The 144179-nt window shown below is 38.9% G+C and overlaps 5 protein-coding genes and 1 pseudogene across 29 annotated transcripts; 1 reads left to right on the forward strand and 5 right to left on the reverse strand.

Annotated features, from left to right (window-relative positions):
• Positions 1-2134: 2134 nt before the first annotated feature.
• LOC110171272 (calcium-binding and coiled-coil domain-containing protein 1-like) lies at positions 2135-23559 on the reverse strand. Its single transcript, XM_020936962.2, has 14 exons — positions 23520-23559; positions 22247-22399; positions 20974-21076; positions 18918-19147; positions 17516-17728; positions 15704-15852; positions 15516-15585; positions 13744-13998; positions 11935-12048; positions 6380-6451; positions 5238-5283; positions 4780-4847; positions 3092-3165; positions 2135-2930 (listed from the first exon to the last, which is right to left on the reverse strand). The coding sequence occupies exons 2-14, from the start codon at positions 22385-22387 to the stop codon at positions 2903-2905; spliced, it is 1563 nt and encodes a 520-aa protein (XP_020792621.2). The 5' UTR covers positions 22388-22399; positions 23520-23559; the 3' UTR covers positions 2135-2902.
• A 1631-nt stretch (positions 23560-25190) lies between these two features.
• On the reverse strand, positions 25191-28564 carry LOC110171273 (single-strand selective monofunctional uracil DNA glycosylase-like; annotated as a pseudogene).
• A 1296-nt stretch (positions 28565-29860) lies between these two features.
• Positions 29861-32486, reverse strand: LOC110171312 (single-strand selective monofunctional uracil DNA glycosylase-like). Its single transcript, XM_020937013.2, has 2 exons — positions 32188-32486; positions 29861-30637 (listed from the first exon to the last, which is right to left on the reverse strand). Exons 1-2 carry the CDS (start codon positions 32410-32412, stop codon positions 30104-30106), a joined length of 759 nt encoding a protein of 252 aa, XP_020792672.2. The 5' UTR covers positions 32413-32486; the 3' UTR covers positions 29861-30103.
• Positions 32487-33684: 1198 nt separating this feature from the next.
• On the reverse strand, positions 33685-55124 carry znf740a (zinc finger protein 740a). 25 transcript variants are annotated; one of them, XM_055160245.1, is made up of 20 exons: positions 54798-55123; positions 53521-53639; positions 53171-53353; positions 52764-52907; positions 50872-50992; positions 50269-50352; positions 48771-48854; positions 48258-48341; positions 47995-48078; positions 47775-47858; positions 47463-47546; positions 45653-45736; positions 44870-44953; positions 43621-43704; positions 43282-43365; positions 42888-42971; positions 42559-42642; positions 42020-42103; positions 41394-41512; positions 33685-39466 (listed from the first exon to the last, which is right to left on the reverse strand). In XM_055160245.1, the coding sequence occupies exons 2-20, from the start codon at positions 53563-53565 to the stop codon at positions 39293-39295; spliced, it is 1878 nt and encodes a 625-aa protein (XP_055016220.1). In that variant the 5' UTR covers positions 53566-53639; positions 54798-55123; the 3' UTR covers positions 33685-39292. The 25 variants fall into 25 exon arrangements, with proteins under 25 accessions (XP_055016220.1, XP_055016221.1, XP_055016229.1 ...); XM_055160246.1 differs by having other exon boundaries at positions 52794-52907; positions 54798-55121; XM_055160254.1 differs by lacking the exon at positions 48771-48854.
• A 1550-nt stretch (positions 55125-56674) lies between these two features.
• LOC110171266 (LIM domain and actin-binding protein 1-like) lies at positions 56675-105008 on the forward strand. Its single transcript, XM_020936955.2, has 11 exons — positions 56675-56782; positions 68388-68523; positions 70419-70461; positions 84229-84720; positions 87982-88134; positions 93040-93091; positions 93286-93362; positions 95119-95176; positions 97619-97650; positions 98382-98512; positions 99722-105008. Exons 2-11 carry the CDS (start codon positions 68408-68410, stop codon positions 100599-100601), a joined length of 2034 nt encoding a protein of 677 aa, XP_020792614.2. The 5' UTR covers positions 56675-56782; positions 68388-68407; the 3' UTR covers positions 100602-105008.
• Positions 105009-109736: 4728 nt separating this feature from the next.
• On the reverse strand, positions 109737-136296 carry LOC110171328 (SPRY domain-containing protein 3). Its single transcript, XM_020937029.2, has 11 exons — positions 136199-136296; positions 133827-133973; positions 130400-130475; positions 127282-127406; positions 126730-126862; positions 125239-125427; positions 124387-124536; positions 119817-119874; positions 118116-118235; positions 116559-116686; positions 109737-113908 (listed from the first exon to the last, which is right to left on the reverse strand). Exons 2-11 carry the CDS (start codon positions 133952-133954, stop codon positions 113774-113776), a joined length of 1242 nt encoding a protein of 413 aa, XP_020792688.2. The 5' UTR covers positions 133955-133973; positions 136199-136296; the 3' UTR covers positions 109737-113773.
• Between the last annotated feature and the right edge of the window lie 7883 nt (positions 136297-144179).

The raw sequence follows: 144179 nt of genomic DNA on the forward strand, positions 1-144179 counted from the left end.
CAGAAGGACAGGGCCATGAGAATCAACCAACAAAGGGCAAGAGGAGGCGAACATAAGTATAAGTATCGTGTCACTTCTCTTTCCTCACTTCCTTCTTGATTCCTCTTCTAGGTTTTAACTTTTTCAGCTGTCAATCAAATGCGTCATGTTAAGGAGATGAGAAAATCGTGGAGGAAGCATGAGCGAGGGAAGCAAAAGGAATCTGTGTGTTATTCGTTCATTCGTTTTTCAAAATAAAACCAAAAATAAGAAAATGAAAAAATAACTATTTTCTGCATTATTTGACTCCGAAACCAAAATAAAATAAAAATAAATAAAAAACAGATGATTTGTTTTTTCAGTTTTTGATTTTGTGTTTAAATGAAAAATCGAAAAACGGATAACGACCGTTTCCCGTTTCTGTGACTTAAACTGTGATGCCGGGCTTTTGTGCCACATACGGTCTGAACCAGGACTAAAACAGGACTAAACCGGTCTCAGTCCTGGTCTGGTCCCGGTCTCAGTCCTGGTCACCCGACAGTCTATGCGGGCGCACCTCTGGGCTAGTCCCGACACTCAGTCCTGTTTTAGACCTGGTTTTAGTCCTGCTTCAGTCCGGCATCACAGTTTTATTTTCAGAAACGGGAAACAACTGTTATCCGTTTTTTCCATTATTCCTTTAAACACAAAATCCAAAACTGAAAAAACAAATCGTTATCTGTTTTTTCGTTTTGGTTTTGAAGACAAATAATGAAAGAAAACAGTTATTTTTTTTCGTTTTCTTATTTTTCGTTTCATTTTGAAAAATCGTTGAACGAATGACACACGGATTAAAAGGGATTAAGGAGCAAACATCAGATCACATTAAAACTGATAAACACATATATTTAAACACATATTATATAACGTATACACATATATTTTATCAGAAAGCAAAGACATTGACTTTAATTTAAAAGTTCAGTCCTCAGTAGGGATGTAACAATATCCAAATCTTTCGGTACGATATTATCACGATATGCATCTCATGGTACAATAGTTGATATAATTGCAGAAAGGACACATTGCTGCTTTTAAAATACCTTGAGAAGATTTTGGAATAAATTATTTTCCAGCATAATCCCAAGAATTCAAGTAAAAAGCATATTTCTTCATGTTGTCTGCACTGAAATTAATCATGGGATATGTAGTTTCCGATGTTCATGCATTTTAGCAAAGGAACTTGTGATTCGATATATTGTGACAGCCCACGCTATTATTGTAAGACTTTTGATGATACGATATGAAGATATTTTGGTTATTGTTACATCCCTAGTCCTCAGTGTAGTGACCCTGTGCTCCTCCTCTACTCTCTCTTCTGCATAATACTGTAAAAACAATGTCCTAGCAATGATACAAATAATATCTTTTACTATTTTAACCAAATACATTTTGGACTGAATCTGGAATTCACAAATGTTCAGGCCACAACACCAAATGTACCACCGCTCTACTCTAGTTATCTATATTTACCTATGTAAACTTAAATCATGACAAAATACTATTATTATTGCTGGTTCCGGAAGTACATTTCTCATTCATTTTCCCCATACACTTTCAGTAAAAAAGAAATAATATTAAAAGTTTGAAAGTTCAGAGTTCTGACCACAAGACACAAGACTTTTATTAAAAATCTGTTATTAAAGCATTTCACAGAATCTTGTGTTTTAAATGTGCTTAATGGGTTTAAAACATTTGCCTTATGGTTAGTACAGGGTTCCCACTCTTCCCTGACAAAATTTCAAAACTTTTCCATGACTTTTTCATGACCTAAAGTGAATTTTCCATGACTTTACAGCACCTACATGTGTAGAATTGATCAGACTTTTAGGGCTAAATATGAAATGTTAACTCTTTCCACCCACCTTATGGTTTGGGATAATAGTTTTTTAGTCATAACATTTTTATTGAGCAGAAAACAGAGCACAACTCAAATTGTACAGGATTAACAGCGATCAGTACTTTTTGGTATATAAAGGTTAAAATAAAAATAAATCTCACAAAAATGAGAACAAACATAACAACAGCCTGCGGAGGTACAGATATCTGAGAATTTGGAGATGTTATTCACGTAGTTACAGATTCTAAAGTCTAAGTCAATAAAAGGTTGCCACACTTGAACAAATATCGTATTCTCTTCAGATGTAAAAAAACAAGGCCTCCTCGCCATATTTTAGAGCTTGGTACTGACGGCCCCTTCCATGACATTAAGAGTAGTTTCTTTACGTTAATAAGACAATGGGATTCTAGTTTTTAACATTCAAAATCCTGTCTGTGCATTTATTGTCGTCTCTTTTAAACAAAAGGCCCAGATGTTCAGAAATCATCAGAATAGCTTCATTAGAACTTACAGTAGTTGCGTGAAAGAGATACTAAAATTCCATGACTTTTCCAAAACTTTCATTGACTTTATAAAAATTCCAGGACCTTTCCAGGATTTCCATGAGCGTGGGAACCCTGTTAGTAGTTAACATGAAGCTGGTTAGGCTCTGCAAGGTCTTTGAACTCTTTATATTTGACATTTTTAAAAAGTCTATGGAAAAAAATGAATGGAAATATCTTTGTGTTTCTTTCTAGTCTTTGTTTGAACTCCGTGATAATGTTTCAAATACGTCAAATGCAGAGTCATTATATTTTCATGGTACCTTAAAATAAGATGTTATAAGATATGATCATGTTTTTTTACGCACATAGGAGGATTTTTACCATTTTGTCTCATTCATTCTTAATAATAGTTTACAACAGAAGAGGCCAGGTGTGAAAACTCAAACAACATGCTAAATAATAATCATAAAAATAAAAAAAAGCATTTAAAAAGATCTAAAATCTAACTGAAGAAAAATACTAGTAACAACTTGATGCCTTGTTGCATTTGAGGAGGACTCTACCACACATAGGGGTCACACAGTTCACTACAGGGAGAGAAGAGACACAGGGAGGAGTTAAAAAGAATGTAAAAGAAGAAAAGATGTTTTAAAAATTGAAATAAAGTTCAGATTGTAATGGTAGGAACATATTAAAGAAACTGTATAGACTTTTGATTTGAAATTCCACACAGAGATGTTGCAGTTACCTCAGGGCGGGGTCAGTGAGTTTAGGAGCCATTAGATTCTCTTTGGCAGATTCGTACAGCTCCTGATCCTCAGCCTGGAGAAGAGATAAAAACTGACTGTGACTCTTAGAATCCCTCTTTTATCCATTTACAGATGGATGAGGTACTAAATGGTAACTAGGTCTTCGCAAAAACCCTGGAAGTGCGAGTTCAGGCACCAGCCAATCAGACAAGAGCCAGACATTCTATGTTGGCAACATCTCAATTCCTGAGATCGAGGATTTAAAGCCGGAACAAAGAGAATGTTTGGTGAATTTTATCAAGGGGAAAGACGTTACTGCATTTCTTCCTACAGGATTTGGGAAAAGCTTAATAATTTCCTCCACAAACAACAAAATCTTCTGTCTTACTCTGCATAAAAACTCTTAACCCTGTAGTTTAGATCTGTACATCTTCTGAAATGAGATTCTTGTATTAGTTTGTCAGTTAAAATTCAAAATTCAAATAGTTTTGTCAATTCTTCTTCCCATTTTAAATGTGATCTTTGAACAGAATCCTTATATTAAAATGTAAAACGCAAATTTAACTGTAATCACAATGATCGTCAGACAAATCTCAGTTTGATCTTTTTTCCAAATCATTCATCCCTGGTGTCCAACCTTCTTGTCTCCATGGAGATGTTATCGCCTTACCAATAATATTTCTGTATATATATATATATATATATATATATATATATATATATATATATATATAGATATAGATAGAGAGAGAGAGAGAGAGAGAGAGAGAGAGAGAGAGATGCTGGCAGGGAAAGCATACATGGAGCGACATAACCAAGTGGCGGGCATAGTGTACAGAAACATCTGTGCAGAGTACGGGCTGGAGACCCCAGGATCAAGGTGGGAAACACCTCCAAAGGTTGTAGGAGAAGACCGAGCCAAGATCCTGTGGGACTTCCAGATACAGACTGACAGGATGGTGATGGCGACCAACCAGACATAGTGGTGGTGGATAAGAAACAGAGCAGAGCCGTGGTGGTGGACATCACAATACCAAGCAATGGTAATGTCAGGAAAAAGGAACACGAGAAACTAGAGAAATACCAGGGGCTCAAGAAAGAGCCGGAGAGAGCCTGGAAAGTAAAGGCATCAGTGGTGCCTGTGGTGATCGGACACTCGGGGCTGTAATCCCCAAACTGGAAGAGTGGCTACAACAGATACCGGGAAAAACAACGGACATCTCAGTCCAGAAAAGTGCAGTACTGGGAACAGCAAAGATACTGCGCAGAACTCTCAAGCTCCCAGGCCTCTGGTAGAGGACCCGAGCTGAATGAGGGTGAGAGACCAACCACCATGGAAGGTGAGAAACAAATTTATTTTTTTATATATATATATGTTACATGTCAGATCTGTGGAAAAATGAGCCCACTCACAGTCTGAATGCATGTGTTTTATAAGGAATTTGTGAGCCATGTGATTGAATAAATGCAGAGGCGGTGCTACTGTTAGGCAAACGTAGGCGGCTGCTTAGGGCCCCCAAACCTGTAGGAGCCCCCAACCAATTGCCCCTAGTGCCACTAACTGCCGAGACCTCAGAGCAATTTGATTTTCTCTCAATATGACATACTTACTTTACTTTACTTTTAAACAATAATCATGAGAAAATTAAATAAAATAACTGACGTGTGAAAGTGAAGAAGGACTCACCTGAAAATCTGTGGAGACAGGGGAGAGAGAGGAAGAAGAGGAGGAGAGACGATCTTCATCATCAGAGGCTAAAACACAACAATGTGATGCTGTTATCATTTCAGAAGGGCAGGGCCTGTATAACTTCACTGTTTTTGAAGGAAATATTCAATAACATTGCATTATTATTAGAAAAATAGGTTCCACAAACTTTACAGACTCATTTTATTTCTTATTTAGCAGTACAGGGCATTGAATCTTATGTCTAGAGGTCCTATCCAAAATATTCACTTTTTGAGGTCACATGAATCAAACTATTCACCAAACTTTACAGAAATTCCACTCTGGGGGCGCATCAAATCTTTTGTGACTAGACGTTATAATGAACAAAACTAATAATAAAAAGTAGAAGGTATAAGAAGTTAAATAAAAAGCATTCTCAGTTCAATATTTTGTGTATTCATGATGTAAAAACTCACATGTATCTCCATCAGGTGCTTTTGTGCAGGGATTATCTTCTGACATCTATAACCAAAAACACAGAAGAAATTGCTAAAAATATAAAACCTTAAAGATCTTAAATCATTCCATAATAAATACTAGGGATGTAACAATAACCAAAATATTGTGATATCGTATTGTCAAAAGTCTATCAATAATATCATGGGCCACCACAATATATGAAATTACAAGTTTCTTTGCTTAAATTCATCGTTATGGTGCAGCAACAGCTAAAAAAAAAAACAGAGGGAACTACATAGACCATGATCCTTTGCTCCGATTTGGTGTAGACTACAAGAAGAAATAACACTTCTAAACACTTTTAAGTCTTAATTCTTTGGATTAAATCTTGTCAAGGAATTTTAAAAGGAAAAAATAGCATATTCAGTTTTGTTTGCCCCCACAAAATATCGCAATAAATATCGTACCGTGATATTTGGATATCGTTACATCCCTAATAAATAACTCTTTATATGAATGACTGGTTACTGTTCATTTTACATTTATGCAGAATTGAATTAGTGGTGCAAATTGTAAACTAAACTCTTTATTAATCGCACTATGTAACTTTTATTTGGAGGTGTTGTTGCTTTGCCTTGAATGTTCCACAGTACAGCATTAAACGTATCTATCTCCAGTCAAATGAAGCTCATCGAGGCGGGAGCTGATAGGAGCGAATTTGGAGCTGAGTTTCACATTTGGAAAAGGAATTTATGAATGGACAAAATAGTGAAATAAAAACCCCGGGATCATGTGTCGTGGGTTAATATGAACATTTTAAGACCAAAATGATGACGCTCACAGCAGCAGATACAGAGAGAAGTACGACTACTTGTATATATGTCCATGTATATATACTGTATAGTCTACGGAACAAACAGAGAACGACACCAGGCCAAGTTACAGTTTAGATCTGAGGAGAGGCGAGTTCACTCACAAGAAGGAAGATAGGAAGTTTTTTAAGGTGATTTTGTTGTTGGATAAACACAAGTCATGCTGCGAAACATTCTAATCTAGGCAAAGCAATAACATGTCCAGTGGATGGCAGACACTCTATCAATAAATGTTACGCGGTGCACCTTTAATTAATAAATGTTATATTAGAAGATGTATGTTTTACCTGTTGCTCCTCTGTTTCTTTCTGTGTGTTTCTCTTCACAGACTTCTGCTCCTGTAGCTCCCTCTGCTGGGCCTAAAAGGAACAATCACATGACTTCATTAAACGTCTTATGTTACGCAAAATAGACGTGTGAGCTTTAAGTCGAGTTAGAATGTTACTATTGGGAGAGCTGGGATCAAGTCTTTGTTTGCAAGTCTAAGGTAAGTCTTTAAAATCAAGTCCAAGTCAAGTCCCAAGTCAAGTCCCAAGTCAAATACAGGCAAGTCCAAGTCCAGTCTTGAGTCACTGGCCCATAAGTATAGTCAAGTCCATGTTGTCAGCTTTGAGCTTTGAGTCTTTAAACCAAAGTAGATTTTTGCAATTTATATGAATTTTAAGCTCAATTGTACTTAAAAAGTCATGGTATATTTATATGTGAGTATTTATATAAGAGTTGTAGAAATGCTAATTTTTCCTTTTTAAATGTCTTAGTGTGAATGCGTAGAGTCAGAATAGAAAGAATGATATATGTAGTTCCCTCTGTTTTACTGTATTGTACTGTATTGTACTGTATTGTACTGTATTGTACTGTAGTACATTTGAGGATACCACATCGCAGTACTTTAGTTACAACCAAAGCAACAAACAGAGAAGTGGGACGCACATGTTCCAGTTTGTTACTGTAAAATTCAGCACCACATTTATCAACTGTAAAAAGAGAAAAGTATTTTCTAAAAACATATTTTTAGCAGAGCATCAAGTCTTCTCAAGTCACAGGCCTCAAGTTCAAGTCAAGCTCCAAGTCTTACTCAATTTTATCAAGTCAAGTCTCAAGTCCTAAAAATAGTGACTCAAGTCTGACTTGAGTCCAAGTCACGACGTGCAAGTCCCCCATCCTCAAAAACATAGCTGGAGTTGTGTTTTGTTTGAGAAAAATTTTATCATTATAGTTTATTTACATCTCCAAAGCTCAAAATGCTCTGTTTGTGATGAGGAGACAACATTATTAACAACACTGTTCCCTCATCATTGCCTCACTCAAAGCTGCATTTTGATTAATTCATACATTTTATATTGTCCTGCATTTGAGTCTTAAGTGCTCAGAAAATGTCACTTTTCACCAACCCCCTATCTCCACCCACTGCTTTGTTATTATTTCTAATTATGAAAAGAAATTCAGACTCTGGGTCATACATGTAGGGTTCAACAATGTTCTATTGTTCAATAATCAGGAAGTGCGTGTTGGCATGCTAGTTGCTGTTACCTTTACAGCCGCTCTGGTCTCTGACAGTTGAAAAAAGCTCTTATAAACTTATCATGGTGAGGAATTAGGACACTCTGAATGCAGAAGTGAATGCCCTCTACAGGTGGGTAGAGAGCTCATGCCTCAAGTGGAGGAGTTCAAGTATCTCGGGGTCTTGTTCACGAGTGAGGGGAGGAAGGAACGTGAGATTGACGGGCGGATCGGTGAAGCGTCAGCAGCGATGCAGTTGCTGTATCGGACCGTTGTGGTGAAGCGGGAGCTGAGTCGAAAGGCAAAGCTCTAGATTTACCGTCAATCTACATTCCTCCCCTCACCTCTGGTCATGAGCTATGGGTAATGACCGAAAGGACGAGACCGCTGATACAAGTGCTCAAAATGAGTTTCCTATGCAGGGTGGCTGGGCACTATCTTAGAGACACAGGAGGAGCTCAGAGTAGAGCCACTGCTCCTCCACGTCGAGAGGAGCAGCTGAATTGGTTTGGGCATCTGTTCCTGATGCCTCCTGGGCGCCTCCCTCAGGAGATGTTCCAGGCATGTCCCACAAGAAGGAGGCCCCGGGGAAGACCCAGGACACGCTGGAGGGACTATGTCTCTGAGCTGGCCTGGGAACGCCTCAGGATGGTGAGCTGGAGGAAGTGTCTGGGATGAAGGAAGTCTGGGAGTCCCTGCTTAGACTGCTGCCCCCGCAACCCGGCCCCAGATAAGTGGAAGAAAATGGATGGATGGATGGATGAATGCATAAGGTAAGTGAGGAAAACTGTGCTAAGTTTTCAAATCCATGTACTGTCCTTCATTACAGGTGTTTCTGTTGTTCAAAAATACAATAATTTCTGCTGTGAATGGGGGCGACTCTCCACAGATGTAAACTGTAACATAGTGTAGTGCTGTTACCTGCTTGTCTCCCTCATCATAGATTAAATAGGTTATACTGCAGAAGATTCTAGACAAAGCGATATTATTTCCACGGAGACAAGCAGGTGGCGGACGCTTCTTTTCACTTCAGTTGATTGTTGTTGTCAAGACAGTGAAAAGGTAGAGCGTCTTTACAGATCTGCATGTAAGATCGCTTCTCTGTCTCTCGTCTGTCTCCGGTTACAGGGCAGAGCCTCTATTTGCGTCTGTGAAATCGCGCTCGTGAACTTTGGCATCATTTCTACAAGTTCAAAATGAAACAGGAGATCTTGTTTTTTCATCAACTTTCACCATATGACTGGGTATTTATAGACATGATGTAGGGCATTGGTCAATATGTTTTTCAAGTATTGATATCTCAGTCAGATGGAAATATACCGTAATGATGTTTTTATTATTTTACTACAAGGAAGGACTGAGCAATCTGTGGCAGAAAACTAGTATCGAGTTTTTTTTGTTTTGTTTTTTTATTGTGGTATCAGCATTGGTCCTGAGCAGGGGTGGGATGAGACACAACTTTAACGAAATGAGACACACCCACACGCGTAGCATTCGGCGGTGCAGGCGGTGCGATGCACGGGGCCCACGGAACTTTGAGGGCCCATCGCAATCTAAGGACTGGCCCGTCTCCCTAAACTCCGTACAGACGGTGTCAGCGACCCCGATTTGCGCATTTCACTTCGGGCTGAAGGCACAAACTTTAGCGCCCAGACCAATGACATCACAGTCTCTGTTTATTTAGTGTAGTGTGATTGGACAACTGTCCTGTCACGTCACGTCAACCTGCTGCGTCAACTCGTAGCAGCTTCACGATTAGCGGCAGCTGCTACTTCAGCCTAAACCTCCACACAGGAAATGGCGAGAACAGAGTCAAAGAGCGACACACTGACAGACCCGCCGCCGGGACCCGGGACAGTCGCTACCGCTGCTGGGGCCGGGACAGTCGTCGCCGGGACTGGGGCAGTTGCCACCGGGCCGGGGCTCTCGCTGCCGCCGCCGGGGCCAGGGCAGTCGCTCGCTGCTCTACCCGCCTTTGCTCGCTCGTTTCTGGGTGTAAAAGTTTGACCTGAGCGTAGCGCGCAGAGGCACAATTCTACCTGGTGTCCTGGTGCTGATATGGACTGGTGTGACTGGATTTAAGTGGAAATTGGGATTAAGACTAATTTTACAACCGCTCATGCACTCGGCTCCTGGACCTCGCGTCACGGACCAGACTGGACCAGGATTTGGACCAGTTTCATCTCTTCATATTGGACAATAAACTTTTGGAGACAGAACCAGTGGGACAGTGGATAGAGGAAACATTCTGCTTCAGTCTCTGGAGAAGGTAAGAGGCTGGTTTTCATTAGTTTGCGGCAAATCTGAACATGGAGCCTCACAGGTAAATAGTGTTAAATAGTTTAAATAGTTTAAGTGTTAATAGTTAAATAGCGTTATAGTGTTAATAGTTAAATAGTGCGTAAATGAGCTGGTGGGTGCGATGGAGCTGCTCTGGTTGTTCTGTCGTGTTCATGTTGTGATCGTAGCCTCTTATTGTAGTTTTGCTGACGTTGTTGGGTCTGGGTGTGAGCGGCGTGTTACGTTGTGTTGTTGTGTAAAGTTTGCGCTTGGCTGTTCATTGTGCTCTGATCAATATTGTTCAGCCAATAGTAACCAAAATGTCTGGTATTTGTTATAAAACTATAGCCTATATATAATACATATATTATTCATAATATATATTTATAATTTTAGCCTTGGTGCCCCTCCCAAAAAAATTACCACCAGTCTCCACTGGTCCTGGTTTAGTCCCGGTCCCTCAAGTCTCAGGTCTCTAGGACAGGATTGGACGGCGCACCCTCGTGTACCACGCCCACTACAGCCCTGGTGCTGCCCGATGCGTGGCTATTTCCTGCCCGGTTGCTTCTTTCAGTGATGTTGTTCAGGGGTGTTTTTGACGAGAGGCTGTTGTTTAATGTTTACAACCAGTGGCCTTATTTTTTTTTAATAAACCTCAACCTGTATAGCGAAATTACAGCTTAAGCCTTAATGTAGAGTTAGAGTTAGATCCTATTGAAAGTGAATATATGTTTGTCGCACAGGGATGGGTCGAAATGGCGTAAACTGGAGGGAGGGGCCCAGCGCCAGACTTGCACCGGGGCCTTGCACAACTACGCTACGCTACTGGACACACCACAAGATTAGGTCCATGAGAATGAGATAAAACGAGATTTTGACATAATTTGTAATAAATAAGTGTGACAGGTAATAGTGTAATCCATTTCACAATTTTGGCTTCACTCTTTTAATTTATTTTATGTCATACTTAAGCTGTCACTGTGCTGCTGCTTTTAGAAACTACAGCTTCTCAAATTGTATCACTCACCAGCTCTTAACTCTTTTTTTGTCCAAGACAAAGGTAAATTCAGGGGAAAAATCTCACAAGACCATTTTTCTCATGTGTGCACGATCTTGTGGAAATTTTTTCTTGTGAGATCTTGAAATCAAGTTTGACATTTTAGTATTGTGACAACAAGATTGTACAAAAAAAACCTACAAACTACAAACTACAAACTCTAAGTTCAAATTAAAATATAAACCAATTATTGTTCAGTACTACTTCAGAACACTTGACCACAAGTTTTATGATGAGTTTAATATCTTCCTAATGGAGACATAAAAGTGACTTTTGGAGATTTTTACCATGTTATAATGTTGCTCCCTCATCACTGACTAGTGTTTTTTGACGGATTCATGCATTTTTGAGTAATTCCAAATTAGATTTTTCAAATGTCTCATTTAAATTATGTTTATAGAAATGGACTGCAGTGTCGTCCTAATTCACTGAAACAGAATGTGCTGGCCAGCTTCAAAAACAATGGAAATTTGACAATTGTAGAAAGGCAAAGTTTAAATGACATTCATTTTAAGAAGGAGCATCAAACAGAGCTGTATGGAAATCTAAATTTGAGCAGAAAACAGAGATGGCTCTGTGCCCAGCTGAGGACCGGCACTTTGTCCCTGGCAGTGGAGGTGGGTGGGTTCCTCCCTGAGCAGGAGGCTGCTCCCTGTGACAGTCATCAAACCCTGACGGATTTTGGTTGCCGGATTATAAAATGATGAGTTGGCTTAAAATGAAGTGTTTTTGTTTTAGTTCATTATATCGCTAGAACCTGGGACAGGAGACAACAAGTACTATATCCTGTATGACTAGAGTAGGTTTTTGTCAGAGCGGTTATTTGATGATTGATTGTGAATCTGTTTACAGAGTCTTGTGAGCCCAGGCTGGGCACAAATGTGTAAGACACTATAATAATAAAATAATAATAAAAATGTATCAATCAAACAGGGAACAATATTCTAACATGACTTGAAGCTCACAAGAGTCTTTTTAAACATTTAAATAATAAAATCCACTGACCCTGATCTGGTCTCGCTCCTTCTCCAGTCTCTCCCTCTCCGCTCGCTCGTCCTGCAGCCACTCCTCTTTCCGGCGCAGCTCGGCGTACAGATTCTCAAGTTTATTCTGATCAGCCTGAAACACAAATATAGAGCTTAATTTTACTCTTTTTTGTCCAGTTCAAATGTATCTCATGTGATAATTATTCTCATGTGCATGGTATTGTGGCAATTTGTCTCACGAGATCTTGTACCAACCAAAAGAATTATACTCAATTAAAAGCAGAATTACAGGTTTAAAATCTACTCAAAAAAGTACAATTGCTCCAAAAATCTACTTAATTACAGTAATGAGAGTAATTGTATTTGAGTAACCGAAATTTGTATTTGTCGACTAATCATTTAATTATAAGGATTTATATGAGACAACAGCAGAAAGGAAAAGTTACTGAGAGAGATAGCTGAAGATTTGGTATTTTTTATATTTATATGTATTCTTGTATATTTTGTATTCATCGTCCGCCGTTGCCCCTCCGTCTCATCCAGTCTTCATCATCTTCAGACTCGATTATTGTGATATCCTCCTCTACGGACTTCCCTTCACTGACCTGCAAAAACCACCACTCAGAAACTCACACTTAAACTCCAAAAAAAGCTTGGCCCAAATTTAAGATATAAACACTTAAATCTAAATCTAAAATCTAAATCTGAAAATGATCTGTCCATGCAGCAAGATCATTTTACTTGACAAGTTCTCCTAAAATAAACAACCTCTAGACTAGAATGAAGCTGTCTCTGGTCTAGTAAGTCGATAATAAATCTGAAAACAAGATGAATGACCTGATAAAAATTTTAGTCTTAGGCAGCGGTCAGAGAAATTTGCAGTGCACTGAACACCTGAAAAACTGATCAAAAATCACCTTTTCCTCACAGCCCACAGTACCCACACACAACTGCTCCTCATCACTGTTTTGTCTGTCCTGCCCTTGTTTAGAGTTACTTTATGGTGAAGTGTCATTGTGTTACCATGAAAAGTGCTATATAAAACCCATGGATTATGATTACGATTATGATTACGATTATTATTCTTATTATCATGTAAAAAGGCAGACTAAATTTATGATTTGTATTCTTTATATTATACTATTCTTTATATATATTTACTATATATACTAGTGTTGAAGTCAAGAGGGCACTAATTGAGACCAAGACCTGTTCGAGACCACAGGGTCCCGAGACCAGGACAAGACCAAGACCACTGAGAGTCGAGATCGAGACAAGACCAAGATTTTTAAAGGCCAAGACTGAGACAAGACCAAGACCAGGGCCCACTGAGACCAAATCAAGACCATCTTTGTCATTTTTGACATTTATTTGTATTTTACAGCTACTCTGGCAGATATATATAAATGTTTTTATAAAACTAGCTCCATTTTATCACTTGCTGAGTGTCAGACCTCGAGACTGAGACTAGATCAAGTCCAACTGCCTTCAAGACCAAGAGAAGACTGAGTCCAAATGTGGTCGAATCCTAGACAAGACCAAGACCACAAAAAAAAAAAGGTCTTGAGACCAAGACTAGTCTCCAGTACTGCGACACTAACATGCATTATTTCCTAGTACTTTTCTGCATAAATAGTAGTTTTTGCATGACCTTCCTGCAGGTGTAGTCTTGTGAGTGCAGTTTGAGTCAGATACATAGAGCTAAGTAACAGTTTTAAGAGCTTTTGTCACTCCCCCTTTTTAGTCGACTAAAGCGGCATGTGTTTAGTGGACCAGCTCTAGTTCCTCTCCAGCTTGTGTGTGTGACTGCATGTGCCTGCGCTCTGACCTCTGCAGTCTGTCTGTATCCCTCTCTCTCCAGGGCCCAGGCTGCTCGCTCCTCCCTCAGCTGGAGTTGGTCCTGGGACAGTTGTAGGCTGAGCTGCGCCCCCTGCAGGCGAGACTGCTGCAGCTCAGTGTGGAGCAGACTGTGGCGGGACGTCATCTCTCTCAGGTCTCTCCTCAGACCCTGGGCCTGGAGCTCGGACGAGTCCAGTCTGTCCTGGAGAGTACGCAGCTCCGCAGACAGAGAGTCGCGCTCCAGCTGGACACAGGAGAGGAGAGAGGGGAGAGGAGAAACAGAAGTTAAATAAGAAATGCTTTATTTGTCAGTACCAGTATCATTTGTTTGTGATGCTGTTGTGGCCAAACCGTACCACTATCAAAAGGACTCTGAATTGAGTTCTACACAGTGTAAATCTGGGATGACTCTCACTGAAAGCAATCGGGAAAAGGATATTTAAAGTTGCCCCGTGTAACTTTTTGGTTAGAGGTCAGTCACCCGCTTGTTTCTATGGATATGTCAAAGGGAAAAAAGCACAGACATACAGTATTTCCCATCCACAAATGCACAAAGAGCTTTTCTCTGCACATTTTTTAAAACTAAATTTAGGATATTTCTACTAAAATATTCAAAGTACAACCATCTGTGCCGTCATGTTGGTTTGGGTTTTCTTTGTTCCGCTCAAACCAGAATGCTGCTTTGTAAATGGTTTGAACCACTGGTGGCCCTGGCCTAGCCAGGCTGGTACTACCTAGTGCCTCCGCTCAATTTCATTTCTTTCCAGTGACTAGGTCAGGAATCAGAATACACTAGACGGTTTGCAAGAACCCCAGAAGTGTAAGTTTGGGCACCAGCCAATCAGCAAAGAGCCATACATTCAGTGTTGGCAACGATTCCCGAGATCGAGGATTTAAAGACAGAACAATGAGAATGTTGGTGAATTTTATCAAGGGGAAAGACGTTATTGTCCTTCTTCATACGGGATTTGGGAAAAGCTTAATATACCAGACGCATTACATACATCATGACCAAATAGCAGCGATTGGTTAAATAAAAAAAGTACCTGCCTACCGTCGAATGAATGAGTCCTAATACTGCGAGGTCAGACGGTTTCTAAGAAGTTGTAACACCCACACTGAGTGCAGGAGATTACCAATCAAAATATTATCTGGGTAACTGATTGTTCTTTAACACTCTTGTCCTTTAATTAGTCTTCTTGTAATAAATAAAATAAAACAAAGGCAAAGAAAAGGTTTCTTAAACTTGAAATTATATTAGGCCACCTAAATTTCTCATAGGCATTTCAAATACAAAGTTCGTCATCGCACCCCCTTTAAAGTTTTATTGTTTGCGCGCACGCCCCAGTCATAGTCTTTTATCTGTGGGATTTATTTAATCCAGAACCCTCCGCACCACATTCCGAATCCCACCGCAGACCCCTTAAAAATAGTCTGATAAATTCCAAATTAGCGATCAGTTATATGTACTCAGTATTCCAATATATAACAAAACATCAATCCAAAAACTTTCATTTTGTTTTCTTATGTACATTAACTTCTTAGATTCTTCACCGGCGACAGTTCTGAAGATCACTTACAGCTATCAGCCCAAATATGTCAACAATGTAAATTCACCTCCTACTGCATTGTCTTTAAAAAGAACCAAAGAAGTTCATGACGAAATACCAAATATCAAACTATCTGTATTAGCAAAAGTATATTGTCCATCCCTAATTCAAATATTAAAGATTGATAACAAGTAAAATGAAATTCCCTCACCTGCAGGGACTTCCTCTTCTCCTCCTCATGTTTCATCTGACTGCTCATTTTCTTCACTCTCTCCTTCAGTCTGTAAAAACAAATTTGAGTGGTTTATTTCATTTTTTTCATTTTTATTTTTTGTTTTGTGTAATCATTTGTACATGATCTAAACATTGGTCCTTTGTTTGTGTAGTGTCTGTGTGTACCTCTCCAGTTCTGCGTGGGCCTCTTTCTCTCTCTCCCTCAGCTCCTTCTCGTCCTCCTCCAGTTCTTTAATCCTCTGCAGACTCTCTACTTTCTCAGACAGAAGTTTGCTCAGTTCACTGCTCAGATTCTCCTGGTTGTACTTCACATTCTGCAAAATATTAAAATCATTGTTTATTTTTTACTTTATATTGACAAACCCTAACCCGAGACAAAGAGATATTGAAGGACGTTGTACCCGCAGACGGTCTCTATGTTCTAGTCCCAGACCCTCAATCACACAGAATGTAAAAAGGGCTACTAGTGTTGTAGTATTCCAGACTGGTCTTGAGACTGTTTTTTTAGGGTCTTGGTCTCGTCTCGGACTCGGGCGCCTTTGGGCTCGGTCTCATCTCGGTCTTGAAGGTGCTTGGACTTGGTCTTGTCTCGGTCTTGAAGGCGCTTGGACCTGGTCTTGTCTCGGTCTTGAAGGCGCTTGGGCTCGGTCTCGTCTCGGTCTTGAAGGCGCTTGGGCTCGGTCTCGTCTCGGTCTTGAAGGCTCTTGGGCTCGGTCTCGTCTCGGTCTTGAAGGCTCTTGGGCTCGGTCTCGTCTCGGTCTTGAAGGCTCTTGGACTTGGTCTTGTCTCGGACTCAAGGTCTGACACTCGACGCTGCTGTCGCCAGTAAACTTGTACCAGTGTGCATGGGTGCGTGGGACTTCTCACTGCAGCCTGTGTACTCATCTGAAGCCCACGGACAAAAAAAATAAAATCCTACCCACTTTATTCACTTTGAAGTAGTTTTATGTAAAGTGCCAGTAGAAGTTCTCTTAAAGAAGGGGTTCTCAAACTGTGGGTAAGGGTCCAAAAAAGGGGCACAGAGAGTTTACTTGGCTTATTTTAAGCTTAAATTAACATTTATCAGATAAAATGGAGATAGAGTTATAAAAACATTGATTATATATATATATATATATATATATATATATATATATATATATATATATATATATATATATATATATATATATATATATATATATATATATATATATATATATATATATAGTAATATATAAATAATGTATATGATATGTGGTCTTTAGCCTGATTCATCAGCCAGTTTCACTTTGTGGAAACCGTCTGACCTCACAGCATTAGGATTCGCTCGACGTAGGCAGGTACTTTAAATTTAACCAATTGCTACTGTTTGGTTGTGACGTATGTAATGCGCCGCTAACGGGGCTAACTGGTATATTAAACTTTTCCCAAATCCTGCAGGAAGAAGGACAATAACGTCTTTCCCCTTGATAAAATTCACCAAACATTCTCTTTGTTCTGGCTTTAAATCCTCGATCTCGGGAATAGTTGCCAACACAGAATATATGGCTCTTCGCTGATTAGCTGATGTATGGACTCGCACTTCAGTGTTCTTGCAAACCATCAAGTGTATTTGATTCCTGACCTAGTCGCTGGAGAGAAATGAAATTGAGCGGAGGCACTAGGTGGCACCAGCCTGGCTACATGGTCTTGGTCTCATTTCTGTCTCAACCTTTAAAAGTCTCAGTCTTGTCTCGATCTCAACACTCAGAGGTCTTGGCCTTATCTCGGTCTTAGGATCATGTGGTCTCAGACAGGTCTTGGACTCTATTAGTGCGATCTTGACTACAGCACTGGGGGCTAACTCACCATCATCTACCAACGTCATTTGTAAAACCCACTCATACAACTAAGCTAAAAATGAACTGAAAAAAAAAAGCCATCCTCGTGAGTGGGCTTGCCTCTCCACAAACGTTATAATCTTCATGGTTACTGTCATTCTTTCAGTTTCCACACCTGATGTTTTCCCTCCATCCTCGTCAGCATGTCTGTGTACTGGGTGATAGTTTGCTTGAGGTCAGACTTCTCTTTCTTCAGAGCGGCTCTCTCTTTCTCCCACTCTTGCTCACTCTGTCTGCTCTTTTCTCTCTCCTCCTCCACCTCCTTCCTCGACTGTTCCAGTGCCCTCTGCAGGCTGTCCACAGACTTCAGACTCTCCTCCAACCGACTCTGTAGGAACAACAAGAGAGGAAATTATTTGATGTCTTAAAGCAGCTTTTAACCACATTATAGTTGTTTCTCCATCTCATTTAGCCTCTCAAAGTTGTATTTAGTGTAATCTGTTTTGTAAAGGGTAGTCTTCTGAGGATTTCTTATACTCCTGCATTCAGCATGTCATAGGCTTTATTCACACTGACATCACAAACCAGGAAGACGTTTGGAAACGTGATTCCAGCAAGTTCTGCTTGCTGTAGTAAGTCTGACAAAATCTAGGAAAAGTGAGAAAAATGTCCCAGTTTTCTTCATCTCCATGTCATTGTAGTGTTCCGTTATGTTCGGCTAATCAACAATTCCAACCATACCTCAGTTTTCAGCATTTCCCCACTGATGCAGAACTGGATACGTGTGATTAGAAGAGATGAGACGCCAAATTCCAGATGATTCCAAACAGCACACATGTCTGCAGTTTTCATTTTACCACTGATCACATTTACTTCAGTGGGTTTGATCACAGTCAGTCGGTGAGCCCAGTGTCGGGAACTACACTGGAAGTTGTCATCGCATGTTTCCAAACATCTTCCTGGTTTGTGACGTAAGCGTGAATAGAGCTTATAGTTTGAGTCTATAGTCTTAACACTTCTTAACACAGCCGTGTCAGGTGATCAGGACTGAGACTAGACTGGGACTCAGACTGGGGCCAGTCTGGGACTGAGACTGAGACTGAGATTGGGAGTGAGAGCAGTATAGTCCTAGTAGACCTGGTTTAGACTTGGTTCAGTCCTGATTCAGTTCGGCATTGCAGTTTAAGTCACAGAAATGGGAAATGGCTGTTATCCGTTTTTTTCCATTATTCATTTAAACACAAAATCAAAGAACTGAAAAAATGAATCATTATCCATTTTTTCATTTTGGTTTTGGAGAAAAATAATGAAGAAAATTGTTGGGTTTTTTTCCTTTTCTTTCCTTTTTGGTCTTATTTTGAAAAACAAATGAACAAATGATAAACGGAGTATTGTTGATTAGCCGAACATAACAGAACACTACTATGACATGAAGATGAAGAAAACTGGGGCATTGTCAAATTTTTCAAAGATTTTGGCAAATTTACTACTGCTGGAGTTGTCATTGCATCTTTCCAAACATCTTCCAGGTTTGTGACGTAAGCATGAATAGAGTCTATAGACACACACGTTCACACCTGCAGTAGAGTGGCTCTGGGCACCACCACCATCAGCTCCTCCTCTTCCTCCTCTCCGTCTTTCTCGTCTCCTCTCTCCTCCTCGTCCCTCTCCTCTCTCACAGTCTCCAGCTCCTCCAGTGGTTTGGGGGAACAGAAGTTGAAGGTTCGACTCCGCCCACGCACCTGTCCGCTCTGATCCACGTACACGAACTCATACTCGGCTGGGCCCGGGCGAGGCAGGTAGAACGCTGAACAAGACAGTTTATCATGATCAATATTCAGAATTTATCAACACGGAACACGCTGGAAGAGAGATATACAAAGAGGGATATTATGTGGAATTGTTTTTTGGAGCTTTCTACTATGTTATAATGTTCCCTCATCAAAAACATGACTGAAGAGGTTTAAGACATCATCCGTGCATGTTTGAGTAATCTAGAGATCTTTCCCAGGCCCTATTCACACCCTCCTTATAGTTAATGTACATTGCTCTGCTTTATAAGCCGACATAACCCATGCTCCCACATGATAGTTCTCCATAAATACCGTATTTTTCGGACTATAAGTCACGCTTTTTTCATGGTTTGAGTGTTTCCTGCGACTACTGCGCATGTCTCCTGCAGAAAGAGCCTCTGTCCTGTCTGTATCATGTCAGTCGATCACACCGTTACTTCTGCATCACTGAACAATCTAACATTTAAACAAACTTATAAAGACGACTGAGAAGACTCCCAAAAAGAAAATCAGATTCTGCAGATTACAAACTGCAAGTCGTAAATCTGCAGCTGAAAACGATAATCGAGCAGCAGAAAGAAAGTTGTGACACCGAGAGGGTGCACCTGAAGTCACTGGATGGATGGACAAAGCCTGGACTTCAGTGACATCGAAACTATCCTGTCGGGATTCAGAAAAGCCCGAATAATTCTAACTGGAACTGATGCTGAGTCTGACGACAGTGACACAGAAGAGGAAGAGGCGCTCTGTTTACCTCCAGAGGTCGTGGAGTTGCTCAGAAGTGACACTGAGGATGAAGAATTGAATGGATTTAGTGATCTGGAGTGAGATGGAGAGTTTGGTAAACTTGTTCTGTTGTTTATGTTATAGTTTATCTGAAGAACTGTTCATATGTGACGATAACAGTCTGTTGTTCTCTCTTCTATTGTTATTACTACAACTTGACTTTCAACAGGAAATGTCAGTTCCTGGTTTCTGATTTTATAAAATTCCCCCCAAAAAGTGTGACTTATAGTCCGGTGCAACTTATATATGTTTTTTTCTTCTTCATTATGCATTTTTTGGCTGGTGCGACTTATACTCTAGAGCGACTTATAGCCCGAAAAATACGGTTTACAAAAATATGATACAAAACTGTACACAACTCAAAAAAACAGACGTGATGTGCAGTAGTTTCATTAGTGGGATGCACGCTGATTGTGTTGTGATCACGCTATGAAGGGTGAGAACACGCTATGAAGGGTGAGAACCTTAGCACTAAACTGAAAACTAAAGTGAAAACATGTTAATATATTGTTTTGGGTGAATATAGAATTTTCTAAACAATAAAAGGTAACATGGTGAGCTAAATATGTTATGTGTTAGCAATTAATACCCCACAGAAGTGTAATACTTCCTGTTTAAACAAAATACACTTTTTTCAAATTTCGGACCTTATCCAAATTTACACACCCGCGCACACTCTGAGGAAGCAGACATTTGTTTTGATACAGGTGGACCATGTGTGTTTCTGATTGGTTAATCCACCTGTCAATCACGCCCATCAGAACTCTGGGTGATTCACCAGTGATGCGACTCACATCTTTGTAAAGTAAAGCTAAATGTGTATTGTGGCAGGCAACAGTGACAGCAAAACTCTGCTCTGGTCTCCAAAAGTTGTGAAAAGCTCTTATAAACTCATCGTGGTGAATAATTAGAACAGTCTGAATGCAGAAGGTAAGTGAGGAAGAACTTTGGACTACTACAAACTGTTGAACTAGTTTTCCACGTTTTGAAAAGAGTAAAAATCAGGTATGATAGATTAACTATTTTAAATAAAAAGTGTTTTGTTTTTTCTGACCGTGGAAGAGGGCGCAGCAGTCCACAGGGGATCCTTCACTGTAGTTCTCCGGGACACTGACCCACGTGTATGTGTAATACTCCTTTATGGAAGTCCAGCCCACCTGAGACACACACACACAGTAGAGGAAATAATGCAACTTTTAATACAAACTGAACAACATTACAACAGGAACTTAAAGCTCAAAAGATTCATTTTGCATAATATAGGACCTTTATTGTGTAGTATTACATTTGTTGTGTATTGACCAGTTAAATTTAGGCTATTTTATGAGAAGATCTGATGACACCAGACTTTAACAAGAAGGTCTGGTCACATGTAGCAAAGCAAAAAAAAAAGTTTTCTTTACGACATAATTCTGTATGTCTTGCTTTATATATTAGATGTCTTCTGTATGTATCTAAAATGAAGAAAGTTGTAAAAAATGAACAAAAAAGCATCAAATTAGATGGTCTGTGAAAACTTTTGAATGGTATTGCACATTTTTAACCACGTAACTGTACTTTTACTTGAGTACACATTGTAAGCCCTCTCCTCCACCACTCTACTTTTATTTGAGTACAAATTGTTAGTACTCTCTCCACCACTGTACTTTTACTCCACTGTAGGCCTATTTTTACTTGAGTACAAACTGTTAATACTCTTTCCTCCACTGTACTTTTATTTGAGTACACATTGTAAGCCCTCTCCTCCACCACTCTACTTTTATTTAAGTACAAATTGTTAGTACTCTTTCCACCACTGTACTTTTACTTGAGTGCAAATCACAAGACCTCTTTCCTCCACTGTATTTTTACTTGAGTACACGTTGTCAGTCTGCTCTCCACCACAGTACCTTTACTCCACGGTACTTTTACTTGAGTAGAAATTGTCAGTCCTCTCTCCACCACTGTACTTTTACTTGAGTACAAACTGTTAATACTCTCTCCTCCACTGGACTTTTATTTGAGTACAAATTGTACATCCTCTCTCCACCGCTGTACTTTTACTCCACTGTACTTTTACTTCAGTACAAATTCTAAGTCCTCTCTCCACCACAGTACATTTACTTGAGTACAAATGATTAGTCCTCTCTCCACCACACTACTTTTAACACATTGTACTTTTACTTGAGTACAAATTGTCTAAAATGAACAAAGTACAAATTGTCAGCCCTCTCTCCACCACAGTACTTTTACTTGAGTACAAAGTGCCAGTCCTCTCTCCACCACAGTACTTTTACTTGAGTACATGTTGCCAGTCCAGCAGGGTGCCACATGTCTGTTGTCATTACCCTGAAGATGCCGATCCAGTCGCGGTTGCTCCAGCGGTGCTCGGGGGCCAGGCTCAGGTGGCACTCCACGCGGGTCTGGGGGAAGTAAAACTGGCCCACGTTCCGAAACTGGACCGCGGAGGGAGGTCCTGGTGCATCCATCGAAATCGGAAGCTGACTCAGAGAAAGAAAACAACATCAGGCCGGCTCTCGTGTCAGGGTGAGCGCGCGAGGCGGACAGCTGAAGAAACGCGATACTCCGGAATGCGGCGTGCGCAACTCAGCCTATGGACCCAATGTGTTTATTAACAACAAGGGCGCATGCATATAGAATCACTGTCTGCACCTTTAAGCCATTCAGAGTTCACTTATTTTAGTCAAAACTGGAACAAAGTACACCAAAGTTATCCTCAATTTTAAGTTGATGTTTATTAAAGCAGCATTATATAACGTTTCAACCAAAAATAACTCAAATGTTGCTTGTTTATTGTACTAAAAAAAATATACTTTTAGAAATAGTATAAGTGCTGCTTGAAACTCCACAGACCTGACTCTTATTTGACCTGAAAAAGGGCCTGCACCTGCTTGTTCCCAGGGAAATGTAGTTCCTTTTGGCGATAATTTTCAAAAAAAAGTACAAAAAGTAGAAAACGTATTAATGAATATTCTGAAGTATGCTTGTCTATTTCCTCCAAAAAGTGACACTCTGAACTGTTTTATATGCTGATTTTAAAGCAGAAAAAACAGTTCAGTGTGACACTTTCTTTAAGATGATTCATTTAAAATACATGTTACTTTAAACATAAAACATTTAACATAAACCAAACATATTTTTCACTGTAAATCCATTGATAATAATGAGAAGACATGACCTTGTTTGTTTAAAATAAATAAATAAATAATAAAACTACTACAGTATAACAACAAAAGGTAAAAAGACTTACTAAACAAGGCCAAAAAAGGAATAAAGCACCTTCTCTAAATGTGAAATTAAACTGATTATTTGAGTAAAATAATACACCATTCTCAAAAAATATGCTAATTAATTAAATGACATTCAGTTACAATTTTTCTTTCCTGACTTCACTTCTCAAATTCCATAAGCTTAACCGGGATAAACATGGGGATGGACTGAAGTGGGTTATTAATAATCAATAGCTTATTCTGAAAATGTAAAGTAACACATTAGATTCCAATGATGTCTCAAAACACAGATTTAGAGAAACGATACAATAAAAGGGAGCCATGCATTAAAAAGTAAAAGGATTAAAACGATCCAAATATAAAGTAGTACCTGTTTGGTTGTGATGATGACACTGCAGTCTGGACTCTTCTGAGAATGATTTGACCAACAGTCTGCAGCTCGAGTCAGGGGCAGATTTCACAACATCCACAGACACAGGGTAAAAATGGACCACAAAGTATCACGGGAACTGTAGTTTAGGAACTGTCACCACCAACCACCGGGCCATGTTTCACTTAGTGTCAAAACAAACACACTGATTTAAAGGTGCAAGATTGTTATAGTAGAGGTTCAGGCTGAGAGTCCATCACCTTGTCTCCATGGAGATATTATAGGTCTGCCTGGAAAGTTTCAGTATGGAATTAAATGTTATTTGCATTTATTCAATAACAAGTCAGGGTGTAACGATATCCAAATCTCTCTATACTATATTTTCACAATATACATCTCATGGTATGATATTTATTGTGATATTTTGTGGAGGCTAAACATCTTAAACTGTTAATATGCTACTTTTTCCTCTTAAAATGCCTTGACAAGACTTAATCCAAAGAACTAAGACTTAAAAGCGCTTAGAACTGTTATTTCTTCTTGTAGTTTGCACTGAAATGGAGCAAAGGATCATGGTCTGTGTAGTTCCCTCTGTGTTTTTTAGCTATTGCTGCATCATAACTCTTCATTTAGGTAAAGACACTTGTAATTCGATATATTGTGATGGTCCACGATATTATTGTTACATCCCTAATTACAAGTGTTTAAATTTCTCAAAAATACCTTGAAGCATGCATTCTTAAAGTAAACGGGCTCGCCTCTCCACAGATCTGACCTGTAACTTTGCCTAGTAGCACCTGCTTGTCTCCATGGATATCAATAAGTGTAATGCCCTACTGTGCAATATTTGTATCACAAGATCTCATAAGACAAAATCGCCACAGGATTGTGCACGCATAAGGACAATTATCTTGTAAGATTGTTTTTTCCCAGTGTTTACATTTGGATTGGACAAAAAGGGGTTAAGTGCTCTTGAGTCGCATCTTTTGGGAAGTCGTAGTTTCAAAACTCCATTCTACAATAATCAATGATGAAATGATGAATGATGAAAAAATATAAAATAAAGGAAATAAAAACTGTGAGTTGAAGTGTACAAATTATTCATTATGAATAATCCCAAAATCTCAATTTGTCTCGTTCTTGTGACTTCCTTCTGCTATAAAGCTTTTAAATGGAAAGTTAATTTGCTATTGTGTCCCTGATGCACTGAGGCTTGAATGTGCACCGTGTGTTGTATTTATTTCTTTTTCTTTTTATTTTATTATTTATAGATTGTGCATGACTAGAGATGTGCAAACTGAATTGCCATTTGGGATTAATAAAGATGTTGATTGATTGATTGAAATCTCGTGTCACGTCTTGTGGAAATTGTGTCTCATCTCATCCCTAGAGGCTGTGTATTTCATTAGCCAATATACCTTTAGAATTAGATATAAATTACACCATTACTTACAGGTCCAATTATGGCCGATTCACTTTTAAGTGGATTAAAAGATTTCAGGGAGCAAAAATGTTACAGTGTATCAAAAACAAGTCTGGAAACAACTGTGTTTAAATGTAAAAAGACATTTACTGAAAGTGTCATTCAGTATTCAAGTGTATAAGTGTAATATAAAACATTCACTTAAAAAGTTAATAAGAAATACAAAAAAAATTAAGATAAGACTGATGACCCATGTACTTTTTTACACAAACTAATCCAATAAAACAAATAGAACACTGTTTAAACCCTGAGAAGCATTTGTAGTAGTAGTTTTACACATGTCTTTGTTCTTGGACAGTGGTGCAGTCTTCCAAAGGATCAAATCCCAAAGGTTTAAAATCAAGTCCAGATCCACGTCCAACTCTCCACCACTGCTATTTTCCATCTTAAAGTGAAGGATTAATGGAGCAGTCCAAGAAACACAAATGTTCAAATATTGTCACATAAATCTTTTGTCACTTGTAGATTTACTCACCATGGGAAGAAGAACCAAAACTTTAACTCAAGTAAGAGTACTGTTATTTCAATTAAAATGCTTACTCAAGTAGAGTAGAAAGTTTGCTGCTAGAAAAGTACAATTTCTTTAAAAAATTACTCTAGTAAATGTAATAAAGTACTACGCATTTCCAGTTAAAAGTGAAATAACTCCCAGTTCTTCCAGTTTTTTGCGGGCCACTTCCTCCCAGCCCCTGTTGGCCGCTGGGTTCCTGGGGGAGGGGTGCATGATCCCCTCCACCCTCACGTTCAGTCCAGCCGCGGTCAGAGCTTTCCTGGCCCTCTGCTCTGCCACCCGCCCCACACCGATCACCATGGAAACGCCCAAAACCCGCACCACCTCACACAGCGCGATATCACACTTGGCCAGCAGGGCGTCGCGTTCCCCCGGCTTCAGCTCAGGAGGGGTTAGGTTCTTACCACTGGAGGACATGAACATCAGCGGGCAAAGGTTGTGGACGAAGCAGTGTCCTGAAGAAGAGAGAGGGGTCCGGGCAGAGTTTTCGGAAATAGCCCCAGAATCTCGCCCCGCTCACTTCACTCTGGGTGCAGGACAGACCCATGATGCGGCGTTTTGGGTGCTCCTCAGTCGGGTGGCCCACCTCTCCAGAGATCTTCAGCCACTCCACTACAGACTTCACCTCACCAAATGGGACCTGGAATCATGAGACAGACAAACACGTTTCATTTCAGATAGAGCTGCTAAACTGGACAGGACCTGGAGGACTAAAGGGGAGAGTGAAACAAGGTCTGGGTCAACAGGGGGGCCTCAGTTAAAGTAATGTGCACCCTCATTTTAAGTGTGTAAAATAATGTCTCTTAATGTAAAAGTACTGTCTTTGCACCCCTTTAATAGTCAGAAATACTCAGTCAGTTTGGTCTGTGCCTGGGCCTAAGTGAGAGTGGAGGAGGCTGTAATCAGGGCAGTCTTTCATGATGTCACCAATTACTTGAAACTGCGGTGGCCACTGGAGGCAGCACAAACTTAGATTTAGCTGCAAATTTACTGACACACCTATGCACAAAAATTGTCCAAAATTACTTGGAACAATAGATAGATGCTATTTAGGGCTGTCGCGATCACCGCAGTCCACCGTGGTGGATGTTGGGCCACTGCGATCACCACACGTGCCCCGATCCAGAGTCCTGCATGGGTCCATTTTAGAGACCCGAACCCGCCCGGACCCGTTAAGATTCCACCCATTACCGCCCATGCTCGTGATAACCCAGGACTAACCCAGGACTAACCCAGGACTAACCCAGGACTAACCCCGGACTAAGGTGCGCCCGTGTAGACCGTCGGGTGACCGCAGGCGAAAGGACCAGTGCAGAGCTCCGTGCCACACGGAGGTAAGTGCAGTCATCGCCTGATTGCACTTTGCAGAGAGTTTTCAGTGTTGCTGGAAATATCGTAACTCCTTAACCATTATAGCCCTAATGCTATTAAAACACCATATACACACTTTAGAGTGAAAAAAGTGAATTAATTGTTTATGTTCACTATTTTAAATCCATTTTGGATTGATGATACTGGTCTAAGACACTAGGATTTATAATGTACTCAGCTGTAAAGGTGCACATTGCAACATTTCTGGTTGTGGTTCCACCACCTGCTTGTGTTTATGGAAATGTTTTTTGCTTTGCCTGGAGTCTCTGTCTATTAAACTGTGAGCGGTGTCACCTCATATGTAAGTTGGCCTAATAGTAGTAGCAGTAGCAGTAGTAGTAGTAGTAGTGCTACCTGCTTGTCTTTTTACACTGTGGAACATACTGGGCCTCTCCATGGAGACAAGCAGCTGGAGAACCCTCCACCAGAGCAGTTACATGGTGCACCTTTCACTTACAGTGTGTTCCTATTAAATGTAGCCTATTAGTGGCACAGATTTTGCAGAAGAAACGTTTTGCCACTTAGGCCCACTGGTGCTCTATAATGCACCTGTTAAAACAGCAGCCTAATAGTACAGCACAGTTATCTAGTAAACGTCCTGTATTACACAAAACTGACTCTTATGAGATTTAAGTCATGTTACAATGTTGTCACATCATCAAAAAAATATCAGTCCTCAGTAGAGCCTCTGCTCCTCCACGTCGAGAGGAACCAGTTGAGGAGGCTCGGGCATCTGTTTTAGATGCCTCCTTGACGCATGTCCCACCAGGAGGAGGCCCCAGGGAAGACCCAGGACACGCTGGAGGGACTATGTCTCTGGACTGGCGTGGGAACACCTCGGGGTCCCCCCGGAGGAGCTGGAGGAAGTGTCCGGGGTGTAGGACGTTTGGGAGTCCCTGCTTAGACTGCTGCCCTCTTGACCTGGCCCCGAATAAGTGGAAGAAAATGGATGGATGGAAGGATGGATGTATTCATTTCATGCTTGTTAAGGTTGGTCCTGGTTTGAGCCTGACTTTGGTCCAGGTCTACTCCTAGGTTGTATTTCCCATTGACTGGTGTTGCCTAAACAGCCAGTCTCTCTTACATTCTATTTAGAACAAAGTTTAGTCACAATTGAATCCAAAATTTGATGTAGAGTACAGTTTGCAAGTATGCATGCCCCCGTAATGACTTTAGTTATAATGATCACTCTAGTACAGTATATTGTCCAGACACTCACCCCGGTCTGCGCCATACCGAAGGGTCCTGGATTCATGCCCAGGAACAGCACGCTCTGCCCGGCTCTGCAGTAGGTCTCCACGAAGCAGCTGTGCGGGCTCCAGGCGTACTCCAGCGGGTTGTAGATGAACCGGACCGGCTCAGTGAACGTCAGACCGCGGAGGTGGAGGTTCAGTTCGAGCTCGGCCTGCAGAAAGCGAGCAGACACAGACGCGTCTCCGCCCGGCTCCAGCGCTGGTAACGCATGTGGACGCGCGTACAACGGCGCTTTCTGCTCTTCTTGCTCCGATAAAAGAGAGCTGTGCTGAGGTAGATCTCCATTTAACATATTTATCAATGAATAAACTATGATTTAAATAGAAACTAAGCTTAATTTTGGTTTTGTGGTTAATTCCTAATTATTATTAATAACATGGTCTTTTCTGTCTGTGAGAGATGTAAACAATGGCTCTCTTGCTCTCACTGTTTCCTGTACAGTTTAATTTTACTAGTTTAAAAATGCTGCCACCTACTGACAGAAAGAAGAATACATCTGGGGCTGTATTTTTGCACAATTTAACATTAATTCTTAAAATTTTAAACATTTTGACTCCAGGCTCAAAACGGTTCTGTTTATATGTGCATATGACTGAAAGGTTTTCATTCTCTCTCATTTAATGCCTCATTTTTATTCTATTTTATGGTGATTAATTATGTTTTGGTTAGTTTGTATTGTGATTATAATGTATTTCTTATTTTGTAAAGCACTTTGAATTACTTTTTGTATGAATTGTGCCGTACAAATAAACCTGCCTTGTCTTAAACAATGTATCTAAAATAGTAAGGGTAATAAGTGAGGAGCAAACGTATTAAGACTAAATATTTCTATTATTGTACACACATTTTAATACAATGTTTGTATGAAGACTGAAGTAGATACACCAAATAAAACTTTCTCTCAAATAATTTAACAGTAATAAGCTTGTCGAGTTCACTGAATGATTAATTCATGTGAAAAATACTGAAAAATATGCATTATTAAAGTGAGCGGGCTTGCCTCTCCAGGGATTCAACCACTAACTTGGCCTAGTAGCATCACCTGCTTGTCTCCATGGATATTGATATATTTAATGCCCTACTGTGGAAAATTTGTGCCACAAAATCTCATGAGACATGAGAAAACTGCCACAGGATTGTGCACGTATAAGGACTTATCTTGTAAGATTGTTTTTTCCCAGTGTTTACATTTCAATTGGATAAAAAAAAGGGGGTTAAGTGCTGTTGAGCTGCACCTTTTCAGAAGCGGTAGGACCAAAATCCAATTCTACAATGATAGTAAAAATGTAAAATAAAGAAAATAAAAATAGTGAGATCCAAATCTCATTTTGTCTAGTTTTGTGAACCAAATCTCAAGTCTCATCTTGTGGAAATTGTGTCTCATCCCATCCCTAGAGGCTGTGTATTTCATTGGCCAATATACCTTTAGAATTAAATATAAATTATACCACTACTTGCAGGTCCAATTATGGTCCACTCACTTTGGGTGGATTGAATGATTTTTGGGAGCAAAAATGTTGCAGTGTATCAAAAACAAGTCTGGAAACAATGTGTTTAAATGTAAAAAGACATTTACTGAAAGTGTCATTCAATACTCAAGTGTATAAAACATACACTTAAAAATCTAATAAGAAATACAAAAACAAATTAAGATAAAATTCATGTAATTTTTTACACAAACTAAACCAATCTAAAAAACAGAACATTGTTTAAATCCTGAGAAGCATTTGTACATAATTATTTTGTACATTTCTTGTTCTTTGATTGTGGTGCAGTGTTCAAATATTGCAAACATAAATCTTTTGTCACTAGTACTCTTACTTACAGTGGAAAGGGGAACCAAAACTTTAACTCAAGTAAGAGTATTGTTACTTCATCAAATGATTACTCAAGTAGGAGTAAAAGTTTGCTGCTAGAAAAAGTACAATTTCTTTAAAAAGTTACTTTAGTAAATGTAACAAAGTACTACGCATTTCCAGTTAATAGTGAAATAACTCCCAGTTCTTCCAGTTTTTTGCGGGCCACTTCCTCCCAGCCTTTATTGGCCGCTGGGTTCCTGGGGGAGGGGTGCATGATCCCCTCCACCCTCACCTTCAGTCCGGCCGCGGTCAGAGCTTTCCTGGCCCTCTGCTCCGCCACCCGCCCCACACCGATCACCATGGAAACACCCAAAACCCGCACCACCTCACACAGCGCAATATCACACTTGGCCAGCAGGGCGTCGCGTTCCTCCTTCTTCAGCTCAGGAGGGGTTAAGTTCTTACCACTGGAGGACATGAACATCAGCGGGCAAAGGTTGTGGACGAAGCAGTGCCTGAAGAAGAGAGACGGGTCTGGGCAGAGTTTTCGGAAATAGCCCCAGAATCTCGCCCCGCTCGGTTCGCTCCGGGTGCAGGACAGACCCGTGATGGGGCGTTTTGGGTGCACCCTGTCCGGTTGGTTCACCGTTCCAGAGATCTTCAACCACTCCACCACAGACTTCACCTCACCAAACGGGACCTGGAATCATGAGACAGAGAATGATTTTTCAAGTGGGACTAAACACTCTGCCCACAACCACATTTCAGATGAAGTGAGAGGGCGAAGGTCCCGGCGGTGAGTCTGTGTCTGCTGCTCTGGGTCTGATGAGCGATGTCTCTCCTCATGCTCTCCTGTGTGGAGGTTTAGGCGAAAGTAATGAGCCGCCACGAGCCAGTGTGTGAATCAAAATAAGAGCCATAGGATATCACAGCAACCAGTGCACTCATTCCAGCTTAATCTTTTCTTGCTTGGCAGAAGAAGAAAGAAGAAGAAAAGGCATATTATTTCCTAAAAACTGTTCCTCAGATACACTTTGACTTGAAGTTGAACTCGTCATAGCTGTACAGCACACAGCTCTGTTGTTGTCCATTCACTAGCCTGTAGCAGGAGTCAGTGGAGAGTTGGAGCTGGGCGAGATGGAGCGAGCAGTTGAATCACAATAGGTCAGGCGTGTGATAAACGTTTATGAAGACCAATCACTTGATTTGAGGTTGCCCCAAGCTACACCCCCAAGACGTACTTCAGGGCTGTAATGTAAAGTAATGCACAGAAGCAATGTAATGATGTAACATTTTCTCAAAACTAAAGTAAAATCAAGTGATATGAGCAAATTTAACATGTTGTCTGTGCAGATACACATTCAATTTTAAACTAAATATGAAACATATAGCCTAATACAAAATAACGGCTTTATAATTTTATTTTATTTTTTCTAGGTCAAGTTAGGGAGTGCAGCCCACCACTGGTAGTAGTGCTACCTGGTTGTCTTTATGTGGAGACATTCTAGGCCTCTCCATGGAGACAAGCAGCTGGCGGGCCCTCCCCCAGAAAAGTTATATAGTGCATCTTTATGTTGTGTTCCTATTAATGTTGGCCTTAGTGGCACAGATTTAAGAAACATTTAGTGCTCCATAATGCACCTGCTAAAGCAACAGCCTAACAGTACAGCACAGTTATCTATTAAATGTCCTACACAAAAGTGACTCTTATGAGATTTAAGCCATGTTGTTACATCATCAAAAAACTACTTGTGTTTCTTTTCATTCACACATGTTTGAGCAATCCTTTATTATTAGTCTGTTTACATCGATCAGTTTATTCTAATGAAGGTGTATGGAGTTTAAAAACACAGTGGAGCACTTCCTGTATTATCACATGACATCACAAGGTGGAGGAGAGTGTTTTCTATTTGAGAGAAGAACAGGTTTAACAGGTGTGGCTGAAACAAAACACAACTCCAAGATGAGGGAACATTTTAACAAAAAAGTATGTAATATAAGCCCTTTAATGCCTGTCTCTAAATCTATTTAACAGTTTTACTCAGGTCTTGGGTTGTATTTGACTAAATAGAATGTAGGGGAGACTTGCTGGTTATGTTGACTAACCTAGGATAATTATAACAAAAGTCATTATGGGTGCATGCATACTGGCAAACTGCACTCTACAAACAGTTTTGGATTCAACTGAGACTAAACCTGGTTCTATTATCCTAGTATAGTATAGTACTAGTATATTGTCCAGACACTCACCCCGGTCTGTGCCATACCAAAGGGTCCTGGATTCATGCCCAGAAACAGCACGCTCTGCCCGGGTATGCAGTAGGTCTTCACAAAGCGGCTGTGCGGGCTCCAGGCGTACTCCAGCGGGTTGTAGATGAACTCAACCGGCTCTGTGAACGTCAGATCACGGAGTTGATGGTTCAGTTCCTGCTCCACCTGCAGAAAGCGGACAGAGATACGTCTGGGTCTACCCATTTCTGAAAAATTCGTATAAATCCAATCAGTAGTCTTTTGCGTAATGCTGCTAAAAACCACTCAGGGTTGTTACTGGTAAAGTAGGCGGGGCAAATGTGGAGTTCCGCTCACCTTGAGCCACTCCCCCATCTGCGAGCTGGGCTGCAGCCAGGGGTTACTCAGAGCCATGCTCCGAGTACTCATTGCCTCCTGTTTGATTTTACTTGTTTAAAAATGCTGCCACCTACTGACAAACTGGACTCATACAGGCTATAGAAAAAAAAAAAAAGAGTACACCTGTTGTATTTTTGCATAATTTTATATTTAACAATAATCCTTACAATTTTAAACAATGTATTTAAAATAGTAAGGATTATAAGTAAGGCGCAAACTTGTTAAGACTAAATATTCCTGTTATTGTACACACATTTTAATACAATGTTTATAGGAGAAATGAAGTAGATATACCAAATTAAACTTCCTCTCAAATAATTTAACAGTAATTAGCTTGTCCAGTTCACTGAATGATTCATTAATGCAACAGTACGTATGGAATTTTCTAAAGGGGCCACATCACCTGAAGGATTCCAAGGTTAAAACCAAACTTCAATGGAGATGGATCCGTTTTATGCCATAATGTGAAATATTATAGCTAAAGGAATAACATTTCCTTGACAACAAGAAGGCGGAAAGCTTTTGCAAATCCAAATTTAGAGTCAGTTTTGTGGAGATGCCAGCCCACTCACAGCAAGGATACAGTAAGGAAGTTTCAGTGCCAAGGAATATCCATAATGCTCTTATTTTGGGAACATTAAGTGAATTAAATCTTCTTTGTAAAAGAAATGGGTAAAGCACAAAATATCTCTGTTATAAATGCTATGAGTTTGTATCAGCACATTTAAATATGAATTGGTGCTTTATTTTAACACAGTCTGACCATGAAGACCTGACTTGGCTGGAACTACAACAGGTGAGCCGTACAACAATTTTTCATTAAGTCATTTTCACCTTTTTGTTGAAAATCAAACACCAAACAGGATCATAAACACTCGTATTGATCACAAGCTCCTGAAAATGAACTCTTCAAATCCGCTTTGTATTTTTTCTTGAGTTTTCAGACAATCTAAAATCTTATCAGGTAAAGTTTGCTTGTCTCACTATGGTAATTGCTGAAGATTCTGCTATAGACATCAATGTAGAACCAACTTGTGTCACTGCAAAGTCAATAGCACATTCAAATTTGAATAGGCGACAGTAATTATTTTCACTTATAAAAAATACAAGAGCACAACGTTGTCCTTTACAAATGATTTTATTCATGATAATAGTAAGAAGCCTCTCCTCTGATTTTCAAACAGATTAAACTATTGGATCACGAGGTACATAAAAGAATTGTTAGCCCGTTTTACAATGATTTTAGGAAGTTATTTTTACGCTTTTTTCCCTACACAAAATAAAGATTATACCGAGATCCTTCCATTTAAACAAGGACCGTAACTCTGCATGCAAGACTAATAAAAAAACAACTAATTTTGTGATGGCTACGGTTTAAGTTTGTCTAATACCAATATAAGTTACTACAATTAACAGGGACTTGGTAAAAAATAAGGTTAATTTCACGGGGTTGTCAATTTATCCAATGTATTTTGTTCATTTAGGAGGAATCGGCTTTGACTAAACAGTGGTTCTCAACAGGTGGGTCCCTCAAAAGTTGATACCGTTGATTGATATTGTCTAAAGGTGCACTGTGTAACTTTTCCGGTGGAGGGTTGGCCACCTGCTGGTCTCCGTAGCAATGTTATTGCTTGCTTAACCCTGGAATGGTTTGACTTTAGTGTGATTGTGAAAAATGTAAAACTATAAAGTGAACGGGATCGCCTCTTCACAGATCGTAACTGTAAACTCAAGAGCGTTGAAGTCGGCTGCTTGTCTCCACGGCGATAGAGACGTTAGAGACAAGCAGCTAGTGGAAGTGGGTGCTCTACCAGAAAAGTTCCACAGCACGGTATTAAATTTGAAAACACATGTGCCATCGAAATGATAAAAAAAACAAAAAACAAAACTACGATACATGTGGGCACCGCGATTGAGAACCACCATCCTAAAAACTAAAATCTAATAAATGAAATAAACGTTTATATTGTATTTTTTTTTCTTTTACCTCCAGTGTTCACAATTTCATCAGAATAAAAAAAGGTCCTTAAAACAATCATTCAAAATACAATGAGAAATTTTCAAAACAAAAATTTTTTAACCTTCAAAACTAACTCTTATAAACAAGGATCTATTGCAACAGGTTGGATAATACGAAATGTGACAGAAGTGTGGACAGGTGCGGTGGACTACGTGTAAGACTATTGTCCGTTGGTTATGTGCTTGTGCCAGTACCCTCCCTGGATTCACAATGCGTTAGGTTTTCTCGATCCAAAATCTTAAAGGGCCGGTACCTAAGACGTCCCGTTTCATTAAAAATACAACATTAAAAAGTCGTTTCAGTCTGTAGAAACATTAGGGATGGTACGAGACATTTACAATTTCCATGAGACGAGATTGGGTCCACGAGAACGGGACGAGACGAGATTTGAACTTTGTTCCAAATGTATAAATTTCACAGTTCAGTTTCCACAATTTTGTTATTTATTTCATTTTTGTTTTGCTCAGTTCTAGTCCTGCTTTTTGGAACCGTAAGAGACTCGCCAACATGTGACCCTTTTTTGTCCAATCGAAATGTAAAACCGTGATCATTTTTCTCTTGTGTGCACGATCTTGTGCAAAAATATCGAAATATATCATTCCATGTGATGATACCGTATCGATATCGTGGGTTTGGTATATTTTACTAAATTATTTTGTTACAGCTACAGTTTTATTGCTTGTTTAGAGGAAGGAAACTTTTTTATGTGACACATTTGACATTTTCACAGTTTTGATTATTAAAATATTTGTATTTCTTATAAACTTTGCACAAGAAGTGATGTAACAAAGACTTTTAGTATTACAGCCACGATTTCACCTTTATTTTTCATTGAACTGAAGCGAATCGATTTGAAAAATATTGTATCGAACTGAAAGATATGTATCGTATCGTGGCCTATGTATGGAGGTATCATATCGGCAACTTCTTAATGTTTCCCAGGCCTAATCTTGCGGCAAATTTGTCTCACGGGATCTTGTACCATCCCTACAAACATGTTTTGAAATTTGATTCTTGTATTTGTTTGCCAGTCCATACTTCAGTATTTCTGTCCATTCTTTAAAGTACTATATGAACTTTGAACAGAATCCTATTAACAAAACATAACTGGAAATCACAACTGGATCTTTTCCCAAATTGTTCAACCGCACCAACTCTATACAGTACTTTGTAAAAGCAGCTATTTGTAAAAAGAAAATGACAAATTAATATCACCTATACTGTACATTAGAAAAGTAATTTTGTCAGATAAGAACCATAGCTGCATGCTTTCCTAGACTGTTGCTTCTCGTCATGTTTCAATTTAAGATAAAAAAAAATAAAAAATTGACAAAGCGGGCGGAGCTAACAGTTCATTCATGGTTTTTCAGTCAAAATATCAGGTACAGGCCCTTTAACAAGAAAATCAGTTTGTGCGGTTACTATAGCGTAGGAGCAAAAACGGACCGTATACTCTCACTGGCCACTCTTCAACGGACAGACAGGTTTCAAATGGACTCATCTGGAAGTTCTGATTGCTTTCCAAAATAGAGATGGTTTATTATTATCGGCGATATCGGAGGATTTCCCAAGAAAAGTGAATTTGTAAACGTTACTATAACTCAGCGTACATTTGGTCCTCAAGAGATTTTTTAAACCTTAACATTGGTCTCGGCAAATATCGGATATCATCTTTAAAAATCCATATTGGAACATCCCTAATCCAGTTAATCCAGTAGGTAATTTTCAATCTAAAAGTACCGGTCTGAGGTTACACCGACACACGCAAAGTACATCTGTTTAAAGTACAAATAGTTTATAGTGGCTTAATCCTGCAGCTACTTACTCCTGACCAAGCCTCAAGATTGGTTTCCTTTCAGGATTTCATCGTATTTAATCTAGTAATTACAGATATATTAACTTTAAAGAGGAGGAATTATGCAAAATCTACTTCTTGGAGCTTTCTGCCATATTATCATGTGGTTCAGGCACCAAAAACAAGCGTGAAGTGGTTTTATGTTTGGTTAATGTTGTGATCTCTCTATAAACCCTTAAACTGTCCTTACGGGAGTTTGAATATGGTAAATAAAAAAATAAAATAAATCTATATGCGATGTCTTAGCGATTAAACCAGGTCAAAACATCTGCAATTTTGACAATTCATTTAAATCTACCCTACACTTCAGTCCCAGATTATAGTTCCTTTGAAAATGTTACGACAACGCACCAAGGGAACCCATCGTCACGTTGATTCCTGATCGTTAGAACAGCAAATGTCCAATATTCATCGCTATAAAGCAAGTTAAATGGCCAGTGACTGTATATAATAACCATGGTTCGCTTAAGCTCCTATGTAGTTTCAGTCTGTTTAGTCAAATCGGGAAAAATCTGGCATACGGAAAGGATCAGTACGTTCAATAGTAAATCTTTGTTACAATATCATTAAGTTCTACCTTCGCTTCTGAGTACAGTATTCACTCTCACTTAAGGCCGAACCAATAGAAATGAATAGACACGTTATATACAGCAATCACGTCGTAGTATTTGGATAGAAAAGTTGTAGTCGACTCAAAAAAAAAAGGTTATTTGTGCCTTGGCCTATGACTCGGTGGACAAAGCATAGCAGAGGGAAGCATTAATTGCCTAGAGTTCCTAAATATTACATACTGTTCAATATACAACCGTCGAGCAAAACATTACGACCATCGGCTTATAATTCAGTCACTGTGTGCTCAGACAGGTGCTGAACTGGGACTTAATCAGGTCTGAAACAGGACTAAACCAGGCCTGACGCAACTCTGATTGATAATGAGCATTGCAAGATCAGAAACGCCCAAAATAGCAGTACTAAACTAGGACTAAACCTGATCTAACCCAAGACTAAACAAGGTCTAAACCAAGTCTAATCCAGGACTAAACCAGGTCTAAGCCGTGTCTAACTCAAGACTAAACCAGGTCTAACTCGGGTCTAAACCAGGACTAAACCAAGACTAAACAAGGTCTAATCCAGGTCTAACTCAGGGATAAACCACGTCTAACTCAAGACTAAACCAGGTCTAACCCAGGTTTAACCCAAGACTAAACCATGTCTAACCCAAGACTAAGGTTTAAACCAGGACTAAATCACATCAAACTAAATAAGGTCTAACCCAGATCTAAACCAGGACTAAACCATGTCTAACCCAAGACTAAACCAGGTCTAACACAGGACTAAACCAGAACTAAACTAGGTCTAACCCAGATCTAAACAATGTCTAACCCATGTCTAACACAAGACTAAACCAGATCTAACCCAGGCTTAAACATGAGTAAACCAGGTCTAACCAAGGACTAAACCAGTTATAACCCAGGACTAAACATGGTCTATACCAGGACTAAACCAGGTCTTAAGCACCTTAAACAGATACTGACCATTGCAAACCTGGACCACCTCACAAGAGCCGTACCAAACCAGGACAACCAAACGACTAAGACAGGTCTAATCCAGGATTTAACCAAACCTAAAGCCCCTAGGATAGAAATTTACAGGAGACTTACAGGAGCTACGTTTTAACCAGGACTAAGCCGGGTCTAAACCAGGACCAAACCAAGATGAACCCAGGTCTAACCCAAGACTCTAACGCACCTCTGATACTGACAACTGCAGACTCAAATCCCAATCTTGTTTCTCTTTGTTGAACAACTTTGCTGACAAAATCTTCACTTTCTGTCAGTGGTCGTAATGTTTTGCCCGATCGGTTTGTATACAGTAAAAATACTCATCAAAAGACAACAGCTAGACAAGGAAGTTACCAACACCGGGTAACCGAGACAGTTATATAAAAACAAAATGCTGCTTTGCCGTCTTCTTCCGATCCACGATTCGCAACAGTTGAGAAAAAGGCAAAATGAAAACCAACAACACTAAGGCCACAAGATTTTGAGTAACCCCACTGAACTCACAATGTTTTGTACAGTAGACGTGGTAGCACTAGCCTAGAGCCAAGACCAGGACTAAAAACCACTCAAGATTTTGGTCTCTTGAATGAGTAAGGAAGGACTGGTCCATGGCCTCTCAATGAAGACGCGCTATTTCCTGATGCAGCAGCGAGTCACGTGACCAGAACCAGACCAGCCAATGGGAGTCCGGGAGTCCAGAATCATCATAACAGGATGACATCGCTCACTTTTGGAGGCCCGGCAGTTTACATTTCGAAGCACTGGTGGTTAGTTTTTTTTATGTACAAGATTTCTGCGTTCATTTGAACCATCTGGGCAACGCCATTACGAAAGTGTTATAATGACAACTCTTATTTACACTGCTGAAACTGCAACTGAAGATACACTTCGAACAGTTCTGAATACAGTTTCAACGTTCACTTAAGTAATGGTTGTTTACAGTTCAAATCTACCTTCCCGAAATGGTTCAAATACTTTCAACGTGACCAAACTGTGCAGAGACGTCCTTCCTCTTCACTAGTACCACCAGGAAAAGATTTCAATTCACAATAATAAAAAGATTTCCGCAAAGAAAATATAGATTACAAAACAGGAACACTTTTGTATACAGTTTGTAAAAATTTGGGGTGAAAAAAAACTGTAAAAAATAAACAAAAATCAAAGTTTGTCAGTATTCTCTTCTCTCTTGGAGCTGCTCAGGTTTTGTCTATGGCGCGTGCCCCTGCCTCAGCGATGAGGAAACCCTGTGGCCTGTCCCACGTGGATCCAAGATGGCGGCGGGGCTATGTGTCAGACAGCCAGGCGCCCTGGAGGGGGGTGAAGGGGGCTCCACGTTGGGGGCGCGGGAGGGGGGTCCTGGGGGTACGGCCGAGGCTCGCAGCACTGAGGCGTCTCCACTTTGGGCACGCTCCGGCCCTGACACAGACGCCGGTGACGCAACAGTCTGTCCGTCCGTGAGAAGTTCTGAGGACAAACAACAACAGGCACTTGTTATAAAAGGTATCAAGTATTTCAAAGTATTTCAGGGGTGTCCAAACTTTTTTTCATCAAGGGCCACATATCAAAACACAGATGAACCGGAGGGCCAATCAAGAACCACAGCCTGATATCAATACAGTGAATAATTCAAATATGTGCATTTATAACTGGCCATCAGTCCTTTATTCATGTTTAGATCCTCAATAGAACACTTTTAAGTCAATTTTCAAAAAGCTGCAGTAAAAAGTACTGATTAAAGTAATATGGGACAATTCATTTGGACGCCTGAGGGACAAAAAAATGGTCTGAGGGACATATTTGGACAATCTAAATGGTCAAAACATTTTCACAATTATAGAGCACTTTTTCTACCTTCAAAGCACTCAAAGCACTTCACATCAAGAAATCACTCACCCATTCACACACACATTCACACACCCATATACACAAACACTGGAAGCAAGGGGAGTTAAATGCCTTGCCCAAGGACACAATAGCAGTAATCATCCGTGACAGCTGAAATCGTACCGCGAATCTATGGGTCAGTAGCTCTGAACGCTCTACAAGTACAGCGTCAGAGCTCCACATACTCTGATTGGACTGCAGCTCACCATCTATTGGCAGCAGAGGGAATTACCATGTGGAAAACTTAAACTAGGTAATTAGGAACATGCCCGGACATGCTGCTGTAAGTATGTAGCAGTAATGAATGTTAAAAATGGCAAAATTGCTTAAACAAAATGGATTTAAAAACTGTGCTGGATCTCTTATCTGTGATGTCACAATGTTGGGAAATTTTAAAGAACTTTTTTTTTTCAGAATTACTGATAAAACCAACATTAACGATGCAAAATACTCCAGAAATGTTTTAATGAGGAAACAATATTCTAACATGGTAAGCTAAAGTTTGCCTAAAATGTGTTTTTGAAATTAGAAAGTAGGAGAAATGAAGCTTTTCTTTGTGTATACATGGCCCTAGGCATATACTTGGGCATGGGACTTTTTGTACTATTGATACTTTGCAGCTGATATCATCAACATTCCCACTGGGTGTGATGCTCTGCTTCTCAAATTAGGCTTTAATCTCATTTTTCTTTTAACATGATCTGACCATAATGAACTGACTTAGCTGGAAATACAACAGGTTAGCTGATTTGTGCTGTTAAACAAGGCCCTCTTCAATAAAATTATAGTCACAAGATAGCTAGTATTAGCCTTTCTGTTGAAAATCAGTTGTTAGGTTTGTTGAAAAACCTGTGCTCAGAGTCACAGTTTATATGTCTGTGCATGCCATCCACATTCTCTGTTAGTGTGAAGTGAAAGCACTGCTCTGTCTGAAACTTTTACTCAAGTTAGACATGAATCTGAGCTGTCTGAGCAATGTGCCCATGTTGGAACAGCAAAGTTGGAATAATCACAAGCTAGTGTGAGCCAACAGTTTTTCAGTTATTCTATGACCTTTTTGTTGAAAACAGAACACCTAAACAGGACCATGAACACTTGTACTGATCACAGGCTTCTGAAAATGTGCTCTTTTTCTTATTTTGTATCTTGAGTTCACATGGTAACATGATGGTGAACATAACGCCAATAGAGATGCATGTGGAACACCCCCAGTGTGGTGTCATTGCAAACTATTAACACTGTATATGTTTGTATGTAGACTCACTTGTGCATAGATTGTGTATATATTTGTGTATATAGTGTATATGTTTGTGTTACTACTGTATACATTTGTGTGTATACTGTACATGTGTGTGTGCAGATTCACTTGTGTACACTGTATACTGTATGTGTGTGTGTGCAGACTCATTTGTGTATAGTGTACATGTGTGTGCAGACTCATTTGTGTATAGTGTACGTGTGTGTGCAGACTCATTTGTGTATAGTGTACGTGTGTGTACAGACTCACCTGCTGGCAGCGCTCACACTGGTAGGGTTTCTCTCCGCTGTGCACACGTTTGTGCCTCTCCAGGTGGTAGCGCTGGATGAACCTCATGTCGCACATGTCACAGGCAAAAGGCTTCTCTCCTACAGCACAGGACACAGTCAATGCATCAGCATGCACAATCCACTCAAGTTAGCCAAAAACAATCAGCAATGTGTCTGGTGTATAAGTAGGGATGGACATTTTTTATATATTGGATAAATTCCTCAATATTTAACGTGGATAATTTGTCTAAATCTCTGTGTGCCCATGTGTCATTCCCAGTTTCTCCTCAGTGCATCAGATTGGTCTTTTGAACCTGATTAGTGAGTTACATTTATCATGAAAAACATCAGACCATCCCTATTTATAACAGTTTTAATATACTGAAAACATTTCAGAAGTGAGTGAGGCCTGTCATCAACTCATTATGTGTATTTCAGAGTGGACTTGAGTGTTCTGGTCCAGATGAGCAGCACCATAAACCAGGGCACTGTTTGGGTCTGGTTCAACATCCCATCAAATGACATGACGACCCAAACTCGAGTTTGTCGTGGCCTTGTCATGTGACATGTTTGCATCAGTTAAAGCTACAGGAGGAGGTCTCGTACCCGTATGAGTGAGGCTGTGTCTCTCCAGGTGGTTACGCTGAATAAACCGCATATCACACATGGAGCAAGCAAACGGCTTCACCCCTACACACACAGAGCAGGCGATTAGCTCAACAACAGGAGCAACTGCAGCATTAGCCTAGCACTAGCATTAGCCTAGCATTGGGTAACTCAAAACAACATGGCTTTTTTGTCTACAGTTTAAACACAGACTGTATGTGCCTACCACTGTCCACATCAACACCCATGACATACAAGGACAAAGAACACATACATATTCTATTACTTAAAATCAACCCTCGGTGAAATGCACCAGCAACTAATAAACATCAAGAGAAGTTTTCTTCACATTATTAAGATCAGTTGGCGATGAATGTGAGACTTAAATGTAGATCTGATGTTAACCCTGTACAATATTTAAAGCCAGGAGGATTCCTGTGCTGCTGTTTAAGCTAAGAGTTCAGTTTCCCTTGAAAGAGATCTGATGCCTTTATTGCTTCGTTTGTAGTAGTGCGGCGTGCAGAGGGCAGGACCCGTACCCGTATGAGTGAGGCTGTGTCGGGCCAGGTGGTAGCGCTGGACAAACCTCATGTCACACATGGTGCAAGCGTACGGCTTCACCCCTAAAACCATCAACACAGGATCTCAGTGCGAGTCATTCTGCTGTGTGCCTGTCACTAATCACCATTGATGGGCTGTTAACCATTACTATCAATGTTCACTGTTTAATATATGGAGAGTAAAAAGCATATTTAAAGCTTGAATTAATTGCCAAATGGTTTAAAATGCACAGCAGTGCGATTATTAGATCCAAACTAAACACAGACATGAGCTGATGATAGATCTATGGGCGGTGGGCGCCGCGTACCCATGTGCGTGAGGCTGTGTCTCTGCAGGTGGTACCTCTGGAAAAACCTCTTGTCACACATGGTGCAAGCGTAAGGCTTCACACCTAAACGCAGACAGCAGGATTACATCAGAGTTCTGCCAATGCTCACACAATACAAACATGTGGGCCAGCTCATGCATGAATAAGCCTTCTCTTTGTCATGATAAACTATATTACATGCTTTACTGAGCAATTACTATTCAAATATTTACGAAACACTGGAACTAACACATCAAATTATCTTATGCTGTCATTGCTACATCTGATACTTCAAGGAGTAACCACTTTCTCTGTACTAGTTTGAAGCACATTTAATCCTCCCTCATCATAAGAGCAAATATAAGCAATAAAATGAAGGTCAGTGGAGCCGTACCCGTATGAGTGAGGCTGTGTCTGGCCAGGTGGTAGCGCTGGACAAACCTCATGTCACACATGGTACAAGCATACGGCTTCACTCCTAAACGCAGAGCAGCAATTACTCACAGTCCATCAATAACAGGGATATATGTATGTTCACTTTATATTGATGGGGTGCTAACCACTTTATCAAAATTATTTTATGCAGCAAAATTCAATAACTTAAGTAAATTTGTACATCCACCACTGGACACACCACATGAGCTGATGTTGCTGCAGAGCTTATCAGTGCCCTAGTGATATAATAATAGTATAAACTGTAATTATACACATGAAGATCTGAGGCGGCCCATACCCATGTGCGTGAGGCTGTGTCTTTGCAGGTGGTACCTCTGGAAAAACCTCTTGTCACACATGGTGCAAGCGTAAGGCTTCACACCTAAACGCAGACAGCAGGATTACAGGGCGCCTCTGGTATCAGGCGATAACAGGCGCAACTACTGCTTTATGGAGGACACGTATGAGACTATAATGTGGAACTATCATCAAACTGCAGTGTAAGAAGAGCATACAGCAAGAGTCATCACTGAGAGTAAATCCTCCAGAGTAACTGTGTAAAAAGGGCTGAAGAACCAACATGGGGAAACCAGAACTAAACAGATCTGACCACAGAAGGACCATAGTTTTAGCCTGGCTAAGCCAGACTCTGGGCGCTGTATGGCAAAGTTTGTGCTGAGTTAATAAGCCAAAACTATCAAGAAGCAGTGGAGGCTCCTGTAAGTACGTTCACTTCTGTCGATTCAGTTTAAAATGACCAAAAGAAGTTTTTGTGTCGCCTTTTTAGAGCTATTGTGCTACTCGTCTGAATCGTTTCCTTCATGTACACTCATCGCTCATAAAATATATATTTGATTTGCAGTGCTTTGAGACAACACACTAATACAGTGAAGAGTCTGGCTGTGCCAGGCTAGCACATTTTAACTACCAGCTACATTAAATCACACAACACATGAACATCCTAGAGCCCCTTTCACAGAGGACGCTGTTTCACTGAAGGTAGAGTTTATGTGACACAGTGCGCTGATGTCAGATTGGTGGGTCTATAGAACCTTGAAAGACTGATCAAACAGTTTGAAAGTGATCAGCTCCTTTAAATTTCAGCATTAAAAATAGCTCTTGGGGTTTGAGGACACTAAGGTGATGTTGAACAAAACGAGATAATATAATGAAGTTCGTTTAGATTTCAAATGATTGCCTCTACACACCACCTCCTGTGGATACTTTGATGTAGCCTCTGTCCACTGGAATAGTAATGCGTGAGCCGGTTTGGATAGGGGGTGTCTGCACTGGCCTAAGCCACTCGAGGTGGCTAAAACCAAATGGAAATGTGTGAAGCAGAGTAAAGGTGTGCCAAATCAAACAGACTAAGGCTGAGGTGATGGCAAAGACCTAAAAGCTACACTTGGCACTGTTGGGTTCAAGCCCTTGCACTTGGACCTTTACTCTGTAACTGAGCGATAAAGAATATTCATGAATGCCCTGGCCTCCCTCAGTGGCTGCTGCGTTCTCTGTGAAAGGGGCTGGTGTGGTATGGTGCCTCATACCAGTGTGCGTGAGGCTGTGTCGGGCCAGGTGGTAACGCTGAAAGAACTTCATGTCACACATGGTGCAAGCGTACGGTTTCACCCCTAAACGCAGAACAAGTTATTTCTGCTGCTACGGTTCATTGCCATAGACTGTAAATATACATGGACATAGCTAGCCCGCTGGCCATCATGTTTGGTTGCGATACGGCTCCATCCACTCTGATTCCAATTTACTTTCTACTGAAAAATGGTCGCCTCTCTCTCTGTCACTGCTGCTGTCAGGCTTCTTATTTTGGTTTTAACCCACTTTACACAATATTGGCATTTTTAGTTTTCAATTTTGATTGTAAATCAAGAATAAAAAAATCACGTGTTTTCTTTCCCCAAGGTCAGCATTAGAAACAGGTGTAACTTACTAACCTCGTTGCTAAGTGCCCGCTATTTGCCAAAGAGGCGAGTACCTTCAGCAGCCTCGCTCCTGATTGGTTTTTTGATTGTGCACTCGGATTTCCCAATATGGCTCCAAAATTAGCCAGTAAAACTGGAGGCTTCAATAAGCTTCATTTGGCTGGCGCTATGAGTGACATCACATTCTCTCAGTCCACTTCTATATACAGTCTATGTTAATGACCAAAGTCAGGCCCTGGGCTAAGGCACTAAAATGTCTGTATTGAGCTTAAAAGTCCCTCCTGCACAGAATATGAGCTGGTGCTTCATGTTACTGCTAACTCTATAAAGTATAAAGCAGTGTGAGAGCAGGGCCTGTGTAACAGTGGCAGCAGTGATGGGACTGGAGCATACCCATGTGCGTGAGGCTGTGTCTGGCCAGGTGATACCTCTGGAAAAACCTCTTGTCACACATGGTGCAAGCGTACGGCTTCACCCCTACACACACAAAGGCTTTAGCACACACAGGGCAACTGCCAAAAATGATCTGGACTTTACTGAAATATCAGTTAGTCAAACGTGAAGGTCAGATTTCCAATGTGGGCTATCTCCAATTTCCAGTATTCTTCCGTTATCATTTTAAATCTTCGCCAACGGTTCAAATTCCGACAATTTAGAAAATGAAAAAGGTGGCTCCAAATCAAAAATCAAAACACCAAATTATATTCCTCTTTAATTTCCAGCCAAATCAGCCTGAATCGTCCACAGAATTTGCCAAGTGCCTGCGCTCAGAGGCAAGACAATTTTAGGCAGTTGTTGGACAACTATTCAAATCATAACATTCAACATAGATAATGCATTTGTATGTTTCATGTAAACATGCATCAAATACATGTTAAACCTGCACCTAAAATGATTTTACAACCATCTTACAAATCATGTGTAAATGTTTGGTAAAGAGTGAAAGTTTATTGAATGTGAAATGACACAATGCCCCGGTGGATGAATCGACTCTTCAGTCTCACAGCTGTGGCCTGATCTGGGCCTCTGGACCTAAAGGAGGAGGAGCCTCGTCCGATCAGTGAAGGCCTGAACTGTTCAGCTCTGTCTCTGAGAGTCTCAGATGGAGAGAGAATCCTTCAAGATATTCAGCTCAGAACTGGGCTGGGAGAGCTGAAAGGGGGTCTCACTGACATACCCATGTCAGAAGACATCACAGGACCAGGTTGTCCTGTGGATGTTTCAGAAGAGAGTGGTCTCTGTCACTGGGCTCCTGCCTCAGGTCCAGGGAGGTGTCTTGAAGTGTTCTCCATAAGAGATAAAACTGTGGGAGTGACTGAATGCTTTCTATCATCAGACAGTCTGAACTTGTCTAAAGTGATCAGGTCCACAGCCTCAATCAGCCCCAGTTGCAAAATGTTGCCCCACTTTCAGGGACTCTGAGTTTAGCTGCTGAGGCTCCTATTGTTCTCCATCTCTGTGTTCAAGTCCCTCTGGTGTTGTACAGGAGGAGATCATCAGAGCTCTTCAGAGTTAGTCTGGGTGAAGACAGTGCACTGCAGCTTACCTTTGTTGTAGCTTTTCTGCACTTTTGTTCACATTCAACAAAGTGCACCCTTTCTGGTCCAAAGCTGCAATAATCTATTTTACTCCATCTATGTGATTCACAATGTTGCATTCAGGACATAAATTCACTTCTTGAGCTAGGCCTGGTCAAGACTACCCGAGCTGGAGGATTTTAAGTTTATGGAGGAAAACAGGGTTCCTGGAGCACACCCATCCAGGGCAGCACAGAAAGGTGTCATGCCAATTGGAAGTCAAACCCTGAACCTTGTGCTGTGAAGCCAGAGTACCAGACATTTATGTACAATGTCATCTCACTAGAGCCCCCTGCGGGTGTAGTGAATATTTTGTCTTCTATTCATTTTGGTCACTGTGAAGCTATAAACATGTGAGGTGAAGGAGATGAGCTGTCACCCTGACAGTGTGATGGGGATGACGAGCTTGTTGTTGTAAAGGAGCTTTAATGGAGATATCAAAGTAAATCTTGGGTGGAACCAATTATATAAAATGTTTTAGATGGTCATTGTGTCATCCCATATCCCAAGTCTGAATCAAGTACAAATGTACCTTAAAACTGAATGTTCCCTACAGAGATCACAAACTCGAGTTTGAAGTAGTCATGTGACAGATGCATGCAGTTGGTCCCCTCTCTCAGACGTACCTGTGTGAGTGAGGCTGTGGCGCTCCAGCTGGTAGCGCTGGATAAATCTCATGTCACAGATGGTGCAGGCGTAAGGCTTCACTCCTGCAGAGCACAGCACACATCAGTCCACAGAAACACTCAATATATAATATAAACATGCACCAAATACACGTGTTTTCAGATAGAACACAGTCACTTTGTCAGTGGACAGTCTTCCAACAAAGTCCAAGCATTAGCATAATTAAATAGTACTGTACTTAAAGGTACAATAATACATATTTTGTGATACAGTAGTACATAGTATTATTCAGGTTTGTAGAGGGTGCCTACCAGTATGAGTGAGGCTGTGCCTGGCCAAATGGTATCTCTGGAAAAACCTCATGTCACACATGGAGCAAGCGTACGGCTTCACCCCTGGATACAGGGCCAAACTTTAGCACGACGCACACATTCTACAGTCTGACCTCTGACCTCACTGTGCTCTACTACATATATTGAAAATACACAACAGCTCCAACTAGTGTCAGTGAGAGGTAATGAAAGCATGTACCCGTGTGCGTGAGAGTGTGTCGGGCCAGATGATATCTCTGGAAAAACCTCATGTCGCACATGGAGCAAGCGTACGGCTTCACCCCTGCACACACAGAACACTATGAGACATCACAGGACCAGGCCCTGTTCAAACAGTCTATTGGACCACCTATGTTTCTGTCATTATGTGTCAGAGTCACTGCAGTGAAAATAATGGTGTCAATTTGAACAAGTCCATTAGAGTCTGAGGCAGCACAGTCTACAGAGGGCACTGCTGCGTACCAGTATGAGTGAGGCTGTGTCGGGCCAGGTGGTACCTCTGGAAGAACCTCATGTCACACATGGAGCAAGCGTACGGCTTCACCCCTGTGCAGAGGAGGCACAGATTAGACTGACTACTGCCTTTGAGCAGGAGATCAGGGGAGGGGGGCTAGCTCACATTCTTTACTTAGATAAGAGTGGGCTGTATGAAGTATAGTTGTATATAGTATAGTATAGCATAAAACACTGAGATAAGACTAAGACAAATCAGTGTGCAGTGTAAAATAGCTGTGCACATTTTCATATAATCAGTCGATTTACATTTGTAGTTCTGTAATCAACTATAACACTGCGGGACATCAAAGGACTTCAGTAAAGTCAACACAAGTTTATATATAAAAACTGAAGCTACTTGAATGAATGAAAAACAAAGCGGGAATCATAACATGTGAAGTCTAACTACAATTAGGTGAAAAAAGCCTAACATATCTTATGGTAAAAACATAAACATGATAGTGGGGTACGGTCTCATACCAGTGTGAGTGAGCTTGTGTCTCTCCAGGTGGTAACGCTGGAAAAACCGCATGTCACACATGGAACAAGCGTACGGCTTCACTCCTACACACAAACAGAAATATTAGTCTAGGTTTCAGGCTTCAAATACTCAAAAAGTATTCAGAGTCCAGAGCTAAGATCATGTACATGGTGTGTAGATGCAACAGTTTAAGCGCCTGTTCATTTATTCCTGTTAAGATAAATGCTCTTCACATCATGCATTGCATGCAAAGATGATAAGTGTGAAAAAAAATAATAATTTTTACAACTTTTTGTCCTGGCTGACATTATCCCATACACTTGGTTCTCTGTCATGATGCATTTTTCAGTGCTGATATTGAACAGTTTGAGGATATCCCACTTTGGTCTATAAACTGGTATAAGACTGACCAATGTTGGCCTAACATGGCCCAATATATTGAACGTATATTGAAAGTAACGTTCTGTACTTACTTTATATGATGATAAACAGTTACTAAATACATCTGGACAATTTATTACACGCTTTCTGTGTTTAAAGGAAATAAATCATATTTTCAGTCTCTGCCCTGGCATCTGTTGATATTGGGGATTGGCAGATACACTTGATGGTTTGAAATCAGGCCCTGTAACTGCAGAGAAGGTCCAACATATATATGTGCTATATTTTCATTTAGTCCTTTGATGTCCACGCAGAGTTTTATGTGAAAACCAAACATGTTTTAGTAAAATGAAACCTAAAACTGCACTTCTGCCTGAGTAAATAACATTTCAAAGCTGCAGTTTCAAACATGAGTCTGTGTGGGAGGACAAGCCTTCTGATTTCTCCAGAATGCCAAAGATATGTATTGTGTTTGTGGAATAGCACGATATTTTTTTGTACAAAAGTCTTTCTATAATGTACCTCCAACAGTAAGGCGGAGGAATGGGAACTTGAAATTGAAACTATATTCGACAATTGGCTCTGTGTACAACCCCGACTGCATCTCTATGGGTTTTTTGCCGAATCATGCTAAAATAAATACAAGGCAGTGGACATGGAGTTGTGGTGGATGTCACTGTCAACATGTTTGACAGTGACAACATGAGACAAAACAAAGGTGAATACTAGAAAGGGGATATTTGTATCTCAATGCTAATGCTTAATTTGAGATATAATAAACATGAAAACAATGCCAAAAACTGAAGTAATCTACAAAGCTATTTAAAGCTATAGATAGTCTTTCATTTTAAATTTCTTTCACTTGTTTACAGCTATATTTTACATTTTTAGTAAAAGCATTATCTTTGAGACACGATGAATTGTTTACTGTTTATAATAGTGTTGTTATAGTTTATAATGTGCCATAGATGAGTTGTTTCTTTTGTGTGTTTGGGGCAAGAGCTTGTTGGAAATGACTGTCCACAAACCAAAGGAATGTTAATAAAGACAGAGCAGTGTAGTGAGCTGTGTACTATGATTTGCTATAGTGTATAATATAATGTAAAGGGCTCTTACCTGTGTGAATGAGGCTGTGTCTTTCCAGGTGATAGCGCTGAATGAACCTCATGTCACACACAGCACACGCATACGGCTTCTCCCCTGAACAAACAAACCAAAAGTTAGTCTTCAAAGTGTACTTTAGAAACATAAACAACATTCTAGTATCCCTAGCATCATTCTACTATCCCTGTAGTTTAAATTCCATGCACCATCACTGGAATAATTTGGATCATTTCAGCCCTGGAATTGCCAGTCTACTGAACAAAAGGTAAAAGGTAGCTATTAACTTGAAAACTACCGCTTCATGACATCAAAAGGTGAAACAGAGCGATTTGAGGTTTGGAGATGCAGACAGACTGTTAATAAAGAGTTACTGTTGTTAAAAACACAGGTATGTTTTTGATGAGGTAACAACGTTCTAACATGGTTTAAACTCACAAAAGGAAATTTTGTGCAATATAGGACCTTTAATGTGGAGATGGAGGGCAGGTCAGAATTCTGTGGTAGAATTTGCTGTTTAACTTTCAGATTGTAAATTTGTTGACCTGGTTTATGGTTAATATCTCTGTAAGTACCCAATAATAACAATGACTGGATGTGTACTGAAGGGGGCATTACCTGTGTGAATGAGGATGTGTCTTTTCAGATGGTATCCGCTCCTAAACGCTCCGTAACAGTGATCACAAATAAAGTTTTTCTGCACTTTAGACGCAGGGCCATTCTCGTCTCCGTTCGGCCCCTGGAAAAAAACAGATTTTCTTCAACATGTTTCTCCACCAACTCAAATGTGAAGCTAACCCACACACATAGCTACCTGTCACCTTTATTTTGTTGTTTCTTCTGTTTTACCAGTAGCCAGAGTTGACAGGTACAGAAACAGCCAAAGAACAACAACCTTTTATTTGCATGTATTTAACTAAAATGTGTCCTGCCCCAGTACAAGAAATGTATATTGTACATATTGTATAAGCAGCTCTTGAGGTCAAAATAAGCCTGGTGTCCTGTTGGCATCTAATTGTTGCAGCGTTATTGTGAAGGCAAAACTCTGCACAGGCCTCAGAAAATTGCGAAAAGACCTTATAAAGTCATGGCAGTATATAATTAACATAGTTCAGTCTTTGGAGGAAGGATTTTTTTTTAAAAAATTTAAGTGAAATTAAAATGATTAAAAGTATGTGTTTTTATGCTCTGGAAATGAATATTGAAACCAGTTTTATTTGTTTTAATAAAACTAATTTTAAATGAAAATTTTAGTCAATGACAAAAACTGTGATTTTTTTTCTATCTCTTAACCCTGTCTCCATGTGCTCCATACTATTTTCACACATCAGATTCAAAGATAACCTTTAGGCAGAACCTTTCATTCCTGATACAGTTTTCTGTAATAGAAGAGACTATGGCGGCCCTCAGTCTAAAATTTTCCCCGATAGCCTAAACTAAGCTGTAATATATTGTTATCCTAAAATGACACTTTGTATTTGTATTTTTATAACCCTTTAAAAGGAAGTATAATTATTAAAAAATATATACTCTGATTGAAAATAGGCATTAAGTGGCATTTGGATCAGTCGACTAATCAATTTATTTAGATTATAATCATTTACGTGGATCAACAGCAGAAAGGAGAAGTGACTTAGTGAGCTTTCTTAAGATTTTATATATATATTTTTTGGTATTTATAGCTAAGAAAGTGTAATCTTGTGAGTGCAGTCTTGGGTCAGATGCACAGAGATACTTAATAGTATATGGAGCTTTTACCACGCCCCCTTTAGAGTCGACTAATCAATCGGCAGGACATGTCTTTAGTCGACCAAAAATTTCTTTTGCCAACTACAGCCTTAAATTACACAATACAATTTATACAAGATTAAATTGCTCAAATAAAAAAAAAATCTATACCACTACAATCTTCTCCGGGTCTATGGGAAATACTGCTGATGGCCTAGTGCCCTGGTGCTGCTGGCTGTTCCCCGTTCGACACAACTGCAGTTATTGTGCTCTGTCTCCTCCGCTCCCCTCCCCCCTCTCTTCTGCACACAACCTCCACCCCCTCCGCCATTTTCCCTCCGCTCCTCCCCCCATCCACCCACCCCCACACAGCCGCGTCTGCATGCATGAGAGCTCCCACCAGACACTCTAACCCTGTTAAACGACGGAAAACAGAGAGATTCTTAAAGTCTAGAAGTCTTCAAATATGGGTTTTGTTGAATTACAGATGATAAGGCTTTTCTATTGTGCTGCATAAAAAGGAAACCAAATGGGGGAAAATGATTTTATATAAAAACTGCCAATTATAAAATTCTGATTAGAGTGACCTTGCAAATTAAAACCTGCTGCTTCTTACTGGCTACAAACTGAATTTTATCTGAAACAATAAAACCTGGAAACTAAATTGTGTACTTTGTCTGTAATGTGCACATTGTGGACATGGCCTTCGTGAGTGCAGCAGACTACTTTTTAAACACCATACGCTGCAGAGTCCGGTGCTGAGGTATAAACCACTGACTGACCTTCCCTCCCCTCTCGTCGTGTTCTCTCACTTTACACGGAGGCACAGTTTTCCTGTTCTTCTTCTTCAGCTGATCCTCATTCGCCCTCATGTCCTTATCGTCCAGGAGTCGAGGGGTCTGGTACTCTCCTTCCTTTCGGATAAGCTGCGAAAACGTTCAATAAATCAGTTCAAGTATTCCCCAAAACACCACAATATCTGTTATGATGTAATTATGGACAAACACTGTAATTATGATTTCACTGTGACTAATATGTTATTGTAACAGGTTCAGTAATTAAATGGTATTAACAGACTTGGATGATTACTCAAACTACACTCCTGAATATCAGTTGTGAACTGTTGGTCAAGACTAATTAATTCCTATCATAAAACTGAAAGGAATGCAATTCCCAGGTTGGTGCTAACCAGAGGCGGACAGCTCATCCCCGATGGGAGGATCATGTGACTCTGGGGGGGTCGGTCAGGGACCTCTCTCGGTGGGGGGCCATGGCCAAGTGGAGCCATCATCTTCTTGGGCGGAGCGCCCATCGTACTGGCCTGCATCAGGGCCATGCTGGAGAGGACAGCCTCGCAGCCAAGCAGCCCCGCCTGAGCAAATCAAAAAGAAAACATATGAAAGAAGATGAATGGATCAGCAGGGTACACTAAAATGTATATTTCTTCTGCCAAAAAAAAAAAAAAGTATTCAACATCGACAACATCCTGAGTGACACAATACTGCATTAGTGCTAATGACTTTGGTGTTTAAGACAAACCCATTTCATATGGTCGCGCACTGAGCTGCTGGGCAGATGGGACATGGCTGTGGGGAGTGTGGGCGCAGGGTCATCCACAGAGCGTCAGTCAGGATGGTCGGGGCTCATCTAGTATTAAACTGAGGAAAGGAGGACACAATCAAACACACAAGAACAACACCAATACAACGGAACAAATGGAATACATCATCATGATACAAATCCTGCAGGCATGAATTTACTGTAACAAAAATATAAAACATTAATATTAAATATATATTTGATATCTACCAAAGGCTTCCAAATGCATACACACACTGAACTCTGAATCGTGAGCTAACAACCCAACTAGTTGAGGATCCCCCACCATCCTCAAAAACTTCAATTCCATACTGTTGAATCCATGTGTAGCAAATGAAGCTTTTGTAATAAATGTTCTTTACCTATGAATGTCTGAACAAATGGCAGATGAGAACATACTCATGGACAAATTTAACATATCATAAAAGCACTTAACAAATAATAATTTCCAGTGTGTACGCATCTCTTTCAAATGAGAAAGTTTGTGGGATCATTTCGTATTTGTGTATAGGTTTAATGTTTTCTCCACATGTGCTCATATCTGGGTGTATGCAGGAGTAGTAACATAGTAACAGTGGTCTATGGTGCGCACTGGCGGCTACTTTAGCTTAGTTGCTTGGATCAGCTTGTCTTTTACTGCAACTTTTAGGAGACGCTTTGCACAAAACTGCAACCTTTATCTTGCGTGCATTTCTGTACTTCCACGGGAGACTATGTATGCGACTCAGTCCCCCTCTGCGTCAGCTTTTCCACATAAAAGCACAGGACTGAGGACTGAGGCTCGTCTGAGGCTCTGCTAGCTGTTCTGTGGCGCCCTCGCCCACCTCCACATAAACGATACGGAGTTGAAGCAACACTTGTTTGAAAACGTCGAGATGTAGGCTTATATCATCCAAAACACTCAATCTTACATAGAAGAATAACAACCACGCCTTTGTAGAAAAAATGCACATAAAAAGACCTATCATTAAGCTGGTAAAAGATTGAGCGATAAATGCATTCGTGATGGCCGCCCGCCTCCCCCTCCCAGAGAAGCTAGCATTTGTTAGCCTCCTAGCCCTGGATAACACTGGCGCTGTTTTATTCAGTATAACATGATCAAGATTTCACCAGCTGCACCCCTATGTGCCATTCTAATAGACACACAGTTGGATGCATAAACTAACACTGATCAAATAATATGCTCCTAATGTAAAGCATAAAATCGTGGGCCGTACCTGAGCGCTGTCGTCGGCCGTGGTTTTCTTCAGCGCTAGTTTACAAACAGAGGAAACGCCACAGGAAGCTCCACTCCCCCACAGCCCGCACAGCCTCAGCTCAGCCCAAAGATCAGCCCCGCCAGGCGCATCTTCAGCCTGCCCCGGCCCCTGCTCACGACCCCCGCTCCAGACCCGCGCACGGACTCTCACACGGGGACAGCCGAGGAAGCAGCTCTGCGCCCGGACAGAGGCCTGGCGCCAAACAGACGTGTTTTTCTCTGGATTTGTGCAGAAGATGGCCCCGTGTCTGCGCCAGAACCACACCGAGACGAGGCCGGAGAAAGGCTCTGAAGAGACGGGGCTCAGCCTGCAGAGGGCGACACTCTTCACGCACAAATCCTTAATAACACTGCTGCCACACTGTGATAAACATGATACAGGCCTGTTTACATGTTTGAGACTAGTAGATCATTTACAGATTGCAGAAGGTGCAACCTTGTAGGTCATATCAGACATTTACTACAAAAACTAACTGTAGGCTACTATAGGCCTAAAGTGTTTTTGAATGTGAATCACTCCCAACATTGTAACACTCCCAACACTAGACACCTGATATTTTATTCAACACTTTGATAACAATAGTACTGTGCAATATGATAGGCACAAAATTGTCTATATTGCTAATAACTTTACTAATTGTACAAAATATAGCTTTAGTTGTATTCTTTGCATTCTCCTGTAGTTACTTTATGGGTCATCTCATTTTATCTGATCTTGTTTAATAGATTTTACTACTGAATTATGACTTTACCATTAAAGTAGCCTCAGTCTAATTTCTTATATTTTCTCCATATTTTAACTACAAACCCCAAAACTCAAAAGAGTTAACTTAAACTTAACTTAAATATAATGTGTTTATATTGTCTAGATATAGAAATAGTTTGTGTGTCCTGATTACAGTTCACTATCAAAGCAAACCCTACATGACCTGTAGTATACCAAAACAACAATAGTTAAAAATACCTTATCTCTCTTCACTGTCATGGATCTTATTTTCTAAACAAATTAAATGCAAACACTGAACAACATGAGAGGACCTATTTATAAAAGGCCCGTCCACAAGCTTGCACTGTTGTTCTTTCCTTCTTACAGAAAGTTGACTGACTTGCTGTCATAAGATCACACATGAGTCATTTCCTTGTCTGATATTATGCCAACAATTTCACTATAGCTTATTGTGCAGAATGTATTGAGAAATAATTCCTCCAACTTTAGGCATGGGTCCCTTTGCTGGATTCATTCACTTTATATTCTAAATAGCTTAATAAATAAATCCTTATAATACATACAAGTAGATAAATAAATAGAAAATCACTATTGTCTTCTACTCGAATTGACCTGATGACAAAATTTACAAGTGTGGCACAAATAATGGTTTTCTTTATTTCAAAGGTACTTCACCTGCATGATTCCATGGAAATAGAAAAGCTAATACCATGGAGATATATATGTGTAATGCCATACTGTGGAAGATTGGTGCATTTCCATCGAAACATGCAAAGGAGAACCTCTTTCCGGAGTCAGGTTTGTGAGGATGCAATCAGGTAAGGATGCATGTTTTTGAAGTTTGTCAGTGCAATAAACACAGCCAAAAAAAAAAAAAAAAAAAAAAAAAAAGAAAGAAAAAGTTACATAGCCTGCTGCGGTTTAAGTATTCTTTGTTACTCTAAACTTATCCATAGAAGAGAATTTGCCCAGGGGGACATTATTATTTGTCATTAGTTACACACTTGTTCACATTGGGTGCTAGTGGACAGGTACGGCTGAGTGATTCGCGCTCTGATTGGCTGACACATCCAGGTGACCGGAGCCTGTCCAATCCCGGTGTCCCTGCTCCTCCCTCCGCCCTGCTCCTCTGCTCACACCGGGACAGACGCTCCTAGCCCAGTGTCAGGTGTCCCGCAGGTTTCGCTCCAGCTCCGACTCCGCGGAATTTTGTACAGGTGAGTCTCCAGCTGAAACTTCCACTTTTTATATCGATAAACTCATTAAATCAGCGTTAAAGTATCGTTTTACGTCGGGTCGGTTCGTGTACGTACTGTCGTGAACGTGAAGCGCACGTGGGTTTTAACTGACTTTATAAAAAGGGCGACGTCGCGCTAGCAGTTGCAGTTTGTCCTCCGGCAGCTAGCAGCCACCTGTCGAAAAACGCTGAAATTAAGCAGGACATTAATTTAATTTTGTTTAAAATTTCACAGGCATTTGCTCTCCACCCTTAGCTTTTAGGCGCAAACGGGGTGTACCTGCTGCATACCTGTAATTACATTTCTTTGAAGACACTTGAAGGTTTATGAATAGTAGTTTTGTTTGTTCCTTACGTTACGTCAATCTGAACGCCAGTGCCTAGAAAGTATACACACAGAGAAATGTTGCACAATGCAACTTCTCCAAGCTACTCAAACTTAAGGTGATCAGACATCCCTATTTACCCGGGACAGTCCCAGTTTTGAGCCTTGTGTCCCCTGTCCCAGCAGATTTATCTAAAACCAATGATTTGTCCTAGTTTAATACAAGAAATATCCCAGGTGTCTCTATTTTTGACCAGTCTGATCCCTGCCATACATTTCAGAGAGTCATACATTGCCATTTGTTCAGGTAAAATACAAAAAATCTGCTTAAAAATGACCAAAACACAAAATGTGACTATCCTGACTCACATTAGTGCTATGTACATAACAATTTTCCTTAATTGCGCACTCCTTTCACAATTTTATTATTACCAGCCAACCCACACAAGGGATGGACCAGTTTTTGTTTTGTTTTGTTTTTTTTTAAAATCTGTCCACACTATGATAACATAAAATTGTTATAAGTCTTTTATTTCATTCTAACTTCATAGCATAGGTACAAAGTTGAAAACCAAAGCCATAATAACATAATGAATATAAAACTTTATCTTATAAAGTTAATTTGCTATTGCATCACTTTTGCTTCAAATGGAACCAAATGGTAAGATGATTTGGTTACTTAATGAAAAAAATCGTAACACTTAGGATGTAAAGAAGAAACGCAAATAGCCTATTAGTAATATGGAGTAACTAGGTCATCTTGCTTTGACCCCACCCTCTGCTTGTAATTAAGACATCTCCCTGATTATAGTCTAGTTGGTAATACTTTGTGGGCCTATTTTGTGCTTCTTAAATATATTTCGATTTTTATTTTATTTATGTGATCTTTTACTCTTATTGCTGTAGTCTACCTAGACCAGTTTATGTTGTAGTTTCACTTTTGGCTCGGGTCTCTTTGACAGTCGAAAGACATGCAAAATAGCTGGACTAGCAACTTTCTGCATGACTTGACCTGTATTTACTACACTCCATGACCATTAACTCTGCACCTGGTTTACAGTGTAACCAAAAACTACTGGACAACCTTAAGGCAATATGGAATAGAGTTATGGAAAATTATTGTGCCATAAAAAAGATTGTTGTCCCTCTGGGGAATTGTATTGTAATGGTTTTTTTTTTGGTTTTTTTTTGTGCTGCTATAGGGCAAGTAATATCGAAGTAACGAAAATCAGATACTAATCCATACTAGTACAGTAGATACTCATTTGAGCAGGTATCGATGCTAAAAGAGTGGCATTCACAGAGCAGAAATGAACCTTTAGAATGATCTTGAGTTGTATCAGAACAAGTATAAGAGCACTTAGACTAATATACGCCCATGGACTACTATGGAACCTACCTGCACCACTGAGGTTTACACGCATACAAGACCACATGGGAATAGAAAAAAATGTAGATTACTATTGTTTAATGTTATTGTCTCAAGAAGAAAGACTGTTTTTATTATGATCGTGGTATCAGAATTATTATTAAATATTGAGTCTGTTCTTTCAAAATAGAGTCTGAAATAGTAGTGCCATGACAACAGTAATTTGCTTCCAATCTGCAGTCTGTAGAGGTGAGACATCATCTCAGAGATAATAGGTTATCATAGATCCATTTTTAACTGAAAATAATGCACAAGAAATGTTTCAACTAAATTGCAAATACATAATGAACAGGCTACTTAGTTATGTTTACATTTTGTTTTGCCTCAATATGAATTAATTAAATTAATTAATCATTGCATTTATAGAGCACCTTTCAAGACACACAAAGCGCTTTACAGTTTTTTTTTGCTTTTTTCTTGTTGTTCATTCACTCCACACTCATGGGGTGGTAGTAAGCTTCTATTGTAGCCACAGCTGACCTGGGCAGACTGATAGAAGCGTGGCTGCCAATCTGCACCATCGGCCCGTCAGACCACCACCATCACTCACGCACACTCCGCTTTCTTACTAGGACTTTCTTACTAGGACTTTCTTACTAGGACAATGACCTTTGAATTAGGCAAGTTTTATGTAGTTTTTTTCTTTTTGCATGATGATCTATAAGGGATATTTTAATATTTGTATAATGTCAATGTACTATTTACATTTTAAAACGTTAAATCAAAGTTGTTTTTGCAGTAAAGAACAATGTTGATGTATTGTTTTGAGCCACAGTGTTTGAACAATCAACAGATCAGAAGGTTTGGAGTTATTAAGCCGCAGTAGCTCAGTTGGTAGAGGGTTCATCCACTGAGCCGAAGGTTGACAGTTTGAATCTTGCTCTAGACATACACATTATTGGTTGAACTGTCAGATCCACTGACTGAATGGGTGAGTGGTTCCTTGATGTAAAGTGCTTTGAGTGCTTCAAAGATGGAAAAACAACAAATGATCCTCTCCTTGTGTTAAAAAAAAACAAAAAAAGAAACACTGTTACCTAGTCCTTTTTTTTTACATAATTAATTGTTTTTGTATGAACTCCTGTGCAGGTTGTGAGTGCAGTTTGGGTCAGACACACAGAGACATGCAATAATTTTGAGAGCTTTTGTCACGCCCCCTTTTTAGTCTACCAATCGATCGACAGGACAAGGCTTTAGTCGACCAAGAATTTTTTTTAGTCGACTACAGGCCTAACTGTCTACTAAGACTGAACAATTTTGGAATATTATCTAATTGCATTCTTTTCTGACTAGCAATTTGGTTACAATTTCATTTGTGATTTGTGTTTTTTCATAAGACTCTGTGTGCACGATTAAAACACTTTAAGAAGCATAACAAGAAGGCAGAAATCTTAACTGCTAATCTAATACAAGAATCCCGTGCATTTCGGTGAGGGAATTTCAGGAATGGTAGATTTATATAAAGACAGATTAAACTCATTTTTATTATTAATATGCCTTTTTATGAATACCAAAAAATACCAAATCTTAAGTTAACTAACGAACTAACTAACTAACTCACTCACTCACTCATTCATTAACTAACGTCTCCTTTCTGCTGTTGTCTCATATAAACCCTTATAATCTAAATGAAATAAATAGAAAACTAAGGCTCCGTCAATGAATCGATGAAAGGCCTTCTGCGCTAGTGACAATATTCTAAATCCTGCAGCTCTTTAATGTTACTTTCAATTGTCTTATGTGCTCTGGCGCATTCACAGACAGAAAACAGTGTCGTAATGGGTCCAAAGTCTCAGGTCGGTCTGTCACTCAGAGCTCCACGTGATGATGTAATGAGTGGAACAGGCTATAGCAGGTGGAACCCTCTATGTTTCAGGGTGATTCAGCGTCCAGATAAGGCTGCGTCTGCACAAAGAGACATTCACGATCGAGAAGTAGTGCGTCACGGTGAGGTTTGTCATTTGTTACGTAACGTTCATAACAAGCTGCGCAACAAGCGGACACTCTATACTTTACTTTTACTTTATGTTTGATTTGTATCCATGATCGGTAAAGATCATAGAGTTAACTGCTCTTTCCTGAGGCTAGAAATCTACTTTGCTGCAGTGACTTTAAAAAACTCTGCCACCAATGATAAGATTTTATACCACCAGATCTAAACCAGGACTTGAACTGGACTATTCGCTGAACTACGGCTAAACTAGGTCAAACTGAGAAATAGCCAAAGACGAGCAAATGTGGATAAAATGTACTCTAGACTAAAGGCCAACTATGTAACTTTTTGGTTGGAGGTCCGTCACCTGCTTATTTCTATGGATATGTCATTGCTCTGCCTGGAATGTTCCAAAGTATGACAATAAACAGCTCTACCATACACTTACTCAACTGGAGGAGGTTTTACAGCTCAAAAATGGCTAGAAAAACAGGTATTCTGACTAGGGATGGGCATGATTAGTCGACTAATCTCTAATTCGTCATTAAGAATTTCGTCGATTATGTTCATTTCTAATCGACAAACCGAATGTAGGTTTCTGTGCGTAGATACAAAGCTGCATCTGACAGAGCAAACACTGGCGTTTCAGCTTCATAGTCCCACATTTTGGCTCTAGCACGTGACCTGATTGTTTACATGTACATCTGTATCCCGGTTTCATCTTGGTGCATGTACACGCAGTATCTCGGTTACTGCAACATAAAGAGCTGCACTGAACCTACACATGTATGATCTCTAAAAACATGAACCATCTCCAACACACACAGAACACACTCATCATCATTATCATCATCATCAACATCCCTCTGTCACAGAAAGAACATCTATCCATCTTTCATTTCTAAGACTTGCGCAAACCTGCATTAAACATGTTATAATGTCAAAGGGGCTGATGTGGCTCTACAGTGGTTATGCTTTATATGTTGTAAAATTGAGTTTATTTATGCAGATTAGTAATAGTAATAATAATGATGATACTTTTTATATTAAAACGTTAATGATTAATCGAAAATTGATCGTTAATTCTCCCAACAATCAATTAATAAAATTTCATCGAATGCCCATCCCTAATTCTGACTGTGGGCCACAGATCTTACCTGTAACTGGGTCTGGTTTGGTCTCCATGAAGATAGAAAGGTTTGCTGGTAATACCATTAAATTAAATTAAATTAAAATAATTTCTCTTGGAGATCAATAAAGTTTGTCTAAGTGTAAGTTTAAGTCTGAAACATTCCAGACAAAGCAATAACATCTCCATGGAGAAAAACATTTGACGGACCCTCCACCAGAGAAGTTACACAACGCACCTTCAAGTAAACAGTAAACAGCTGCAGCTACAGGGCAGTTTTGGCAATAAAATGTCTAACCGAGTACATGCCAGATAGAAGCGGGGATGCACAGACTGGTGAAGAATATCGGCGACAGTAACTCACTTGGTAGAGCGTCCGTCTGCCAGTCCAATGGGCAGCAGTTCAAATCCCGTGTGTTGTCGTTGTGTCCTTGGGCAAGAAGACACTTGACCCCCTTTGCCTTCAGTGTCTGTCTGTGATTATGGATGTGACATTTTGAATACTGTCCTTGGGCAAGACACTTCACTCACCTTGCCCTCAGTGTCTGCGTATGAATGGTGTGTGTGAATGGGTGAGTGGTTCCTTGATGTACACAGCTTTGAGTACAATGAAGGTGGAAAAGAGCTGTATGAAACTGTAACCTTTTACCATTTTACCATAGTGAAAAAAATACTGGATCGAGTATCGGTTCCATGGTACCAGTTAAAACAATATTGTGATTGGGTCTTTAACTGGATGTAATTAGATTGATTGTTGATGTTTTATTCATACAAAGCTCTGCAGCAGTGATGTGAAGGATATAAAACAGTTACATAACATAATTAGATCTCTTGTGTAATAAGTGAAAGGTTGTATGGAGGATTTCTTTTTTAGTTTCAAATTGTCAATGAAAGTTCAAACTAGCATTATAGACATGCAGCAGCCTTGTAATTATGATGACAAAAAAAAAAAAAAAAATGATGTGATGGGACCGACTAAACATTAACCAATAGATAACAATGCTATCTCATTATCTATTGGTTGTTAGGTTGTCAATCAAACTCCCTACGTTTCTAGCGTAACTGGGATTACATGGTTTACGTACGCCCCTCACGCAAGACGCCATTTACCCAACCAACACAGACGTTCTTAGCGGCTTTTTCGAGCTGTAGCTTCCTCGCAGTTAGAACAGTTTGTTGGTAATGGCAGACAAGAATCCACCAACGCCGAAGAAAGTCAGTTTTTGAGGTCGTTGAAAGAAGAAGAGAAAGGGAAAAGGAGCGAAGCCAAATTAAGGCGATTCTTGGAGCTTCCTTCCAGCGATGCCGTGACTGAAGCAGATGAAGAGTCTAAAGACTGACGCGTTGGTCGTTAAATTACTTCTGGACAGGAAACTTCAACAGTAATTTTGTGCAGCGATTCTGAACATGCACCGACTGTAAATAAGCATGATTTTGTAAGGAGGAGGCGGGAGGTGACGTTTCTACTTAGGGAGTTGTAGAGGAGGGGGGTGTCACGCATGCGCAACATTTGAAGAAAGACAAACGGTCACTGTAATTCTTTTTCCTTGGAAAATACTCTATACAACCTTTTAATTGTGTTTTAAGGAAGTAATGCAATTTTAGGAGCGGTGGGAATACCTAAATGCAAATTATTGATATCGGTATTGGAACTGAAAAAGCTGCATCCCTAGATAACAGTGTGTCTTTTAATTCTGGACTACGTGTCTGTAATACAGCTTTGATGAATACAGTGAGGTAATGCCACACTGTGTAACATTTCAGGCAAATCAATAACATCTCCATGGAGACAAGCTGGCGCTGAACATCCACCAAAAAAACGACACAGTTCTGCAGTTTTTAAGATAGTTCAATCAGTCAGATTTGTGGTGATTTGTGGTGAACGGGTTAAATGTGTGCGCTGCTTGTGTCAGCTCATATGAAACAGTGATTTGTCTTGGTAATATCCGTCTTGTCTCTTGGCGTCTCAAAGTGTCCCCCGAGGAAAAACATTCTGCGAACAACGATGGTCTCACGCGCCGAAAATGTGGATTAGTTGTTTTGTCGGTTATGTCCTCATCTCCCAGCCACAAGTCTCAACTCGCTCCTCTGAACCTCTGCTCTGTTTGTGCGTTAGCAACATGCACTTACATTTTTGTTACGCATCCGAGGTGAAAAAGCCACCACAATTACACAAGGGGAGTTTTTTTTTTTTTTTTTTTTTAACGACCAGGCCCGTCACTGTGACACATTTAGAACTGCAAGATGAATCGCAGTTGAATCGTGATTTGAAAAGCTGTAATTCTTCAAGTATCATAATTTCAATTTCCTCTACAAACAATAAAATATCCCCTTCTATTTCTGCATAAAAATGGCTAATTCTGTAGTTTTGATCTGTACAAACTGAAATGTCATTCTAGTATTAGCTCAGATTTCACTGTTTTTGTCAATTCTATTAAGAACTATTCAAACTTTAAGCACAAATCAAATCACGATGCAATTAGCTACTCAACTCATTGTAAAAGTAACTGTCAGGAAGTAATTCATAATTGTAAGTCCTTTTAATTGGAAGGACAAGACATTAATGGTGCATCGTGTAGCTTTTCTGGTGGAGGTTCATTTCTCTACCTGGAACGATCCACAGTGTGACATTAAACTAGGGCTGAACAAACTATTGTTTTGGACTGAAAATCGTTATGTCAGACAATAAGATGTTAGGAGTGTCAAAGCCACGTTTTTTGCAGTGCTCTTAAAGCTCAGTTTTAAGGGCAAAGTTTAGTTCTGCATCGACTCATTGCACACTGCGTCGTCTTGTTGCTGTCATTTTGATTTATGAATTGAGGTTGAGGTCTATGCGCCGCCAAGTAATTCACCACCACTGCACTAGGAGGCGAGGATTTAAACTTTGTGTTCATGTAAAGTTTCACATGAACCATCTCCAGCGCAATAGAAACACAAACAGACTCACCATCATCAGCACATCCTCTGTCACAGAAAGAACACTCATATTCCACTGAGTTGTGTCCTTTAGTCCGACAGAAGCTGAACTGCATTAGCACACAAGGAGCGAGCTGTTTTTTTTTTTTTTTTTTCAGTGCTTATTGTTTATGCACACTAGTCAAATAGTGGTTTTAAATTTCGTTTCTGTAAAATGTAAACAAATGTGTGCGACGGTCCAGCGTCAAATCGCCGGTGCAGGACTTGGTATGATGTAAGTTTCTGTGTTCTTTGCAAATGTTCATGTGCACTGAAACTTGATTTGAAAAAAAAAATCGTGGATGAAATCAAAATCGCAATATCTGCCAGAAAAATCACAATTCAATTTTTTTTCTTAAAATTGTTCAGCCCTACATTAAACAGCTCTATCTTGCATTTATTCAATTACAGGTGGTTTCAAAAGGTAGCTCAAAAATACCTGCCTCTCCAGAGATCTGATCTCTAACTTGGTCTGATTTAGTCTCCATGAAGATAGAAAGGTTTAATGCCATACTGTGAAACATTCCAGATAAAAGTGATAACATCTTCACGGAGGAAAGCACTTGCAGAACCTCCACCAGAAAAGTTACACAATGAACCTTTAATTAAGAAAAAAGATAGACTGTAAACATGAGAATAACAAGATCACATCTTAAGGAGCCGTACACGAAACACAAATGTTCATCATTTCATATTGTCCACATAAAACTCTTGTCACTTGACTTACTCACAGTGGGAAGAGTTACTACAACATGGTGTCTGAAAACTACTCAGAAGTACAATGGAACAGTGACTTGAGTAAATGTTAAAGTAAAAGTATTTCCCAATACCCACCATACTTGTTTTGTGTCGTTGGCTAAGAAGTTTATTTCCTGTGATAATCTAACCCTTTATCTATCCCTGACTTGTTCCACTGACATGATAACCTTAACACAAATATTTAGACTGGGCCTTATCATTTCATACAGTATCTCGATCAGTAAATATAACAACCACAAACCTCCAGCCATACCGGGGACGAAAAAAACACAGCAATAAGGAAATGATGGTAGTACAGGAAGCAGAATATTGTCATGGCAACAACAAAAATATTGACATCTTGAGCATTTTTTTTCCCCCAGTAATAGTCCGTAAACTTTTCTGTAGGACTCAGGAACCTGCTCGTCCCCACGGAGAAATTATTGCTCAGCTTGAAATTATATGGCATTCACTTTATCCATCGCCATGAAGAAGAGCAAGAGGCGCCACCAGGCCAAGTTTCAGATTAGATCTGTGTTGTAGCAATGCAAACAACGGTGAGTGATACTTTGCTGCTGAGCTCATCCACATTTACTAGGGTGTGAGGCTAACTGTAGGCTCTGCTCTGTCTGAAGCTCTGTTAGACTTTAATCTGAGCGTTTACACAGTCTATCCATAAAGAGTTGTGGAAGAAGTGGAACTACTACTGATGTGTGCTGTTCAACAAGTCTCTCACATGTTACATTACAGTCACAAAGTAGCAGCGTTACCCAACAGTTTTTCAGTTAGTCACACTCACCTTTTTGTTGAAAGTCTAACTCCTAAACAGGACCATGGACACTTGCGTTGATCATTCTCTCCTGAAAATGTGCTGTTTAAATTCATTTTTTGTTTCCTTCATGAGCTTTCAAATGATCTTAAATCTTTTTGGACAGTGTTTACTCAGGGTGACCAGATGTGTCTATTTACACAGGACAGTCCCAGTTTTGAGCCCTGTGTCCCCTGTCCCAGATTTATCCAAAACCAGTAATTTGTCCAAGTTTTATACAAGAAATGTCCCTGGTGTCCCTATTTTTGACCAATTTGTTACCTGTCAATAGTAAAGAGAGGTATACATTGTCATTTGTTTCGGTAAAATACAGAAAAGCTGCTTAAAAACGACCAAAACACAAAGAAAATGTGACTATACTGACTCACTTGTTATTCATAAATAAGTCATGAACGGGCAGAGTGCAGAACATTTTTTCTTAATTACGCTCTCATTACACAATTTTATTATTATCAACCAAAACAAACCGGGGTGCCCCAGTTTTTGATTATGAAAAGTAAATGCTGAACATTCCTCCATAGACATACTTGTAGAACCCCTCCGAGCATGATGTCACTGCAAAGTATTGACTGAATTAATGCAAGATACACAGGTTTACCATACACCATACTGTGGAACATTTCAGGTGGCAAAACCTCTTCCAGGAAAGTTCCATAGTGCACCTTTTGCAATACTATGTTCTTACTACTTGTACGAACTCGGTGCACTTCAAAAAACAATATAAAAAACAAATCTTACAGAAATACGTAGAAGACTAGCTCCATTGTCCAAACCTCGACTATTAACTAAACACTTGCTTTTCTTGAACTTTTTTACTTTTTATCTTGGTATGATCATAAACAATACATTTCGTGTCCTCTTTATCATTAATATTAGGTTGTCCGACTAGAAACAATGAAAATCCTTAAATTAAAAAAAAAAATCTCATTACTGCTTATTTTGGTATGATCATGAACGATAAACGTTTTGTGCCTACTTCATTACTATTATTTGTTTGTACGACCATAAACGAAAACAAAAAAATCCTTAAATTTTTCATTCTCCTTACTCTTTATTTTGTACGATCATAAACGATATACTTTGTGCCTACGATAACATTATTATTAGTTTGTATGACAATAAATGAAAATATGTTTCTGCTTGTATGTATATGTGTGTTATGCATATGTGTATAAACATTTATATTGAGTATATGTACTGGATATGTATGATGCGTATATGTATGTATGTATGTACGTGTGTGTACATGTGTGTGTGTGTGTACATGTATATGTATGTATGCATGTGTGGATATGTTTTTGTATATATGTGTGCATATTTCTGCATAACGACAAGTAAGCACTCCAAAGATGTTAAAAAAAAAAAGAAAGTGTGAACCATGTGATTATGTAAAACAATTGGGGCAAGACTCTATACCTTTTTGAACTTCATCCTACTCCTTTTGAGCACCAGGTCCCAAATATGTTCATGTACATATCCCAGTTTTTGTTATTGTTTTTGAATTTTGTTGTACCTGGTTCAAACAAATAAAGAAATGAAATGTTCAGATCCAGTTACCTGAACAATACCTCTGCATGTACCTCATGTCAGTGTGTCCCGACTCAGTGCAAGCAGTACGAGCAGTTCTTGAGGTCAAAATAAGTCTGCTGTGTACCGTCTGATTGTAACGTTTTACTGTGCAATAATTAGGAAATGCACAGTTAGCATGCTAGTTGTTGTTAATGTTACTGTGACCCTCTGAAAGTTGTGAAAAGTGTTCATGAACTCATCACAGTGAATCATTCGGATGCTCAAAAATAGCATTACATAAGAGAGTAATAACTTTAGACATCTGTAAACTGAAAGCACTCTGTTCTACCTTGTGATGTCATACGGTAATACATGAAGTGCTCCATTGTGTTTTTAAACCTCATACACCTTCAAAATCATTTGGAGCATTTCAGCCCTGGAATTGTTAATCTCTGCTAAACAAAAGGTAAAATGGAGCTACAATTTACAATATACTGCAATATTTCAAGGTGGAGCATTTTGAGCTTTGGAGATGTAGACAGACTAATTATAAAGGATTACTTAAACATGTGTGAGTGAATGAAACAAAAGAAACACAAAACTCCAGGTATGTTTGTGATGAGGTAATATTCTAACATGGCTTAAAGCTCACGAGAGTCATATAGGACCTTTTAAAGACAGGAAAATCAGGTACAGCTCCTCTAACCTCTCTCTCTCTCTCTCTCTGTCTTTGTGCAGTGCTGTGTTTGGCCTGAGCGATGGACAGCGGTGGATTTCGGCGTTCGTGGGCCACGCAGTCGCTCCGGATCACGGCCAAAGAGCTGTCCCTGAGCGGCAAAGGCAAGAACAGCGCCATCGCAGAGAGATTCTCCAAGTACGAAACGCATCACTCTACACCACAGCAGATATAAATTAGAACTGTCAAAAGGATTGGAAATCAGATATTAATTGATAGTAAAACTTATCAAAACTAGATACTCATTTGAGCAGGTATCAATAGTAAAAAAAGTCCCATTCACAGGACAGAAATTAACCTTTCCTGAATAGTTTTAGAATGATCTTGAGCTGTATCAGAACAAGTATAAGAGCACATAGACTAGTGGACCATGGACCACTATCAAACCTACCTGGACCACCGTAATATTCAACATGTAATAGAATGTAATAGAATATAATATGCCAAAATGTTGGTGGTTTTCGGACATCACACCATTCTTTAGGCAAATAATATTTAAGGCAGATGAGAGGCAGCTACAGTTAATATTGTTAAATTGCAGATGTTTGGTATAAAAGAGAGAGGGAGATACTTAATTGATCCTGATCAACGTTTGCTGCAGCAACATTTCCACTGTGCGTCTCAGTGACCTTTGTGTCTCAGTCAAAGGTCTGAGTGCAGTTTAACAGGACGACTGGTCAGGGATGGTCAGTGGATCTGTGTCAGGGCGGTTTGAGGAGAGGAAGAGCCAAAAGTGTCCTCCAGCCCAGACTTCACAGCAGTGTCCGGGGAGGAACCAGTGTTTCCTCTGGAAGGTCTTCTACCACATTTACTGCCACATATTGTCTAAAAAGCTTGTAGCATCTTAAATATTCATAGCTATCTCGTTCACCAGCCTCTTGCACAGTCTCCAGTTCATTTCACACAATCCAACAGTCCCTTGTGTTTATTCCCTCAAAACTCTGGAAGGTCTCCTGCCACATGTGTGCCACAGATGGTGTACAAAGGCTGTAGCATCTCAAATGCCCATAGCTAATCTAGTCAGTTATTTGATCTAGTCACTACAAGAAATCATCAGATTCAACATTTGTGTGTTTACAATTTAGATATTTCATAGTAAAGGACAGTGTTATCAATAGGAAAAACTGGTTCTTGCCCTCATCTGTGTTATGACTTTGTCACATTCTACAGTCCCTGTAGTTCAACCTGAGCTGGAGGACAGGTCAGAATTATATGATGGAATTTGCTGCTTAACTGTCAGATTGCAGTTTTGCTGACCTGGTTTATGGTTGAAGATCCTATATTATGCAAAATAGACTCTTGTGAGCTTTGTTTTGTTTCATTCACAAACGTTTGAGTAATCCTGATTTATTAGTCTGTCTACATCTTCTTAAGATCAAAATATTGTAATGTGGGCCCTTTATATCTTTGTAATTATTGGGTCTATCCACATGAAACAAAAAATGGCACAAAGTTCAACGTCTTAGTAAGCAAGGATAAATAAACAAATGTGAAATAGCCTCACAATGGCTTCAGAAAGTAGTGCCATTATGCAACCCCAAAGATCTAATTATTCTCCATTGAAAAGACTTTAAGCCATAAGATGAATATGGCGGGTTTGTGGAGCCAATCCCAAACAAATAATCATAAGGTTCAGCGTTTGTGGATTTTTGTTAGAAATCAGCCATTATGGATTGTCACAAGGATGATGCTGATACCATTCAAACATCAATTTAAAACATGTACAGTAGGCAGATCTTCCAGCTACTTGCTACTTTATTGTTGTCATGATTCTAAGATTTCAAACTTGATTTTGATACCAAGGAAATTAGACTCCAGGGATGGGACAAGATCTCACAAGATAAAATTCCCTCAACCTTATGCACATGTGGAAAGTGATCTTGTGAGATTTTTTTGTTTGTTTACAGTGTAACTTCATTTAATTTTAAACACATAATAACAATAGATTCTTCTATTTTTCCCAATATGTAGTTTCTCTTTTTTTTTTTTTTTTTTTTAACTTGAACTTGAATTCACTGATTTGTCTTTTGCAGGTACCAAAAAGCTGCAGAGGAAGCCACAGACAAGAAGAAGACTGTAAGTATCTGTCCATCTCATGTTTAAGACATGTTTTTTGGTTTTGGGCTTAGTCCTGGAGTACTGTCTTCTAGTTCTTCTAGTTCTGGTTCAGTCCTTGGTTTAGTCCTTGGTTCAGTCCTTGGTTCAGTCCTTGGTTCAGTCCTTGGTTTAGTCCTGGTTTAGTCCTGGTTCAGTCCTTGGTTTAGTCCTGCTTCAGCCCTTGGTTCAGTCCTTGGTTCAGTCCTTGGGTCAGTCCTTGGGTCAGTCCTGGTTCAGTCTTTGGTTAAGTCTTGGTCAGTGTTTGGTTCTGTCTTGGTCAGTCCTTGGTTCAGTCCTTGGTTCAGTCTTTGGTTCAGTCTTTGGTTCAGTCTTGGTTCAGTCCTTGGTTCAGTCTTTGGTTCAGTCCTTGGTTTTTGTCCTGGTTCAGTCCTTGGTTTAGTCCTGGTTCAGTCCTTGGGTTAGTCCTGGTTCAGTCCTTGGTTTAGTCCTGGTTCAGTCTTTGGTTCAGTCTTTGGTTCAGTCCTTGGTTTAGTCCTGGTTCAGTGCTTGGTTTAGTCCTGGTTCAGACCTTGGTTTAGTCCTGGTTCAGTTCTTGGTTCAGTCTTTGGTTCAGTCCTTGGTTCAGTCCTGGTTCAGTGCTTGGTTTAGTCCTGGTTCAGTCCTTGGTTTAGTCCTGGTTCAGTCCTTGGTTTAGTCCTGGTTCAGTTCTTGGTTCAGTCTTTGGTTCAGTCCTTGGTTTAGTCCTGGTTCAGTGCTTGGTTTAGTCCTGGTTCAGTTCTTGGTTCAGTCTTTGGTTCAGTCCTTGGTTTAGTCCTGGTTCAGACCTTGGTTTAGTCCTGGTTCAGTGCTTGGTTTAGTCTTGGTTCAGTCCTTGGTTCAGTCCTGGTTGATTGATTTCTATTGTTGGGACATTGTGATCTTAAATATAATCCTGGTTTATATGTTGGGTTTAGATCAGGCATGTCCAGACTTGGTTCCTTCACTGATTGAATATAGTCTTATGTAAACATCTCCATATCCATGCGTTTCCATGGAGTCCTTCTAACATCTATAAACATGCTGTCAAATGCATAGGATTTTTGTATTCATTTAGCATTTTTTAGTTTTATCTCTCAGGTGATGATGCTCTTTTAAATATAAACTGAATCTTGATTTTAAAAAGTAAATTGCAAATGTAGATTTTCTTTCTTCCTATTGTCTATGAAAAAAATGTAATATTCATGGGTTTCAGTTTTCCTATTGTGACATTATTTTAAGGACAGCTGACCATTCAAGAGATATATTTAGTTTTGAATAGGCTCTATTCACGCTTGCCGGAAGACATTTGAAAACATACGGATGACGACTTCCGGTGTAGTTACCGACACTGGTCATGTATAAGGGTGTGCAGAAATACTGAAATATTGATTAGGGATGTAACAATAACTGAAATATCGTATATCCGTCAAAGTTCTCATCGTGGATCATCACAATATATCGAATTACATAGACCATGATCCTTTGCTCCATTTCAGTGTAAACTACAAGAAGAAATAACAGTTCAGCACGTTAAGTCTTAGTTCTTTGGATTAAGTCTTGTCAAGGCATTTTAAGAGGAAAAAGAAGAATATTCTGTTTTGTTGGCCTCCATAAAATGTTGCAATAAATATCGTACCGAGAGATTTGGATATTGTTACATCCCTAATCGTGAGCCTCCCCACCATATCGTGAGCTTTCCCACGATCTTGCAATAAATATTGTACCGTGAGTTTCATACCGTGACGATATTGTGTCATGAGACTTGGATATCGTTAAACTCTTAATATTGATATATCGTATAATTTAATTTGATGATACAGAATCAATATCATGGGCTGCTGTATCGATATATCGCCAAGAGTATTTGAGTATTTTTTGGTGTATTTTAATAAATTATTTTGTTACCGTGCTACAGTTTTGTTGCTTGTTTAGTGGAAGGAAACATTTATGCAACACATTTGACATTTTCACTGTTTTGATGATTAAATTATTTGTGTTTCATATGAACTTTGCACAAAAAGTGGTTTAACAAAGACTTTTAGTGTCACAGCCATGATTTTGCCTTTTTTTTTTTTTTTTTTTTTACCGTATCGAATCGATTTGAAATATATTATATTGAATCGAAAGTGCACTGTATCGAGGTATGTATCGTAGCGGCAACTTCTTAATGATACCCAGCCCTACTCATGTATGATAAAACCGTCTTGACTATCGTCTTCACTTACATGCAGATGGTTGTAACTGTTGATCTGCCGAACATAACACTACAATGACATCTTTTTTATGACTATTTATTATTATGTTAGACAAATTATAACACACAAATGAATAGGCAATTTATATAAGGAAAAAAGAGAGAATACAATGACATCTAGATGAAGAAAACCAAGCCATTTTCTCAGTTTTCTCAGATTTTGTCAGAGTTACTAATGGAGTTACAGAGCCCAAAGGAAGTCGTCGTCCACATGGTTCCAAACGTTTTCCGCTTTTGTGACGTACACGTGAATAAAGCCCATTGTTAATTGCCATGCCGACAGTCCCTACTTTACTTGCCAATGTTTTTGCTATATTTTTTCATTCAACCAGCACCTGTTCCTCTGGGGCTGACCAATTTTGGGATCATAGTCAGGATTATACTTGTTTATCAGGATTATACTTGTTTATCAGGATTATACTTGTTTATCAGAATTGGACTTGCTTATCATTATTATACTTGCGATCAGATTTGAGACATATGTTTTAAAGTGAATATTGCCAATTTCAAACATATCCATGAGCTGTAACATTTGAGAAAAGATTGGAATATGAACTACTAAACTAATACAAGAATCACATGTTTGCAGAGGCTTAAACAAGGGATATAACAATAACCGAAATATTGTGATGTCGTATCGTCAAAAATCTCACAATAATATTGTGGACCATCACAATGTATTGAATCACAAGTCTTTTTGCTTAAATGATTAGTTATGATGGTTCTAATTTCTTCCTCTGTGATTTTAATCTTTCTTAATCTGTAAATTGCATTGTGTATGAATTGTGCATAAAGAGGGATGCAACAATATCCAAATCTCTCAGTATGATATTATCACGAAAGGCATCTCATGATACGATATTTATTGCGATATTTTGTAGATGGCACTCTTTTTAGCTTTTAAAATACCTTGACAAGATTTTGGTGTGAATTATTACCATCATAACTAGGGATGGGCATTCGATGAAATTTTATTAATCGATCGTCGGGAGAATTAACAATCGATTTTTGATTAATCATTAACGTTTTTATACAATGAGTATCATCATAATTATTACTATTACTAATTTGCATAAATAAACTCAACTTTACAACATATAAACCATCACCACTGTAGAGCCACATCAGCCCATTTTACATATAACGTGTTTAATGCAGTTTTTGCGCAAGTCTTACAGAAACAAAACTTAAAACTGCATGACTAATTTGCATAAACTAAGCAAAGAAAAAAAAAAAACGCTCTTGTGCGCTGATGCCATTCAGCTTTTGTCTGACTAAAGGACACGACTCAGTGGAATATGAGTGTTCTTTCTGTGACAGAGGGATGTTGATGCTGAAGGTGAGTCTGTTGTGCGTGTCACGATGTTTTCTATCTACGCCCAGAAACCTACATTCGGTTTGTCCATTAGAAATTAACGTAATCGACGAAAATCTTAATGATCAATTATCGATTAGTCGACTAATCATGACCATTCCTAGTCATATCCCCAAGAATTCAAGTCAAAAACATATTTCTTCATGTTGTCTGTGCTGAAGTGAATCATGGGATATGTAGTTGCTGATGTTTATAAGCTGTTGCTACTATAAAACCATGCATTTAAACAAAGATACTTGTGATTCGATATATATTGTGACAGCCCACGATATTATTGTGAGACTTTTGACGGTATGATATCATGATATTTCCGTTATTGTTACATCCCTAGCTATAAATATATAAACATATATAAAAAACAGTGCAGCAGTAGCTAAAAAACAGAGGGAACTACATAGACCATGATCCTTTGGTGTTGTCAATGCAGACTACAGGAAGAAATAACATTATTAAGCATTTTAAATCATAATTCTTTCAAGGCTTTTAAAAGGAAAATCACATATTCACAATTTCGTAAGCCTCCACAAAATATCGTAATAAATATTGAACCGTGAGATGCATATCGTGAAAATATTTTATCGAGAGGTGTTGATATCCGTAGTTTAAACAGCAGCTTTTATGTGCTATATCTGTAGTTTAGATCTATACCATCACATTCTGAATGGTGATTCTTGTATTAGTTTGCTAGATCACATTTCTGTCCTTTTGTCATTTCTTCTGGACCCATTTAAAATGTAAACTCTTAATCAGGAAGAGGAGAAAGCTAACGTTCTTCCTACGATTAGTCGCTGGTGCATTTCTCACAGCTGAAATGGCCTGCCGCTCCCTGACCATACAAACAATGCGTGGGCTAATATCTCATTACGCCTTCCTCCCATTGGACACACTTGTTGCTATGGGCGTATATCAAAGTCTTAATCCTACACTCACAGCTAATCCCCCAGCACTGCTCCTCTGTCTGCAAATCACTGTTTAGTTCAGTGGCACAGACACAAACCTTGGATTAAATGTAAAATTTGACAGTACAGTAACTACAGATATGAAGAAATACAAGGTAAAGTTGAAGTAGTAGGACTAGTGTTGGTAAAAACCTGTAGATGAATAGCCCGTGTAATTTGACATCATTAGTGTCTCGTGCCAGTTTACTGCCATTGCCGATGCCAGTTCTAATTGGCATTATAAGTATGCAGTAGTTGTTTTGTTCTATACACCTCCCATAAGACTGTTTTGTTAAACATACCAAGTAATTAATTTGTTGTTTTGGAGGCACTGAAGACTTCAAGTTCAAGATCACAATGTATTTTAAATGCTGTTACTGTAGCAATTAACAAAACAAAATATGAAATCTTTTAATTGGTGCAATGTTCTCAAAATGGCATCTGTAAACAGGAGCCTGAAATCCATGGGTTTCACAATAATGATAAAATTGCATTGTTGCCATAAAATTAAGAATTCAAAACAAAATCCTGGCTCTTGAATGGTGCAAAGTCCTCAAAATGACATCTGTAAACAGATATCTGAAATCCTTGGGTTTCAGCTTCATTTTGTATGTAACATTTTAAGGATCTTCTCCCAATATATAATCTGTTTTTACATTGTTATTATCACTATGGCAACAGTCCAAGGTGAAGTTTTTTTTTTTTTTTCTACTATTGTTTTCTGTGAACATGTTTCCTTACAGTTGATTTGAACTTTTGTCCTTATGGTTCTCAGAGTTGTATCATTGTAAATCTTTCTGCCGGCTTTGTCATGTCTTAGGGTTAGTGTGGTTGAGTGAGGACCACGTGTGTGTGTGTGTGTGTGTGTGTGTGTGTGTGTGTGTGCCAGACGACCATCTGTCCGTCTGCATGAGCTGCATGTGTACCAGACTGGAACTCTTCTGATACTATAGGGCTGTCACAGGAATCAGAGAATACCACTCTATTTAATACAGTATGCATCAAGAAATGGGAGATGTGCTGAATATTTGATTAGAATTTGAATATTGAGTATATGTTAGATCAAATAAATAAATAAACATTGCAAAAGATGACTGAAACTAAAAACAAAATGTACGTGCTAATTTGGCTGTCATATATATGTATGATGAACTGTCACTGTCATATGTAATCAGTGTTGGGAAGGATACTTTTAAAATGTTTTCCCCTACAGATTACAGATTACATACCCCAAAATGTAGTTTGTAATGTAATACATTAAATTACTTAAAGTGAGTAACGTAATCTGAATACTTTGGATTAATTGATTTGCTGTAGGGAAGAAAAGACGAGGAAATCTTCACATAAGATGTTTTGTCTGTTAAAAGTCAATAAAAAGCCCAGATTTTATTTAACCGTATTAAAAATATTATTGATAGAAGAGGAGGAGATGCGGTCCGCACAGCATGGTTTAGTCCTGTAAAATCCTGGTTTAGACCTGGTTTTAGTGCTGGTTTAGTCCTGGTTTAGACCTAGTTTAGTCCTAGTTTAGTCCTGGTTTAGTCCTGGTTACGGTCCTAGTTTAGACCTGGTTTAGTCCTAGTTTAGTCCTGGTTTAGTCCTGGTTTTACACCTGGTTTTACACCTTGTTTTACACCTGGTTTAGACCTGGTTTAGTCCTGGTTTAGACCTGGTTTAGTCCTGGTTTAGACCTGGTTTAGTCCTGGTTTAGACCTGGTTTGGACCTGGTTTAGTCCTGGTTTAGTCCCAGTTTAGACCTGGTTTTAGTCCTGCTTCAGTCCTGGTTTAGACCTGGTTTAGTCCCAGTTTAGACCTGGTTTTAGTCCTGCTTTAGTCCTGTCTTAGACCTGGTTTAGTCCCAGTTTAGACCTGGTTTTAGTCCTGCTTTAGTTCTGGTTTAGACCTGGTTTAGACCTGGTTTAGACCTGGTTTTAGACCTGGTTTTAAGCCTGGTTTAGACCTGGTTTTAAGCCTGGTTTAGACCTGGTTTAGACCTGGTTTAGTCCTGGTTTAGACTTGGTTTGGACCTGGTTTATTGTCTGGCAATGAGTGGAATTACCGGGAAAAAAAAAAGAAAGGGATATAGCCCAAAGTGTGAAAACAGGAAAATACCACCGTGTAATCCATTTATTTCAACAAAGTAACTGTAATCCAATTACCACTCATTAAAACAGTAACTGTAACTGAATACAGTTACTCATAATAGAATAATCCACAATTACTGTACTATTGATTTATCATTTGTAATAGGCAATACATATCTAACAATACTGATCACATTTATCAGATATGATTTGTAAAATTAAACACAAAACGTGGTAAAATTAAACACAAAAGCAGAAATGCCACTTTATTTCCTTGCTTGAAAAGTGCACTGCCACATTATTCATAGTTTTATTTATAGAAAAAATACTTGAAATTCTAATTGTACGTATTTCCAAAACAATAACTGCGATATTGTCCCTTTTTTCTCCCACCACTACAGTTCACAAAACACATGAAACCCTTTTGTTCAAGAAAATCAATCCACAAAAAACTCATTGTCAGTTTGCCAGTGAATGACACACGGGCAGCAGTTTTAAAAGTTCCCAGATTATTCAAAGTTGGAGGCGTCCCAGCGCACAAAGAGTTAATGTCCGTGCCTTTATAGTTTCCTGCTCTGGTTTCCTGGTTCTCCAAAGCTGCAGTCTGTGCACGACACTTTCCTCAATGACACGTTTGACCATTTCACAAGAGCCAAACCAGCAGCTCCACTCCACAAACTCACTTTTTTTTTTACACTTTTTTCCTCAAAATTGCTGTTGCGTGTCTTAGCCATTTGAATCAGCCAGGACTTCTCTGCAAACGTGGTAATTCTTTTCATGATTTTAACTGTTTACAATGGTCTGTTTAACTGTTATGCCAGAGACTTTTTATGTGAAATTGTCACTTTATGTTGACTTCTACTAAAATATACGTCTTCCCCAATGTTTCTGATTATAAGTATACGTCTTATGTCTATAGTGGAATTGTTTTCACAGACTTTGCCTACATTTACCCAGAGTCATTTAACTTTAGTTGTATGTTTCATCAGTACCACCACTCAGTGCATTTTAAAAGTCCTGTATAACACAAAACTGACTCTAGTGTTGTCAGTTTTAAGCCATGTTAGAATGTTGGAATATCAGGAGTTGTGTTTTGTTTTATTCACACATGTTTGAGCATCCCTTTATTATTATTAGTCTGTTTACATCTCCAAAGCTCAAAATGCTCGGCTCCACCCTGTGATGTCATGTAGTGGTAGTTTTCAAGTTAACAACTCCTTTTACCTTTTGGAAATTCCAAGGCTGATGAAGCTGGATGGGGTTTAAAAACTCGGTGGAGCACTTCCTGTATTATCACATGACATTGGAACGTGGAACAGAGCATTTTCTTATGTTAACTGTTTTCACTACCTATTCCTAAAATTTGTCCAAAATTTTAGTTCTCATTTCTCTTTATTAGTTTTAATTCAAAATTGTCGTTTAAAAAATAAGTTATGTTGCATTAATTTCACCACTTCCTGCATATTACACTTTCACAATTCCGATATTTGTTTCTACACACTATTTGGTAACTACTGCAATGGCAATACTTTGTACTATATATATTATAATAATCTTACATTATGTTTTCGATATAATATGCTCATAGGATTGTCAAAAATCAGTTACTAATCAATACTAAAACTAATATCAAAACTATATACTCATTTGAGCAGGTATCGATACTCAAAAAGTCACATTCACAGGACAAAATTTGAGCTTTAATTTTTAGTAGAAGTATAACATCTGAGAAAGTACTATTATTACTATTACTATATGAAAATTACACTCTATTACAAAAAAATGTGCCTGTTTTATCTTCATTGTGGTATCATAATTGGTTTTGAGTATTGAGTCAACGCCGTGGTATCAAAATCGAGTGTGAAATTTTGGTATTCTGACAAGACTTCACTTAGAGTATTTCCCAGTAGATGTTCTCGATTTTGATTTATAGCCACGTCGCTTCTCTTTTACAACTTGTTTTTCCTCTTTTTAAATCAAGGAACTGTCTGAGCATGTGCAGTTTTCGTGACACTGCGGTCTAAATGTTGTACAAAGTCGTAGTAGTGGGTTTTTAGTGTTGTCTGAAGTAACGAAAATCAGATGCAGGACAGAAATGAACATTTCCTGAATCGCTTTAGAATGATGTTGACACTATGGAACCTGCCTGGACCACTGAGGAATTACGCACATATAAGACACATGAGAATAGAAAAGAAAGTACTATGATTTAATGTTGAAAATAACATTCTGTTTTTTAAAGCGAGAGTGTTTTTTATTATAATTTTGGTATCAGAATCAGTATTGAGTTTCCAGTGTATTCTTTAAGATCAAAATCAAGCTTGGCATTTGAGTACACCAGCATCTCCACGTTTCTTATCTTGACGTGAAGCTTGTGTAAAGTTGAGCCGTAGTTTGGGTTACTTTGTACTCATACTCAGAGCTGCAGTGGAAGTAGTGCAGAGGAATGCGTCTCTGTTAAGCCCATCTTGACTCAGTGGTTTCGCAGCTGCAGTAAAAACATGCACTTCCTGGATCGGCTCAAACAGCTGTTGGCTTCATCTAATTATCCCGAAAGATGAGAAGTCCTCAAACTCCTCACCGTTCAAACGTGCCCAAGCTTGGCCTCATACACTCTCAGAGCCCGCTGGTCCCCACGGGGATGTTACTGCTTTGCCGGACATTTCCACAGTACGGCATTAAACGTGTCTACCTTCACGAGCTGTATCCAGGATGTAACGATATCCAAATCTCTCAGTACGATATTATCACGATATGCATCTCACGGTATCATATTTTTTGCGATATTTTGAAGAGGCTGATATAATTGTAGACACTTTTTTGCTTTTAAAATACCTTGACAAGATTTTGGAATGAATTATTTCCGTCATAATCCCAAGAATTCAAGTAAAAACATATTTCTTCATGTTGTCTGCACTGAAATGAATCATGGGATATGTATTTTCCGACACTTAAATGGATAGTTATGGTGATTCTAATGTCTTTCTTTGTGATTTTAATCTTTCTTAATCTGTAAATTACATTGTGTATGAATTGTGCTATAAATAGGGATACAATGATATCCAAATCTCTCGGTGCGATATTATCACGATATGAATCTCACGGTACGATATTTATTGCGATATTTTGAAGAGGCTGATATAATTGTAGATGGACACTTTTTTGCTTTTAAAATACCTTGATAAGATTTTGGTGTGAATTATTTCCATCATAATCCCAAGAATTCTAGTAAAAAACATAATTCTTCATATTGTCTGCGTTGAAATGAATCATGGGATATGTAGTTTCTGATGTTTATAAGCTGTTGCTACTATAAAACCATGCATTTAAGCAAAGGAACTTGTAATTCACTATACTGTGACAGCCCACGATATTATTGTGAGACTTTTGACGATACGATATCACGATATTTCTGTTATTGTTACATCTCGAGCGTTTACAGTGAGAATGTATTTTCGATCAATGAAAACACATTCATGCTATGGTACAAAATACAGAAAATATGCATGTCATTCAGGGGTCTCCAACTTGCAGCTTGGGAGTTACCAGTAGCTCTCCACCCCCTTCCAAGTAGGTCGCCAAGAGATTTCTGAATTATAAGTATTGGGCTGAATAAGTAAAATTTGATTCATTACCATTGTAAATCTATAATTTTGATGCCCAGTTTTATGCACTAATAAATGGATAATGGTTTATATTTTATACACATCTAGCTGTTCGCCATCTAAAGCTCTAATGCAACTGCTAAAATAAGTAGCTCTTTGGCATTTTTGTTTTGTAAAGGTAGCTCACCAGAGGAAAAAGTTTAGAGACCTCTGATGTAATTAATGTCAAACTGTGAAACATTGAAGCCTCCACAAGAACAGTTATACACATTCACCTTTAACAAAATTACTGTCACCAAAATGTGTTAATAGGATTCTGTTAAAGCTTCACGAAATGTCCAGAAGGATTGATAAAAAAGTTTGAAATATGAACTGACAAACTATACACTGCGACCCAAATTATTATGCAGGTCAGTTTTTTTATAAGTTCTTGATTCAGATATGTTCCACTGAAGAAAAAGTGGTATTAATTCATGCCTGATAGGGCAGTTGATTAACCAAAAGCATAAAATATTTGAAGCATTTACATATTGAGCAAAAATTAGTTAAAATGTTAATATGCTGTGAACCAAATTATTATGCAGGCATATATAAAGGGGAGTATTCTGTGTTCTGTGACCATAAGCACTAAAGATGGGAAAGAAGAAGGATCTCAGTAGTAAGGAGAAGGCTTCTATCGTGAAACTTTTGGGAGAGGGGCGACCAACGATTGAAATAGCAAGATTATTGGACTGTGACCATAGGACAATCAAGGTCTTTGTTTTCAATGGTGAAAAAACAAGAAAAAAACGTGAGGAGGCTCCAAGGAGGAAGCCATCACCTCGAGATTTGTCAGCTTTAAAGAGAGAAATGATCAAACAGCCTTTGAGTTCCAGTGCAAGCATCTTTTCTGCTGTTGGTGTAAGCCACACCCCAAAGAGCTCATGGAATCGTGTTCTGAAAACGCTTGGTAAGGTCCAAAAAGCGAAAACAAGGCCTCCACTTAATCAAAAACACAAGGACAAAAGACTGGCATGGTGTAAGAAGTATATGAAATTGGCTTTTGGGCAAGTTATCTGGACTGATGAGATGCTTGCCACCCTCGATGGTCCGTACGGTTGGGCTAGAGGTTAGATAGCCAAAAGTACCACTGCTCCACCCAGGTTGAGGCGTCAGCAAGGTGGTGGAGGTGTTATGATATGGGCAGGCATCATAAAAAAAGAACTCATTGGCCCTTTCCAGGTTGCAGAAGGAGTGAAAATGGATTCGGCAAATTACTGCAAATTCCTAGGAGAAAATTTCCTTCCGTGGTTGAAGAAGAAACCAGTTGCGCAGCACAAGAAAATAATGTTCATGCTCCAAGTCATGCATCCAAGTTTACTGCTGACTGGCTGGCATCAAAGGGTTACCTACAGGACAAGATAATGGACTGGCCAGCATCCTCACCCGATTTAAACTGTATAGAAAATCTGTGGTTGATCCTGAAAAGAAGGGTTTTTGAAAATGGAAAACACTTCCCATCAAAGGATAAGTTGTGGGAAGCTATTGTAAAGGCTGCAAAAAGCATTAAACCTGCTGAAATTGAAAACTTGACATCTTCAATGGACAACAGGCTCCTTACTCTGATGCAGAAGAAAGGTGGCTACATCTCCAAGTAAAGAATCATCCAGATATGCTTATTATTTGACAATTTGTGCTCAGCACAGTCTATCTGACAATATAAAATATGTTTGTTAATAAAACAAGATGTTTTATTTTCATATACTGGATGTTTTACTTTGAAATAAAGATTTGCATAATAATTTGGTTCACCTGAAATTTGAATTGTTATTATATTTTCCATCTAATGTTATTTATGTGGAACATTGTTATGGATACATTTGTAGAACCAGTACAGCAATGTATCCCCAATAGTTTCTGCAAAGTAATTAAAAACCTAACTTGCATAATAATTTGGGTCGCAGTGTAGACTGTAAATATATGGACCGCGAACCCACAAGCTGCCGCATTCCAAATAGGAAGACAGCATGGGTGCGATTCAGCTCCATCGACTCTGGTTACAATTGACTTTCTGTTGAAAAACTGTCACCCCTCTGTCTCTGTAAAGAAGTCCGCCGCCTATTACGACATGCCTCTTCCAGATTTTGACACTTTTTGGCATCGCTATTCTGACACGTCCTATGTGTGTTTTGAGCTATGAGAGTATCATCTCATTGAGCTGTTGCAATGAATTTGATTAGTTATTTATTTACGCTATATGTTGTTCTCTGCAGATCGCCTACATGACAAAATGAATGAAGCACAAAGGGCCCATTCAGCCTCCATTTAAGATTAGATATTATCCCAAAGGCTGGCCTATGCTCTTTTTTAAAATGCATGACTGTTTCCCACGGCCATCAGTTAGGACATTTTCCCACTGTCTGATATCCTACGTGTAAGTACTCTTTGTTTCACTACTCTGACAATTAGACGTCAGTGTCGGAATAGAAGCATGTAACCATCTTTAATTGCTGCAGTCAGCCTCGTCATGTTTTAAAATGTATTTATTTGTTTATTTATTTCATTCATAAAGTATAAAAAGACCAGCCTGATTCATCAGCTGGTTTCACTTCACAGAAACCATCTGACCTCACAGTGTTAGAGTTCGTTCGCTCGACAGAAGGCGGGTACTTTCTTAATTTAACCAATTGCTGCTATTTGGTCGTGACGTATGTAATGCAGCGCTAACGGGGCTAACTGGTATATTAAGCCTTTCCCAAATCCCGTAGGAAGATGAAATTCACCAAACATTCTCTTTGTTCTGGCTTTAAATCCTCGATCTCAGGAATTGCTGCCAACACAGAATGTATGACTCTTTGCTGATTGGCTGGTGCCTGAACTCGCACTTCCAGGGTTTTTGCAAACCGCCGATTATATTTTAATTCCTGACCGAGTCGATGGAGAGAAATTAAATTGAGCGGAGGCACTAGGTGGTGCCAGCCTGGCTATAAAAAGACATCAACAGTGTCACAACATCAAACATACAAGAAATGATGGAAAGACTAAAATTGGACTTGAAGCACTTTGGAAACTGTCTTGTTTATAAAATGTGCTATACGAAATAAAGTTGGATTGGATTGGATCTTGGGAATTTTTATTACACTATTTAGTCTGTCAATCAAGATCTGAACATTAGTAACAGACCAATGAACATCCCTTCGAGGTGTTGGCAACCATTCTGATTGACAGCGTTGCTACGGGAGGAGGCGTTACCTTCAACCACCTTCTTCACACTCACTTATTCCACTTCTTTATACAGTTTATGAGGCAAACTAATAAAGTAGTCAAATGTATTTCAGAATGTGTTTGTACATATTCAAACTACAGGGTTAGCAGTTTTTATGCAGAATAAGTGATAGACATTTTGTTGTTTGTTGACATTATGGTACTGTCTTTGTGGTTTGCAAATTGTGTGTATTTAAATTGCTATTTCGATTCAATTATGATTAATCTTGCAGACTTTCTAATTTATATATATATTATTCTTTTTCAGTCTTTTGATGGCAGAGCCTCTCTCCGCTCCGGTAATCTGAGTGCTCTGAAGAAACGCTGGGAGCAGGGAGGGACCACCAAGCCCAAACCCATCCCCGAAAACCTACCAGCACCCAGGGCCCTCAAGCTACCAGCACCCAAGACCTCCGATCAACAAGCACCCAAGCCCCCCAATCTGCCTGCGCCCAAGCCCCCCAATCTGCCTGCGCCCAAGCCCCCCAATCTGCCTGCGCCCAAGACCCCCGATTTGCCTGCGCCCAAGACCCCCAATCTGCCTGCGCCCAAGACCCCCGATTTGCCTGTGCCCAAGACCCCCAATTTACCCGTGCCCAAGACCCCTGATCTACCTGCGCCCAAGACACCCGATCTACCGTCACACAAGTCCCAGGAACCCCTCAGTCTGAAGGAGGAGCACCCAAGGGCCCCCGCCACCCGACAGACCTCCACCTCAGCTGAGCCCAGACCAAACAAAACCGAGGAGCACAAACCAGAGGTAAGAACGTCAGGAGAAGTTTTAAATGTCCTATATTACCCAAAATGTTAGAATGTTGTTACCTCGTCAAAAACAGACCTGGAGTTGTGTTTTGTTTCATTCTCACATTTGAGTAACACTTTATTATTAATTTGTCTAAATCCCCAAAGCTCCAAATGCTCTGTTCCAGCTTGTGATGTCATGAGCTGGTAGTTTTCAAGTTAACAGTTACCATTTAAGTTTAGTTTAGTTGAGATGAGCAATACCAGGGCTTAAATTATCCAAATGATTCAAGTGAAGTGTATGGAGTTTAAAAACACAGAGGAGCAAGGTGGAATAGAGTGTTTTCCATTAGAGAGAAGAACTCAGCCTAAATGTGCAGGGTTTGTGTGTTGACATGTGTGAATGAAACAAAACACAACTCCAGACCTGTTTGTGATGAGGAAACATTATAACACAGATCAGACATTCAAATACATTCATTATTCTAAACAGTTTGCAGTGGCCCAAAGTTCTTCCTCACTCACCTTACGTATTCAGAGCATCCTAATTATTCACCACGATGAGTTTGAAAGCGGACAACAACTAGCAAGCTAAGCACGCATTCCTGATTCTCAGAGGATAAAAGCTTTATAATTAGATGCAGACAGTACACAGCACTCTTATTTCTTTGTTTTATTTCATTTGCAACATACAACAAGCACACAGACATTAGACAAGACAATACACTAAGTATAATGTGGAACAATACAGTACAAATGCATACAGCACCACAGCAGTCGAGGTGTAATGTGTGGGTGTGTGTGTATGTGTAAGAGTGTGTATGTATGAGCAAGAGTGTGAGGTTTCAGCGTCAGTAAATACAAATGACTAATTCTGTACAGTAATACATAGATTGGTGCAGTTACGGTCAAACTAAATTTAAGAAGTTGCATAATAATGACGCACTTCTTAGTCTGATGAAAGTCCCTCGATGGACAAGTGCCTGTTTGCTGTTTGTACAGAATAATGTCCCTTCATTGAATGCTGTGATGAGAAACGTTGTATACAAATGTATGAAGCACCTGGAGGACTCACAGAATGACATTTGAAATGCCTGAGCAGAGCAGTGTCAGGTTTACTTCTGAACTCTGGAGGTACTTACCCTTTTTTTTTTGGACTATAAATCGCTCCGGAGTATAAGTCGCACTTTTTGGGCAAATGTATTTTATAAAATCACAGAACAAGAACCGACATTTCATCTTGAAAGGCAAATTATAGTAATAACAACAGAACAGAGAACAACAGACTGAACAGGCATTAAGATGTTAACGTCACATATTAACAGTTATTCAGACAATTAAAGGAATAACAACAGAACATAAGTTTACTAAACTCACGATCTCACTCCAAATCACTAAATCCACTGAATTCTTCCTCGGTGTCACATCTGTGTGACCTCTGGAGATAAACTATAGATCCATCATGTAAACGGGGCACCGCTTCCTCTTCTCCGTCGCTGTCATCAGACTTAGCATCAGTTCCAGTTTGAATTATTCTGGCCTTTCTGAATCCCGACAGGATGGTTTCGGTTTGTCATTGAAGTTTAGGCTTTGCCCATCCATCCAGTGACTTCCAGGGTGCACCCTCCTGGTTACCGTGAAGTTGTGTTCTCCATCCCCGCTTTTCGTCAGTGCCTCACAAGTTTCTCGCTCACTCCAAACTTTCTTTCTGCTGCTCGATTACCGTTTTCAGCTGCAGATTTCACTATTTGCAGCAGAACAATGGCTTTTTCTACAGGAGGCACGCGCAGTAGAATGCGAAGTGACAGTGGTACAGGAATAATAGATACTAACATACACACGACGCAGGACCACCCAAACCATGAAAAAAAGCGCAAATTATAGTCCATAAAATATGGTATATAGACTATAGAATGTCATTACAGTTTTGTCTATCTTCTGCCTGTTTTTAAAATGTTCTATATGGGCCCATTGAAGTCTTAAATAAAGCTTGATTGATTGATTCTAACAGTATATTAAAGGGATCGACTCAACCTTGAGAATAACGGCAACTACAGAAATGATAACAGTACCTATGCCAGTCTGTACAGCTACAAGTGGGCAGAGGAAGAGGATGTGGAACTACTTATGTTTGTTAATGAGATGACAGCAGTCTCATTTCTGCCTCAAGAGCTGCTTATGCAATATATCTGTACTGCGGCAAGCCTGATTTTACTCAAATTCATGAAAAAAAAAAAGAAAAGGTACAGCCACTTTTATTTTTATAACATACAAAATATACGATCAATAGGGTTCCCATTATGTAAGTTTTGTCTAGGGCTGCAAATGTTTGTTTGAAAATATGTGATTTCAATTAGGCATCAGATTTATACAAAGAAGATCTCAGGTCACAGTGCACATTAAAAACTACCCCAAAAGCATTCACATTTGAAAGAAGACTGATATATGAACTGCTAGACTAGTACAAGAATTGCAGGCATTTCAGAACATGTTTTTAGAGGTCTCAACTACAGGTTTAAGATGGGGGTTATTTTAGGGCTGGGTATCATTAAGAAGTTGCCGATACGATACATACCTCGATACATAGGCCACAATACGATACATAGCTCGATACAGTGCACTTTCGATTCAATACAATATATTTCAAATCAATTCAATACAGTTCTCTAAATCATGGCTGTGATACTAATAGTCTTTGTTAAACCACTTCTTGTGCAAAGTTCATTTGAAACACAAACATTTTAATCCTCAAAACAGTGAAAATGACAAATTTCTTGCATAAACGAGTTTCCTTCCTTTGAAAAAGCAACAAAACTGTAGAACTGTAACAAAATAATGTAGTAAAATATACCAAAAACTACTCTTGACAATATATCGATACAGCAACCCATGATATCGATACTGTATCATCACATTAAATGATATGGTATATTGATATTTCAATATTTTTGCACACCCCTATTTTATTTATTTATTTATTTATCTTGCGAGGGGGTCCTAAATACATTAACATAAATACCATTTATACAGAATAAGATTGAATAGTGAGTATATTTTTTTAATTGTGGAAGACCTTCTACTGCCTAAATAATTTAACTGTATTTTATTGTGCAGCCTCTACAAACATGTGCAGCTTGATCACATTCAATGTCAATAACCATCACTCAAGGAACAGAAAGTATGTTGTGATTGGAAAAAGGGGTCCAGTTTGTGAAAGGAAAAAAAGAAGGAAGTATATTGAAAGAACTAAATGTAACTCGGTGTTCTAAACATTTGTCAGAAGCTGTCGATGGAGCGGACGAAGAGGACCATCAGCGAGGACAGGTCCGAGGATCAGGTCCCCACGAGCCCCTGCGCCGCCTACGAGAAACCCCGAGTGCCCCTCACCAACCTCAAGATGAAGTTTGAGAGAGGGGAGGAGGCGAGCACCAAGGTACTCACTTCAATACTCCACAGAGAATAAAAAACGTAGTCATGGGTTAAATGAGAATGGAGAACTAGAACGATTTAGAGGGGAACAGGTTTCACATCTGCCATCTACTGGTAAAAAAATCAAATAAACTTACAGACGGCCGCTTTAAGTCTTGGTATATAGCAGTGTAATTCTTTTGAGGTGTTATATCTCAGTATTTATTTATCTGAAGGGCCCATATTATGCTAATGATCCATGTTATAATGTTGTTTCCTTGGATTTGTGTTTTGTTCCATTCACCCTGCATATTTAGGTGGAGAACTTCTCTCAAATGGAACTGTTCCACCTTGTGATGTCATGTGGCAATACAGGAAGTGCCCCATTGTGTTTTCAAACTCCACACCTTCACTTGAATCATTTGGATGATGTCAGCCCTGAAGTTGCCAATCTGTACTGAAGTAAAGGGAAAAGGAGCTGGTCACTGGAAAACTGCCACTTCATGACATCACAAGGTGGAACACATCATTTTGAGCTTTGGAGATGTGAACAGAGATATAAAGGGTTACTCAAACATGTGTGAATGAAACAAATCACAACTCAACAAGGTCTGTTTTAAAGAGGCAACAACATTCTTACATGATTAAAGCTCACAAGAGTACATTTTGCATAATATAAGACCTCTAAAAGATTTTCTTGTCCCCAAACTTGAATGGCTGAGCAAGGACTTCAAGCAGAGGCGGCACTAACATTAAGCAAAAATAGGTGGCTTCTTAGGGCCCCCAAGCCTGGATGGGGCCCCCACCAATGGCCAAAGCCTCAGAGCAATTTGATTTTCTCTCAATATGACATTAAATGAGAGTAGTTTACTGTGAAACATTAATAAAATAAGATAATCCCTGACGTTATGTGCAGTTTTAATTATTGCACATTCTCTAATAAGGAAAAAATAATAATCATATCTAATGGATGTAAACAAAAATGTAATTGTAGTAGCACAAATATAAAACTACTTTCCGTCCTGGTTATCTAGTAGGCTACCGAACTAATAAAACAAGTTTCCAATCCACCATAATTCAAATAAATAGAGATGTGCGTGTCTCAAAAATAATGGGGGAAAACGCACAATAAATATATTAAACAAAACAAAAAAAAACAAAAAATTGCGGTTTATTGAGGGCCCCAAACTCAAGTTCCCCTAGGGTCTCCAACTTGTTAACTCCGCCACTGACTCCCAACTTTGTATTTTGTGAAATGATTCTCTAATTTGTTAATTGTGTAATATGCCATATTAAATTGTAATTGAGTTTATAGAGAGTCTGGGCAGTACAATGAATCTAATTTTTGTTTCTGTGTTTTTAATGTGAAGTCTACAGCCAATTCTCTGTCAATAAAAAGTTTGAAGCAGAATTCAAATTCGACTTTTGAAGACTATTGGCTAAAGGCAATAAATAAAAGTGCAAAACTTTGGGAGGCAGGAGTGCTACTTGGATATAAAAAATTGTGCAGAATTGTCCTTTCTGTGATCTTCAGTGTAGGGACCAGTCTCAAATACAAAGTTGAAAAAACGGAGGCACTCAAAAAGTACAAAATGATGAAAAGCCTTTAATACCACATGGCAGATGAAGTTCAAATCACGCCAACGCATTAAATGTCTGTTTGGTTTGTTGTGTTTCATGGAATTATAATGAAAGCTTTGTTATAAGTTTTTAAAAAGACAAAATAAGATAAAAAGAGGCTTGATTGTTTTGTTTATTGCCCTGCCCTAGTTTGAAATATTATATGTAGAATAATCCCTACATTAAAGAAGTTTGGTTTAAAGGTCCTATATTACGTAAAATGACTCTTGTGAGCTGTAAGCCATATTATAATGCTTTTATCTTCTCAAAAACATACTAAAAGTTCTGTATTTGTTTGATTCACACATGTTTGAGTAACTCTTTATTATTAGTCTGTTTAGATCTCCAAAGCTCAGAATGTTCTCTTCCACCTTGTGATATCATGTAGTTGTAGTTTTCAAGTTAACAGCCACCTTTTACCTTTAGTTCAGTAGAGTTGGCAGTTCCAGGGTTGAAATTATCCAAATGATTCTAATGAAGGTGTGTGGTTTGAGAGAAAAACTCAGCCTGACGTGTGATTGAAACGAAACACAACTCCAGGTCTGTTTGTGATGAGGAAACATTAGGACATAGATTAAAAATAGCGTAATACTGGCTCATAATCAATGTTTTACACAGAGAGATGCATTTTGCAATTCAGAGTAAACATAGTTTTTTTTTTTTTTTTTAAAACATGCAGGGCTGGCTCACTTCTGTCTGAATTCCTCCAGTAATCTCTCTCACATTACCTGAAACTCAACACTTTAGACCAGCACTTATACATATTTTGCATAATTTCCGGTGTCTGCTCTTTTCACCTTCACAACAGAGGAATGCAGGGACACGTTTTTCACACTTTTTTTCCCCTCTAGTCTGCGCTTGGGCTGTCACAAGTATCAAAAATCAGATACTAATCTCCAAGAAAAAACTGTTGAAACTAGATACTAAGAAGTCCCATTCAGGACATAAATGAAGCTTTCCTGAATAGATTAAGAATGATGTTGAGCTGTATCAGGACAAGTATAAGAGCACACAGACTAGTATACACGCCCATGGACCACTATGGAACCTACTGGACCACTGAGGGATTACACAAATATAAGACACATGGGAATAGAAAAGAGTAATATGATTTAAAGGGACATTCCAGAATTTTGGACATAGGGCCTCATTTCCTAGTGAGCCAGAGTGTTAAAGATGTATGGAGACACTTTTTGAAATATTCCACCCAATCCTTGTATTTGCAGAGGTCGCTGGTGCTAGGCTAGTGCATGTCAATGGCTATAGTTAGTCTATCACTAAAAACAATCTTACCCACTCCACAAAACACCCGAAGTAAATCTATTATTATACCAGACTGTCCATGTGAATGTCTGTGTTGATAGAATAATGTTTGAAATAAAAATAACCCTCCATCGCATGAATTGTCGCATGTTGAGGGACTATTTTCTCATATATCAGTCCACCGCTGCCAAGCTTTTTATCAGGAAGTACAACTCGCTGCTGCTCAGACTTAAATCCTTCAAATGCAAAGTTGGATTTACTTCTGAAATTATTCTATCAACACAGACATTTACATGGACAGTCTGGTGTAATAATAGATTTGTTTTGGGTGTTTTGTGGAGTGTGTAAGACTGTTTTAGTGGCAGGATAACTATGGCCATTGACATACACTAGTCTAGCACCAGCGACCTCTGCAAATACAAGGACTGGATGGAATATTTTAAAAAGTGTCTCCACACATCTACAACAATCTGGCTCACTAGAAAATGAAGCCCTATGTCCAAAATTCCGAACTGTCCTTTTAACAGTGAAAATCACATTCTAATGTCTAAAGAAAGAGTATTTTTTTAAATTATCATCGTGGTATGGAGTCAGTTTTGAGTAGCGAGTCTATTCCTTGGTATCAAGTTTGAAATGTTATCAGCATAATGACAACACTAGTCTGTGCTTTTTTTTTTTTACCCTGGTGTCACTTATAGACATTTGAGAAAGTACAAGCCTGAACAGGACTCCATACATTTGAATATTCACATATTCTGTACTTTCCCACAGTGTATGGATAATATGGATTCCAGCTCCGTTTGAACATAAACTTTTTACCATACATAGATGCAGTCAGGATGAGTCTGTACTGTCCATTAGACCCACCTCACGATGTCCAACCAATGTAAAGCTATCAATCATTTATGTTTGTATGGGTAGATGTAGTGGACCAAACAGAAAGACAAAGACACAGTGTAAAAATAATTTTAAATTGAATAAAGTCAAAATTATGTCATTTAGCAAAGGCTAAAATTAGGTAAATCATGAACAAAAAGCTGGGCCCAACTGGAGGAACTTAAATCAAACTGAGAAGAACAAAACTAATCCAACCAGACAAAGAACACGGGGTGTAAATACCTGAGGACCAACTAAAACTGAACACAAGAGGGGAGAATTACAGTAAATAATTAACTAAAACTACTAACTTAATCAAAGTAACAAAAAGGCAAATAAGTATAATACAGAAAAAAAAATAATAAAAAAAAATACAGAAACTTGTTTGATGTGGATGGTCTCCACCAAAGGTCCTCTGTCTGACCACTTGAAATAGAACAAAAAAAATTAAGTGTAAGTAAACAATTCAGACTTATATTAACTAAAATGTGTGCACCCAAATTTGAATATAAGTCTAAATAAAGGAATTAAATTAAACTATATGTGGTGTAATTAACTTAATGAAAATTAAATGAAAATTTAATGAAATTATATGAAATCATACTAACATTGTGGAATAGTGGCAGAGTCATCCATCACAGTAGAAGTCTATGGAACTGTTATTGCTTTGCCTGGAATGTTCCACACTATGGCATTAAACTTACATTCACATGGAGAGTCTGGTGTAATAATAGATTTTCTTCGAGTGTTTTGTGGAGTGGATAAGACTGTTTTTAGTGGCAGGATAACTATGGCCATTGACATGCACTAGTCTAACACCAGCGACCTCTGTAAATACAAGGACTGGATGGAATATTTCAAAAAGTGTCTCCACACGTCTCCAACACTCTGATTCACTAGGAAATAAGACCCTATGTCCAAAATCCCAAACTGTCCCTTTAAATGATAAGCATCCCTGTTATGTCAGCCCAGTGAAAAAGTGTATACATCCACTGATTGCAAAGATATACGTCTAACTGGGATTGGGAACTGATGAAATCTCACTCGAAGCTTTGGTGAAAAGTTGACAGCCCTGATTAACAGAAATCAAACACAAATCCTTGAGAAATGCTCCTGTTTGGTAAAAGTAGTTCATTCTGATGATTGTTACATTCTTGCTTTTCTGTTTCAGACTGGACGGACGACTCTTCGCAGCACCTCAACTGAAGACGTGAACCACAGCGGTAAGGACTTTGGACTTTAACACACAGACATAGAATGAAAAAATTGCCTTTTTTAATGTTGTCCCTCATCAGAAACATACCTGGAGTTGTATTTTGCTTCTTCCACATTTGTTTCTGTGTAAAATAATCATCTCGGCTTCATCATGTTAAATCCCATTAACTTTTTCTTTTGCTGATGCTGTTGGTCTGAGCAGGAGGCTCTTCTATCCTAAGGGAGAAAATGGCCAAGTACCAGGCTACAGTCTCCAAACACGCACCAAAGCTGACCACCGTGAGTCAACACTACTCTTAGAAATGTGTCGTTTATCCTCTTGTGGTTCATTTGTGTGGCATGTCAACAGGTCAAAAGTTCTTACCAAAGGGCTAAAGGAAAATTCCAGTCACTTCACTTAAAAGTAAAAAGTTTGGACACACTTTTTCTTTCATGGTTATTTACATTGTAGATAGTCACTGAAGGCATCAAAACTATGAATGAACTCATATGGAATTACCGTATTTTTCATACTATAAGTCACTCGGGAGTATAAATTGCACTTTTTGGGGGAAATTGATTTTATAAAATCAGAGACCAAGAACTGACATTTCATTAAAGGCAAGTTATAGTAATAACTATAGAAAAGAGAACAGACTGAATTGGTGTCTGGTATGTTAATGTAACATGTGAACAGTTCTTCAGATAACTATAACATAAACAACAGAACAGAACAAGTTTACTAAACTTTCCATCTCACTCCAAATCACTAAATCTATTGAATTCTACATCCTTTGTGTCACTTCTGAGCAACTCCCATAGAACTATAATAAATTATTATAGATTCCTGGCATTTCCGCCACCTCCAGAGGTAAACAGAGCGCCCCTTCCTCTTCTGTGTAAATGTCGTCAGACTCAGCATCAGTTCCAGTTAGAATTATTTCAGTCTTTCTGAATCCCGACTGGATGGTTTCGGTGTCACTGAAGTCCAGGCTTTGTCCATCCATCCAGTAACTTCCAGGAAATTTGCATGGTGCATCCTCCCGGTTACCGTGAAGCTGTGTTCTCCATCCCTCCAGTCCCTCACAAGTTTCTTCCTCACTCCAAACTTTCTTTTTGCTGCTCCGTTACTGTTTTTGGTTGCATACTTCACTACTTGCAGCAGGACAACAACCTTTTCTGCAGGAGACATGAGCAGCAGATACTGACACACAAGACTAGAGCCTCTCACAGCTGTCAGTGTGAATATTTTAATATAAGTTGCACCAGAGTATAAGTCTCAGGAAACACCCAAACCATGAAAAAAAAGTGCAACTTATAGTCTGAAAAATATGAAATGCAAAAAATAAAAAATAAATAAATAAACTTCAAAATAACTCAAGATTTTAGATTTGTTTAAAATAGCCTTTACCCTTTACGTTGATCACTACTTTGTACTTTAGGCATTTCTTGACCCTGACATGGCACAGCTGTGAAGTGAAAACCGTTTCAGGAGAGGCCAAGGGTTTGCAGCGCTGTCAACTAAAGCGTAGGGTGGATACTTTGACGATTTAAATTTAAAATATAAAAATATTTCATTATTTACTACATAATTCCATAGATCTTGTTTCCTATATTTGAGGTCCGTATGTAGTAGTAGTAAACATAAAGAAAAAAACTGTAAATGAGAGGGCATGTCTAAACTTTTGACTTGTGGTGTATATTTGTTAACATAAACTGAACCTCACTGTCAATTTTCTTCATGGGAAAATAAAACAATGAATGGCTCAACATTATAACAACAACTCTGATACTTTCACACAAAATGAGAGGTGCATTCTTGAGCGGGGAGCCCTGTTAAAACACGCATCAATAATCTCTGAGCACGGCTTGTACCTTTACATTGTACACGCTTGATTTAAGTTCATTATCTGGACCAGGTCAGATCACCGCAGCCTCATTGTTCACATTCGTTCTGCTTTAATTGCTTCCTTCCTGCGGTTTCTTAAAATAGAAACGTCACTCACTGTAACTTAATGTAATGTTTTTTTGGCCTTTTCTTTGTGTTTTCAATCAGGGCGAAACTCTGGCTCCGAAAACGTCTGCTTCCGAGTGCAACGGCGAGAAGGTCAATGGTGAGGCTACTTTGAGCTTGACTGCAGCAAAAACACAGCCGCTCGGAAAGTATTTGGGTTTAGAAGGGCTAGTTTTACTGAGAAAAGAGGGTGGAAACCAGGACTGAACCAAGAACTAAAAAAAGACTAGGACTAAACCAGGTCTAGAATAGATCAGGACTAAAGGACTAAACCAGGTGCTGTTTTATTTGGGTAAGAGTTAGAGCTGGGTGTCATTAAGAAGTTGTTGATACAATGCATACCTCGATACATAGGCCACGATTAAATACATACTTTGATACTTAGGCCATGATACAATACATATCTCGATACAAAGGCCACAATATGATACATACCTCAATACAGTGAACTTTCAAATGCTATACAATATATTTCAAATCGATATGGTTCAATAAAAAAAATATGGCTAAATCATGGCTGTGACACTAAAAGTCTTTGTTAAACCACTTCAAGTTCATATGAAACAAACATTTTATTCATCAAACTATTTAAAAGAATGAGAACTTCGCACATCAGTTACTTGAGAAGGGTGCGTTGGAGAAGAGGGAGCAGCCCAAGAACATAGAGAAAAATCCCTCATCCCTTGCAAATGGTGAGATTTATTAGGACAAACCGTGCAACGTTTCAGCACTAGGCCTTCGTCGGGCAAACAGAATGAGAGCTCAGGTGGCCATCTTAAATAGGGTGTGGCAAGCACCCAAGGGTGACAGGTCATAAAGGAACAGTGCACCCAAAACACCATCATTCAAAAACACTAAGACAAACAACATACAGTGTAATAATAATAATAATAATGAAATATTAATCATAGTAGAAAAATCTTTGAATAATAATAGAAAAATAAAATAGAAGAGTATCTGGATAGACATAGTATATAATCACCCAACTGTGAAATAAGCCTGTCGTGCCATATACATTTATATATACTAGGGATGTCACAATAACCAAAATATTGTGATTTCGTATCGTCAAAATTCTCACACTTATATCGTGGACCATCACAATATATCAAATTACAAGTCTCTTTGCATAAATCAAGAGTTATTATACAGCAATAGCTGAAAAAAAAAGACAGAGGAAACTACATAGACCATGATCCTTTGCTCCATTTCAGTGTAGACTACAAGAAGAAATAATATTTCTAAGCATTTTTAAGTCTTACTTCTTTGGATTAAGTCTTGTCAAGACATTTTAAGAGGAAAAAGTAGTATATTAACAATTTTGTAAGCCTCCACAAAATAGCAATAAATATCGTACCGTGAGATGTATATGGTGAAAATATTGTACTGAGAGATTTGGATATTGTAATATCTCTAATCATGAGCTTCCCCACCATATTGTGAGCTTTCCCACAATATCGCAATAAGTATCGTACCGTGAGATTCATACCATGATGATATCATATCGTGAGACTTGGATATCGTTACACCCCTAATATATACACAATGGATCTTAAAATCTAGGCCATGTACACCCCAACAGAAGCAAGAGACATAATAATTAACACATGCCTACAAAAAATGTTTCTATTAAAGTCATCATTGAGACGTTTGGAGCTAAAGTTTGGAGGGTATGAATCCAAAATGCGCCGTTGTTTGTTTCCGTTTGTTTAAGTATACGGTCATGGTCCCCTTCTCTGAGTGGAGGGGGAACATGCCAAACTTTAGCTCCAAAAGGTCTATGAGAAAATGTCAAATGTGTTGCATAAACGAGTTTAAAGAGTTAGAATTATAGCACTGTACCAAAATAATTTAGTAAAATATACCAAAAAATACTCTTATATATCAATACAGCAGCCTACGATATCGATACTGTATCATCACATTAAACTATATGATATATCGATATTTTGATATTTTTACACACCCCTAGTAGTAGTTTAATTCAATCCACACAGGTGATAAACTTGTGTTGTAGCCTCTGAACTATCATTACTCACACACAACATTCATTCTAGGCAATGTGGGTGAAGTGTCTTGCCTAAGGACACAACAACACCAGCGGCTCACTGTGGCACCTAATATTCTGAGCCGTCTCCCACGGCCCTGCTCAGCTTTTGAGATCAGCTGAGCTCAGGCTTTGACAAGAAGCTTTGGCCACTTTTAGAACTAAAATACATCATCGCTGAGACAATTTAAAAGCCTATTGTGAAGCAAACGTCTGGGTTTGGAAAAGTCTAGGCTTGGTAAAAGGCGAAGACTAAGACAGGTCTGAACCAAGAATGTCGACCTGGTGATGCAGACGTGGTTCAATCCTGCCCTAGTCGCGGTTTAATCCAGGTTTAGTTCCAGTCTAATCCCGATATTGATGTGGTGTGTGTGGGCCACAAAAAGTCTCACGGACATATTATATGACAATATAAAACTTGAACTTGACAATATCTTGAACTGTTGTACTATTGCAATATAAACAACTTAACCTTTTTCCTTTATTGTGTTTCAGGTGAAGTGAGTGACCCTCCTAAAACCGCCAAAGTGAGTCAGATCCCTCTCCCATGTTCTCTTTACACTATTACCCACAGACAATGAGAAGTTGTAATGTCCAGGTGCTTTAACTAAGTAGGAAGATGTGGTCTATGGGGAAGCACCATAATCTCTTCCATTATTTATTTAGTATCATGTATATTCCACCCACCCATGTCTATCTGTAAATGCTACTACATTGCACTTTTGCCTTGGTGAGACTTTCAGGCAAACATCAGTCCCGTTCATTTCAAAACGCTGCTGTTTCACTACAAACCAACACTGCCCTGACTCTAGAAGGATTTATACTTCAAGATCGACAGCCCCATGCAAAATAATACCAGGACTACATCAGGGCTACACCAGGGCTACACCAGAACTGAGCCAGGACTAAACCAAAACTGAATCAGGACTAAACCAGGACTAAACCAAGACTGAACCAGCACTAAACCAGGACTAAACCAGGAATAAACCAAGACTAAACCAGGACTAAACCAGGACTAAACCAGGACTAAACCAGGACTAAACCAGGACTAAACCAGGACTGAACCAGGACTGAACCAGGACTAAACCAAAAGTACACCAGGACTACACCAGGACCAAACCAGGACTGAACCAGGTTTTGTAGTCCATGTGGAACTCATTTGCTCAAGGTCGACAGCCCCATGCAAAATACTACAACCTGAATGAAAATGGCTGCTCTGGATAAACAAAGTGATTGCTTTGTGTGCTGTTGTTTGTAGTTCCGTCTGCCCGCCCGCGAGACATGTTACGCCTGTGTGAAGACGGTGTACCCTCTGGAGAGACTGGCCGTTCTGCAGCACGTCTACCACAAGAGCTGCTTCAAATGTGCCCACTGCAGCACCAGGCTCAGGTACACTCACCACACAACCCACTCATTACATCTGATGTTTGTGATTTACATGCACAGATCTGATCATCACAAAGACCATTTAGGCCACGTTCAGACTGCAGGGCTTAATGCTCAGTTTGGATTTTTTTTTTGTGGAATCCGATTTTTTTGCGAGGTCGTTCACATTTCCACTTAAATGCGACTTGTGTGTGATCTCCAGTGTGAACTTTAAACACCCCAAAAGTGTCCCACATGTGCATTTAGAGGACACGACGACGTCACAAACAGCGAACATGCTCAGTGTTTACTAGAGGTGTGACGATATCCAAGTCTCACGATACGATATCGTCACTGTATGAAGCTCACGGTACGATATTTATTGCGATATCGTGGGAAAGCTCAGGATATGATGGGGAGGCTCACGATTAGGGATGTAACAAAATCCAAATCTCTTGGTACAATATTTTCACAATTTACATCTCACAATACGATATTTATTGCGATATTTTGTGGAGGCAAACAAAACTGTGAATATGCTGCTTTTTCCTCTTAAAATGCCTTGACAAGAACTAATCCAAAGAACTAAGGCTTAAACGTGCTTAGAACTGTTCTTTCTTCTTGTAGTCTGCACTGAAATGGAGCAAAGGATCATGGTCTATCTAGTTCCCTCATTTTTTTAGCTGTTACTACACCATAATGCTTCATTTGAGCAAAGAGACTTGCAATTGTATCACGATATTTTGGTTATTGTTACATCCCTAGTGTTTACGGAAGTCACCTAAACATGGACGCAGCACTGAGCACTTGGAGATTTTAAAGCTGCTGTTGTACCGGAGCCAGAACATGTATAACTTATTTGTTTTAAGGAGGAGATTGAGAAGGAGAAGGACGAGGTTTTTGGTTGTGGTGTTTTGTGGGGCAGTGGCACCGACGTCTCTGGAATTAATATGAATATGAATAGGGCATGAGATGTGCTTCACTCACACGGAGTTCAGACACAATTTTTGTTTGTGTACATTTGTGACGTGTAGGTGGGATGAATGTGACCTGGCCGTTCAGACTGAAGTCACATGTCAAAAGATCAGATATGTATCAGTTTTAGGAGCACATATATATATATATGACACGTTACTCCCAACACTGGTAATAATAGTTAGTCGCAGCCTTAGTGTGCAGCTGTAGTACTACACACTGAAACTTGACACTGTCTTGTTTTTGTTTTGTCTCTAGTCTGGGTAACTACGCCTCCCTCCACGGAAACGTCTACTGCAAACCCCATTTCAACCAGCTCTTCAAGGCCAAAGGAAACTACGACGAGGGCTTCGGACACAGACCCCACAAGGAGCTGTGGGAGCCCAAAGTGGAGGGAGAAGAGGAGAAAGACGCGAAACCCACCCAAAACGAAGTCTCAAAACCTCCAACTCCAAGCCCAGTCAACGCCAACCCAGACCCGTCCCCAAGCGTAGAAGACTCCCCAATCGCAAAAGTCACCGATTTAACGCAACTTTTGGAGAAGCAGCCGCAAGAAACGAAGGAGAAATCGAGCGAAAAACCAATTCCGAGTCGCAGGTTGCATGTAGCGTGGCCACCTCCAGGCGGGGAAGGCCAAAACGGTGGCCCCTTGAGTCCACTGAAGGAAGGAGGAGGAGTGTCAGTGAGGAGCTTTAAAAAATGGCCTCCAGAAGATGAACCAGTATCTTCATTCCAAAGCACGGAGAGAGCGGAGCTGAAAAACCTGAGGAGAAGTTCGTCTTTGAAAGAGCGAAGCCGGCCCTTCACGCTGTTGAAAAACTCAGAGGCAGGCACCGTAACCGTGAGGCAGCGAGAGCCCAGACGACCACTGAAAACTCTGCAAGAATGGAGGGCGTCGATGGAGGAGAGGCTGTCCATGGAGGAGAAAGAGGAGACCAAACCAGAACCGAAACCAGAGGAGGTCCTAGCTCCCATTAAGGAGAAGCAGGAAGTCCAGGAAAGTCCCAAAGAAGTTCAGCCCCAAGTCCAGGACGAACCGGACCAAGATTCTCAGGAAGAACCGGAGATGAGCGCGGAAGACATTATCAAGAGGAACAGATACTACGACGACGAATACGAAGATGACGACATGGTGTAGTGGAGAAGTTAAGCCTAAACCTGCCACGATAACAAATTTTAAAGCACAGTAAATCGCTGAAGAGAAATAAAGGGACTTATTTTACGCTCTACAGCTCAAATCGAATCAAATCACAACGAAAATAACAAAAATCTTCCCATTATCACAAAGAAAATGTACACGGAACATTGAAACCCCAAAATATCTCTTTCCAGCTTTCATACACAGAACGATAAATCGATATCGTGATTATCATGACAGGCCTAGTTAAGCCATAGTTCTTCATATCCAGGTGAAAATTTTAGTCTTTTCTTACGCAATAGATCAAATTACACAACAAAGGGGCATAAAAAGTTGTAAATATTAGGATTGCTTTTCGCTGTATTGTGGGGAAAAAAATGTCGCGTGCATAATTTGAAAAGCAAAAATTGATAATAATGCCATTTTCTGTTTTACAAGAAGTCGAAAGTAATTGTCCTATTAGAGATTTTGTATTTAAATTTTTATACCCAGGTTTACACAGTTTTGACTTAAAGATGCACTGTGTAACTTTTTTGGTGGAGCATCTGTCACTTGCTTTTCTCTGCTGAGAGGTTTTGAAGGTTTTTTGCCTGGAATGTTCCACAGTATGGCATTAAAACATATGTATCTCCATGGAGATGATACCAGACTAAGTTACAGGTCATTCACAGTAAGAGTTTGTTTTTCGATGTGTGTTTGAACAATAGAAATTTAGAATTAAATAAATGTAGGTAAGTAGATAAAGGTACTAGAGATGTAACAATCACTGAAATATTGTGATATCGTATCTCACAATAATAAGTCTTACACAATATATCGAATTACAACTCTTTTTACTTAAATTAATAGTTATGGTGATTTTAAGTCTTTTTTATTCCGTAAAGTACTTTGAATTATGGTTGGGCGGTAATACAGTATTATAGTGTACTGCGGTATCAAAAAGTAGCAAAAGTATCAGTTTCATTTTAAAAATGTGCAGCACATAAGCACCTAATATAATATCATTTATTGATATCTACACGTTTGCTCAGCACAAATGAATGTGTGGTTGTATTTTCAATTTAATGCATCACAATTTAAATCTAATAGTATCTATAATGTTTCTTTTAACTGTGTGGGGAGACGACGTTCGATTAGTTTTGTTCTGTTGTCGCAGGAGACCAAGCGAGTTGGTCCCTAAAAGAAAAAAATACTAGTACTTCTGCAACTTGGCAGCATTTTGGTTTCAGGCCACATTTGTTTACGTTTTACAGAAACGAAACTTATAAGCACATGATGGCTCATTTGCATAAACTATAAAGCGCTGATAAAAACAGCTCTTTCCTTGTGCACTGATGTGGTTCAGTTTCTGTCAGACTAAAGGACACGACTCAGAGGAATATGAATGTTCTCTCTGTGACAGACGTTGTGCTTCTATCGTGTTGGAGATGGTTTGTGTAAAACTTATCAGAGATTATAAGACTGCAGGTCATACGCACAGACCAAACAGCGGTGCGGTTTCGTAGCCTATCAAAGTCATACTAAAACATTTGGTACCATATACCCCAGTAAAATCCTGAGAAGGTTTAACAGTATAATCATTTAGATACTGCCCAACCCTACTTTGAATTAATTATGAATTGTGCTATACAAATAAACTTTTCCTTGCCTTGTCCTGGTGCAGCAGTAGCTAAAACTACATAGACCATGATCCTTTGGTGTTGTCAGTATAGATGACGTGAAGAAATAACTGTTAAGAAGCATTTTTAAATCATAATTCTTCACATTATAACAGTACCAAGGTTTGTCAAGGCATTTAAAAAGAAAAAGCAGCATATTCACAATTTTGTAAAGCTTCACAAAATATCTCAATAAATATCAAACCATGAGATGCATATCATGAAAATATTGTATCGAGGGGTTTTGGTATCGTTACATCCCTAGTAAATATGTTTAATGCCATACTGTGGAAAATTCCATGTAAAGCAATGACATCCACAGAGACAAGCAGGTGGTGGACTGTCCAAAAGTTACATAGTGCAACTTTAAGCAAAAAAACAAACATTCCAGATGTTCTTTTTCTTTTTTGTAATTTTGTTAAAATATGTAATCAATATTTAACAGAACTTTCCACATTTTATATTTGCACATTCTTCTCGAGGTTATGACCTGATTTCGGCTTAGAGTCTTTTGTTATTATGCCGACGCCTGGGACAGCGATGCCTTTGTTTGCTAATATATGCATTTTATATTATTTTATTCAAATTAAGCTTTTATACATCTCAATCAGAACTGAAATAAGGTTCACTAAATGATCTCTGTGTCTAAAACTACGCTACGTTTCACTTTTGTTGCTACGAAAAAGCCATTTGAACGTGTTTTGTATGGGAAAACCTTTTAAATACTGTGATAAAAACGACATAACCATAAAATTCTACAGTACTGTTTCTGCTCGTTTAAATCCGGTCTGAACTTGGACTAAACCAGGACTAGGGCTGCAAAATTAAACGTCTATCTCTAATGCACGGTTTAAACTCAACAAAATTTACGAATATACAAGAAAAAATGCTTATGACCCTGTACCTTGAGTTTTATTCCTTCTGTTTTAGTTTTGTAGCGGTCCAAAGTTCTTCCTCACTCATCTTACACATTCCCAGCATTCCAATTATTCACCATGATGAGTTTATAAGCACTTTTCACAACTCTCAGAAGCCAGAGTGGAGTTTTGCTGTCACCATAACACTAACAACAACAACAACTAGTAGTGCACTTCCTGATTATCCTGATTATTACTCTCGATTTTTTTATTCTAGTAGACTTATTTTGACCTCAAGAGCTGCTTATAGGTTTGTAGTTTTATTTTTTATTAAGAGAATTCTGTTGAAAGTTCACGTTTTTAACTTGCTCAGGAGAATTAGAAAACTAATCCAGGAATTCCGTGTATTTCAGAGCATGTTTGTACATGTTTGCACAGTTTTTACAAGATAAAAACATTTAAATCTATCAGAAAATGATTTAAAAGTAGTGAAATGATCTGTCCGTGCAGCAAGATCATTTTATTTGACAAGTTCTCTTAAAATAAATGACTTCTAAACTAGAATGAAGCAGCCTCACAACTAGTAAGTCGAAAATAAATCTGAAACCAAGATGAATAACCTCTTATAACTTTTAAAATCTTGGCCAGATCAGAGAAATTTGCAGCGTACAGATCTAAACTACTAGTCTGATTCATCAGCTGGTTTCACATGGTCGAAACCGTCTGACCTCGCAGCATTAGGATTCGTTCACTCGACATAGGCGGGTACTTTTCTTCATTTAACCATTCACTGCTATTTGGTAGTGACATATGTAATGCGCCGCTAATGGGGCTAAATGGTATATTAAACTTTTCCCCAAATCCCGTAGGAAGAAGGACAATAACGTCTTTCCCCTTGATAAGATTCACCAAACTTTCTCTTTATTCTGTCTTTAAATCCTTGATCTTGGGAATCGTTGCCAACACAGAATGTATGGCTCTTCTCTGATTGGCTGGTGCCCGAACTCTCACTTCTGGAGTTTCTGCGAACCGTCAGGGGTGTCCAAACTACGGCCCGTGGGACAGATGCGGCTCTCAGACAAATCTTTCTTGGACCTCAGGCTTCCATGTGAATTGGCCCAGATTATCTTGCATCAGTTAAAAATGAAGATCTACCTTGATAAAGCCAATATTGAATATTTAGTGTGTGGTTTTAAGGATCTTATCGTGAATAAAGACTGATGGATCATTCTAACGTGTTAAACATGCACATATTTCAATTATTCACTGTACTGAGCACCAGTCTACGGCCCTTGATCAGCCCTCTGCTTCATCTGTGTTTAGATATGTGACCCTTGATGAAAAAAGTTTGGACACACCTAGTCTAGTGTATTCTGATTCCTGACCTATTCGCTGGAGAGAAATGAAATTGAGTGGACGCACTTGGTGGCGCCAACCTGGCTACTAAACTACAGTGTCGAACGGTTCTTTTGATATGATTATGACTCTTTTTGCAGCCCTAGTACAAACCAGTATACCACCAAACTGTTTTTTATTTAATTTTCTTGTATGTTTGTGAGATAATGTAAATAATGGATAAATTTTTGTCTTCAGGAATCAGTTTTCCGGTGTTAAAATGGAGCTTTAAGGCCAAGTTCTGTGTAGGAGTCCATTCGCATGCATTCACACTAGTCCTGATTTAGACTCGGTTCGGTCCTGGTTTAGTTCTGCTTAGTGCGCGAGTGTGAACATAACCCAGTTTCATTTATTGCGGTTCGTTTCTTCATTTTAACGATCTGTTGCAATAACCAAAACCATGCTCAAACTCTTGTGTCTTTGCACTGCTGTTCAATCAACATTTTGTATGACTTTGTATCGGAAAAGAACTGGAAACATTAAATAATAGAAAGAAATTGAAGTGAATGAGTTGAAGTTTGTACCGTCTCCTCACTGTCCCACTGTCTCCATTAATCCAAACCATCCTTAAAAACAAAAAAAAACAGACTTAAGTGTCATTTTTTATTAGTTTATAACCTTTTACAACCAGATAGTTCCTCATTTTTTTCTCCAGCATCACTTAACAGTCCACAGCCCATTTGAAATTTGAAATCACAGTCTGTAAACATGATCCAAAGCAGGAAATGTCAAAATCAAAGTTCAGTGACTAATTTTGCGTTTTTAAACTATCGTATATTTGACACATGCAAATAATATTACTCAAGAAGAAGAAGTGGCATTACTTGAAGGAAATTTATATAAGTTACATGCTTTTGTTGTGAAAATTGTAGTAAAATAACTAACTCGGAACTAAACCGAGCATTGTGGTTTTGCAGGATTTTTGGGCACGGCTTTCAAAAATCCATTTCCAAAAAAAAAAAATCCAAGTGTTTGATCCAGCCTGGGAAACCTTTGAGGAGCTGTGGGTCAGACGTAAACGTGCCAGGATCACGGTCAGAAGAAGGAGCTGCCTGTTTTACATGTAAGGCAAATCATTTCCGCTCCTCTGCATTTGATTTTCCACAAATTTCCCTGAAGTGTACCTTAACCTTAAAGCTCCTGTGTTATGCAAATGGACTCTTGTGAGATTTAAGCCATGTTTGAATGTTGTTACCTCCTCAGAAACAGACCTGGAGTTGCATTTTGTTTCATTCACACAAACAAAATGCTCTGCTCCACCTTGTGATGTTAAGAAGCGGTATTTTTCAACATAACAGCTCCTTTTCCCTTCAGTTCAGTAGAGATTGGCAATTCCAGGTCTTAAATGATCCACATGATTCTAGTGAAGGTGTGTGGCATTTAAAAACACAATAGAACACTTCCTGTCCTATAGGTGTGAATGAAACAAAAGTCCAGGTCAGTTTGTGAAGAGGAAACAACATTATAACAGATGGGAAAATATCATAACCTTAAAAAAAAACAGAGAATCTGCAAAATCTACGTAGAAATCCTCAAACGTTGCTTTTAAAATCATCAAATTATGACTTTTTGGTTGTAGGTCTGTTTGTGAAAAGAAAACAACATTATAACAATCAGAAAATACCATCATATGAGCCCTTTAATCGTAAAAAGATGAGAAATCTGCAAACTCTACGCAGAAACACCCTAATGCTGCTTTTAAAATCGTCCAATTATTATATTTTGGTTCTAGGTCTGTGTGTGAAGAGGAAACAACATTATAACAGATGAGAAAATAGCATCTTGTGGGCCCTTTAACCTTAAAAAAACAAAACAAAACAAAAAAACAGGGAGAATCTGCAAACTTTACACCGAAAGCCCCAAATGTTGCTTTTAAAATCGTCCAATTATTATTTTTTGGTTCCAGGTCAGTTTGTGAAGAGGAAACAACATCATAACAGATCAGAAAATAGCATCACATGGGCCCTTATACCTTAAAAAGACAAGAAGAATCTGCAAAATCTACATAGGAATCCTCAAACGTTTTTTAACTTTTAAAATCGTCCAATTATTATTACCTGGTCCCTGAAGGGTTGACCAGGTTTTGTATTCACCCTGTGTGTCTGTGTGTGTGCCCACCTGTGATAATTCTGCTATTTATGGACTGATTGTCAACAAATTTGGTACGTGGGTCAAGCCCCCGTGCCTGATGCCACAACAAAAGTTTGGTGACGATCCGAGGTCATTTGAGATCACACGGGTCAATTGAAAGGTCACGCCATTTTAAAGGATAAAGGCAATTTCGGCAATTTCTGAACCATCTGCGGCTTAAAATATTCACCCAATCATCACACAAGTTGGCACACACATAACCGGGGTACACTGGATGTTACAGGTTGAAACCGGTCAAAGTCACTTAAAGGTCAAGGTAACCAAGGTCAAATACGCGTTTTTGGTCATAACTCCGCGAAGGATCGAGCTCGAGCAACAGGAGTGTCTCAAAATAACATATAATTAGTGATCATCTCAAAAACTATTCATAACAGTTCCTTTCTCTTTCAGTGTATGCCGTTAAAATTCTAATTGGAACGAAAAATTTCGTTCCACACTAATAAAATCAGACATTCTCATGTGTGACCAATATCACACAAATGTTCATGGGCCTGTACACATACACACATTGTATTGTGGATATAATGATCATGTAATATGGGCTGGACTCCTCATAAACTGCTTCTGTGGTGATGAACTGACCCCACCAACGCCTCATGGGGACCAGGTTGATATCTCTGGTTGTTCTTGTTATTTTTTTGGTTCTAGGTCTGTTTGTGAAGAGGAAACAACATTATAACAGATCAGAAAATAGTGTCATATGGGCCCTTTAACCTTAAAAACACACGAAGAATCTGCAAAATCTATGCAGAAATCCTCATACACTGCTTTTAAATTCATCCAATTTTTATATTTTGGTTCTACGTCTGTTTGTGAAGAGGAAACAACATCATAACAGCTCACAAAATAGCATCTTATGAGCCCTTTAACCTTAAAAAAAGACACGAAGAATCTGCAAAATCTACGTAGAAATCCTCAAAACCCATCTTTTGCTTCTTTAAATTGATTTCCCTTCCCCAAAGAGCACCACTGCGTTCTGTCTATTGTGTATTATCTTCTGGAAATCCAGGAAGCGCTCCTTTTGAAACTCTTCTATACTTGAAGGTCCTACATTACACTAATTTCTGAGTTGTGTTTTGTTTCATTCACACTTTTAACACACAAACCCTGAATTTTTAGTTCTTCTCTCAAATAGAAAACACTCCAGCAGATAGATTTTAAACTCCATACTCCTTCACTAACTCCATACTCCTTCACTAGAGTCATTTGGATCATTTCAGCTCTAGAATTGCCAATCTCCACTGACCTAAAGGTAAAAGGAGCTGTTAATAAAAAAAATAAAAAAAAACATATGACATCACAAAATGGACCAGAGCATTTTGAGCTTTGGAGATGTAAACAGACTAATAATAATGCAGGATTACTCAAACATGTGAATGAAACAAAACACAATTGTGGGTCTGTTTTGGAAGAGGTAACACAATTCTAACATGATTTAAAGCTCACAAGAGTCCATTTTGTGTCATACAGAACTTTTGTCTGTCTGACATTATGACATTTTCTGAAAGTTTATGGAAAAAATTAACAGAAAAAGGACTTCCGGAAGCAGAGCGGACACGGAAGCGGGTGGGACTGTTGAGCTCCATTGTGTCCAGCGCTGACTGTTGCAGCACGATGGGAGTGGACTTCAAATAATATTGAAAAAATAAACACAGACAGACATCAGAACAGAACACAGACATCAAATTACACATTTTTACTTGTATTGCACAACCCTGTAACAAATCAACAGAAATTTGACAGAAATTTAAAATATAGATGAACATAAATGAACAATCCGTGTGTCATTCGTTCATTTGTTTTTCAAAATAAAACCAAAAATATGAAAATGAAAAAACAACTATTTTCTTCATTATTTGTCTCTAAAACCAAAATGAAAAAACAGATAATGATTCTTTTTTTCAAATTTTGATTTTGTGTTTAAATGAAGAATGGAAAAAAACGGGTAACAGCAGTTTCCTGTTTCTGTGACTTAAAGTAAGATGCCGGACTAAACCAGGACTAAACCAGGACTAAACCAGGTCCAACCAAACTGGAATCAGACCGGGACTGAGTTCTGAACTGAGACCAGGATTAAGACTGGGACCAGACCAGGACTGAGACCAGGATCAGGCCGTGATTGAGACTGGGACTTAGACTGGGACTGAGACCGGGAACAGACCGGGACTGAGACCAGATCAGGCCGTGATTGACCGGGACTTAGACTGGGACTGAGATCGGGACCAGACCGGGCTGAGACCAGGGCTGAGACCGGTACCAGGACCAAGAGTGAGACCAGGAACAGGACAAGGACTGAGACTGGGACCAGACTGGGACTGAGACCGAGAACAGGACCGGGACTGAGGCCATGATTGAGACCGGGACTGAGACCGGGACCAGAGGGGGACAAGACCGGGACTGAGACTGGGTTTCTGGGTCCTGGTTTAGACCTGTTTTAGTCCTGTCTTAGTCCTGGTTCAGTCCATATGCAGTATCACAGTTCAAATCACATAAACGGGAAACAGCGTTATCCATCTTTTCCATTTCTCATTTAAACACAAAATCAAAAACTGAAAAAACATATTGTTATCTTTTTTTTTTTCATTTTGGTTTTGGAGACAAATAATGATGAAAACTGTTATTTTTTCATTTTCTTATTTTTGGTTTTATATTGAAAAAAAAAGAAATGAACAAATGACACACAGATTATGAACATTTCTCTCCATTCTAAAACTTAATTTGAACTTTTTGCAGTGAGTACCTGTATAATAACAATAATAATGTTGCCACAAAATCCATCTTCACCATAAGAGACAAAACACGGACACAAAATTGGACATTTGGGATCACAGGGAGAGGCACAGTCGATTTAGTGCAAAACCGTAGAAGACCAGCAGGGGTCAGTATTACACCACTGATGGCATTAAGCATACAGCCCTGTGTGGCAAATAAGAGCTTCAAGACAAGCACTTTTTGGTTTCAAGAGCGCAGTGATTCCTACATTATTTGTTAAAGCCACAGTATGTAACTTTTTGCCAAGAAATAAACTATAACAGAATATTTTTATGACACTGAAAATATACAAAAATGCATCGTTAGTGTGAAAAGGCTTGTATTTAAAAAAAAAAACCAAAAAACAGCTTATTTCTCTGCCATCCTGCTTGTTTCCATGGAAATGCTGTTCCTTTGGCTATAATGTTCCGTTGTATAGTTTTATTTTAATTTTCTATTTCCATGGAGTCACGCAGCTAACTTTCCACTTCCACAAAGTTACATACTATCACTTTAAGATCATTATTCTGGTAAAAGTTTCACACCTGTATCAAGATTCAGCTTTGGACTCAAATTGGGCTGCACAATACATTACAAATTTACTGCAACAACTCGTTTTATTTGATTGTTTAGTTTTATTTACTTGTACCGTATTTTCCCGCACTATTAGGCACTCTGGATTATATGGTGCACTGTCATTAAATGGTCTATTTGCGAACTTTTTTCACAAATAAACTGCACTGGACTTTAAAGGAAACACAACAGTTGGATGGGTCAGTGGGACTTTGTTTGGCGCGTTCACTGTGACTCTGGGCTTTGTTCAGTTGTGGCGTGTAGGGAGGGTGCTGTCTGGGACCGCTGGATTGTTGGCGTGTTCGCAGTGACTGAGTTGTTCAGTTATTCTAGAAGTTAGGGATGGGCAAGATTAGTTGATTAATCGATAATTGATCAATTTCATCGATTACATTAATTTTAATCGACAATCTGAATGTAGGTTGCTGTGCGTAGGGTGACCAAACATCCATGTCCGGGGACAAACAGGGGTCCGTACATGTAGCTCTCTGCACTCAGAAGGAGCGAGACACAAACAGTCGGTCAGTCTGCAACGTGCCGAAGCGCAAATGTGCATTTAACGATGACTTGTACAAGAAATTCCACGCTTTCCGTTCCGGTCGCAGCACATATATTTCGGTGTCCAGTGCGAAAAAGCTCACCAGGACACCGAAAACATGAAAAAGCTTTGTCAGGTGAGAGAAGCTCAATGTCGATGATGAGGCCCCACCTCCCACCCCCCGTACGGTGTCCTGGTTTTGACAAACGCAAATCTGGTCACACTAACCTGTATTCCACTGAGTCGAGTCCTTTAGTCCGACAGAAGTTGAACAGCATCAGTGCACAAGAGCTGTTTTTTTAAATTTGCTTAGTTTATGCAAATGAGCCATGTGGTTTTAAGTTTTGTTTCTGTGAGAGTTGTGCAAAGCTGCATTAAACACATTATAATGTTAAATGGGCTGATGTGGCTCTAGAGTGGTTACAGTTTATATGTTGTAAAGTTGAATTTATTTATGCAGATTAGTAGTGCAGATAGTAATAATAATGACATTAATGATTAATCGATAATCGATCGTTAATTCTCCCGACCATCGATTAAGAAAATTTAATCGAATGCGCATCCCTACTAGAAGTGGCACATTGCACTCGCTTTTTCGGTTCGTTCCTACGTTTCCGTTCCTCGTCCTTGGGTGTTTGTCGCTGCGGCTTTGTAGTTTACTAAAGTCGTGTTGGGACACCTGAGTGGATTCGTGTGTAGGGCGCTCTGGATTGTGGGGCGCGCAGTCATTTTTTGATGGGGTTGGAGGCTTAAGAGTGCGTCCTATGGTGCAGAAAATACGGTAATGTAATTCTTTTTATATGTAATATGGTCAGTTCCAAGCCTGTAGAAATGATATGAGGGTGGTACGTCAGGTGAACTAAGAAATAGAACGTGAATGTTTTTTATGTAGAAATTAGAAAACTCCAGTAAGTTTGGAATAACTGATTAAAACGATATTGATTTATCTATTCATTACAATTCAATTCAAGTGCACAGGCGTAAAAAAGACACTGAAATCACGCTTGTTTACACTGAGTGCGTGTTCAGAATTACTGTTGAAGTGACTTGTCTAGAAGTAATTTAGCAACCGACTCGTCAGTTTTTAGACCCTTCGTCTGCTTCATTCGCACAATCACTGGAAGGAATCTCCAAGAATCACGTCAGTTTGTCTTCGCTCCTTTTCCCCTTCTCTTCTTCTTTCAGCGACCTCAAAAATGGACTTTCTTTTGCAGCGAACTGGTCGTCGATTCTCATCCGCCATCGCAACAAACTTTGTGCGAATTGTGAGGAAGCTACAATTTGAAAAAGTCCTCTAAGAACTGCTGCATAAATCACATAATCCCTGCGCGCCGATGAGTGAATTACACTAGAAACGTAGGGAGTTTGATTGACAACCTAACAGCCAATAGATAAAGAGGGAGCCTCGTTTTCTATTGGCTGGTGTTTATCTGGCCTCACTACATCCACAGTTGATAGATTTTCATTCTTTTTTTTTCTTTTTTGGTCATCATAATTACAAGGCTGCTGCGTCTCTGTAATGGTATTTTAAACTTTCATTGACAATTTGAAACTAAAAAAACAATCCTCCATACAACCTTTAAAGGACGATCGTTTTGACTGTTGACCGTGACACCCTCATCAGCAAAATGTCCAAAATGAGAAAAATTTACTTATTTCTATTTACATACAAGTTCAAGTTAAAACATTGTGTTTAAATTGCATTTTTCTTAAAGTTTCAGGTTGTTCATAATATTATAATATTTTGTAAAAGAAAGAGTTCATCAATTAAACAAGATTTCTGTAATTGATTTGTGTTTCTCTGCACAAATATTTGAACTTATTGTTATTTTTGGGGTTTATATGCCATGAGTTTTCTGATCCGGCCCCTTTGGGATCAAAGTAGGTTGGATACGACACCAGGATCAAAATGAGTTTGACACCCCTGCTGTAGAGTATGTGGATGATGCACGAGGGAATACTGAGGAGCAAAATGGATTACAGAACCAAACAGGTGTCACAGTCCTGAATCTCTGTCTGTATTCGGCGAGATAAAATATGAATGCTGAAGCTACAGGACTTGATGGTAGTGTTACAATACTCAAATTTCAAACCTGCTTTCAATACTAAAGAATAGAAAGTTTGCATTTTGTTCTAATAAATTACTGTAAAAACCTAAACATCTTATTTACTTAACATGTTTTGGCAGACGTGCTATCCTTGAAACATGTAACTGCAAAAATGTTTGGCCAAAATGTAAGATATAAACACTTAAATCTACCAGAATAACTTTAAAGTAGTGAAATTATCTATCCATGCAGCAAGATCATTTTACTTGACAAGTTCTCTTAAAATAAACTGTGTCTAGACTAGAATGAAGCAGCCTCTGGTCTATTAAGTCAATAATAAATCTGAAAACAAGATCAATAACCTGATATAAGTTTTAAAATCTTGGAAATTTGCAGTGTATTAATTAGGGATGTAACGATATCCAAATGTCACGGTATGATATTATCACGATATGCAGCCCACGGTACGATATTTATTGTGATATTTTGGAAAGGCTGATATAATTGTAGATGGAACACACTTTTTTGCTTTTAAAATACCATGATAAGATTTTGGTGTGAATTATTTCTGTCATAATGTCAAGAATTCAAGAATTGTCTGCACTGAAATGAATCATGGGATATGTAGTTTCCAACATTTCTAAGCTGTTGCTACTAAAAACCCACGCATTTAAGCAAAGGAACTTGTAATTCGATACATTTTGACAGCCGACGATATTATTTTGAGACTTTTGATGATATGATATCACGATATTTTGGTTATTGTTACAACCCCAGTATTAAGCTTAGAATGAAACAAAAAGTGTCTATATAAAAAGAATGACTTTTATAGACCATATTGTAATTCTGAACACTATAGTATTTGTGTTTTTTTTTTATTTCTAGTTGCGATATAAGTTTTAGTATCGATTAGTATTTGATTTTCGATACATTTGGCAACAGAATAAACCTCGTCACATTTCTTACGCAGCTTTATTGCGATCAGTTATTGCATATATGTTTATTTTCTAATATTGTGCAGCCCTTAAGTGATTTCTTTATAAGACGATTGGATTTAAAGCACATTTTGATTCAAGTTTACACCAGCATTTTAAAGCCTTATTCCTCAGAAGTGGCGCCCTCTTGTGGCGACCGTACAGTTCATATTTGATAGACTTTGGCCTGTATGTTCCTTTGTATGTGTGTGTGTGTGTTAATAGTTTTATCCGCTGAGTGGGTGCAGGTCCACTCTGACCCTCTCCCCCGTGCTCATCATCCCGATCGTGGGGTAGAATCCACCAGAGGGCAGCACCGCCTCCTTACGACCCACCACCTTCCCGTTACGAGTGAAGAACACCTGTGCAAACAAACCGTCAAATATAGAGACATTTAAATCAAGTTTGATGTTTTTGATTACTTCCTGGTGAGTAAAAGAATTCTGATTTTTGGGCTCAGGGCATAGAGAGGTAAGGTTTTCTGAGCACTAAATTACAAATAAAAGACTTATGGGCTCAAAAACAAAACAAAAAAATTTATTGGAACTGTGTTTTGTTTCATTCACACATGTTTGAGCATCCCTTTATTATTAGTCTGTTTACATCTCCAAATCTCAAACTGCTCTGTTTCACCTTGTGATGTCACGAAGCTATAGTTTTCAAGTTAACAGCTCCTTTTACCGTTTGTTCAACAGAGAATGACGATTCCAGGGCGGTAGTGATCCAAATGATTTTAGAGAAGGTGTATGGCGTTTAAAAACACAGTGGAGCACTTCCTGTATTACCACATGATGTCACAAGGTGGAGTTCTTTCTGTTTAAGAGAAGAACTCAGCCTAAATCTGCAGGGTTGGTGTGTGAATGAAACAAAACACAACTCCAGGTCTGTTTGTGATGAGACAATAACATATTTGCCCTTAAAGCCTCAGATGCAGGACAATACACGCATCAAGAATCTCGGACTTCCGGTCATTGCGCAATGCATACTGGGAAGGATTTTCTGAAAAAGTGAGCATCAAACCACCATGTTTGTTTTTACAGTGGGATGTGTCTATTGACAAAGTCTTTTGAACCATTTCACTTTTGTTTCTGGTTCTGATATTTTCATATTTTAGCTTTGGGATTCGGACATCGTTAATTGTGTGGTTGTTGGATCCTAACAGCGGAAAAGGGCTCGAGAAATTTGTTTGCAAACTCCATAAATGTAAAAGGGAATCAGATGTGTGTGACTGCAAACCTCTGTTTAAACTGTTTCCCTTCCCATCGGAATTGAAAAATAGTGAAAGGTGAAGGTGATGGGCAGGATTGATCCACGGGAAGGATGAAAAAGGTAATCTCTGACTGCTTAAATCATCCTGAGTTTGCAGCGAACATTTGGTATGTGGAGGGCCATCAAAGCAAAATTCCGATCCCTCACTCGACCTCTGTTACGAATTTAAAAAGTCAACGCCAAAGCGTAAGGCACCAGCTGTAGAAACACCTTCCACTGAAAAGAGACCAAGACGCAATGTTGCTGTAAAACCACAAGAACAAGAAAGTGCGAGCTCAGCCTCTTTGTCTTCTGCACCTCTTGATTAACAAACAGGATCCCTTTTTGTTGGCGCTCCACATACAAAATGTTCGCTGCAAACTCGGGATGATTTAGGCAGTCAAAGGTTTCCTTTTTCGTCTTTCCCGTGGATCAATCCTGCCCATCGCTTTCGCCTTTCACTATTTTTCAATTCCGTTAAGAAGGGAAACAGTATGAATGGAGGTTTGAGTCACACACATCTGATTCCCTTTTGCATTTATGGAGTTCGCAAACCAATTTCTCGAGCCGTTTTCCGCTGTTAGGATCCAACAACCACACAATTATGATGTCTGAATCCCAAAACTAAAATATGACAATATCAGAACCAGAAACAAAAGTGATATGGTTCAAAAGACTAGAAAAGATCGGCTTTGTCAATAGACACATCCCACTGTAAAATCAAACATGGCGGTTTGATGCTCACTTTTTCAGAAAATCCTTCCCAGTATGCATTGCGCAATGACCGGAAGTCTGAGATTCTTGATGCGTGTATACAGAGCTACTGATGACGGAACATACTTCAAATAGTCAGTTACAATGCTTTATATGTCTATATATTTATTATGTCCCCCTTAACTTAAATAAAAAAAAAGAGATTTATCTATGCCAAAGAATAATTACTGTGTAATTTATGGTCCAATGAGGTTTATTTGGTCTTCCGATAATTTATGTTATTATGTTCTTATTTCAGACTAAGAGTTTGTTTTCATACCTGATAGTTTGGACTGCTCACTACGCTTTTCCTCAGCTGATTTATACAGGCTGTCTTCCTATAGATGGATTCAGGACGACAGCGCCATCTGCAGTCCCACTTCCTCAGGACAGTATCCCAGGTGTGCGAGAGTAAAAAAGCCCCTTCATAGAAACTGTCCTTACAGCATTAGGATTTGTTCGCTTGACAGTAGGTGGGTACTTTTTTTCATTTAACCAATCGCTGCTATTTGGTCATGACGTATGTAATGCACCGCTAACGGGACTAACTGGTATATTAAGCTTTTCCCAAATCCCGTAGGAAGAAGGACAATAACGTCTTTCCCCTTGATAAAATTCATCAAACATTCTCTTTGTTCTAACTTTAAATCCTCGATCTCCGGAATCGTTGCCAACACAGAATATATGGCTCTTCGCTGATTGGCTGGTGCCCGAACTTGTCCAACACAACACAACAACATCACATGATCACTCTGAGGAAGAGCACAGGGAGCAGTCCAAACTGTCAGGTGTGAAAACCAAGTCTTGGTCTGAAAAAAGAACCTAATAACATAGGTTCTGGTTGCTAGGTAACAGTTATGGAGGTACCTTTTCTTATGTCACATTCGCTGCCTCTATCCAAACACGAAGTCAAATTGTTTATATTTTTTTTATATTTTTATGTTCAGTTTTAGTGAAAATCTAAGCTGTCAAATTCTCTGGTTTGCATGTGTGGTTTGAAACAGTTCTTACCATGACCTTCCTGCCCTCCTGTGGCTCGTCCGCTCCTTCATCCTCATCTTCGTCGTTGTGGATGTAAAGTTCATTCTGGACTTCACTGGGTTTGGCAAACACCTCCATGTCCCACTCATCTTCATCCTCTGAAAAACACGACAGAATATCAGGGTTTATGCAGCTAACATGAAGGTAAACATTATACTTTCTAGATCTCCTTAACATTCATGATGTCACACACAACAGCTACACACATGGACGTCCAGGCAAGAGCGCTGAATATTTAAAGAGGGAGTATTATACTTCTATAGGCATTATTTGTTAACACATAACATATTTACATCACCATGTCACTTTTTATTGCTTTGAAAACAGCATATAACATGTTTAATAAATCCATGTGTCATTCATTCGTTAGTTTTTCAAAATAAAACCAAAAATAAGAAAATGAAAAACAACAATTTTCTTCATTATTTGTCTCCAAAATCAAAATGGAAAAAAATTATTTGTTTTTTCAGTTTTCAATTTTGTGTTTAAATGAATGTGATGCCGGACTTTGGTGCTGCATACAGACTGAACCAGGACTACACCAGGACTAAACCAGGAGTAAACTGGTCTCAGTCACGGTCTCAATCTTGGTCTCAATCCCGGTCTCAGGCCCGGTTTAATCCTGGTTTAATCCTGGTTCAGTCCTGGTTCAGTTCGGCAGAGTAAGTCACAGAAACGGGAAACGGCAGTTATCTGCTTTTTCCATTATTCATGTAAACACAAAATCGAAAGGTGAAAAAAATCATTATCCATTTTTTCATTTTAGTTTTGGAGAAAAATAATAAAGAAAATAGTTTTTTATTTCATTTTCATTTTCCTATTTTTGGTTTTATATTCAAAAATGAATGAACGATGATACACAAATTTTAATATGTTTCAGTTTCATTTTTCAAATCCCCACTCGATCTGCTCTCTTTGCTGAGGGAGAGCTCTACACAATCCCACTAATGACACTACTGCACACTGCACCAGGTTTGTGAAGTTGTAGTGCGTTGTTTTGTATTATGCTTTTGTATATTTATGGAGAATAGTCGTGTGGGAGCATGAATGAGATCGACTTGTGAGGAGAGTATTAGGACTCAATCTTACAACCAATCATAAGGAGGGTTTGAATTGTGCCCAGGAGAGATCGCTAGATTACTCAAACATGCATGGATGACATTTACAAGCTCTTCAGGCATGTGTTTGATGAGGAAACAACTATTAACTATTACACTGCATATATTCAAAGGATTTGTTTTGAAATTGAAGGTCGTCCAATATTTAGAATGTCATTTGCCAGTTTGAGCATATCAGTTCTTGGCTTTAAGTCTACAGCGTGGGCCTATATCTGCAGAGCTTATCAGACACTCTGGATTGCAAAATATCAGTACCAGCATAGTCCATAGAAAAACCCATTTTGGTTGACGTCTGCTTTTGTTCAGTTTTATGATTGCACATGAAACTCTCTGGCACTGTTCATGTTATTTTCTCTGATATTTTCTGAATGTTTGTGGTGAATCTCCCAGAGGTGAAGAGGAGCTGTACCTTCACTGTCGCAGGTGAAGTCTCGTGGAAACATGATACCACAGCCCATAATATCTCCTTCAAAACAGCGCGGGCCGAACGCGTCTCCCACGCCACTGCCACTGAACAGCTTTCCATCATCTACACCGAGAAAAGCACAACACAACAATATAAACTACTTTTAGCGTAGTACAACATTTTTTCCAAATGTTTACCAATTTGAGGCAGCCACACGCTACAGGATTTTTCAATCTTATATGATTTTTAAACATTCAACAAAAAGTGCACACCACAGACAAGAGGAGAATCTTATGAGACTTGAAATCTCCAATTGCAACAGTGTAGACTGTTGCAAAACCACTTGCTCTGAGACTCTTAAGTGTTCAAAAGATCAGAGCACAAGTCAAAACTGTGTAATTATTATTTATTATTATTATACAAACTGGATTAACATTGCTGTTTTTTGGACTGGATGTCATTATTTTTGGAGGACAATTTCTATGGATAATATGGATGAGATGCTGCACTTTAAATTTACAATTTTATGAGAGGTGAGGAATACTGTATTTTTTGGACTATAAGTTGCACTTTTTTTCATGGTTTGGCTGTTTCCTGCGACTTATACTCCAGTGTGACTTATATATTAAAATTTTCACACTGACAGCCTCAAGAGGCTCAGTCTTGTGTGTCAGTATCTGCTGCTCCTGTTCCTCCTGTACCACTGTCACTTCACTCTACTGCACATGTCTCCTGCAGAAAAAGCCGTTGGCCTGCTGCAAGTAGTGAAGTATTCAGCCGAAAACAGTAATCGAGCAGCAGAAAGAAAGTTTGGAGTGAGTGAGAAACTTGTGAGGGACTGACGGAAAGTGGGGATGGAGAACACAGCTTCATGGCACCCGGGAGGATGTACCATGAAACTTTCCTGGATGGATGGACAAAAACTGGACTCCAGTGACACTGAAACCATCCTGTCGGGATTCAGAAAGGCCGGAATAATTCTAACTGGAACTGATGCTGAGTCTAACGACAGCTACACAGAAGAGGAAGTGATGCTCTGTTTACCTCCGGAGGTCGCAGGGTTGCTCAGAAGTGACACCGAGGATGAAAAATTGAATAGATTTAGTGATCTGGAGTGAGATGGAGAGTTTGTTAAACTTGTTCTGTTCTGTTGTTTATGTTATAGTTTATCTGAAGAACTGTTTATATGTGACGTTAACAGTCTGTTGTTCTCTCTTCTATTGTTATTACTAGAACTTGACTTTCAACAGGAAATGTCAGTTCTTGGTCTCTGACTTTATAAAATAAATTTCCCCCAAAAAGTGCGACTTAGGTTTTTTCTTCTTCATTACGCATTTTTTGGCTAGTGCGACTTATATTCCGAGTGATTTATAGTGCGAAAGATACCGTAATTATTTTCGCCTCTGTGTCCATCACTCTGTCTGCCCCTGACGCTCTGTTTTATTAGCTGTTGCTGTAGCGTTGCTGATGTTTGGTGGTCTGACAGAGCAGCTCAGAGTCACACACACACGAGGAGCGCAGCAGCCTCAAAATCACACACGAAGACACAAAGTCAGGTCAGGCCAATCGCAGACAAAATCAATCAAATGCTCCTGTAGTGTATGGCAGCCTTTAGTATGACAATCAGTATGACTTGATTGTTATTTGACCCTTCCAAATTTTCATATGTATAAGTTTATAAAATAGTATTTGGTTCTGTCTCACCTGCATGATACGCTATAGACCCCCTGCTCCAACCTGGATGTCTGTTTTTGGGATAGTCCTGAAAAACAAAACAAGAAACACCATAAAAACACTATATGCAAAACATCCATGGAGATCACTCACTGTTAAAGACATTTATCTCACAGAAGCTCCACATTTTTACATTATTTTGACCTTATTTTAATGCATGCTCTTGGTTTATATGATCATCTTTGTTTAATGTTGCACAATAATGACAAAGTCAGATCTTTGTGATTTTGTTCACTGACAATGGCAATAAAAGTGACTGTGATTCTAATGGTTAATACGAGTCGTGTCTTTAACATGAGGTGAGCACAGAGGGTTTAGTGAATACAGGGCCTTTGGGTGATGACAGTTTAAGTGCACCCAGATTAAGATAAGTCTGTTTCACACATGGACGAGTCTGTGCCCGAGGGAACACAGAACAATAGTGTCTTTATGGAGTTTGTTTGGCAGTTTGGAGAGAAAAAGAGACAGAGAGATAGACAGAGAGAGAAAGAGGGGATGACCTCCAGATGGATTCATAATGTTTAAAAGCACAGACACAGACATGAGAGAGTGACAGAGACAGAGTGACCCCAGGAGACGGCTTACACACACTAAAGTGTTTGTAGTCTGTGCTCAAAGCTGAACGTGGGTCCTCAGTGTCTTAACCTGCATGTAGAGGACACAGACTAGTTTTTCCCCCTTTGGCAGGGTTCATATAAAAGCTTAGAACCTCCAGAATTCCCTCCCTGAGCTGCAGAGGCTGCACTAACACTGATTCATGACTGGCTGTAGGTGCTGGGGTTTAGGGAGTGACCTTTCAGATCAGAGTGAGGCCTTTTAGGTTTAAAACAAATGGATTTCAGTATTGAAACTGGCAACCCAAATGAACAATTCATGTGAGGCTCATTCTGTTTTCTGATTAGATAATCAGAGTTACTGTTTTGGTTCCTCGAGATAACAAAGAACTAGGCCGTCTTGTCCAATATTTTTGTAATTAAGAATTAATCAACATTCCAACTAGCTGATGTTATCAGTATAAGTTATATTTGGTTGGAGCATGTTTACACATACAGGTCAGGTCGTGTTTGTGGAATTTAAAATCTAAATCTTGCATAGATTTCCTTGAATGTGTGAGAGCCACACAATGAGCCACACAATGAATCAACTTTATTGTCAATGAAATGCCGTTTTGTCGTCAGATAAAAACACTGCACTGAGGTGTAGTTCAGAGATTGTAAAATGGAATAGTCTGTTACACCTTTCACAGACAATGTCATTCTACAGTCTCTGTGTTAAACATCAGTTTATGTGTGTCTCACTGTCATTCATTGTTCAGTGTTGTGTTCAAGGCTCGTCCAGGTTTTGCTCAGACTGTGAGCAGACTGCTGCTCTACACTGTGGGCGTGTTTTTATATCCACCTTCATTAAATACACTGACCTATATTTAAGACATATTAAGAAGAACCAGGCTGACAGGAGCTATGTTCACACACACACCAAAATATGATTAGAATTTGATTTAATTTCTGGACCTTTACAATTATTTAAATGACATGCAAACCACAACATCTGATTTAAGGAGAGGGCATTATGCAAAATGGACTATTTTGAGCTACCATGTTATAATGTCATTCCCTCATCAAAACATGCCTGAAGAGATTTGAGATGTCATCCATCATGCATGTTTCACTCATTTAGAGATGTAATTGTGTATTGTAATTAGAATCACATTTAGAGAGCGCATGTAACCACAGCCATTTTGGAAGATGAACTTGGACTAGAAAAGTCCAGTGCCTCATTTAAAGACTATGTTCAACTATAGTAGAATATTTTCTTACTGAGTTTGTTTGTTGCTGATAAGCATGATTTATTCCACACTAAATGGTGCCAAGCCGAGAGCATGAAATACATGATTACTAGAGCCAATATACTGTCCTGAGGAAATGTTCTGTTTTTCTTTGACAGCTCAAGTCATAATTTATTGAGAACAGTTTCTGCCGAATTCATATTGTGTAAACATTGAAGTATCGTCATTCGCCGCAAAACCGTTATCTAAAATCTAAAATCTGTCTTCTCAAATTAAAATGACAAAACAATTTACGGATTACTGAACCAACCTCAAATTAGCATTACCAAATAGACGCCTTTAGTCCTGACTAAGAGTATATGACCCCTAAAACCAAACATGACCTGCTTTTCTGTCAGGGTGATGTTCTGGAAGCTATTTTTCAGCATTCATTTGAGCATCTCTTCTGTAAAAACTCTCTAGACAGAAGTCTAGAAGTCTCGAGATAGTGCACACATGCTGAAAATTACCTTGTGAGATTTTTCCCCCCATGTTTTTACAAATGGATTGGAGAAAAAATTTAGCAAAGTACTGAAGAGTTACAGTTTTTGAGAAGCTGTAGTCCCAAAAGCTTAAAGTCTTACAATGGCAGCAGAAATATTACATAAAGTCAATCAAAAATTGTGAACTGGATTCTACTATTTATTTATAACAACAAATAATGTCAAAATCTCATCTTGTCTCTTTCTCACTGATCCAGTCTCGTGTCTCGTCTTGTGGAAATTGTATCTCATCCCACCCCTCATCAGAAAGTAGTGCTTCTTTTTATAAAATCACACTTGTAATTACATTGATCAGCTAACTGTATGAATGTTGTGAAGTTTGTTGGAAGTCCATGGACCAATTAGCGAGTCACAGAATGTGTTATCTTGCCATAAAATTACACACAAGACCATGCTTGTCTTTTGTGATTTAATACACGAATCCTAGTGTTCACTACATATGCAAATAACGGCATTAGGGCTACACTACTGGGAGATTTTTAAAACTCATTTTATGGCAAGATAACACGTACCCCCACTTGTTCATTGCTGTGAAGTTTGGTGGAAGTCCAAGGACCATTCATGTCTGACCAACGTAATTACAAGTGTGATTTTATAAGAAGAAACACGTACCAAAAAAGTTTTCAATCATTCAGACCAGGAGGTAGTTCATCGAGGGGCTGACCGGCCTGATCGACAGGCGGTCGCATGCAAGGCCCTGGAGGTGGCCCCCGCACATACATTCATGTACACATACACGCGCGTATGCACACACGCCCACACCCACGTAAACGCATACACACACACATATGCACACACATGCATATGCACACACGTACACGCACTTACACACGCACACACGCATATGCACACACGTACACACACGCACACACACGCATATGCACACACGTACACACACGCACACACACGCATATGCACACACACGCATATGCACACACGTACCTTTGTCCCTATCTGTATGTAATCCTCAATCGTAATGTCTGTCTTGTATCTTGTATGTTGTTTGGTTCCAATTTGTTGTAATCTATGTATTTTGCGAATAAAATAAATAGTTTTCAGTGAAGATATGAATCCGTGTGTCATTCTTTCATTCGTTTTCCAAAACTAAAAATAAGAAAAAAAAAAAAACTATTTTCTTCATTATTTGTCTCCAAAACCAAAATGAAAAAATGAATAACGATTTGTTTTTTCAGTTTTCAATTTTCTGTTTTTTCATTTTGGTTTTGGAGACAAATAATGTTTTTTTGTTTTCTTATTTTTGGTTTTATTTTGACAAAGGAATGAACGAATGATACACATATTGAGATGCTCAAATTGATGAGTACAAATAGTTATAGTTGGATAATAGCTTCAAGACACATATAAGACATAAAATCGTCTTTGTGAGATATGTCTGTAAAAAGCGCTATATGAATAAAAAGTTACTTACTTATTTACATATGTCAACACCACACCAGTACATCACATCAACAGTGCACAATCAAATCTTGTCGAAAATAAATACCTGCATTTATTTGAATATATTTAATTGGCTTTTCAACATAAGTACACACTGCATTAAGTAGTTTAGCTAGGGTGATTTTCAAAATAAAATACTGGGACATTCCTAGTTTGAGTTGGTTGGTAATAATAAAACTGTGAAAGGAGTGCACCATTAAGGAAAACTGTTACTCATTCGGCACTAATGTGAGTTAGTATAGTTACATTTTATTTGTGTTTTGGTTGTTTTTTAAGCAGCTTTTCTGTATTTACCTAAACAAATGGCAATTTATGCGTCTCTTTACTGTCGGCAGGGATCAGATTGGCCCAAAATAGAGACATCTGGGACATTTCTTGTGTAAAACTGGAACAAATCACTGGTCTTGCATAAATCTGCTGAGACAGAGGACACGGGACTAAAAACTGGGACTGTCCTGAGTAAATAGGGACGTCTGGTCACCCTAAGTTTAACATCACATTACAACATCATAATTGTACACACACACACTTGCTCATTGTGTTGTGATAGTGCTCTGAAGGAGTGACTTAGTGTGAGGAGCAAAACGAGGGGAGACTCACAGTGTTGAAAATGAAACAGAAACTCACAAAACATGTTAATATGTTGTTTTCGGTGCATACAGCATTTTCAAAACAATAAAAGTTAACATGGTGTTCTTTATGTGTTTTGTGTTAATAGAAGTCAAATAGCCCTTCTCCCATTGTCGTGTGTCACCTTGCGGGCGAGTCCCAGAGCGATGTAGCACTTCTCTCCGGGGTCGGTGATCTCCAGCTCGTAATAATGAAACCGCGTGTTGAGAGGACGCCGCGCCTGAGCCAGACCCACGTCCATGATGCTTTTCCCTCTGCCCACGTACTCCAGCATCTGCACAGCGAACGCGACGCTTCAGCAACACTCAAGGACTGTCATGTAATGAGAACTAGGCCTGTCACCATTATTACTATATCCACTTACAGTTCAGTATATGAAAGCTGAACAGTATATATTTGGGGTCAGTATTTATCACATGTACAAATTCTTTGCAATAGTAGGAGAGATTGTAGTCACGTTTATATGATGTGATAAGATTTGAGCTGTAGAGGGTTGAATAAATAAGGTCTATGTCTTCATTATTGCTTCATTCTGCTATTTATTTGTTGCAGCTCAGGCCTTTTAATGATGCTGTATATTAATATTCATTCTGTCAGTGGCATAAAGTAGTTTCCATGTTAGTGTTTGTTGCAATATTTTCCTTGCAGCAACATATTGTGCTCATTAAGGCTTAAGAAATCAATTTATTTGATCTTGTTAATGATAATCAGAAGATATTTAAACATTCCAACTGAAAATTTATTAGTTGAGACATAAGTATGAGTCTATCAGACACATTTAAAGACTGTAAAATTACAGGAGCGTGTACAGAAATGAGAGATGACTGAATTTGGATGTTGATAAAAATTTTAACAATTGTTCAAATGGTCAAAGATCAGCTCGGGTATTTCTACAGCCAATCTTCTGTCAGTAAAAGCATTCAGACTTTCTCAGTTTTGAGGAGCTGTATATTTCCTGAGGTGCTGTGTTTCTCACCGTTCCCAGCACTTTGACATCATGGAGCCGGGCCCAGTCTTCCTCATGACTGTCGACGATCATGAGCCCCTCGTCTTCCTCAGGACCCCACTCTGCGTTCAGGTCCAGCAGCACTTCCTCCCCCAGAGAGTGCATCCCCACAGCGGGGAACAGGGGGTCCGGAGGAGAGGGCACGTCCACACTGCCCACCTACACACACATGCATGCACACAAACATACACACAACATACAGTACTTAAAGTGACAGTACGGGATCTTTTGGGGATAGAAAGTCAGCTGCATGATTCCACAAAAATAAAAAGTTAAAACCAGACTTTGGAACATAGAGATAAACACGTTTTATACCACTGTATGGAAGATTAAGGAACAACATCTCCATGGAGGAGCTGGAGGAGACTCTCCTCCAGGTCAAATACCGGATTTTCCGCACTATAGGGCGCACTTAAAAGCCTTTAATATCATCAAAAAACGACTGCGCGCCTTATAATCCAGAGCGACTTATATATGAATTTACTGGGGTGTCTTAGTATGACTTTAGTAAAGTACAAAGCCACACCACTTGCAGCATTACAGCTCCTGTAGTCAGGAGCATCAGGAGTAATACATACTGTGATTCCTTTTAAGATCAAAATGCACCTGTCAAGAGACACACTCACAACACCCACTTTAAACTCAAGACTGTTATAAAGTGAAAGTGCGAGCTGCGTGGGAGCAGTAGATGAGAGAAGGAGAACACACATTCACCAAGACAGGGAGACAGCGCCGAGCGACTTACGCCACGATCTGCGAACGGATCGTGGACGTCTGGGCCAAGGATCAGTATCAACTGTGGTCCGAGCTCTCACCAAGACCGGAACTGAACTGCCAGGGAACAGTAACCACACTGACTCGGATAATGACGACAGGGATGCGGGCGTGTGGACGCCGTAATCACCCAGCTGTTTGAACAATTATGAGTTATTGTGAATACATGAAAAATTTAGTGTTTCAGACAGTATTTTTTTTACGCGTTACAATTGAACAAAGTTGAGAGTTATTGTGAACGCTTAACGTGACAAAATTTGACTGATTTATCTAACTGTTATGTTTCGCTTAATGCTCCTTATAGTCCGGTGTGGTTTATATGTGAAAAAAGTTTGAAAATAGACCATTCAATGACAGTGCTCCTTATAATCAGAGCCCCTATAGTGTGGAAAATACAGTAAATATGAATATAATTAGAGTCAGGTTTGTGGAGATGCAAGCCCCCTCACAGTAAGGACGCATGTTTTTTGTGTTTTTTGTTTATAAGTGCAATAAACAGATTACAGTTTTAACTGTCAGATTACAAAAAACTGTTTGTTCTACCATAGAATTCTAAATTGTCCAGCTCAGTTTTAAACTCGGGATTGTACAATGTTGTCATGTCCAATAATCTAAAAACGAATACATTCATCAAGCTAATTTCATAAATGTTTTTTATAAAAGAAATAAATAGTCTTGGACTCTGACCTCTTTCCCATTTTTGGTGAAAAACACGGTGATCTGGCCCTCTTCAGACTCAGGAGCGATACCACAGCCAATCCGGTCGCCACGGCAACACTTAGACCCAAACTGCTGCCCCACCGTGCTCCCATTGTACAGCCTATGAAGAGGTGGACACGTTTACTTCATTTAACACCAAATGTTCTGTTGTCATTTTATTCAGAGGCGAGTAGATGAGTCTATAGTCCTAGTTTACTCCTGGTTCAGTCCTGGTCCAGTCCTGGTTTAGCACTAGTACAGTCCTAGTTCACTCCTGGTTCACTCCTGGTTCAGTCCAGGTTCAGTCCAGGTTCAGTCCAGGTTCAGTCCTAGTTCACTCCTGGTTCACTCCTGGTTCAGTCCAGGTTCAGTCCAGGTTCAGTCCTGGTTCAGTCCTGGTTCAGTCCTGGTTCGGTCCAGGTTCGGTCCAGGTTCGGTCCAGGTTCAGTCCAGGTTCGGTCCTGGTTCAGTCCTGGTTCGGTCCAGGTTCGGTCCAGGTTCGGTCCAGGTTCGGTCCTGGTTCGGTCCTGGTTCACATACTTGCCGTCGTCGGCGTGTAGGGCCACAGAGTTTGGGAGCCAGCCGGGCTGATGGTCCAGTTTATAAGCCTGAGGCACCAGACCCACAGAGATCATCCCCCGCACCCCTGTGTCCACGATCGTCACCTGCAAAACAAAGACATTTGATAAGTTTCTATCTGGATCAAAAACCAATAAACCAAAACATATAACTAAATATAACAATAATGCATTTGTAAAAGGGCTGTAAGATTCATGAAAATCAAATCTAAATCACAATTTGAATGGATGCAATAAGTAATAGTAATTTCCTACACAAATAACAACATTTCCTGTATTATTCTGCATAAAAACTGCTAACCCTGTAGTTTAAATCTGCACAAACATGTTCTGAAATGTCATTGTTTTATTACTTTGTCTGTTCATCTTTTTAAATCCCAATATTGATCTAAAATATTCAAAAAAAACAACAACAAAAAAACGGAATATAGCAGAATAAAGATGACGCAAACATGCATGAATCACTGTAAATACAACTTCAATGGGTTAATGAGAGGGAAACAACTGATGCAAGTAGAAGCTCTGAAAGGTCACTTTTGCACAATAAGTCATGTTTAAGCAACAAACATATCCTGTCCATCTGAACTCTGACAATAAAATGTCATTGACCCACTACACGTCTTAAGAATGGACTGGAGAAGTAATGTATTGGTGGCAGGTCAGGCAAATTACACATAACATCACGGTATTAGTATTGTTAGTAGTATAGTTAGTATATTAGTATCGGTACCTGCTCAAATATCTATCCATTAGTATCTGATTTTTTCACTTTTTTAATTGAGTCTATATAAGCCTCCCCTTATAGTAGGCTTACTATAAGGAAGGCCTACTATAAGTTCCACGTGGGATGGTTTAGTCCTGGTTAAATCCTGGTTTAGATAAAAGTGAAAAAATGCATAGCACGCTCAGACGGCCAATGTCCAAAAGCGTTTTTTATTTTTTAAATAACGTTTCAGTGAAAAAAGCCTTCGTCAGATATTTTTCTTGCTTTGGACCACAGTACACCAGTAAATCCTGGTTTGGACCTAGTTTAGACCTGGTTTAAATCCTGGTTTTAGTCCTGGTATTAGTGCTGGTATTAGTCCTGGTTTAGTCCTGATTTTAGTTCTGATTTTAGTCCTGTTTAGTTATGGTTTTAGTCCTGGTTTTAGTCCTGGTTTTAGTCCTGGTTTTAGTCCTGGTTTTAGTCCTAGTTTTAGTCCTAGTTTAGTCCTGGTTTATTGCGGTTTAGTCCTGGTTTAGTCCTGGTTTATTCCGGTTTAGTCCTGGTTTAGTCCTGGTTTAGTGATGTGGTTCGCTCTGTGCACGGGAGGAGGCACAGTCCAAACGCCGTACACGAGGCAAAAAAGGTGACTCTCCAAACTATGTCTATGTTGTCAAAATGGCAACATAATCTTACAGTTAATACACACACAAACAATTACTGATATCAATCCTGCGGGCCATTATTTTTTCTTCACGTGCGTGTCGTGCCTCCCAGTGGCTCTTTGGCGCCCCCCAGGGGAGGCGGGTCATCTTCTTTAAACAACCCTACCCTATTTGTGAGTTCTGAGCAGGTTTTCAGGTGTTGTTGGGGGGATATTGTTCTTGAAACCTGGCAACCCTGAGCAGGACAAATAAAGCAAATGGTGCATTGTGTGGGTTCTGAGGGCGAGACTCATAGTTTCAGTGGAGAAGCATTGATCCTTGAACATCTCCACTGTTCTTCCTCTGAAATGGTTCCAGTGAGTCACACCAATAATGAATAGAGAGATTTATAAAGAGGGTCGTGGGTTTGAACAAGTTTAAACCTGAATTATTCTGAGGGAGTCACTGTCTACAGACTCAGTATCTTTAATCAAATCTAACGATGACTACAATAACTGGCACCTACATTATTTCCAGGGTCTGCACCTGACTGTCCCACCCACTTGGAAGACAGCTCTGGTTCCGGAAGTACATTTTCCATGACCTTTTCCCACAGGCTCTTCGGAAAAGTCAAATAAAGGCTAACTAATCCAAAAGAACATTTAAAACGTAAGACTCTGAGAAATGCTTTAACAACATTGCAGTTTATAACGTTTCAGAAAGGGCCTATATGATGCAAATTTCTGATTTACGTTATAATGTTGTTTCTTCATCACAAACAGACCTGGAGTTGTGTTTTGTTTCATTCACACACGTTTGAGTAAACCTTTATTGTTAGTCTGTTTACATCTTTAGAACTCAAAATGCTCTGTTTTACCTTGTGATGTCATGTAGTGGTAGTTTTGTTTTTTTTTACTTTTTCTTCAGCAGAGACTGGTAAATCCAGGGCTGAAAATATCCCTATTATTCTAGTGAAGGTGTATGGAGTTTAAAAACACAAAAATTGTGAAAGGCGAAGGCGATGGGCAGTACTGATACACAGGACTTTTTAAATTCATAACCAAGTTTGAGTGAGGGATTGGGATTTTGCTTTGATGGCGCTCCACATACAAAATGTTGGCTGCAAACTTGTGATGATTTCTTAGGCAGTCAAAGGTTTCCTTTTTCATCCTTTCTGTCTATCAATCCTGCCCATCACCTTCACCTTTCACGATTTTTCAATTCCGTAGGGCAGAGAAACAGTTTGAATGGAGGTTTGCAGTCACACACATCTGATTCCCTTTTGCAGTTATGGAGTTTGCAAACTTCCAAAGCCTGTTTTCTGCTGTTAGGATCCAACAACCACGCAATTACGATGTCCGAATCCCATAACTAAATATGACAATATCAGAAACAGAAACAAAAGCAATATGGTTCAAAAGACTTGTAAAGATCGACTTTGACAACAGACGCATCCCACTGGGAAATCAAACATGGCAATTTGATGCTCAGTTTTTCAGAGGATCCTTCCCAGTATGCATTGCGTGATGACCAGAAGTCAGAAATTAAGGATGCATGTATTCGTTCGTGTGATTTTAGTTCATAATTCAACCTCCAACAGTTCAAATCTGATACACTAATACAAAGAAAAAGTACCACGATAAATATACTGATCTCCAAAATGATTGTTCTATTCATAATTTATTGAATGTCAGAGTAATTATCATGGAAGATCTGTATTGATCCATGCTTACTTCAAAATAGCGATTCCTTTTCGACAAAGGTCTAGCAGCCACGAAACAGCCAACTTCATCTGCGTTCCCTTGATACCTACAAAGAACACAAAAACACAAGTACTACAGAGTAGTTTAAACACACAAAATAGTAATTGCTGTACAGATGACATATTGTGCTTGTGTTTGGTGTATACTTATAATCTCTGACACCTGTGGATCATTGTGTTAGAATTTGGACATTTTAATTTGTAATATTCATGAGAGCTGATGTAAACCGTAAACGTCATCACAACTAAGCGCCGTGAAGCGACGGAAAGTTGCACATCACACTAGCGAGCTGCAGATTTTTTTTCATTTGTACCAGATTAACCACAGATTAAGAAAAAAAAATTGCAAACCAACATAAGTACAGAGCAGTGGCCATGTATAGGTGGTACTGAAAACAAGGACTAATCTGCAAAATGATGTTTTGAAAATATAAATAATATAAAAAATTGCTCAAACACACAAGCACACAACTTCGAAAGGGTCAGTGAGAAGTGGAGAGCTTAGAGTTTAACCAATCAGTTTCATTTCTCTCCAGCAACTAGGTCAGGAATCAAAATAAAATAGACAGTTCACACAAACCCTGGAAGTACAAGTTTGGGCACTGGCCAATCAGCGAAGAGCCATAATTTCTGTGTTGGCAATGATTCCCGAGATCGAGGATTTAAAGACAAAATAAAGAGAATGTTTGGTGAATTTTATCAAGGGGAAGGACGTTATTGTCCTTCTTCCTATGGGATTTGGGAAAAGCTTAATATACCAGTTAGCTCCGTTAGCGGGGCATTACATACGTCACGACCAAATAGCGACTGGTTAAATCATAAAAAGTACACGCCTACTTTTGAGCGAACAAATTCTAACAGTGCAAGGTCAGACGGTTTCTACGAAGTGAAACGAAGTGAAACTGGCTGATGAATCAGGCTAATCATGGCCATCACAATATATCGAATCACAACTCTCTTTGCTTAAATGGTTATGGTGCGGCAATAGCTAAAAAAAAACAGACGGAACTACATAAACCATGATCCTTTGCTCCATTTCAGCACAGACAACATGGTGAAATATCTTAGTTCTTTAGTCATTTAGTCACAGGAAAAAGTAGTGTATTCACAGTTTTGTAAACCTCCACAAAATTTCACAATAAATATCGTACCGTGAGATGCATATTGGGAAAATATCATACCGAGAGATTTGGATATTCTTACATCCCTAGTTTACAACTAAAGTCACATAGCTCCGATATATCATATGGATATTGATTCTTTACAATGGTTTCTTCAGAGACTTTAAAGTGCACATGACAGGTTACACAACTCATTTTTACAAAAACATAGTTAAATAATTGAATTTAAGATTTTACTAAACATATCGCCTTGTACTGTTTAGTTTTTGAAGTGAAGTTTATAATGTACCTCCTGGTGTGACATGGGCAGCACATGCCACATACATAGAGGTTATTCCAAAACTGTTACCTAGCAACCACAACATTAACACAGGCCAAAACTGAAATTTAAATTACATAATAGTTATGATTAGACAAACACAAATACATGACAACACCTTTATTTTGTTCAATGGGGCTATAATCTACCACAAATATTCCTTCCTTGCACGTCAATAGTCTCTGCATTTTGGATGGAATTTTCCACGTTGATGACATAGATAGAGGTATTCTGTTTTAGAACCCAGCGCTACTTCCTGGATTTTGGGACTTTTCTTCTCAACTTCCTTTTTCCATAAACTGCTGCTTAACTGATGTAAAACTATGATAAATATTCACCACAGGTACTGTCCCTTCAAACCCAGAGGTTATTAGAAAAACATGAAAACCTCATATATATGAACAGAAAGAGATGGTTATTCATCTAAGAATGGAAAGCTTAAAATCATGGATAATAAAAATAAAATAGATTTAATTAATACTTATATTTGGAGTTTACATTTGTTTACAGTAGAAACTAGAACAAAAATGGCGTAAAGAGTGATGTTGAGTCCAATCATTTTCAACCAAGACGTAAAATTTGAAACTTAAAAACTGGCCAAACTGGGAAAACAAGTGTGAATGTTATTGCAAAAATCTTAAATATAAAGATCTTAAACGTTCAGTAGGTGTTCAGTGTGTGTACGGGGACTGGGGGTGTGCAAAAATACTGAATTATCGATATAACGTATCATTTAATGTGGTGACATAGTATCGATATCATGGGCTGCGGTATCGATATATCGCCAAGAGTATTTTTTGGTGTATTTCACTAAATGATTTTGTTACAGCGCCACAGTTTTGTTGCTTGTTCAGTGGAAGGAAACTCGTTTATGCAACACATTTGACATTTTCACTGTTTTGATGAATAAAATGTTTGTGTTTCATTTGAATTTTACACAAGAAGTGGTTTAACAAAGACTTTTAGTATCACAGCCATTACCCATTATTTTTTATTGAACTGTATCAAATCGATTTGAAACATATCGTATTGAATCGAAAGTGCACTGTGTATGGAAATATATCGTATTGTGGGCTGTGTATTGAGTAGGGATGGGCATGATTAGTCGATTAATCGATATCTGATCATTAAGAATTTCATCGATTACGTTAATTTTAAATCGACAAACCGAATGTGGGATGCTGTGCGTAGCGTGATCAAACGGGTCTGTACATGTAGCTCTCTGCACTCAGAAGGAGCAAGACACAAACAGTCGGTCAACCTGCAACGTGCCGAAGCGCAAATGCATATTTAACGATGACTTGTACAAGAAATTCCACGCTTTCTGTTCCGGTCGGGACAAGTGGGAGGCCATGTGCACAGTGTACAAAGCAGCACATATGTTTCGGTGTCCAGTGGGAAAAAGTTCACCAGGACTCCGAAAACATGAAAAAGCTGTGCCAGGTGAGAGTAGCGCAATGTCGATGAAGAGGCCCCACCTCCCACTCCCCGTACGGTGTCCTGGTTTTGACAAACGCAAATATGGTCACACTAACCTGTATTCCACTGAGTTGTGCCGCATCAGCGCACAAGAGCTGTTTTTTTCTTTGCTGAGTTTATGCAAATGAGCCATGCAGTTTAAGTTTCGTTTCTGTGAGATTTGCGCAAAGCTGCATTAAACACATTATAATGTCAAACGGGCTGATGTGGCTCTAGAGTGGTTACGGTTTATATGTCGTAAAGTTGAGTTTATTTATGCAGATTAGGAGTGCAGATAGTAATAATAATGATGATAATTTTCATATAAAAATGTTAATGATTAATTGATAATCGATTGTTAATTCTCTTGACGATCGATTAAGAAAATTTTATCAAATGCTCATCCCTAGTATCGAGGTATGTATTAGCACCTTCTTAATGATACTCAGCACTAACTGGGACAGGGCCCTAGTGTGTTTTAGTGCGTTTGTGCCTTTTACCTGATGATGTCCCCGTCCCTCCGCATGCGTTTGAGTCTCTCTCTGTAGCGCACGGCTCTCACTTCGCGGATCTCCCGGATTCGTCGCCTCCAGTTCAGAAAACGATAGTGAAGGTTTATGTCGTCCATCACTTTTACTCATCACAAACTGAAACAAAACACAAACAGTACATTGGGGATTAAGACATTTTGGTTTTGTTCGAAAGAAGACTCATCAAGGATACTAAGGAATAGACTCGATACCAATTCCGGTACCACAGTGATAATTAAAAAAACATGTGTATCTGTGTAATCCCTCAGTGGTCCATGTGTGTATACTAGTCTATGTGCTTTTATACTTGTTCTGATACAGCTCAAGATCATTTTAAAGACATTCAGGAAAGGTTCATTTTTTAGTATTGATACTTGCTCAAATGAGTATCTACTTTTGACACTCATTTGAGCACCTGATTTTCAGTGACAGCCCTATAAAATATTTTGTTTTAGTTTGAAATAATCCACAGGAGGTCAGGTAGAAGCATCCTGTAAGTAGAAAGTTGGTTCAGTTCCAGCTCTGACCAGTTAATACAATCTCTGTGTCACTGGACAAGGTACATTCACCTGGAGCCTCCTGCGTGTGTGTAAATGACTGCTCTGTCAAAGGTCTGTCAAAATAATGACTAAACTTGTAAGTCATAAAGCATCTCTTACCTTTATGTTTTATGTGGGTGGGATGAGACACAATTTCCACAAAATGAGACGAGACATGAGATTTAATCCACGAGAACGAGACAAGACACGATTTTGGAATTATTTATTATTAATAAATGAATACAAATTTTGGCCCCACCAGTGACTTATTTTATTGAATATTTTTGCAGTATTTAGTACAAGATAAAGGTTTAGTTTATCCCTTTTGAGGGTTAGTCCAATACACAGTGGGAGGAGCTTTGGGGTAGATGAAAATGGTAATTTTTCTAAGCACTCAAATGCAGAACAATACAGGATCACTCAAAAATACATTAATCAAACAAAATACAACTTTTAGTGCACTTATGACAAAGGAACACTGTTATAACATGTTTAAAAGTAGGGATGCACCAATAAATTACTGGTATTGGATATTAGCGCCGATATTGAAAGTTTTGGTGGATCGAAAATCGTTCCAAGACAACAGTTCAGCCGATATCCCATTTTTATCTAAAAATCTATGGAATAAGACCATTTACTGGACCATGTTGACCCAATATGTCTCATAACACTGAACATGTATTTTTGTATTGCTGTTCTGTAGTTCTCAAGATGTGATTAAAATCCCTCAGTCGTCCAGATAGAATCCAGAGCAAAGGAGAAATTCAATTTATCAAATGGACAAAAGTTTATTTTGGTCGAATACGTTTTGCAGCTCATCCAAGCTGCTTCTTCAGTTCTGTAGTTACATTAAATGATGATAAATAACAGTTACACAACACATTTGGATCATTGTTGACCATATGTTTGTTTGTGTTAAAGGAAATAAATATTTCCTGTCTCTGCTCTAGTAGCGGTTGATACTAGTATCAGATATCAGCATATCAGATATCAGCAAATCAGATATCAGTAGTATCAGATATCAGCAGATACTTAAAGTCTTGACATCAGTATCAGAACAGAAAAAGCTGGATTGGTGCGTCCTTATTTAAAAGCTCATAGAAGTAAATTTTACGCAGTATATCCTTTTTAAAGTGCATATGACAGGCTAGTTACACTACTCATAAAGTTTCTTTATACAGTCTAAAAACAGAGTGAGCATAACATGTGATATAGTATAAATATAAACTTCATTTGGTTCCTCTTAGTAGATTATTTCTATTATTATAGTGAGAACTAGATCGGGGTAAACCTCAACCTACATTCTTTCTCTTCCTGAAACTTAATAGTTCCTCTGATTTAAGTCAGAGCCCTGTACTTTCTGTACCTACTTCTTCATTATTAAACTAATGTAACACAGTATGTGTACAAGTTTATGTGAATCTTTATGGAGCACATATGCAGTAGTGTTTCAAATACTAGAAACCAGATCTACCATACCTATGTTATGATTCATACGCAGCGAGAAACGTAGGCTACACTGCTCTGCTTAAGTTAAGATCATAAAATAAAAACTTACACGCCTTATTACGATATAATAACGTATTTTAGTGATGTCTGAGCTCCAAAGTTCATAAATGTACATGTGTATGTGAAAGACGCAGACCAGTGGGAACTCCACTACACGCTATGGCCCGGTGTACTGTAGCTTCTTTTAGCCTCTCCATTGTAACGTTTAACCAGGTTTGATTCACTTTTTAAAGCCGGATATAGCTGAAACAAACCGTAATATTTGAAAACATATATATCGTGTTGAAATCTTACTTTGAAAACGCGGACTTGAGGCGTTTTTGTTGAAGATTTGACGGAGAGAAGTCACTTTGTGCTCCGAACCTGCGCTGTCGGAAGTCCCGCCCCCTCAGACCATCTCAGCCAATCAGAGCGAAGAATCACAGCAGCTGTTTTTAACCTGTTTTTTGCCACATTTCTTTTATTTACAATATCTTTTATTATTTTATATTTATGAACACAATCAGGAAAAGCAAGTCTGTCAGATATTAGAGTATAGGTCTTTTGCTTATTCAGTTAATGCCAAATAAATGTAGGGCTGTTTTGTGTTTAAATATCAAATATTCAGATGTGGGTATAGATCAGTGGTGGAAGAAATACTCACTTTTGCTATTTAAGTAAAAGCACAGAAAATATAGCAAAATAATACTCAAGTAAAAGTATCACATGAAATCTACTTAAGTAAAAACATTAAATTATCTGTTTAAAAATGTGCTTAAAGAGTAAAAAGTTTGCATTTCTGTGTTTTTGTTCATTTGTTTGCTCAGTGTTAAAAATAAACCCTCAGCCCTTTCAGCAGCTCTCAAACTATAATTTTAAAAAAACAAAACTACTTTTCAGCCCAGTTCAGAAATGTAGTGGAGTAGAAAGTACAGATACAGCAAAAAGTAAATACTTGATTAACCGAAGTAAAATACAGAATACCTGAAATCTATACTTAAGTACAGTACTTTACTACATTATAGATCCATGGTAGTTACATTTATTTGAGTAACTTTCAAAAGAATTTGTACTTTTGAGGTATATTTTTACTGAAGCAACAGTAGTACTCTTACTTTGTCTCATTTTTGCTTTTATCCTTCAAAATACCAAATATCAATAGAGCATTTGTTCACTGATCTGAAGGTTGGTGGTTCAAATCCCACTCTCGACTGGTAGAGCGGTCAGATCCACTGACCACCATCACAGGTTGCTGTCGTTGTGTCTTTGGGCAATACACTTAGCCCACTTTGTCCCCAGTGTCTGTGTACACTGGTGTGTGAATGGGTGAGTGGTTCCTTGTTGTAAAGAGCTTTGAGCCTTGAAGGTGGAAAAGTGCTGAATAAAAATATAAAATGCAATGATATGCACTTAATCCTTTTTGCTCGTATTCTTTGCTTGGAAAAACTTAGCCTTTAAAGTTTTATCTTTGAATTAATGACTCATTAGAACTGTTCTCACCATGGCCCATATCCTCCTGGGATACGAAGAAAAAAAGTGTATTGCAATATATTTTTTTTGTGATTTTCTATGTATTTGGAGATAAATGAACACCTTTACATTTAGATTTTTTGTTCATTTTATTTTTCATCATCATCTTTATTCTGGACTCATGGTTTTTAAAACAGATAAGCACAGTGACATTACAAAACAATAAACATTTAGGTTTTTAAAAGACAATCACACCAGTGTCTCCACATATTGGACTTATATTGTGTTGCATCTCATATTTGTGAGTGACAGTATTATTTCATTGTCTGATTTGTTCAGTCTGCCGATAAAACTGTACATTAAAGTTCTTAGTGCTGCTTGCAGAGTGTTCACTTGTGCAGTAACAAACATCTCAGTCACACTCGTCCATCGTGGTCTCCTCAAAACACCCGTAAAGCATCATTGTAGGCACCTGCAGTCTTTGCAAACTGGCTTTTTTATATTTAATCCAGAGATGAGTTGTGTACAATGATGTACAATATGATTTAAACAATAACAACTTTACATCATTTGTACAAGAAACAAACAACTTATTTTTATTTATAATTTTGTAACATGTCCTCTATAAATGGACATCAGGGACATTTTGGTATTTGTTAAATCTATGTGAAGTTGACACCCTAACAAAAACAACTTTTGCCACATAAAGTTTTTAGACTCAATTTTAATTTTCTTTTTTTTTTTTTTTTGCAGCCACAAATTAAGTCCTAATAAGTTAATATTGTATCCTGGACATGATGGTACCTTATAATCCCCCAATTAGGCAGAGGAACCTAGTCTCTTTATTAATAGTCTGTCAGTAGACTGGTTAACTCAGTGTCCACTAGAAAGGACACAAATGAATGGGTCAGGTCTCAGGAGGATATTACGCCATTTTCTGATAAAGTAGTTTCCTCATCACAAACATACCTGGAGTTGTAATGAAAATGGCGATACCGGAGTGCTGCACTGGATCAAAACATACAAACGCAGGTGCTCATCAGACCAGAGGGCTTGAATTCTTGTAGAGAAGAAAGAAGATGGCAGAAGCACTCATAAGTACTCATACTCATAAGTACAGGGTATCCCCAGGTTTGACTACTTCAAATTTAAGACTTTTTAAAGACCTTTTTAAGTCCATTTAAATGAAAATTAAGACCAACACCACACCCATTATGTGGGCAAAAGCCCCAGATCCAATTCTAATAATGACCATTACTCACTGCTTTAAATACTTTTATTATAAAATCTCATTTAGAACTCATTAATAGTAATATGCATTGCTTGTAAATGGCCCAAAAATCATTTATAACATTCTAACAAGACACACTAAATGTTCATTCATGTTACGTGATTTCAGGTTGTTGTTTTTATTTTTTTCGTCCCTCCGTTTAACATCGCACTGCAGCCTAGTTGACTATACAAAAAAATAGGCTAATGAAATTTAAGAACTTTGTGAAAAAAATAAAACTTGGACAATATAATTTATGACTTTTTAAGGCCTTAATTTAGGAACATCACTTTTTAAGACTTTTAAGACCCCACAGCTACCCTGTAAGTAGTCAATACCTAGAGTTGTTCTTTGTTTCATTCACACATTTAACACACAAAAAGATTATTTAGGCTATACAGTTCTTCTCTCAAAAAATAAATAAATAAACTCCCTACACCTTCACTGGAATTATTTGGATGATTTCAGACCTGGAATTGCCAATCTCTACTGAACTAAAAAGTAGATGAAAATAATAACTTGAAAATTACCCGTTTCATGACAGCACAAGGTGGAACAGAGCGTTTTGAGCTTTGGAGACGTCTACAGACTCATAATAAAAAGTTACTGTGTGTGAATGAAACAAAACACAACTCCAAGTACAATCTGAGGAAGTAACAACACAATAACACAAGAACACAAGAGTCAGTTTAGAGTAACATCTATTCTGTTCTATTACTGTAGGTTTGGAGCTCTAGTCCGTTCATATTGTTGTGTCCTTGGCAGTGTTGGGGAGTAACAGATTACATGTACCGCCGTTACGTAATCAGAGTACAAATTATGAGTAACTGTATTCCGTTACAGTTACTGTTTCAATGAGTGGTAATTGGATTACAGTTACTTTGCTGAAATAAGTGGATTACAAGGCGGTATTTTCCTGTTTTCACATTTTGTGCTACATCCCATTTATTTATTTATTTTTTTTATTTCGGTAATTTCACTCATTGCCGGAAACCCAAACAGAACGCGACAGTAAGACCGATGTAAACGTCATGTTAAAGTTGGCGGTGTCAGTCACACAGTGGAAGCAGCAGTGCATTGGTAAAAACGCATTTGTGTCTTGGAAATTTTTCTCCCGATGTGAGATATATTATATAAAAAAAACAAATATAAAATCGCCTACAACTTAAATGTGAAACCGGAGCTACTGGCACTGGTGAAAACAACCTGCATAGACTCATAATATCTGCACTACTGTCCTATAATGACCTGCGACATGAGGAGACGCGCACACAAACACACACAAACACAAACACACACACACAAACACACACCTTCATCATCGTCATCAACCTGACAACCCGCGGACCACGTCTCCTTCCGTAGTTACAGCGCGGACACCGCCGTCTCGTGCGCCGCGTGTGGAACGTGTTTTCTCGCGTAAACCGCGCTTCCTCCTGTGCGCCTCTAAACCAGAACTAACACCAGGACTAAACCAGGACTAATCCAGGACTAAACCAGGACTAAAGCAGGACTGAACCAGGTTTAAACTAGGACTAAACCACGACTAAACCAGAACTAAAGACCTGATTTTAGACCTGGTCTAAACCAGGTCTAAAAATCAGGACTAAACCAGGACTAAACCAGGTCTAAACAACATGACACCTAACAGTAGGTTGACATAATTTAAGGTGATCTCATATAAAAAATAATTTCTCTATCAATAATATTTTTTAATATTAAGGAAAGGCTGATCTTGTTATTGTCTTTTAACAGACAAAACCTCTTATATTAAGATGTCGTGGTCTTTGTTTCTCTACAGCAAACAGTTGCTTATTCATGGAGACTTGGGCTCAGACAATTTGAAGACAACAAACAAGAATTTTCAGGATGTGGTTGCTACATTCATGTCGTTTAAAAAAACATGACAATATCAAGTAATCCAAAGTAATCAGATTACGTTACTCACTTTAAGTAATTTAATGGATTACGTTACAAACTACATTTTGGGGTGTGTAATCTGTAATCTGTAGGGGATTACATTTTAAAAGTAACCTTCCCAACACTGGTCCTTGGGCAAAGCACTTCTCACATCTTTGTGTAAGTGTGAAACAGCACTGAGAGTCCTGAAAGTGTGAGTGTACGCAACTAAAAGTACAATTTCGTGGCTAAAAGTTTACTCCATAACAAGTACAGAAAATGATGCTGATGTAATTATGTTTAAAGCCAGAGTATGGAACTTTTTAGTACAATACAGGTTTATTCAAATGCATGAAATTGAAATTAATGATGAGGGAACAATGTAAAAGTTGATTCAAAGTGTGTGGCGGGTTAGACAGCTCATTTTATTCCATTACCAAATTTTTCCAAGTTTGACTCTTTTGGTGAAGTATAGTTTTTCTTCCAGACGTGACCCACGCAGGGTAACTCCATAACCGTTACCAAGCAACCATAACGATCACAAGGTACAAAACGTGACTAAATTGCACAATGGTTATGACTAATAAAATAAATGACAACACCTTTATGGCTTCCTTGTGCGTAAATTGTCCCTGCAGTTTCAGTTTTGTGTGTTGACATACAGTAGGTGGGGAAGCCCTTTTTGGGAACTCACTGCTACTTCCTGTCATTTTCAAACTTTACTTCACAAACTGACACTTAATTCCTGTAAAACTATGATAAATATTAACCCAAACATGAAAACCTGTCACCACTCTGAATGTCCAATATGAATAGATTTAGATTTAGACAAACTTTATTGATCCACAAGGGAAATTATTTGGACACTTGGACAAAAAAGAGCAAAAGACAGGTGTCAGATAAGGCATAATTACATAAATGTACATGAACAAGTTAAAATAAAATAGAAAAATAAGTAATAAAATATAAAATCTCAGCTATAAACAAGAGGTCATAGAGAGACAGGAATATACAGAATGTTGTTACCTCCTCAAAAATATATCTGGGGTTGTGTTTTGTTTCACTCACACATGTTTGAGTAACTCTTTATTATTAGTCTACATCTCCAAAGCTCAAAATGCTCTGTTCCACCTTGTGATGTCATGAAGCAGTAGTTTTCAAGTTAACAGCTACCACCTTTTACCTTTAGTTCAGTAGAGATTGGCAACTCCAGAGCTGAAATCATCCAAATGATTCTCTAATGAAGATATACGGCAGGGGTCTCCAGTCTTTTTTCTCTAGTGAGCTACCATTACAAAATAAAAATGCCAATTTCTAACCAGGCTGGTGCCACCTAGTGCCTCCACTCAATTTAATTTCTCTTCAGCGACTACGTCATAAATCAGAATACACTAGACGGTTCGCAGAAACCCCGGAAGTGCAAGTTCAGGCACCAGCCAATCAGAGAAGAGTCATATATTCTGTGTTGGCAACGATTCCTGAGATCAAGGATTTAAAGCTATAACAAAGAGAATGTTTGATTAATTTTATCAAGGGGAAAGACGTTATTGTCCTTCTTCCTACGAGATTTGGGAAAAGCTTACCATATTTTCTGGGCTGTTAGACGCACTCTTAAGCCTCTAACCGCATCAAAAAACGACTGCGCACCCCGCAATCCAGAGCACCCTATACAAGAATCCATTCAGGTGTCCCAGCACGACTTCAGTAAACTACAAAGCCGCACCACCTACAGAACACTCAAACACGCATGGTGCAGACAACGAAACACACCCACAGCCACACTCATCACTCCACGCCAACGAGGAACGGAAGAAAGGAACGAATGAAAAAAGCGAAAAATGAAAAAGCAAGTGCAATGTGCCGCTTCTAGACACAACTGAACAACTGAGTCACTGTGAACACGCCGACAATCCAGCGGTTCCAGACAGCACCCTCCCTACACGCCACAACTGAACAAAGCCCAGAGTCACAAACACCACAAACAAACAAAGTCTCACTGACCCATCACACTGTTGTGTTTCCTTTAAAGTCCAGTTCGGTTTATTCGTGAAAAAAGTTCGAAAATAGACCATTTAATGACAGTGCGTCTTATAATCCAGAGCGCCTAATAGTGCAGAAAATACGGTAATATACCCTGTTTGGGGCGCATTACATACGTCACGACCAAATAGCAGCGATTGGTTAAATAAAAAAGTACCTGCCTACTGTCAAGCGAACGAATCCTAATGCTGCGAGGTCAGACGGTTTCTACGAAGTGAAACCGGCTAATGAATCAAGCTAACCAATTTCAGCAGTCGCAAAGAAACTGAGTAAATATACACTACTGATCCAAAGTTTTAGAACACCCTCATTTTTCCAGTTATTTATTGCAATTCAAGTCGTGCAAGTCCAATGAAGAGCTTAAAATGGTACAAAGGTAAGAACTGAACAGACAGAGGTTAAAAAAAGATAAAAGAACAAAACACAAGTTCAAGCTCTGTCAAAACTACCAGGAAAAAAGAACAAGATGGTAAAGCTTGGAAACCTGGAGTGTCCAGCAGCACAGTGTCCAGACTTAAACCCCATCGAGCTGGTTTAGGATGAACTGGACAGAAGAGTGAAGCAACCTACAAGTGCCACACATTTATGGAAACTACTGAAACAGACTTGGGAAGAACTTTCTGAAGAAAATTTGATTTCTGTTGTAAAAAGAACGAGCTACGAGTGTGTTCAGCTGTTATATCTGCCAAAGGTGGACACTTTCATCAATCAGAAGTTTAGAATACGTTTTGGTCAACAGTAAACAGTAAAAAAAAAAATGGAAAAAGTGTGGTGTTCTAAAACATTTGACGGGCAAGCCTTAGATGGGGAACAGTTAGATGCTTATAAGACATAAACCCTAACCCATTTATTGGTTACAAATGTAATTAATCAAATTTGACTTATTATGCACAATATGTAGAATTCAGAAATCCACTGGTGAGCTACTGGTAGGTTGGAGACTCCTGATGTAGCTCTTCCTGTATTACCTGACATCACAAGGTGGAACAGTGTTTTCGGAATCTGCAGGGTTTGTGTGTTAAACATGTGTGAATGAAACTAAACACAACTCCAGGTCTGTTTGTGACGGAGGTGGGACCAAGTCATTGTTTTGCAAGTCTCAAGTAAATCTCAAGTCTTTGTCCTCAAGTCTGAATCAAGTCCCAAGTCAAATACAGGCAAGTCCCAGTCGAGTCTCAAGTCACTGACCCATAAAACCAAGTCAAGTCCAAGTTGTCTGCTTTGAGCTTCAAGGGGGCCGTATCCAACCGACTTTGGTCCCAAAGGGGCCGGATCAGAAAACTCATGTCATATAAACCCCAAAAATAACAATAAGTTCAAATATTTGTGCAGAGAAACACAAATCTCTTACAGAAATCTTTTTTAATTGATGAACTCTTTCTTTTACAAAATATTATAATATTATGAACAACCTGAAACTTTAAGAAAAATGCAATTTCAACACAATGTTTTAACATGAACTTGTATGTAAATAGGAATAAGTTCATTTTTCTTGGAAAATCCTGCACTCGGCTCCACTTTTCTCATTTTGGACATTTTTCTGATGAGGGTGTCACGGTCAACAGTCAAAACGATCGTCCTTTAAGAGCGTTTGGAAAGAGACAAGTCTTCATTTGT

Source organism: Boleophthalmus pectinirostris, unplaced genomic scaffold, assembly GCF_026225935.1.
Source record: "Boleophthalmus pectinirostris isolate CB_2022bp ecotype Guang Dong unplaced genomic scaffold, ASM2622593v1 HiC_scaffold_3, whole genome shotgun sequence".
Classification (NCBI taxonomy): Eukaryota; Metazoa; Chordata; class Actinopteri; order Gobiiformes; family Gobiidae; genus Boleophthalmus; species Boleophthalmus pectinirostris.

What these genes read in the sequence shown, in the direction of transcription:
- znf740a (XM_055160245.1), bottom strand. Translation starts at nt 53,565, where the DNA reads ATGTCCCATCTGCCCAGCAGCTCAGTGCGCGACCATATGAAATGG. An exon ending in ACACAGCCTCATTCACACAG is followed by an intron (nt 48,855 to 50,268) that starts GTAAGAGCCCTT and finishes GTTTGTGTGTAG; the next exon opens with GAGTGAAGCCGTACGCTTGT. An exon ending in ACACAGCCTCACGCACATGG is followed by an intron (nt 43,366 to 43,620) that starts GTATGGGCCGCC and finishes CTCTGCGTTTAG; the next exon opens with GAGTGAAGCCGTATGCTTGT.
- LOC110171312 (XM_020937013.2), bottom strand. Translation starts at nt 32,412, where the DNA reads ATGGGTAGACCCAGACGTATCTCTGTCCGCTTTCTGCAGGTGGAGCAG. An exon ending in TTGGTATGGCACAGACCGGG is followed by an intron (nt 30,638 to 32,187) that starts GTGAGTGTCTGG and finishes TCATGATTCCAG; the next exon opens with GTCCCGTTTGGTGAGGTGAA.
- LOC110171272 (XM_020936962.2), bottom strand. Translation starts at nt 22,387, where the DNA reads ATGGATGCACCAGGACCTCCCTCCGCGGTCCAGTTTCGGAACGTGGGC. An exon ending in GGATGGAGGGAAAACATCAG is followed by an intron (nt 15,853 to 17,515) that starts GTGTGGAAACTG and finishes AATATTTTGCAG; the next exon opens with AATGTGAAGTACAACCAGGA. An exon ending in AGGAGCGAGACCAGATCAGG is followed by an intron (nt 6,452 to 11,934) that starts GTCAGTGGATTT and finishes TGTTCCTTTTAG; the next exon opens with GCCCAGCAGAGGGAGCTACA.
- LOC110171266 (XM_020936955.2), top strand. Translation starts at nt 68,408, where the DNA reads ATGGACAGCGGTGGATTTCGGCGTTCGTGGGCCACGCAGTCGCTCCGG. An exon ending in CCACAGACAAGAAGAAGACT is followed by an intron (nt 70,462 to 84,228) that starts GTAAGTATCTGT and finishes ATTCTTTTTCAG; the next exon opens with TCTTTTGATGGCAGAGCCTC. An exon ending in CCGAGGAGCACAAACCAGAG is followed by an intron (nt 84,721 to 87,981) that starts GTAAGAACGTCA and finishes AACATTTGTCAG; the next exon opens with AAGCTGTCGATGGAGCGGAC.
- LOC110171328 (XM_020937029.2), bottom strand. Translation starts at nt 133,954, where the DNA reads ATGGACGACATAAACCTTCACTATCGTTTTCTGAACTGGAGGCGACGA. An exon ending in AGGGACGGGGACATCATCAG is followed by an intron (nt 130,476 to 133,826) that starts GTAAAAGGCACA and finishes TGTTCTTTGTAG; the next exon opens with GTATCAAGGGAACGCAGATG. An exon ending in CTCTGGGACTCGCCCGCAAG is followed by an intron (nt 119,875 to 124,386) that starts GTGACACACGAC and finishes TTTGTTTTTCAG; the next exon opens with GACTATCCCAAAAACAGACA.